Source organism: Rhamphochromis sp. 'chilingali' (genome assembly GCF_963969265.1).
Source record: "Rhamphochromis sp. 'chilingali' genome assembly, chromosome: 10".
Taxonomy (NCBI): Eukaryota; Metazoa; Chordata; class Actinopteri; order Cichliformes; family Cichlidae; genus Rhamphochromis; species Rhamphochromis sp. 'chilingali'.
Genome location: NC_137937.1, coordinates 31,876,586 through 32,020,764, shown reverse-complemented (window position 1 = coordinate 32,020,764; position 144,179 = coordinate 31,876,586). Strand labels below are relative to the sequence as shown.

At 40.5% G+C, this 144,179-nt stretch overlaps 2 protein-coding genes across 2 annotated transcripts; one reads left to right on the top strand and one right to left on the bottom strand.

Moving 5' to 3' along the window:
- The first annotated feature begins 52,508 nt into the window (after nt 1–52,508).
- rtn4r (reticulon 4 receptor) lies at nt 52,509–99,602 on the top strand. Its single transcript, XM_080894329.1, has 2 exons — nt 52,509–53,062; nt 97,536–99,602. Exons 1-2 carry the CDS (start codon nt 53,041–53,043, stop codon nt 98,915–98,917), a joined length of 1,404 nt encoding a protein of 467 aa, XP_080750455.1. The 5' UTR covers nt 52,509–53,040; the 3' UTR covers nt 98,918–99,602.
- Nucleotides 99,603–123,932: 24,330 nt separating this feature from the next.
- LOC308403506 (uncharacterized protein) lies at nt 123,933–125,071 on the bottom strand. Its single transcript, XM_080892987.1, has 2 exons — nt 124,764–125,071; nt 123,933–124,448 (listed from the first exon to the last, which is right to left on the bottom strand). Exons 1-2 carry the CDS (start codon nt 124,843–124,845, stop codon nt 124,057–124,059), a joined length of 474 nt encoding a protein of 157 aa, XP_080749113.1. The 5' UTR covers nt 124,846–125,071; the 3' UTR covers nt 123,933–124,056.
- Nucleotides 125,072–144,179: the final 19,108 nt, after the last annotated feature.

The window sequence follows — 144,179 nt, the reverse complement described above, 5'->3', positions numbered from 1 at the left end:
AGCTTAGTTGAGTCAGTCAATGGAGAAGAAGCGTAATGCTTATATCCATAAATGTAGATTGTCCATATTTATGGATATTTATACATGTCAGGGACTGAGACAGAGGTATTCAGCACTATGTGGAAATGTCAAGTATGTCTCTAAACAGTTGTGACACGCTAAGTGATGATCAAATGACATTTATAGTATTCCAGGCTGCCAAATCTTCCCCATAGCAGCCAAGCAGACAGAGGTTAGTGCAATTTAACCTCTGCTCATTCTCTTATCCTTCGGACCACATACAGCATTGGAGAGGGTGATTATACTCAGAAAAATGCATAAGCCAGTTCATTATGTATTGAACCCTACTTGGCTGAGCCACTATATTGATGCACAAAAGCAAACACAATGTACAGTGGGTCTCTTTACCCTCAATATTGTCCCTGTAGGTGCAATTTTTGAAACGTAATGCTTGTCTAGTTAATGCAATGTGTGTGTCTGTGTACATGTACCTCTGTTTGCAATTCCTAGTGCATGAATCATACAGAATCAGTCAATTACAATTACAATTCCAACTCTTTTTTTCCGTCTTCCAACTCAAATACATCACTTCAAACATCAAACTAATGTTACAATACAGCTCTGTGCTCTCCTCCCACACATACAACTCCTCCTCTGGACAGGACCAACAAGAAATGAGATTCCACATTGAGCCAATTAAGCTGATGGGTAGCTGCTGTGCTGGCACGAGCATATGTTTACGATCTCATTATAAACACTCTTCCTTGTTCTGATAGGGACCGCCTCATCATTATTCTGTGTCGAGAGTAATTCCCAGGCCTTTAATTTGGCAAGGCAATAAAAAGAGCCAGCCCTCCAGAAGTGGGAACTTGTACTGAGATTGTCAGAAGGCCACCTGCGATTCAGGTGGTGGTAGCAGGTCATGCTGCTGGCAGTGTGGAAAGAAGATGAAGGGTTAAAGTGCTGCAGCAGTTTGGGAGATGTTTCACCATTGTTAATTGAACATGCTTAAAGGTGTGAAATACAGGGATTCCCTTGCAAAAATGTGATGTCATCATTGCAAATAGTGATGGAGTAGCATGGTAGAATAAAATCTATCCTTCCAGTGGAAATTAAACATAAGCTAAACTAAACAACTAAACAATCTTTAGAGAAAAGCAGACTATGGTGAAGATTTCATTTGAGAAGTTAAACTGGAATTAAACTGGATAAATTCAAATTAATACAGCTGTAGTGTGTGAACACCCATAGTTAAAGATTGCAGAGATGGCAACTGGGACATGCATGGTCACATTGTGACAATGGTGACAATGGTGAAGTGTATTACTGGAGTTGTTTCAATGTGGGGTGGAATTACATCAGGTTACATCAGGGATCAGCTTTGAGCCCCTTCTTGTGGTAATGGACAACTTAACAGATGAAGTCAGGCAGGAGTCTTTGTGGAGTATGATGTTTGCTGACCAACAACACTGATGGTGTTTGCACACAAAGATGAACTCAAAGTGATAGAAATGTTTGGTGCACACATGGGGCACTGTACTTTGAATTAAAATGGTTAATAAAGGATTTAAAGGGTTAAAGATCAAATATAGAACGTTTCATGAACATTCATGAATCTTGGGTCTTGAGCATAACACAAGCAGCAGCATACATCCACGTGATTTACGCACACTTTCCCAGTATGGATTGACTCGAGGAAAAGGCAAACTTGAAATACTTGGAGGTAAAAAAATAAAACGAATATCATAGTGGAAAGTTTGAAGGTAAAAGTTTCCCTGCACAATAGAAATGTAGACTTAACCTTAAAATGAGCCATGTCCACTACTGTGATAGTCACTTCACCTTGGAGTGGCAATAGTTTAATCTTGACACTTTGCTCAAATTCCTTGCTTTGAAGTGTGGGGGATTTGAGTGGGGTTGAACCAGATCAAATTTTACTCAAGACTCTGCAAAGATTTTGGTGGCACTCAACATGAGGTATTCATACTGTCACCTTGATTGACTCAATAGGCTGTGAAAACCAGCCGTTGGCAGTTCACATGGAGTCCTCTCTTTCTAAGCATCAGCAGTCAGCCAGTCAGCCAGGCAGCCATGCAGCCATCCGGTTGTTAAGTGAAAGTGAATCTCCATCAATAATGATTAGTTGGTGCCAAGCACTCTGTCTCACCCTTTATCTCCAACTGTATGGATATAGATGGTTGTTTCTTTTTCACCAATATACAACCTAATTGCTTCTTGTGACTAGTCAAGAATAGAAAAGAACGTTTACACACTGCCTTGTGTACCAGTTTCTGGAAGGAGCAGGATCATACATTATATCAAGTGTCTGCAGTTTCTGGAATGAATGAGATAGCCGCTAATTATTTGTAGCCATGTTTTCTGTTACCCTATTCTCTGGATGTAAAATGCAGCTTTATTTTCCAGTGTGTTTTTGTCACGCTTGTTGGCCAAATTTTGCAGAACTCTTGAGAATACAATTGTTAATTCTGCTAGCCTTTTCTCACAATTAAACCCCACCTTCACTAGCCTTCAAGTCAAGGAATTCTCCAAAGGGTTTCTTGCAAGTAAACAAATATCAGCCTGTGTGTCCTCAGCTCAATGGCCACCCAAAGCTAAGCAGGCCATGCATACATAGTTTACAACGTGTAGGCTGCAAACAACATGCTATGCTGAGCCCATTGGCTGTTATGTCAAGATGAGTGGACAGGAGAAAATTAGATTTTTTTCGACCTACTGAGTTAGTTATACACATCCTATTACAGATGCAGCAAGGTTTAATTCATAGACTGAAAATAAACAAAATTTGCAATAGCTTCAAAAATGCAATCTAAGGTAATCGGTAAACAGGCAGAGAGGCAATAGCCTTGTGAGAGCATTTGATTGGCACATTCATTTTTCTTATTTAGCTGCAGAACTACTTCCCTCACCCTTTTACTTTGAACAAATCATATTTGTGTTTTGCTAGGTTATACGTATGTATATACACACTAAAATTCAACTGTAAAGGAAACCACTTTCTCTATAATGCACCATAACTAAAAGCATTTGTAGAAAATAGAAAATGGATTACTTTAATGTGCAGTGCAAACTGCATGGCAGAATAGATATTGACTCGTTCCTGTGGACCCCCCACAAGTGCAGAGAGACAGAGAGAAAAAATAAAAGCAGTCAAGTAGTAAGTGTAATAACACCCATGAGAGGTACCTCAAAAAACATATCTGCAAGTCCCATCCAAGACCCCTGAAACATTGCTGCGGTCAGTGGTGGGGAATCAGATGTGATGATCCTTTAAAGATCAGTGATGGGTTTTTATCTCTTTTTCTCCCATTTAGGTCTTGCTCTGTCTAACTATTTCTGAGTGTTTACTGAGTGCAATTTCTGATATAGGACCCTTCTGGTGAGTCGGAGGGCAGAGGTCTCTGGAGAGAGTGCATCCTGTAATTCCTCTAAACAAATAGATAGCGGGTTAGCCAAAGAGCATCTGTTGTGGCACAAGACCAACAACACACAGCTGCCTGGCTGGATGCAGCCAATCTGCCTCCAAGACATGCTCAGGAGGATAGAGATCAGAGAGAGAAACAGAAAGAGACAGACAGAGAATTTGTGTGAGAGAACACTGTAAGTGCTGAATAGGGAGAGGGAGAAAAATGTATGTGAGAAAGACGAGGTAGCAGAGCAAGTAAACCTGAAGGACACAGTGATAAAATGATTCAGAGTGGGAACGTGGTATGTGTGAGGGAGACAGAAATCCTGCAGATATATGCCAATCCCTGAGCCTAGAATTGAAATGTATCCAAGGCATAATACAAGATGCATCACATTTCTATTCTTGATAGTTGCAAGCGTAAACACATCATAAAAGTCCAACACAATGTTAGTATCTTCTATAACCATGCTCTAAATCCTCACAGTGCATATTTTACACCATATAAATCAATTTCCATTAGCGATTCAGAAAAAAAAGTACTTTTAAGTACTCGACATTTGTGTAGTTTTGATAAATAAAACAAAAGTTATCTTTCTTTTTGCACTCTCCAAGCCTTTAGTGATTTAAAAAAAATACAGTTTAAGAATTTATGACATTAAAGATCTAAGCAGCTGAAAAAACTAGACACTGACCATGTTTTTAGAGACTTATTTAAATACTATTGACATGAATTATTTGAAGTTTTGAAAGTGACGGGAATCGGTGTTAATAGTGGCCACATGACATGTTCTGATTCACTTAAGGTCTCATTACAATAGTCCAAGAAAGATCTATAGAGTGCAGCAAATCTTCCACCATTACATACTGCAGTATTTTTACAGTAAAACTCCCACTGGCAGTATGACCCAGGGGGTCAACTTCACAGTGCACAACCCCTTTAATGTGTGAAAACCAAAACAAACACAAACAAAAAAATAAGCAGTCTTATGCTGCTGTTGCAGGCTGTTCCACAGTTTGATTTTTTGATTTTAAAGACGCTGGAGATCCAGTTTTTTAGAAACATCCAAAGCCAAAAAGGTGAAAAGCTTCATCGTGAACAATTTTATTAACTAATTGTATGTTTGTTTGGAAAATCTTTATCTAAGAATCAGCCAGTGTTAGCAAAAATAATCTAGTGAAGCTAAAAATAAATGGGCATAATATGGAAATACTGTTATGCCCATTTAATGCAACTAGCTCAAATTTGTACTTGTGAAAATTATTTCTCACCAATGAAAAAAGTGTCTGTGCCAACACATCAGTATTTATAATATAATATTAATTTATTTTAGTCGTGTACACTAAACAAACAAATAGACAAAACAAACGACAGTTGTACATATTGATTGCTTTTAAATTCAATATCCGGTACATTTTATCCACAACTGTTAATCCATACTGATCACACTATACAGGGGCAATGCCTCACTGCAGGATGTAAATCAAAGAGTAAATACAGGCAGGAGTACAATCCTGCTTGTATTTACTGTACATCAGTGTATTGAATCTACTCATTGATTGTGGGCTACAGCTTTATCATTGCTTAAACGATCAAGCTGACATCATTCTGTATCTTGCTGTGTGGGTCACCAAGCTCACAAAAACAGTTTTAATTAACCCAGATCTCTGTGGGGTGAGTTTTTCCTAATCCTTATGTGATCACGGCTGGACACCACCACCCGCTTGTGTTGATGTTACGCAACTCTTCCTGCTAGCCAAGAGACATTATGCAAACACACACACACACACACACACACACACACACACACACACACACACACACACACACACACACACACACACACACACACACACACACACACACACACACACACACACACACCTAATATGCCCTCCCCTCTTTTAAGAATCAATGTGCTGTGAAAGAGTTTATTGCTGATAAATACAGCTGTTGGCAATGTAGCTTGCAGTTCTCTTCTCTGTTTCATTTGCTTTCTGTTGGCATGCTTTATCCAGCATTGGGAATAACCAATTATAAAGCAATATAATGTCAAAAATGTGTCATCTTATCTGGAGTACAGTGTATTGGAAATATGAGTAGTAAATGTCAGGCTTTGGTGTCATTTCACCAGAATCAAAGGGTAAAGTCTTTTTTTCTCCAGTCACACATGGTTGCATTGATGTTTAACTGTCACAAAGTTGGTTTTTTTGGGGTTGTTTTTTTTTTTTTTTTAAAAAGCACCACAGAGAAAGCAGAGACATGTCTCATTCAAGGCCAATGCAGCCTCAAAAGCCCAGAATGCAATGCAAGAAATGTTGTCCTTTAGGAAAAACACACTGTCACTTTTAAAATAAACAAGCTTATATTTTATCTTGGACCATAATATTTAAACAGATGTAGATGAGAAATAAGAAAATAGATAAACAAAAGGTCATCATGTAATATATTTGGTATAGGGCAGATTGTGATACTGGGTTACATAGATTTAGAGAATTACATGGTATATGCCAATTGCTCTACAAGCATGCCTAAAATAATTGTATTATCTTCATGTAAAATTTTAACTTTGAATAATAACAAATACAAAAAAGAATCACCTCAGAGCTGAAATTGAAAAAGAGCTCACTTAGTTTTAATATCTGTTTTGAGTAGTCTCCATTATCGTCTCATAACTGAGCATGCTCACTAGGAGCTCTACCATAGACACTAATGCTTTCCAGCATGCCCTGTAGGGTGCCTGTATACACCTTAGTGAACTGTGTGTTTTTCTTATTAAGGACAAGATTTCTCTTCCCAGTCACACTTGGTGCAGGTCAACCTATAGACTGTAGTAAAAACTATTTGTATTCTGAAGTGTTCTTCACTGCAAAGTGAATCAACTGAGTTAGCATTAGTGGAAGGACTTCTGAGTATCAGTTTCCTGCAATTCTATCTTAAAATGCTTTTCATGCTGCAGGGATTTTCATGTCTTAGGAAGAAATGCAGCGCTAATAGTGTTAATAATGGCTTTATTTCAGCAAGTTGAACCATTTAACCATGCCAGTGAACTATTATAAACAAGGATACGTCATACTGACATATCCTTGTTTATGTAGCCCATACTTCCAGAGCTCTGAGTGCTCCGGGAGTATGGTGAGTTTGACCCATTGCTACAGGCCATTCGATCTTTATACAACCATTGCAAGAGCTTGGTTCGCATTGCCGGCAATAAGTCGGACTCATTCCTGGTGGGTGATAGGCTCCACCAGGGCTGCCTTTTGTCACCGATTCTGTTCATAATTTTCATGGACAGAATTTCTAGGCGTAGCCAAGGCTTTCACTTGGGTGTTCTCAGGATCTCATTTCTGCTTTTTGCGGATGATGTGGTTCTGTTGCCCTAATCAGGTGTTGGCCTCCAGCTCGCTTTGGAATGGTTCGCAGCCGAGTGTGAAACGGTGGGAATGAGAATCAGCAGATTGACAGACAGATTGGTGCTGCAGCTGCAGTGAAGCTCACGCTGATAGGGTGAGCAGTCCGGGAGGGGCTCAGAGTAGAGCCGCTGCTCCTCCACATCGAAAGGAGCCAGATGAGGTGGTTCGGGCATCTGACAAGGATGCCTCCTGGGTGAGGTGTTCCAGGCATGTCCCACCAGGAGTAGGCCCTGGGGCAGACCCAGGACACACTGGAAAGATTATATCTCATGGCTGGCCTGGGAATGCGTTGGTGTTCCCCTGGACAAGCTGGAGGAGGTGGCTGGGGGAGAGGGAGGTCTGGGCTGCTGCCCCTGCGACCCGGATAAGAAGATGGATGGATGGACATTAATAATCATAAAACAAATGACTTAGGCTTAGGCTGCTGAACCCGTGACCCGGCTCAGGATAAGTGGAAGAAGATGGATGGATGGATACGTCATAATGCAGTGCAGTTTGTTCTCTGTATATAATGTAGCTCCCATTAGATAGACATGGCATAATTCTAATAACAGTTGATTTAAAAGACAGGACTGAATTTTAAAACTCCTATCTAAAATGATCTAAATTCATTCAAACAACTAGATCGAATTTTTAGCCATGAAGAATGCCCTGTGTTCTGCATCCAGTAACCTTTAATATGTTACATTCATAGCAGGTGGTGGTATATTGTGATAATATGAATGAGGAGACGGTACAGGTGGATAGATGCTTTGCTATGAATCAGTTCAGCAATATTGATAAAGTGATGTTCATATTGTGAACCATGGATGACCTTATTATTACAGTGTGGATGTATAGTAGATGCCTTGTAAATAAACTCTGAAGAGGCAAAGCAAATATCTTACTGTTTGTTGTAGCACCAGATTTCTTTATTTATCTTCTTGTAAACTGCCAATAAGTAAATATCTCAAAATCACAGCATAGTCAGCTGTTTTTGTTGTTACAGTCAAAATTGCAGGAACATTAAAACTGTTATTTTCACCACTTTGCTCGGGCTCATTGCTCATCCGCATGCACAGGAGATTTTATTGTCGCAATGAGAAAACCTGAAAGTGACATAGCAGCTTAATTCACTCTGATTTGCCATATTCAGTATGTCTCAGCACGTTCAAGCACAACATGAAGCGATTTGCAAGTGTTGAACACTGACAGCCGATGTATATACCTTATGGGCTTTGCAAAAGCAACAAACACATCAATCCCTCAAGGACGCCATTTTTGTTAATCCTACTTCTTTAGACTGTCATGGGGGGGAGGGGTTTAAAAATTAATTTCATCACTTTAAAGCTCCCTATTGCTACAATCCCCTAGTTCCTTTTCAAACTAAAACATCTTCCCTGAAACCATTAATCTCTATATTGTACATATCTGATGGTAAGTCAGAGGGCTTGAAACATATTAGTCTCTCCCTTTAAAAAGAGAAGCCATCACATTTCTTCATTAAACCTCAACTATAGCTAGGATGGCAGTCTTTTAATCTGGTGGTTTGGTACTTTAATCTGCCTCACATATGGCCTTCTAGATAAATCAGACAAGCTTCACTCTTCCCTGTACAGCACTGCTCCACTGGGGTTATCAACATGTTTTTCCCTCAGCAGTAATAATAACTATAGCTGCAATAAGCCAAAGTCAAGTCTCATTTACGCTTTCTGCACTGTAGGGTCTCCTCACACTTAGACAGCTTCTGTCACCTATTAGAAAGACAGAGCGAATCTACTTCTCACTTAGCTCGAAGCAGGTGTTTCTATGGAATATTGTGCACTTATTTGTTTGTGCTGCAAAATGAAGTTGTAAATAGACGTGCCAAGTGCTCGTCTATGCTGTCAGAATAATTTACAATTTTTAGCTCACTACTTCCGGGCTCGGTTTTAATGTTTTGCAAAATTGATATGTCCACCTTCTCAAGCTTAACTTCAACATAGATGATTTAAACTGTAATGAGGATTTGCCAAACTGTTTTTTTTTTACCAGAAATATAGATAACTATATAACAGCCACATTTCTAGCAGTTTGTGTGACTAGGCTTTAACCTCAAATTCACATATATGAGTAGGCATATACACTGGATGTCTGATTAGCTGATCGAAGTTTACCAGAAAAGTTTTGGGTAAAAGAAAAAAGAGAGGAAGTAGAAGTATCTAAAGCATAACATAGCATTTAAAAAGTGAAACAGTGAAAAGCTGAAGGTAGAAGAAACCAGGATTAGTCTGCTGATGCTCAAGGCAATTCTTCTTGTGCCATTCTTTTTTGTGAACCTATTATATTGACATGCAAATGTATAATGCTCATGTATGTTTCCAAACGTTAGCTTGATAGCATAATTGCCTAAGTCATTTTTTTGTGTTTTCGGAAAACAAGAAAAAACTAATTTTCTAAATATCACATGCATATTTTTAATTGATATTTTCACAGAACATTTAAGTATATGTGAGGAAAAGTATGGAAAAAGAACAAAACCCAACATCATTTCTTTTGTCTAATAAAAGTGACTTAGGCAGATTATGCCTATGACTTAGGCAGTTTTTCTTCAAACTATAAAATGAACATGACATACTATAATGTAACCATAACACACTGTAACTTTTCAATTTTAATCACAAAATGGCAGCTAGAGTAAGGAGACTTACTCACTTCACCTCACCCACCCATTAATTTGCAGAGGAGGCCTGTAGGCTCATAAAAGAGGTGTGCGTGTGTCTATGTGTGTTTGTATCTGTCTGTGTGTGTTTGTCTCTCTCTTCTCTCTCTTTCTCTTCGTGTGCGGGTGTGTGTGTGTGCGTGTGTGTGTGCGTGCGTGTGTGTGTGTGTACTATTTGGTAGGCTATGTATACTACTGATGAGGAAGATCATCATAGTACTTGTGGGCCACTCTTGGTAGTACATTTTTCATTGACTGTAAGTCACTGTATTTCCTCAGGGTGATGGGCAACTGAGCAGGAAAGAGTGGGATCCACTTGAATGGCTTGTTGTCGGGTATGCTGATGCGCCGAGGCAGGTCTTCCCAGTCAGATTCAAAATCCAGCTTGTACCTGATCCGTCCATCAGTCAAGTACTGCAAAGCCCGGAGGTCATGGACTGTGGGGTCCCCAACTTTTTTGCCGGGTCGAATATTGGTGACATAGGTGCCAGATAACTTCATGAAGTCATTGTGGTATAGTTGAGTCACCCTGTATGGGGATGGATTAATGCGTGCAGCCTCAAAGATGACAACGTAATCTCGTGGAGTGTAAACGTCTTGCACAATGCGCCGTTCAATTAGACTGTGCATGGAGTCACACTCCATCTGTGTGTGGCCTGCAACTAGAAATTTCTGCTCAATGCTGACACCATGCTTCATGGCCAGGTAAAGGTAGGCGTTGCTGATGGTAGCACACCGGTTCTGATACCCGCAGCCATCACTCCAGACAATGACTTTCTCAATGTTTCTGTTGGCCTGTAGGACAGACTCAAAGTGGTTGGACTGCAGATGTGCAAAAACCTCACTGCTGAGGGAGCCTTCATGTTCTTCCCAAGCATAACAGTACCCATCTCTGTTGTTCATGTTGAAGCAGGTAAAGTTGTGCATCTGTAATTTAGTTTTGTAGTACATTGTACTTACTTTTGTCTGGGGGCAAAGAAGAACGCGTTGAAGGTCCATTGTCCACACTGAAAGTGTGTCACTGGATTCATTTTTGTCTGCAGCCTTTTCAGCTTGAGCCTGACTCTTCAATCTCAAGTGTGTAGCAAGAGCATCCTCATCTGTATTTCCTACCTTGGCGCTTACACAGATGTCACATTGGTCTTTTTTTGGAATGAACACAGAGTAATCCTGCTCTCCAAAAACCTTCCGAAAGTATGTCTCACTCACAGCACGCTTTCCATTCTCATTGGCAGCATTCTGGTATTCCTTGTGAAGCTCTCTCAAAACTGTTCCTGGCTCCAGGAACTTCTTGTTCTGATAAGAGGGAACCTGGCGGCAGTAATGGGATGGGACTGTAGGTATTCCAGAGAGCCACTCTTTCAGGAAGGCCTGGTCTCCATCTGATATTGGCATATGAGGACCAGTCTTGTTGATCTTGGGGTTGGGCTGGGTATGAGTGTTGGGTTTCATGCCTGCAGTTAACCATGATCCAATGGTTCTCAGGGCAATACCAAGTGTGGAACAGAAAAGATTTTTGCACACAGGTATTTTGCATCTATCTGAGAGTTGCAGGTGGTATAGCAGAGATGTTGTTCTCCTTGAATCAACACCACCTTTCTTCTGTTTTATGGGCACATTTTCAACAACAGTCTGGATATACACCTTGCGTGTCTCCCAGGAAGGCATGGACCAGAAATTGTTGAAGATTCCTCTTCTCTCAACTTCAGTCAGTAGCTCACAACTTCTTTTCGTTGACTTGAAGCAGTGCTGTGATGTGCATGGTGGGCCCATGGCCTTTGGTGGTCTCTCCTGTCCCATTGTATTCTTGTAATTCTCTCCCTTCAGACGCTTTTCTTTGATGACATTTTTCTTCCACGTATGGGGCAGTGGACGCTTGTGACGAACAGCAGAAGTGCTGGGGGTTGGACTGGCTTCCTCTTCCTCTGCTTCCACCTCCCCTCCTTCCTCTTCCTCCCCTTCATCTTCGTCTCCTTCCCCTTTCTTTTCCTCTCCTTCATCTTCCTCTCCTTCTCCTTCCTTTTCCTCTCCTTCCCCTTCCTTTTCTTCTCCTTCATCTTCGTCTCCTTCCCCTTTCTTTTCCTCTCCTTCATCTTCCTCTCCTTCTCCTTCCTTTTCCTCTCCTTCCCCTTCCTTTTCTTCTCCTTCATCTTCCTCTCCTTCCCCTTTCTTTTCCTCTCCTTCATCTTCCTCTCCTTCCTCTGGCTGCTTATCAGTCTGTTGCCCCATATCAACATAATTTCCTCCTTCTCCCTCATCTATATCCACCAACTCCTCTAAGTTCACATCAACTTCCTTTCCTGATGATACAACAGAAAATAAAATGCTGTTGGAGTATCTTAAAATGGTAAATCAAGATGACATCTAAATCTACTTGTGTAGTCAAAATGTCTGCTATGTAAAAAAAAAAAAAATAATCAATTTGTACTATTAATATCAAATCAAATCAATTTATTTTTGTATAGCCCAAAATCACAACAACAGTCGCCTCAAAGGGCTACATGAATATTACTGGCAATAGAGTTCAACCAGTATCAGTCATTTGAACACAGTCAATATAAAGTCCAATTTAACAATTAACAATGAACCCAGGGCGTCCCCCGTCCTTAGACTCTCCTCCTAATAAAAAGCAAATGTTTGAAACATAATATAATTTGCAAACTTGCTGAAAATGCTCAAATTGCCTTTGAAATTGCCAAAGATTTACTCTGGTAGCATGCTGCTGTTAGCTAGCTGCTAGCTTGTACTACATTACTATGCTAATGCTACACTACTAACGCTAATGTTAGCTAGCCATCATACTTTGTTTGCAACAAAAAAGTAATCTTTTAACATGGTCATAACCTCTTTGATTGAATGAAAATACATTTAGTGACCAAAAAACTAAAAAAATATGAACTTTTACCAGATGTAAATGAATCAAAAAGAAGAGCAAGGGCTTCACTTGCGGTCAACCTCTTCTTCTTATCAGCCATTTTGCATACATCAAAACTGCCTAAGTCAAATTGATTGTAGCAAAACTGCCTAAGTCCAATGGTAAAACTGCCTAAGTCAAATGAATGACTTAGGCAAGTATGTTTTTTGACTCTTATGAGTGTTGTGATTGGCCAATGACATAGGCAGACGGACAGGATGATGCAGCAGTGGTAGGGGAGTAAAGTTAGGCAAAAATCTCAATTTGACCAAAAAATGACTTAGGCACTTATGCTATGAAGCTAACGCAAATCTGCATTTTCATGTTTTTCTGGGAGATTTGTCCTTCCAAATGTATAATCATATGACTAGTTTGTGATGTGTCTATGAAATCCTGTTCAAGAACCCACGATTTTTATGCAGTTACTTGTAATGCAATTTGAATAAGTGAAAAATTAACCCTATCATGGGATTACACATGATAGTGCTGCATATACATCTGTGAAACCTTATCTGGAAGTGCCGCTTTAGCTCACATAATCCTTGGCATTGCTTGCCTCCATATGACACCAGCCAACACCATTAATTTAAATATCTTCCTCAAAGATGTCTTCATTTCCCCAGATACTTTCAAAGAAAACATCATCAATCATGTGGTCCTCTTGAGCTCTTTCAGTTTGACCTGCCTCGTTGTTTGTAGGCACTCTAATTCAAAAGTTCCCCAGTGAAATGATTATAGTTCAGTGTCTACTAATGTCCTCAGTAATTTGTATATGTAGAGATGGCATTCATTCAAATGTCTAAATGCCATCATTATTAGCTTAGATGCATAATGCCTTATAATACAAAGCTGAGAATTAAAATATTAAGTACTTGTTTGGTTGCTTAACCAAAGACAAATCTCAAAAGATCATTCAGTCAAAGAGCAACTGATCAGTCTAGTTCATGATGATTTTGAAATATTTCAGAAATATCTAACAATGCTTCAAAGTGACTATTATAAAAGAAAAAATGGTTTCATATTCACTGCAATCACCAGAAAGTGAAATGCTGTGACACAGAGGCTGAGACCTCTAACTGGATGTTGTTAGGATTAAATTGCAGAATGAGGGTTAAGAGGTGGGTTGGATTTTATCCTCTCTGTTGGCACATATTTTCAGACACGATAGATTCGGTAGGTACACTGAGCGTCACAGAGAGTTTTTTTTTTTTGTTTTTTTTTTCAAAATCAGGGATTAACCTCCATTGGTTGTAATTAGATGGAGCAGGCACTTCCACTCCACTACAATGGATTTGTGTGTCTAACACTCTGGTGCTCCATTTTCTCTGTGATTCATTTGTCATTTGTCTGCACTGAGCGCCTGCCTTGGACAAAGAGCTCAAGGAGGTAAATGGGCTGTGCTCCAGGAAGTTTAGAATTTGGCAAGGATGTGCCACTAGACCACAACTTCCCAAAAGAAGAAAAACATACACACACACACTTACATATATGCTGTTAGCCCTTCTTGGGAAAGCACTGCCTGTTTTTCTTCACCAGTGTGAAAAATAGTGCCATTTTGTCAAGGCTGTAATGTCTCAGAGACCCCTTAAATATCCTTTGAAAAAGTTGACCAAACTGACAAAGTGCCCATTTTCTTACAGCTCATACATAAACCAAAAATAAAACCCTGTTCACAGAAAAGTGCAGGAACGTAATCATTGATTTTGCGTGGTGTTTGTCACTCAGAAACATACCACGAGAACAAGTGTAATAAAAAGCCTCCTTTCCTATTTTTGATGTCCAACATTTGATGGAGTGTATGTGTCAAAGTAATGCAATCAAAGTCTTACCATTATCTGTGACACCAGCTGTTTATGATAAAAAAAGCCATATTTTTAATCCCCTGTAATGGGAGCAAGTTAGAAAGCAATATATCTTGATTCATTTGTGCATCATTAAACATTTACTCTGCCAGCTCATGTGTTTTAATTTTTGGGAACCGAATTCTAATTAGCTGTGATCGGTAAATATCTTAGATCTTTAATCGTAGATTAAAGTACAGAATGCATAAAAGTGATCTACACTGCCCCTGTTGTGTTTGATTTCTTTGTCTATTAACTTGCTCTGATTGGAGGACTATAATTATTACTCTACAAAGTCTCTTTACTACAATTTGAGTTGATTCACTGAGCATAAGATCAAGGTTCAAGGTTCAAGGTTCTTCATTTGTCACATGCATAGTTATACAAGTATAACACACAGTGAAATGTAGCCTGACACGCTCCTCGACATGTGCAAAAAAGTTGGGGGGGTGTAGAGGAAAAACATTATATGTATATATATATATATATATATATATATATATATATATATATATATATATATATATATATACACACACACACACATTGGGTGAATGTGCAGCAGTAGCAGCAAGCAGGTGAATTCTGTACATTAATATGAATAGACATCTGACATAAGAGAGAAAAATCTATTCATAAAAGCCACCAAAATCAATTTATTCAGCTAAATTTGAGATATGAGCTGTAATTTAGACAACTAGAACCTGATTAGGAGAGATGAGTCTTGCCTGCAGCAGGCTGACCTGTTTACATCACTGTTTGATTGTCACGGTTAACTTTCCTTCCACCATCTGCCTTCCCATTTTTCCTCACAACCGTCTGCTACATGTAATCACGCACTTAAACAGTTAACTTTTTATTTCTCACTATCTGTTGTATATGCTTGTTAAACTTCAGTAAACTTGTCTCTAAAAAAAGAAAAATGCACTGAGGGTGTAGTTTTGGTACTTTAAACAGATGTCACTGAGATACAGATGCTATGTTTATCATTAAAGAGAGACCTGTGTACAAAAAGGCTATCTTAGTCTTTTTTTATTTTTTGCAGTTTTGCAATTTTAAATGATTTATTGGCTCAATTGTTGTTGAGCATTTGCATTCAGTTTGCTGCATTCAGTTTATATGCAACAGTATATAAAAGCTTCATAGCAGAAGCCAGTATATATAGCATTCACCATTTCTGACATAAAATGCATATATTATTTTATATTATTGAAACATCCTTCGCATATAATTAAATGGTGTAGTCTTTATTTACCAACAGTTTTAACATGCTGGTGTTCCATTTGTTCTGCGATTCATCCGTCATTTGTCTGGATTAAGAGCTCAGTTTGGACAAAGAGCATGAGGAGGTAAATGAGTTCTCTGCTAGTGACTTTAGGATTTGGCAGTGATACGTAACTGGACAGCTACCCCTCAAATGGACACAAATATCTGTTCATCCAGTCTTGGTAACTTGTAAATAATTACACAGATCCAGCAAACCTTCATGGCAGAATCACAAGATTGTGCATTTGATTCCTACACGATGGAACGCCACACCATCATTCCTCATTTTGCACTTTAGAGTTATTACTTCATTGATAAATAAGCTAATCATGGTAGTGCCATTAAGATGTTCAAAAGATGGCCTACACTGGCTTTACAAAACTGCTTCACACAAGAACAATGGGGTGAGGACAGTTTGATTGTCTCATCTTACAGATCCAATAATGGACTCTAGCATGAGAACCACCAGGGTCAAAATAGACAATCTGCCTGCAGAAAGCAGACAAGATCGCGAGCTGAAGAACATCCACCATGACAGTTGTATTTACCAGCCAGAAAATCAAAGCAGCCACTTAATGAATCAGCCCATCTCCGCGCTGTCAGGCGTTTCAATAAAAGACAGTACTAAACAGCATCAAAATCCATAGTTCTATAGAAGACAAAAACCCAACGTGGAGGATTATCCGTTCAGCAAATTAGGCCAAAGAAAAACAGCTAATGTGTTAAAATGGGAGAGAAAAGGGAGAAAGAAAAAATCTTTATGGGTGTAACAAGATACAAACAGGCCAATAATCCGCTTTTAACAAGATGAGTGATCATGGCCTTTTGTTAGTGCATTGAAGTCACACAATCAATGCTGGCGATTTAGCCCCCCGTTTACTCCGGGGCCCCCTCTGTAGTGAAAGTCTGGATCTTCATTTATGTGGCGCAGGTTTTGCACAAGGCTGTGTCCTCGCCTGCGGGGATTGTTGATTAGGAAAAGTGACAGAGAGGCGGAGAGGAGTTTCGGGCAAACAGGAGAGAATGGAAGTGGGAGCAAGAGGTGAAGACAGAAAAGGAACGACAAAGTGGACATGAAGAATAAGGATGGAAGCACAAGGGGTGGAGGTTTGAATAGAGGCAAAGAGACTCTACTAGTCTACTGCCCTGCTGTCAAGTAAATGCCATCTGGGTGTTTTACAGATGAGACTGCAGCTGTTGGCATTTTGAATGCTCCTCCTACACTTTGTCCTTTTCTATTTCTTGCTTGTTTATTCTGCACGGTCTACTCTTACACAGGCTCTATTGAGAAAGGCCCAACATTTGACATAATAAAGCATAAAATTCAATATCCAAAACACTAACATGTGTTATTCAGATTGAAAATAACAGAGTTTGTATGAAAAGAAATGAGGAAATCATCTGTGACATACACACACAGCTATGGCAGGGTGAGGCGATGTGGCAGTGTACTAAAGTAAAATACAACTGCAATGGAATTGCCAGAAAACCAACAGATATGTGTTGATAAAACCTCACATTAAATTATGCCGCTGTTTGACGTTGTTTGTAGCATAAAGTTAAATACTGGCAGACATCTGCTGACATTTTAACATCATTATCGAAATTCAAAAGTCTATAGATTTTAAAATATGACAGTCTTTTTCTTTGGAATTACTGGAACTAATTTGCCAGGGTCCAAACCTTTAATTTATGAACAACAGTTGGTTAACAGAATGATTTTGCCTAGGCAAGGGGGTCTAAGAATTAACCAATAAGTGCCATGAGAGGGGCTAACACTGACCGCTAAGCATTTTTCAAGTGTTGCCAAGCTGTGCAGTAGGAGCAAGGACCAATAACATAACAGAAATCAGGAGAAGGAGGAGGAGTAATAACAGTGGCATATGCAGCAACATGTATTCTTAATATTGCCTGACATTAGAGTTTGTTTTTGTTCAGCTTGACTCTTGCAAGCAACCTTACATGATTTTCTATGTGAACATCCAGGGAAAGTATTGTGAGAAAGGTGAATATTTATTTGACAACATGTGTATGTTCCATTCTGATATATTCTCTTTTGCTGTTGCAAATTTTTTTTAAAAAGTGGGAAAAAAATTTCAGGTAGATCCATTTGATTGCTTATGAAACATCAAATTCCCTACTTGGGAGATAGTTGTGTATAATTCTGTCTGATATCATGCAAATAGTCCACTTTTAGATTTGAACCATGGTGATCAGCATGCCACACTGACTTTATCAGTCATTTTTTTCTTTCTTCACGCACAGTTTAGGTTTTACCCCGAGGCTTCCAAAGTATTTTGAACATTTGTGTCCTACTAAAATGAACAGGACCTCCATAGCAATTTTCTCTGAAGGCCGTGAAGCTCATGAAAAATTGATTTTGAAAGCCTTGAAATAGTTTTACTCTGCTTCAAAAACTCAATGCTCATAGACTAGCAAAAATAACAATAGCTGTATTATTGAGACAGGAAATGCCTGACAAAAATCATCCACTGCCTCCAATAATATGAGTTACTTTCCCAGGAGATTTGGAAGAACTGTGAACATATCCACAGCCAGGGCATCCTGATAAAATTGCCCTGCTTGCTCTTAATTCCACAATATTCTCTCTGCTGTTATTGTCAGTCTCTGAAATGTAGGTCAGAGGGAATTTGTTGGCGTTGTATTGAAAGGTAGATTTACACAGCCGCTCAGCACTGCCACAACTGCCTCGCTGCCTGGACGCTAAGTTTACACCCATCCCTAGAGGTAAAGCCTGCAATTTCCTTCCTCACACTCATTCTGGCTTCTGTTAGCCCTGTAACAACCATACAGGCTATCAATTGGCTTCAATTGCAGCTATAATTTTTACATTAGCCAAGCTAATGAAAAAAGGTTCCTGTTGCTCATGTTAATTTTGCAGCCTCCTACAGAATAAGCGGAGCTGTACAAAAACACAAGTACTCTGACGGAAACATTATACATTACACTACACTGCAGACTTCTCCCACAATTCCACCCAGTGCTTCCTGCAGAAGTTCTCTGATGACTCTGCAATAGTCGGCCTCATCACTGATGGGGACGACAAGGAGTACAGAGGACTGACTCAAGACTTTGTGGACTGGTGCCAGCTGAACTACCTCCAGATCAACGCCAGTAAAACCAAGGAGCTGGTGGTAGACTTCCGCAGGCACAAGCATTCTCCACTGCAACCACTGAACATCCAGGGTATGGACATTGAGGCTGTGGACAGCTACAGGTACCTTGGTGTTCATCTGAACAACAGACTGGACTGGACTCATAACTCAGACGCCCTCTACAGGAAAGGGCAGAGCAGGCTGTACCTGCTGCGGAGACTCAGGTCGTTTGGGGTGGAGGGCCCACTCCTGAAGACCTTCTATGACTCTGTGGTGGCTTCTGCTATCTTTTATGGTGTGGTCTGCTGGGGCGGCAGCATCTCTGCTGGGGACAGGAAGAGACTGAACAGGGTGATCCGAAGGGCCAGCTCTGTTCTAGGATGCCCTCTGGACCCAGTGGAGGTGGTGAGTGACAGGAGAATGGCGGCTAAGCTGTCATCCCTGATGGACAACGTCTCCCACCCCATGCAGCAGACTGTGACAGCACTGAGCAGCTCCTTCAGTGGGAGACTGCGGCACCCACGGTGTGGGACGGAGAGATTTCGCAGGTCTTTCCTCCCCACTGCTGTCAGACTCCACAACAAAGACTTTAACTGAACAAACACACACATCCACACATGTGAAATAACACTAAGTGCAATAATCTTTTCTGGCATCGTTGTATTTTTACTCAGTTGTATATAGCATTCGTATTCTATTTTTATCTTATTGTATATTTTTATTCTATTTTATTCTACTGTATATAGTATATTATTTTATTCTATTGTGTACAGCTGTGTACTGTATTTATTCTTATTGTATTCTAATTTTTGCGTCATAACTTTTGCACTGTCCACTTCCTGCTGTGACAAAACAAATTTCCCACGTGTGGGACTAATAAAGGTTATCTTATCTTATCTTATCTTACTCACAGCACCCTTCCAGCCCTGCTGCCCACAGAACTGCCACCTGAGTATGTACATCTATTTGACTTCTGTCTGATCAGTCTAAACAGGATTAAGTGCTTGTAGTCAGTCCCATTTTTCATGTAGAAATAAAAGATTATGTGTTAGGTCTGTACAACTATAAATCCGCCTGCACAGTGGTGTCATTTAGACACTGCCTATGACAAAAGCTGCTGCTTTTGTGCTGCTTTAGCTACACAGCTGCTTGCACACAAGGTTTGAGCTTCAAAGTAACCAAAATCACCCTAAAAATAGAAACCTTTGCTCTCTTACGTGCTAATTAGAAAAAAAATAGCTTGTTCTACAACACCTCAAACACTTTTGAAGATTTATTTTGATTTCCCACAGACTACTTGGGAAATATTTCATTTGTATATGTGTTTGGATTTTTCCTTTTTGCTAAAGAACCTTTGAGGATTATTTCAAAGTTATCGTGCAATAAGTTTGGTCTTATAATATTTTTTTGTTACTCTTTAAGGATGTTTGCTTTTTCTTTTAGCCACGGAGAAATGCTTAGCTGTATTTTAACACTGTAGGTATTACAGTAAATTGTCACTGGAGGCGACTGCAGTCACAGGTCAAACGTGTGCATCGTCATATTAAGAAAGAAAAAAAAAAGCATCTTTTTGGCCCTTGTCAGACAAACTGTAATCTTGTTTATGACCAATAATAACACCATCACTGAGTTGTAGCCATGAATGGGCTTTTATTGTTGCAATTTGGTTGTTAGCAAAAATTAACTGGCATTGATAGCTACTCTCATTTGATCGTTATCACAAGACAATCCCATATTGTTGGGCTGGCACTGCACTTATAGATAAACAAAGGTTAGTTGACACCAGTCTGTCTGTAGATGATATATTGTACGTTCAATATGAAAACAGTGTGCACTGCTTCACTACTGTTCTCAGGTTTGAACTGAGAACAGAGAATTCTCACATTTAGCAGGTGTGTTAGAAGTGTAACCCAATCAGCACGATGCTATAAATGTTATAAATAAATGTTTTCTGTGTTTTCATCTGGCCAATATGGCTGAGGCTGAGGGTGTGTTCTAGCTGTTGCAAGGGAAATTTGTTTCTTTCAGTTACCTGCCAATTATCATTTAATCATTGTTGTTTGATTCCTGAAATTTTACTAACAGTTTTGAAGGACTGATTTCACTTGGTAGTAAAGTAACAGAAAGATTATGGCAAGGCAAGGCAAGTTTATTTGTATAGCACAATTCAACAACAATGTGATTCAAAGTGCTTTACAGAGACATTAGAAACAAAAACAAATAAAAAGCATGATTTAAAACTGATTAAAAAAAGCAAACAAACTAACTAACTAATTAACAAACAAACAAACAAACAAACAAAACTATATAAAATCAAAACAGATAAAATCAGAACAATAGATAAAATCAGTAGTTAAAATGTTAGTTTTGAAATTTAAGCTTAAAGTGTGGATTTGGTGCTTTATTCAAATGCAGCTGAGAACAGGTGAGTCTTCAACCTGGATTTAAATGAACTGAGTGTTTCAGCTGATCTGAGGCTTTCTGGGAGTTTGTTCCAGATATAAGGAGCATAAAAGCTGAATGCAGCTTCTCCGTGTCTGGTTCTGACTCTGGGAACTGATAAAAGACCGGATCCAGATGACCTGAGGGATCTGGAAGGTTCATACTGGGTCAGGAGGTCATTTAAAAGTACTGTGAGCTAAAACAAGTCGAATGTAAAAGTCTATCTGTACTATTTTATGTAAATGAGATATCACCGTTTTTTCTTTCTTTCTCATTTAGTAAAATTAAAAATAAGTGTAAAATCTCTTGGCACACAGGAGTAGATTATTGACCAACAAAACATTTTAAATTATTAATGAAAAAGCATCTACTCCCATGCCATAACTTAGCTATTACCCTGGTTCCTGAACTTCTGAATTGCAATTTGCTGATCACATTTAAAATTTTCTCCAGTGATTCAATGCAAAGTCCATTCAGTCTGAATATCAGGCTACTATTCCACCGCTACAGCAGCCAAAATGTCAATGGCCAATCACTAATGGTGGCCTTGCTGTAGCTCTTAAGGTCTCAGTTAATTGGCTATTTAGACCCAGGGAAATGGCACTGCCAGAAGAACAGTCACCACTACACACCTGGGAATGAACAACCAGCCATTCAAGAGAAGGGAAACAGAGGAGAATTAATCAGTCAAGTTGGAGAAAACAATGAGGTAATGGGTTAGAAAACTCATACTACATATCTTTCAAGGTTATAGCGCGAACCTAATGACCCATGTAAAACAGTCTAAAGGGTGATTGGAGCAAGATTTTAAGAGATGTACCAAAACTGGGGTGATGTGTTTTTAAAGCAGTTAGCAATGCATGCATCTAATTTAAGAGCGTAATAACAAAACAGGTGCTAACATTATATGGAGCAGAATGAACTAAAATGTTGAACCAGTAGATCTGAGAAATCTATCCTGAGCAAAGTAGTTTTATTTCCAGCTTCATCCATTGCTGCACATTTTGAAATCCTAACTTCTACTGAGAAACCATAAATGCTAATGACACCAATTGAAAGCAGAAAATAAAGAGTTGAAGGTCTTAGATGACAAAAGTTGACACAAATCAGTACACATAGAACATATAATCTATATACTACAACAGAAGTAGTCCAAGTACACACTGAGACTTCTGAAGAAACTTTTTTGTGTGTTATCATCACCTTTTGCTTCCAGGGAAGTATTGCCTATAATAATATTATTGCCTATTTATTTTATCAAAATGTTACTCACTACAAGAGGAGCTGTGGTCATGGAAAAATGACAATGTGCAGCAGAATAATATTAACTTACTGTATATTTTGCCTTTTTTAAGCAAGACGCAAAGGTGCCTTAAAAGTTAAATGGCAGTCTGAATTATGAACTGTGTGATTGTCACCATGACTTTAATTACAGTGTAACACTAAACAGTTGAATTAAGGTAGGCCAGCTTAAATAGGTCACTCAGTGAATTACAAATGATGTAATAGCTGCTGTGGCACACATGACTAAGCATCTAAAAAATCATAAGCTCAGTGGATAAGCCCCTCCTGTAATATCTGAATTCTGCCTTCACATTTGAATTTGATACTGTAAACATCTGACAAACTTAAACAAGGATCATTAAAACAAACAAACAAATTATAGAAATATTATTTATGAATCATCACAGAGAAACACATTTATACTTACAGCCAGTTTGCAATCTCCACGTAACCTAACAATCTTACTGCACCAAATACAATCAGCCCAGCAATCCCTTTTAAGCAAGCACATGGCGACGGAGGGGAAAAAAACCTCCCATTTAGCATAAAGAAAACTTGGGCAGAAACAGACTCAGTGAGAGTGGCCATCTGCCTCTGCCAGCTGGGTTGAGTGGAGAGTGAAAAGAGAAGAGAGGATCACTGTCGAACAACAAACAACCAACAACATAACAATCTTTCAATCAGGTAGATACGGGTGCCTGAGAGATACTCGCAGGAGGAAGCTCAAGCACAAATAGCAGACACAAAGGTAATGATATGCAATGCTGGTTTAAAATAAGAAGTGAATTATTGGAAGTTAAGGAAAACCTAAGCTAGGTTTATTTAAAAGAAAGTAGACGGGTGTCTTTTTCAAGGTTTTTCAATTTAAAACACTACTTATTAATATGCATTCTTTGGGTTAAAAAGAAAAAAAGTACGACAGCTGCAAGTAAAGAGAGATGTGTTACTGCACATCTCCCTTCTGGTCTCTGCCAAATTTCTAGAAATGAGACCCACAACATGCAAAGTGGGTCTGATGCTGTCTCTCAGAATAAGACCAGATTTTCTACAGAAAGTTTTCCAGTTATCTATGTAGCTCACATTTGATCCTTTGGTGGACACCAGCTCGACAGTCAAAGTCGGCTATAATAGGCATCTGTACATGTGAGTCAGGGGACCAGAGAAAAATTGATTATTTTGGGGTGGTTTTTGCTTGTTTTTCTTGCATACTGCATATACACTGAGTGTGTTTGTGTCATGTACTCTTAGTTCAGACACAAATTCTAAGCTATTTCCTGTATAGACACATCTTTGATACAAATTGAACCTAGAAGTCAGACTGGCAATAAATAGCAATTTTAAGAGTGAAAGCAATTTTTTCTTTTTAGACATACACTCCAGACAGAAATACACACACAGGTAGCTTCAATACAAAATGCATCCACCTTAAGTTCACATTTTGGTGCACTTGCTTTGCTGTAGACCATTGCCAGATTTGCCTGGTATTTATTGAAATTGTCTTAAAATAATCACTTAAACTACTGCAAAAGATGACAAAGCAGAAAAAGAAGTATGAACATAAAATTAATTAGAGATTATGTATCGGAATTTCAGGAGCGGGACCACGCATCCAAACACACTCCTTCCAGTTGTCATCTATATAGGTTCCCCCAGTTCTGCAAGCTGCTCATTCTCATTTCGTGCCCCATTCTCCCTCCCTCCTTGTTCTCAATTCTTTAACTTCTTCACTCCTATTTAGTGCATGGGGATCTGCCAGGCCTGGGAGCTGTCGCCAGTCCCCTTCAAGGCCTTCTCCAAACCACAGCTCAAATTATGCCCAAGCATTCACCTTTACCTACTAAAATGCTGTCAAACCTAAAATGAGGACGTGGGTCCAGCTGGTGAAAAATGTTTTTATGTCCAAGTTTAGACTGTAGGCTTTGCATCTATAGCTAAACCTGGTGATAATGAGGCACAGATTTTCTATTACTGAATCTGGAATTAAAAAATTCATGTTTTGAAATATTCATCCTCTAAGACTATGCCCTGTCATTTAAACCAATATGATAATCTGAGGTCACTTATGCATAACAGCAACCTCCCTGAAGTGTTGGGGCTCACAGACCTGTGTGTCCACATCACCTGTGTTGCTTCTGCAGTGCAGCAACTACCAACCCTTTCTTTCCACTTTGAATTTGCCTTTGATAGTTATAACCTGTAGGGGATTTATAGTACACACATTGCCCCCGCTGTCTTCTTTAATAACATTCCACTGTGAGATGTTCAAACGTATCCCAGACACTAAAATCAAGTGAAAGGTGTCAGTTATGCAATATATCAGTAGATGTTTTAACAGCCTATTTTGGCTCCAGACTGAGTCACAAAGGCAACATGCTGAATCTCTAGACGAGTTTCATCTACCAGCATGCGTAAATAAAGATATGTAGTACCAGTCCTGAGTCTCTCCCTACTGATGAGTGAATCAGATGTACCTAAACTGAAATATCCCTGTTTATTAGGTGATTGGCAATTTATATCAGTCAAAAAAAATAAATAAAATAAAGTGATGACAGTGGAGCGGTAACTAGTACATTCAAGAACTGAAGTTTGGCAATTATTCTTAAAAGTCATATAGGTTGCTTCATTTTAAAGGCATGCCTGTTTTTTGCTTGAATGACTAGTGAATCATGAGGTATTGGTAAGTTTAAAACAACACTCTGGTGTGGAAAGTGTTAATGTTTCTTGGCCCTCAGGATCCCTTATTGGCTTTTAAATTTAGGAGGTTAAATCGATGTGAAGAATAATTATAACTTCTACATTTATTAAATTATCACCTGTGAAGCTGAGGACTGCGGGGAGTAAGTAATGGAAACACCGCTGTTAACACTTGTTAGTTTCCTAAATTATTATGAAACAGTCAAAGTTATAGTAATAAATGTAACAAGGCATATTATTTCTCTTCCAAGATGAAACACAGTTCATACTGATAGTCAGGCAAAAGCACAGTGCTTCTGTCTTGGCCTGTCCTCTGAAGGACTCTGCTTTTTTGGCCAGGTCCTTTAGAGGGTCTTTGTGAAGGGTTACAACAACACTGTTCAACCACCTACGGGTTGTTCCTGAAAAGCTGAATGATGCTCAGTATATGTAATTCTACAGTCATTACTACTTGAACATTCAGTCTTGGCTTAATGCATGCAAATAAAACAAAAGAGGAATGCAAATTACAAATAACGGAAAAGACTGTTGCAACTTTTTCATTGGATAGGCACACTCTAAGAGTAACAAGAGAGCTGAGACTAAATATTTTACATAACCTCTTACAAAAGTACATGAATATGGGTCAAGTTTATTATGTAAACTAAAATATATATGCAAATTAGCACAGTGCATTTGCAAATTATGTTTCCTTTGATTAAATTGCCAACACTTGTAGACATCAAACATGAGGCTTTCAAACAGCTGAGTTCAGCAATGCAGTGACCTATTGCATTTTATCATGTGTTTAAACATACCCATATTTGTATTTTTTTAATCTGAATATAGTATTAAACATGTACTTCAGAAGTCCTCTAAGCAATAGATTACACATGAAAAGGTCTGCATGTTGTAAAGGCTACATCACAACTGAATCTTTGGACAGTTTTTGTATAATTTCTAATAATTAAAAATTTATAATATAATGTAATTCATAATTTACAGCTAGTTAAAAGCTTAATGATACAGCAATTATTTGTCAAATAAATAGTTTTAAGAAGAAACACAAATTAATCACATTTACTTAATTTATAGACATTCTAAGATGGTCACTATGGTTGTCAGATGTTATTCTGCAAAATGCTGTTGCTCCCTGAAGGATGAATTGGATTGTGTGAAATGATTTGATACAGTATGAAAATCTATACTGCATTAACACTCAATTAAGGTCTAACTGGACCGCATCCCTATTGGTCATCCCACATCTCAGGAATGGATCAGCCGTCTCATGCTACACTGACAAACAGCATGGCGCCGCGACAGATACCACAGCCGAAAAGAGAGGGCAGGGAGACAAGTGAACTCAGCATTTTAACCGGCAGAGCAGAACCCGAGCCCTGGAATCCAGTGGAGCCTTGCAGTACGAAGAGTGACAATGGATCAATACCTGTGATTAATTAACTTCTAATGAGTTCATCTAGGCGTTGAGAGACCTCGAAAGTTGGACATGTCCCATCATCTCTATCCTCCCCTCTATTCTTTCCCTCATCCCCTATACTGCGTTTATTGATTCGGTGTAAACCCAAATGAATAATCTTCTCTTTTTATTTGTAACAGCTCTCCTTTCTCTTTTAGAGTACCCTTTCATTGATTAATTAAATAATTTGAAAATATCAGTACAGTAACCTGGATTGTGCTGGATTATTGATTTTCGGTTTCGAGTCAATATCTGTCTTGGGTCACTGCACATTGCCGGTACCTCATTGTTAACAATTCCTATTGTGCATCAATAAAACACAGCACAGTGAAGATTAAATGTCATTGAGCTGACCTGATTTCCTATGGCTCTTAAAGCTAGAAGTCACGGTGAAGTCAGAGCCACGATAGCAGACAAGCATTCCCACATGTAATTACCCCAGCAGTCATTATGATGCTTCAGAGAGTGAGAGTGAAAGCTTGGAGTACAGAAGCAATGGAGATGAATGGTCATGTGAATAGAGAAGTGGATTGGGGAGCCTGTGTAGCTAGGTCTGCCATTTTCTCTCTATTTCTCAGCGCTGAGGGCCAAGCGCGAAGTTATTTGTCTCACAGTGAAATTAGTAATCGTACCGCCATCCATCATTGGCTGACCTGCTATTGATCGCCACTGCACCCTCTCTTTTCAACTAAATTATATTACAAAAAAAGAATAACAAATGTCTGCACAATCTGAGTGGTCCACACTTTTGTCTGCCTCAGCAGAATATTTTGAAAGAAGAAAAAAAACCACTTTATTGTGTAATGTTTGTGAGACATGTCAAGCGATCCTATTCAGAGAACTTAGTGGTGTTTTCAAGGTGACAAGTATTGTACCGATTTAAACCAACACAGACTTTGAAGCGGGGGCAATTTCTGCTAGAACTGCTTGTTATATACTCGTGACACCTTAGTGACAAACACTGTAGAACATGCTGATACAAGCATCAACTTGTAAATGTTTCAGAGGTGAAATGCATGCCCTCTACTGTGGAAAGAGTTTGCACATACTGTATCTAAATATAAAATTTCAATTTCAACTACAGCTATCAAAATGTGCTGCAGTGCACCAAAAGGAGGTCAACATCAGCTTTTTTGTGTAGACTTTTTCCATTACACAGTCAATAATACATACAGGCTCTGTGCTGTGATTAGCCTGCTATTGATCACTGCTTCCCTGTGACTATGAAAACACTGTACACAGAGTTCACTTGTCAAAGGATATTCAATAATGTCCCACAGAATGTCAAGATTTCAACAGGATTTTCTGCTGTGAGTTATATTACTAGCTTAGTAGCTTGAACTCTGTGAATGATAGAAACACTGTCACACAGACAGACCCATAAAGTTGCCATTTGTGGCAGAAAGCTACATAGATCGCTATATAGCTTTAGAGATTATAGAGAGGGGAAACTGTGGTGGAAAAGAACATTAAAGTGGTGTCAGTTACATTGTAGCTCTCTAATTGCAGAAATAGCAGGAGCTTATGTGATCTTGTGATGAAATGGATTCTGGTTGCAGCTGTTACCAAAATAAATAAATAAATAAATAAATAAATAAATAAATAAATAAATAAAGTGTCTAACTGTAATTATTGCAGTTATTAAAACTGTGTTTGATTATCAGTCTTATCCATTCAAATACTTTTCACTGTCCCCCAAACTTGATGTAGCTGTGGTGGTGCAGAATGCAGTGTGGGGTTATTTTGAGTAAATGAAAACAAAAGGCAGTGCAACAGAGATATTTTACCTAAGTCTGTTGTTGCATCTGTATCTTGGATGTTAAGAGTGCTAGGGAAACATTAATCGATGACAGTCACCCTGTCTGCGTCACAGTGGTCACCCACCGCTTCACAGTATGAGCAAAGTAAATTAACTTTAGGTCAATACATAATTTAAGAATTTCTGAACAGTAGAAAAATTCTTGAACTTTTTTATAGACCGTCAGTGTTGTACGTTGAATTTACCTTCTGTTGCAGAAACAATACATACGCAGATAAAGATAAAGTGAATTATATGCCTGTCAGTGCCAGGTGTAGGCTTTTGTTTGCTGCTTTCTTTGGACTTCACAGTTCTGCTCATAATATCTGAAATATGAAATGGTTTAGGTATTGAGTCTATAAGGCTGGGTTAATACTATGCATCCCATTCACTCTTACCGCGATAATAACTAAATGGCCAGTCTAAATTGTGATATTTAATCTCTGTGCTCATTCTTTTTGGTTTCTGGGACTCAGCATCAAACAGAACCTGTGATGGTCATCACACATCCCACATATCTGGTAAGCACAACTCCATTTCTGTCAAGTTAGAACCATCCTAACTGGAAACATCACAATCTGGAATGGGTTGTGCAGTCCATGACCTGAGGGGTTTTGAGTGGGTGATTACATGAGAACATGAGCATGACCAGTCCACTATAGACTAATGTGGTGAGGGAGAGTCTGTCCAGAGCCCAAAGGATACTAAAAGACAACACTGACCCCAGTCACAATCTGTTCACCCTGCTGCCATCTGACAACCGATGCAGAAGTATTTACTGCAAATGCCACCAGATTTCGAAGTAGTTCCTTCCCCCCCAGGCTGTGAGAATACTGAACCCATCCTCCTTACTTCACCGTGTAAAGAAAGAAGAGATATTGCCTTCAGTTATCACACTCCTTTCCTGTAGAACGAGTTTGAATGTCATTAACTTTCCTGTCTCGCATAGATTGTGCTTGCTCCTGTTTGTTGTTTTTATTGTCTCTCTGTGGTCCTATTTTGTCTTCTATACTTCCTGTATCTGCCAGAGGTTTCTTCTTGTTAAAGGAGAACTATTTATTCTTAACTGAGAACCATTTCTTCCCATAACCAGATAATTGGGGCTCACTCTTTAATTTGCAATATAGGGGTTAAAAATTAATGACAAACAGACACTCTCTTCTTTAACTGTGAACACTGAATTCTGCAATGTAATGGAATAGAATAGCAAGGTTGATGTATTAAATCCCCCTTTGAATCAGATCAGCACATGGGTAAAACAATGAGGTATGTGGTCATCTATATAGTCCTCTGTTTTAAATCTGACCAATAGGCTTCATTCACATTTTCCTATTTACAAATCCCTAATCCCTGTGCTTTGAAATGGGACACTTGAACAGACGTCTCGACTATGTAATCACAGTACAGTACAACAAACTGTAATCGCATTGGATCTATGTTCTCTAAAATGTACTGTAAATGCCTAAATACAATTTTTGACACACAGCACAACCCATAAAGCCTCTTCACATCTTCTTTTTACCTCTTTGTCACTGTGACTGTTTGCTTTCTGACAGTTGCATGAACCCTCTCCTCATTCTTATCTCCTTTCTATCCTTATCTCAGCCCTTCAATTCCCCTTAACCGTTCCAACCAATATCCCTGTAGATTCTTTGACACACACTAGATAGCCTCTCAGACATCCACTGTTGTGTCTCCTTCTAATGTCTTTGCGCAGTGGACTTTGAACTGCCCCGAGCACCCAGCAGAGACCTGAGAGGGCCTGTGGTTTGGCCTCCAATCTGTCATATCTTACCTGCAGCCATGGAGAGACAACCACTCTCAGTTCAGCTGTTGGACTCGATACACACTAATATACATCACAAATATAGATCCCTTCAACAAGCCATTGAACCCCAGTGCTTCTCAGATTGCTGTTATATTGAGCTTCTGTGTGGAAAAATATATTATGACAGCACTTCAAAACATGTGGCTTAGCCACGTGGTAAATGTGAGGTGACATTTATCAATACTGGAACCAAAAACAATGTAGTCTAAACTATTCTACGATATATTGCCAAAAATATTCCTACACTCATGGCTACATGTTTATAAAATTAAGCACCGAGGGATGCAGACTCTACAAAGATTTCTGAAAGAATGCCTGAGCTCTTGAGAACAACCCAATGTCAGCATGATACCATGATAGGATGCCACCTGTACAACAATTCCACTTGTCCTAGCTACTAAATGTTCCACGGTCAACTTTTTGTAGTATTATCATAAAGTGGAAGCAACTGGGAACAACAGTGCCTAGAGACCTTCATGGAATATGATTCCATGGCTGAGCAGCTCCATTCAACCCTTACATCATCAAGTGCAACACAAAACATCAGATGCAGTGGAGTAAATAATGCACCCATTGGATTCTAGAGCTCTATGGAGTGATGAATCGCTCCCTCTGGCAAGTCAAAAGGCAAGTCTGGGTTTGACCCCAGGTAATTTTTCAGAAGTTGGACTGCTTCAGAATACCAAGAGATGTTGGACAATTTCATGCTCCCAACTTTGTGGAAACCGTTTGGGGATGGCCCTTTCCCGTTCCAACCTAACTGTGCACAAGTGTGCAAACCAAGGTCCATGAAGACATGGATGAGCAAGTTTGATGTAAAAGAACTTGATCGACCTACACAGAGTCCTGACCTCAACCCAACAAAACACATTTACGATGAAACAGAGCAGAGGTCTTCTTTTCCCACATTAGCATCTGTGTTCACAAAAGCACTTCTGGAAGAATGGTCAAACATTCCCATGAACAGACTCATAAATCTTGTGGAAGTCTTCCCAGAAGGGCTAAAGCTGTTATAGCTGCAAAGGGTAATCTGACATCATATTAATTCCTGTGGATTGAGATGGGTTGTCACTCAAGTTCATATGCATGTCAAGGCAGAAATATTAATAGTTAAAACGATTACTTATTTCCCAGAATGTTTAAAGGCTTGATTTAGTTTACATTCCCTTTCAAACCTGAAGCATATTTTGTCACGATCCTGGGTCTTAGGACCCAGTGTTTTGAGTTTTAGTTCATTTTGATGTTTATAGTATGTTTAGCTCATTAGGCCTCCTATGTTGATTTGCTTATTAGTTCCCCCTTGTGTTTCAACCCATGTTAAGTCTCCCCTGCCCTTCATGTCTCTCTGTGCCCCCTCTGTTCTGTTTATGGTGTGTCTTTGCATGTTTGAGTTTCTTGTTTTCTGTCACCCTGCATTGTGCATTATGTTCTCATGGTTGGTCTTTTGTTACTCCCTCTAGTCTAGTCTCTTGTGTTCAAAGCTGAGTATTTCCCTCTGTGTATTTTGGTTCTTAGACCTCTGCCTTATGGTTTGTCTCTGTTTCTTAGTTGCTGTCTCCACTGTGTCTAGTTCGCGTCTCTGTGTGATACTTCCTGTTTTACTTTGAAGGTCCATGCCTCATGTGAGTGTTTCTAGTTTTGCGTCTCTGTCTCGTCCAGTCCTGATTTCTCCCAGCTGTGCCCTCCTTCTGTGTCTCATTCCCTCGTTATCCCTCTGTGTATTTAAGCCCTGTGTTTCTCTTTGTCAGTGTCGTAGTCTCCCTCATAGCTGTGTGATTTTTTTTCCCCGTGCTTTAGTCTCCCCAGTTTAAGTTCAGTACTGTTTTTTGTGTTTCACTTTATGCCAGCATTAAAGCTGTGTTTTTGAGTTTACGTTTCGTCTCCGTGAGTTTGCGTTTGGGTCCTTCTCCTGCCTGCCACACAGCCGAATCATGACAGAAGACTACGACCATTACATGGACCCAGCAAACCGCTCTCAGCTGCGTGAGCGTCAGGATGCTGCCTTTGCTGAGCTAGAGGAGGAGCTCCGCTTGAGGCCGTGGCGCACTCCTGACTACGGGTGGATTTTCCGAGGAACGCGGCTGGCTCTCGGTGGTCCCCGGAGCTGCCGAAAGCCCCCACCTGCCGCTTCACCTGCACCCAAGCCGCGGCCGCTTCAGGTGGGAATTCTCCGCGTCCCTTCAATTGCCCACGCTCCAGCCTCCGTGTCGCCGTTCTGCACGCCGGAGGCTCGGCTATTCTCTCCGCCCGCTTCCCCTCCCCGTAGGAAGCGGCGCACACGCCGCAATAAGATGGACCATGTTAAGCAACTCCCGGTGGTGAGTAACACTGATTATCCTTCTTCCGCTTCTCTGGACATTAAGAACAATAGACACACTCCTGATCCTGTCGATGTGTCCCTGATGGACGATGACATAGACTGGGAGAAGTTTTTTCATTTTGCTCCCTCTGAACAGGGAGAAATCACAGACAATAAGCACTCGCCAAAGGCTGTAAATGCTGTTAAAGGGAAAACTGTGAACCACTCTACCAGGTCAAACACACTCAGTTCCGGTTCCGTCTGTTCGGGTTTTGTCAGGTCCGGTTCAGTCATCCCCAAGTCAGCTCACTCTACAACTGTCAACCCAAGGATTTCAAAAACTATTAAAACAAGGACTGCTAATACTAAGACTGCAAAACATGAAGTGGACGGCGGGTTCATTTTTGATAGATCTGTTTTTGTCGACCCTGAGCCTGCTGTTTCTAAGACTGTTTTTTCTGAGCCTGCTCCTTTTCCTGCTCGTGTTTCTCCTCCCGGGGCAGCTCGGGCCCAGCGTACCTCTGCACCCGTACCAGTTCCTCGGGTGGGGGAGGCTGAGGCCCAGTTGGTCCCCGCTCTGGTTTCCAGGCCGGCTGAGGCTCTGTCCCTTTCTGCACCCGTACCAGCTCCTCGGGTGGGAAGAGCAGTTGCCCAGCCGTTGCCGGTGCCTGTTCCGGTCCCCAGGGTGAGGTCAGCCAGGATACAGCCCGTCTCCGCACCCGTACCTACTCCTCGGGTGGGAGTGGCTAGTGTCCGGCATGTGCCTGCGCCCGTCCCTGTTTCTACTAAGGGCTCAGGAGAATTCGGTCTGCAATCCACACCGCCATCACTACTGCATGCCTTTCAGTCTTTAGCTCAGTCATTAGCGCTGTTAGCCACCCAGTCCATAGTACACTTTCCCGTGCTTCCGTTAGCTCAGCCCTTAGCCCACTGTGCAGCTCAGCCAGCTCCCCATTGTTCAGCTCAGTCATCTGTTCCGTCACCCACTCAGCCTTCTGTTCAGCCGGTGGTCTCTGCACCTACTGGTCATGCCACGTCAGCTGGTGGTTCCGGAGAACCACACCAGCCTCATGCCTCGTCCGCTGGAGGGTCCGAGGGGCCCGTTCAGCCTCCTGTCTCCGCTGGAGGGTCCGAGGGGCCCGTTCAGCCTCACGCCGCATCAGCTGGAGGGCCCGAGGAGCCTGTCCAGCCGCCACCTGCGACCGCCTCGTCGTCGCCTGGTCCGGCTGCATCCGAGTCTTCGTCATTGCCTGGTCCGGCTGCATCCGCCTGTGCTTCTGCGACCGCCTGGTCCAGCTGCATCCGCCTGTGCTTCTGCTACGCCTGGTCCAGCTGCATCCGCCTGTGCTTCTGCTACGCCTGGTCCAGCTGCATCCGCCTGTGCTTCTGCTACGCCTGGTCCAGCTGCATCTGCCTGTGCTTCTGCTACGCCTGGGCCAGCCTCTGCCTGTGCTTCAGCGTCGCCTGGTCCTGCCTGTGCTTCAGCGTCGCCTGGTCCTGCCTCTGCTTCAGCGTCGCCTGGTCCTGTGCCCTCCAAGCCTCGGCCGGTACGCCTGACACTTGGGCGCCGCCGTCGTCGCCTTCCGCACGGCCGGCCCCCTGATCGCCATCGCCTGAGTCGCCGCCGTCGCCTTCCGCACGGCCGGCCCCCTGATCGCCATCGCCTGAGTCGCCGCCGTCGCCTTCCGCGCGGCCGGCCCCCTGAACTGTTTCCATGCCGTCGCCTTCCGCACGGCCGGCCCCCTGAACTGTTTCCACGCCGTCGCCTTCCGCACGGCCGGCCCCCTGACCTGTTTCCACGTCACCGCCGTCGAGGTCGGCCCCCTGAACCGTTTCCGTGTCGCCGCCGTTGCCGTCCGCACGGACGGCCCCCTGATCAAATGAACTATGGACTTCTGGACCGTCACCCTCCGGGTCGGCCCCCTGAGGAGTTGTGAACTGTTCCCTGCGCTCCTGTGTTTTTGATGGACATTGTGTTTTTGTGGCTTTGTTTCTGGCCCTCCGTCCTGGACCCCCGCCGCCCGCCCTGGGTGGGTTGTTTTTGGTTTTGTTTTGTTTTTCCTGGTTTTGGGCGTCTGGAATCCGCCCTTGAAGGGGGGGCTCTGTCACGATCCTGGGTCTTAGGACCCAGTGTTTTGAGTTTTAGTTCATTTTGATGTTTATAGTATGTTTAGCTCATTAGGCCTCCTATGTTGATTTGCTTATTAGTTCCCCCTTGTGTTTCAACCCATGTTAAGTCTCCCCTGCCCTTCATGTCTCTCTGTGCCCCCTCTGTTCTGTTTATGGTGTGTCTTTGCATGTTTGAGTTTCTTGTTTTCTGTCACCCTGCATTGTGCATTATGTTCTCATGGTTGGTCTTTTGTTACTCCCTCTAGTCTAGTCTCTTGTGTTCAAAGCTGAGTATTTCCCTCTGTGTATTTTGGTTCTTAGACCTCTGCCTTATGGTTTGTCTCTGTTTCTTAGTTGCTGTCTCCACTGTGTCTAGTTCGCGTCTCTGTGTGATACTTCCTGTTTTACTTTGAAGGTCCATGCCTCATGTGAGTGTTTCTAGTTTTGCGTCTCTGTCTCGTCCAGTCCTGATTTCTCCCAGCTGTGCCCTCCTGTGTCTCATTCCCTCGTTATCCCTCTGTGTATTTAAGCCCTGTGTTTCTCTTTGTCAGTGTCGTAGTCTCCCTCATAGCTGTGTGATTTTTTTTCCCCGTGCTTTAGTCTCCCCAGTTTAAGTTCAGTACTGTTTTTTGTGTTTCACTTTATGCCAGCATTAAAGCTGTGTTTTTGAGTTTACGTTTCGTCTCCGTGAGTTTGCGTTTGGGTCCTTCTCCTGCCTGCCACACAGCCGAATCATGACATATTTACATTCAAACGGGAATTTACTGTTTGGGTTTTTTGTTTGTTTGTTTGTTTGTTTACCCTTTCAGTGGCCTGTTGCAAGTAAATAGTGATAACTGTGAGCTTTTTTGGATAATGTTTTGTTTTTAATATTTCAGTCTTAAGCTTATACTGTACTTCTTTTTAAATTTGTATTCAGACAAAGGGAACTTCCAACCAAAGGCATAAGCTTTTCCAAAAACATACAAAAGGAAAAAGAAAAGTAAAATATTTGAGCTGAAAGTACCAGCAACATAAGGCAAGGATGGGGTGAGATACTGGATAACGCTTTGGATAAAAGCCATGGAGTTGTCTTTTAAATCAATTTGTTATGAAAACCAAATTCTCTCAGCATATTAGCAGAGCACTAATAATAGCTCTCTTTCAGCGCCGCTTAGGAAGAGAAAACCCTTTTGAATTTGAATCATTCCATTTTGAAAACTTTGCTACTGGCAGAAACCCAGCTCTTCCTGAGTGAGGTCTAATTGACTCTGTTGTATTAAAAGGAGTGCCTCTAAATGATCCATTTGTATCTCCATGTGTGATTTATTGAGCCTGTGGAGACTTATGCTGAGGTTTAATGTAACAAGTAGAAAGTGAAGACCATATTTAGCTACAATATAACTGAGTACATAGAAAAACTGAAATCCTAAAAAAAGGAGATCTTTCTTTCTTATCAGGTTTTATACTTTGTATTAAAATGTATGGCTTTTTTCATTCACAGTCAATAACTGATATCCTGGTAGTTATATAAAAGTGCAATTACAACATGAACAATAATTTTAGCTATGAAAGTTTCCACCTTGACATTTTGTGCCCCAATCTATCATATACTAATTAGCATAATGCACCAGATTTATGCCTCTGTGAAGGTTGCGCTGTCCTCCTCACAAACTTCGACAACTCCACACCACTCGTCTGATCATCCATTCTGGAGGCAGTGCTTGACGTTTGAAAATCAACTGCCTGTAAACCTTCCTGACAGGAGAATGAAGACATATTTCCCCTGTCTGTCCATGTATCCCTGGTGATTGTCTGGGAGGATGAGAAAATCATCAATAACGAAACTTTAGAAAGCAGAGGGTGGCAGTTGCAGTGGTTACACAAACCTCCCACTGACACCTCCATGGGATGCAGGGAAATTAAATTAAATCAGAAGGAATCACTGCGCCACTCATGCTGGCGCGCGCACACACACACAGACACAGAAACACACACACAAAGCAAATGTGATCTTCGTATTTATTTACCCACACAAAAACAGAGTGTGGGAAAGCTCCATCTGCTCTACCTGCCTCAGTCACTGTCCATGTGAAGGGCCCTCAAATTTCCAAATTCATCAACACAAGAGGAGCGTCCATCTGTTTCCAGTCTACATACGTGGCCAAGTGTGTGTTTGCCTTTTGAAGACATGCCCCAACTCAATGACGGCAAATTACAAAGAAAGAGAGAGGAAGGAATTGAAGGCTCAAGCCATTAATTTCCCTGGAGAAAGTGTGCACTCTGCTTGGAGGGCCAGCCTGACCTTTCGCTGACAACACTGGAGCTGCAGAGACAGGAGCAGTGGACAAATGAGATATTAGAATACACCAGCAAGTGGGGATGGAGGGGAATACAGACAGCCAGGAATGGATAATCACTGTAAGTATGTGTTCTGACTCAAATATACAAGGAAATTTGAAGTATGTGGTAATCTGATGCTTTGCCTTTGGATTATATTGCAATGCTTTGTTATTCATTTAAAATACCTGTACTGTGTTCTGGTAAATGTATAAAATAGATATTATTTAGCAGGTATATTTTGTTTAGTCCTGATCATGACCTGACTGGGAAAAAAGAAATCTTTGTACACTACATCTGCAAAAAGCAAATAATAATCCAAAACATTTTTTATTTGCATCTTTGAGCATATTAACTGTCAATCAAAACGTGAACTGGGGGCACTCAGACTGCTTTAGAACTTTGAACAGTGCAGTTTTAAAATAGTAGCAGTAAGAATTTGTGTTTGCTTTTCTGCTGCTGAAAAATATATCCAGCCATTCAGAAGCCTTGTCAGTGAACATGATGGATACATTACTGTGTTTAAGTCAACCCTGGTGTTACGGGATTAACCAACATTAATTACAGTTTAATTACACTGTTGGATTCTGGTCAACGTGTATCATGCCCTTCACCCTGTAAGAGCTGGGATAGACTGCAACTCCCTAGATAAGCAGCTAAAAAAGTGGATGACTTTAGATGTAGTATTCACTTTAAATATTGTGTTTGCTTTTAAGACAGAAGGAAACCAGCAATCCAGACTAACTCCCTTTCTGAGGTGAGACACTTATACCATGTGCGCCTCAAGAAATTATAATTATTTTGCAACAATGCTGTTCAAGTGCGGTTCTCCAAGTAGCATGTTGGAGAACCACGTGAGAGTTTATGCAAATATGTGTATACAGAACAACATAACTCAGAAAAAGAAATCAGAAGAGATAAAACAAAATGGGTGATGGTGATGGGGCAGGGTTATAAACCTGTTCATCTCAAAGTAAACAGACACACACACACTAGTAAAATGAGCATGATGAAAAATAAAAACCCATGCCTTGTTGGTCTGCAGTTCCTATGAGGCTCAAGTAAGAAAAAAATATAATAAAAGTGAAAGCAGCAGACCAATAAAACTGGAATCTAAGCCCATAACAGTTTCTTGGTCCATGAACATGAGGCAATTTAATGGTTGTGCAGCATGTGTCATTTTGATGGACAAGGTCACTCTAAACAGGATACGAGTCTGGTGGAACTTTCCTTCATTTTTCTAATGCAGAGATCTCCTGTGAAATTTATGTGCATTGTTTGCTTTGGGACCATACTTACCTGAAAGAGCTGAGGCTGAGAAAAGTAATAAAGGGAAGAGGTATGAGGCCATTGTGAAAGTTATAACCAATCCTTGAATGTAGGCCAGGCTGTAGCTCTGAAGTCTGGCCTCATAGTGGTATCAAAGAAGACTGATTTCAACTGGACAGTCTTTTATTTCATGCAGGATTTATTTGAAAGATGATGTTATGCCTCTCTCTCTTTGTGTGTGTATGTGTGTGTGTTGTTGGACAAAATATTCAATTGCTCACTTTTATTTAATAAACAATATATGTGCAATTTCAGGAATGATTTGAACAGGGCAGCAGAGTGCTTTGGTTCTTGGTACCCTTCTGTGTGGTTTTTGCATATTCCCTATGCCTGGATGGTTTCTCTCCCACAGTCCAAAGACATATATGTTAGATTAACTGGTGATTCTAAATTCCTCATAGGAGTGATTGTGAGTGTGACTTGTTGTCTGTCTTTCTGTGTTTGGACTGCAACAGACTGGCAGCGTGGCCAGGGTACACCCTGTTTCTCATCATATCAAAGCTGGGACTGGCCAGATCCCCACTGTAACCCTACCAGAACAAAAATGGATGGATGGATTAATAATTTGAATTTTGAATTTTGAATTTAAGGCATCAAATCAACTATAAATCCTGGTGAGAGTCAATGACTAAAAACATCTTTTGCAACAACCAAGTCTAACTTATAAGACATTAAATAATAAAATGCCAGAAGGCTTTCTGGAGAATGAACAAGCATAACAAAGCACCTTGTTCAAGGGTACATTAGAGAGTTTTCATGGGCTAAAATGCAGTAAGCTTTCAGCCAACCTGCAGTCCTGTATTAATTAGAACTGTAAGGATGTGAGGATCACTGCAGTAATCTCATAATATACATACTCTACCCACACACAGAGAAAATCAACAGCAACCCCAGCAGTGACTAATGACTAACACCCACTTGCTTGGTCTAAAGAACACAGTAGCCACTTTAATTCAATGGATATGGTGCACTAATGCGCATTGCTTTGTTGAGTGCTGAAAAAAGACAGGCTGAACACTGGAAAATAGCTGAGCTTCTTAGACCAGAAACCTAAAGCTTTCAAATGCTGATAAGCATTCACTAAGTAGTGTCATATCAGTGGGGACCTCAGACCTGTCACTCATGTTTTTACCATCACATTGATTTTGTCTGACACATTTTCATCTAGGTACCCACAATTACAGTTAATAATGCAGGGTTCAATAACTGGACAGAGTTCAAAGTATTGCATAGTTTTAGCACAAGACTAGTGGATTAGAAGTTAGGCAAAAGTTGTAATCGTAAGCTACATTATATTGCCAAAAGTATTCACTCACCCATCCAACTCATTGAATTCAGGTGTTCCAATCCCTTCATGGCCAAGGGTGTATAAAATCAAGCATCTAGGCATGCAGACTGGTACTGGGATAAGATACCACCTGTTTAACAAGTCTAGTCATAAAATTTCCTCACTACTAAATATTCCACAGTCCCACAGAGTTGGAACAGAGCTTCCACAGAGTGGGAACAACAGCAACTCAGGTACAAAATGGTAGGCTACGTAAAATCACAGAGTGGAGGTTGGTGAATGTGCCACCAGTGGACTCTAGAAGAGTGGAGATGTGTTCTCTCTCTCTCCTCCCCCCCTTTTTTTCTTTTCTTTTGTTCTCACCAGTGAAAATTCTCGATTCCATATCTGTCAGTCCAACGTATGAGTCTGTTTGGTGGTTGCAAGGAGAGTGGCACTTGTCTGACAGCATTGTGCCAAGTTTGAGTCCAGGTTTTGGTCCAAGTCTGCCCCTTAGTTCCAGTGAAAGGAATTCTTAATGCTTCAGCATACCAAGACATTGTGGAAAATTTTATGCTCACAACTTTGTGGAAACAGTTTGGGGATGACTCCTTCCTGTTCTAACATGACTGTGCACCAGTACACAAAGCAAAGTCCATAAAGACATGCATGAGTTATTTAGTTGTGGAAGAACTTAATTGACCTGGACAGAGTCCTGACCTCAACCCGACAGAGCACCTTTGGGATGAATTAGAGCAGAGACTGCCAGGCCTTCTTGTCCAACATCGGTGTCTGACCTTTTGAATGCACTTCTGGAAGAAAATTCCCATAAAGACTCCTAAACCTTGTTAAAAGCCTTTTCAGAAGGGTTGAAGCTGTTATTGCTAAGAGTGGCCTGACATCATATTAAGCCTATGGAATAAGAATGGGATGTCACTCAAGTCCATATGCATGTGAGGGTATGAGCAAAAACTTTTGCATATCTGGGTTGCGAACGAGAAAAAGCAATGACTGCTAGTACATATGTGTCTTAAATGTTTTGGGGTTTTTTTGGGTTTTTTTTGTATTTACCACTGCAAAAATACATCCAAGTGAGGCCCTAAACCTCTGACTGCTGGATTTGAACAGTCACATTAGCTTGTGTTCAAGCGTCTGCTAACTCTTAACAAAATTTAAGTGTGTAATTAATATACTGAAAAATAAATCCAGGCTCTTAATAAGGCTGTCTCAAAGAAATAAAGGTTCAAAGTGGAATATAAAATTGCAGGGACTTTTGACTTTTCTAACTATATTCTTCTAACCTCAGAAAAGGTCCTTTGCCATTACAGCGTTCCGGATTTGATGTGCAATGTAAAAATGAAATTAAAATTGTTTAAAAAGGAAGTTATTCAACATTTGACCCTCACCTCTTAAATTATGTGAGAAATGATGCACATGCACACGAATCATTCGATATGAAGGTGAGTTGCTTGGAAAACAGCAACACTTACGGTAAGACACAAAGTGTTCTCAGATGTGTTTGTGGTTAATAAACTTAACAAGCGAATGTAGGAAGACACACATTGTGCATTTACATACATAAAGCAAGTACTGTATGTTAGTTGTATGAAATGCATTTAAAACATCAAAGCGATTACATTGACTTTGTTTAGGAAAGAGCAATTGGGTCTGAGAGTATTGACTAATGCCTGCATTACGGATAGTTGATGCACCAGCTTTAGCGGTCAAAGGTGAACTTGCACTCCTGCCCAAACCCTCCGTTTCCTTTTTCTGCTTGAGAACCATGCATCCATTTGTCTATCATGAGCAAATGTTTAAAGAGATAGAACCACTGCATTGAGTCAGCTAGTCCAGACAAAATTTGACAGCTATTTCTACCCTTTCTCTAAAGCAGTTCAGCTTGTTAAAAGTATTAAACTACGCTGATATATTTTGATGCAAGGATAATAAAAAGCTTCGTTTGTTTGCAGAAATTTACCTTATATTACCTTGTAATTAATTAATTTAAAGTTAAAATGTTCCACTTAAAGAGCATAAATTTCTGCCTGACTAAGCAGCTGCATTATGTTGTATAAATTAAACTTGATGAAAGGAAGATGATTCACAGTCATTCACAAACACGTGTTCAAATATTCTAGTTGTTCCATTTGTGCAGCGTGTTCTTTGATCTCATGAAAATAGATCACAAAGCTAAGACTGTTGTTTACTAGCATTAACAATTAGATGGAAATACGCCTCCTCCATGTGTAAAAAAAAAAAAAAAAAGGAGAGGTGGAATTGCCATTTTGCGTACTATCACTGTGAAAAAAACAACAACAACCAAAAACTGCTAATACAAATAAAAACGCTATGGTACATAAGGGTGTATACATTAAGGTATTCTGCAAAACATTTCTTTGATGAAAAAACATGAGTAGTAATTGTCCTGTTTGTGGTTTCGTCCAAAAGATTGATTCTAAAACTTCAGTGTTGTGCTATTGTATGTATAACGACTTCTAAGCTGTACATTACCCTGTTTAGCTGGTGTGAATCACGCCTGAAATAACCTCTTTCATTATCACAGCATAATTGCAGTCAACAACATGGCATGATTAATCAAAGTGTTTCTCTGAACCAGCTGGAATTGCCTCTCTCTCATTTAGAGGAGCACATCCAATCATGACATCACAGGCACATCACAACAAATTAGACGAGGAGGTTTCCATCTAATGATGTTTATCGCTTGATGTGTAGATGTAGGGACTTAATCACATTTCCTTCACTTTGTGTGAAACTAAGTGTTTATCCTTGAGCCGGGCTAATACAATTGGTTTTAGGGATGCTGTTAGTGAATCATGAGTGGAAACTTCTCTACAGAGAATGTTCAATTACATCCTGACAAGTAGGGAGGTTTCTCAAACTCCACGCAATGCTTTTCTCCTTTAACCCAATTAAAGGATTTGACGAAAACACCACTTTCATTATTCATCATAAAGCATGTCAGCCTTGTCAAGTAGGACTGCTCACAACCTGATCTAAGTGCTGTTAAACAAAACATCACTGTGAACAGTGAAACATGTTAGATACACAGATATTGGCCGCGGGTGCTGCCGGCTTGTTTTTCCCCCAACTCCTTCCAAGGATTTAACCCTGTGAAGATGGCCTGCTGAGATGACGGTAATTAAACTCCACATTTCCATTGATCTCCTTCATCTCTTCCTATATCCTCCCTACCTCCTCCCTCATTCCAGCTCACATCCCAAGGAAGGATCCTGAATAAGTAATGGCTCTTTCCGAGTGTGGGTGTGTTAATTGGCCTGTCTTTATGAGCGCTGAGTGTTCGTGCTGACCTTTTTCAGAGATAGCCTTTAGCCCAGGGCCATAGGCTTACAGAGAGACAAAGTGAAAGCTGTTAGCCATGGGATTACATCGAGGTGGTAGCACTCTACTCACTGGGGAAGAAGTCCGACCTTTGAGCTTGTTGTGTTTAGCAAACATCAAACAACCAATAATAGCTTAGTTTAATTTGTTTTTGATCAGGACAACAAATGATCACATCCATTATTGCATGTATGTGCTTGCTCACTGAGTTGATTATTTATACTACGTGAAAATACTAATGCTATTGCTACAAAGTTATCAAAATGCTAAGAAATTACTTCCTATTGGTTGGCATGACTCTATAAATGAGGAAAAGCCGTGATTGTAAGATACATGAAGGGTTTAACATGATGACATGTGAGAGATAGTTTTTAAATGATTTTGACTCACACACAGAGGAATATATCACTCCTTGACAGAAGGCAATTTGGACCATTTGTCAGTTTATTTTTGGGCTAAATTTGTACAAAAATATTTGTGCTTATGTGCCAACCGATAGCTCAGAGTACCCAGCCTTCTTGGAGTCACTGACTGGGGTGCTTGAGGGTTCTCCACCTCATCATCCTATTGGGCATCAGATTGTATCATATCATCAGATCTGCAGCCTTAATGTTCTGAAAACTCTGGTAAAGAGAGGACCTGAGCTATCCATTGATCACCACCTGGTGGTGAGTTGGATCAAGTAGAGGGGGAGAATGCTGGATAGACCTAGCAGATGCAAACGTATTTTAAGGGTGTGGCGGGAACACCTGGCAGAGGCCTGGGTCCAGGAGATCTTCAGCAACTGCACTTGGTGCCTGTTGTGGTAATCCCTAAATATATGTATACCAGAGGTGAAGGAAGTCATCAAGCTGAAGAAAGAATCCTACTGGGCTTGGTTACCCTGTGAGACTTTTGTAAACAGCTGATGGGTACTTGCAGGTCAAGTGGAATGCAGCTTGGGTGGTAGCTATAGCAAAAATTCAGGTGTGGGGGGAATTCAGGGAGGCCATTGGGCAAGACTTCTGCCTTGATGCAATTCAGGAAAACCGTCAGGTGACTCAGGAGGGGAAAGTGATACATGTGATACATGGTGTATTGTGAGGGTGGAGTGCTGCTGACCTCAGCTGAGGATATAGTTAGGCGGTAGAAGGAATGCTCTGAGGACCTCTTTAATCTAGCTTGACAAGCCTTCTATAGATGAAGCGGAGTCTGGAGATGAGGGGAATGATTTGCCCATTACTGACTGTGAGGTCAACGCATACCAGCTACCTCCTGTGTTCACTGAGATATTCAACATCTCTTTATCTCAGTCGGTGATCCCCACATGCTTCAAAGAGTCCATCATTGTTCCTGTCCCGAAGAAACCCCACCCTGCTTCTCTCAATGACTACCGCCCTGTAGCCCTCACCTCAGTAGTGATGAAGTGTTTTGAACGCCTGGTCAGAGACTTCATCATTTCTTCACTACCAGACACACTGGACCCACTACAGTTCGCTTACCGTCCAAATCGTTCCACAGACGATGCCATCTCTCATCTCCTCCACACATCACTCACTCACTTGGACACTAGAAGGGGGAATTATGTTAAAATGCTCTTCATAGACTACAGCTCTGCATTTAATACTATAATTCCCTCCACACTCACCACCAAGCTGGAGCATCTGGGACTCAGCTCATCTATGTGTCAGTGGATCTCCAACTTCCTAACTGGCAGACCACAGGCAGTAAGGATGGGCGGACATGTCTCAGCCTCCACCACTCTCAGCACTGGAGCCCCCCAGGGGTGTGTTCTGAGCCCCCTGCTGTACTCTTTGTACACATACGACTGTGTGGCCACTACCAGCTCCACCACCATCATCAAGTTTGCTGACGACACTGTCGTGGTGGGTCTGATCTCTGATAACAACGAGACGGCCTACCTGAAGGAGATTAGGAATCTGGAGAACTGGTGCCAGAGGAACAACCTCCTTCTAAACGTCAGTAAGACAAAGGAGCTGATAGTGGACTTCAGCACTAAGCAGGAGAGGAACTACCAGACCCCTGTCATCAACGAGTGCCCAGTGGAGAGAGTGGACAGCTTCAAATACCTCGGAGTTCACATCACGCAGGACCTGTCATGGTCCTGTCACATCAACACCGTGGTGAAAAAGGCCCGTCAGCGTCTCTACCACCTCAGACGCTTGAGAGACTTCCAACTGCCCTCCAAGGTGCTCAGGAACTTTTACTCATGCATAGAGAGCATCCTGACGGGAAACATCTTAACCTGGTTCGGGAACAGCACCATGCAGGACAGACGAGCTCTACAGAGGGTTGTGCGATCAACTGAGCGCACCATCCGCTCCGAGCTCCCTGACCTGCACTCAATCTAGAGCAGGCGGTGCTGGACCAAGGCCAGGAAGATTGTGAAGGACCTCAGCCATCCCAACAACAGACTGTTCTCTCTGTTGAGGTCAGGAAAGCGATTCCGTTCCCTGAAGACCAACACAGAGAGACTGAGGAGGAGCTTCTTCCAGCAGGCGATACGGTCTCTCAATCACACCACCACACAGTACTGACCCACACATATAGTTCTTACACACACACTGGACATTCTGGACATTGTTTTCACTTCATCACTTAAATCACTTTAAGCATGTTTGCACTGCACAAGACATAATGTGGATTGCACAACACTGGTCACTATATTCTTCATTTCCAGTTAATACTTGTACAGCTGCTGTTATTGTGTATATATTTATTTATATTTCTTCATACATCCTTATATAGTTCTATACTGTGTATTGTGTATTTTGTTGTACAGTTATTTTATTTTCAACTTTAATTTATATATTTTATCTTATTCTTTCCCAGTTAAATTTGCCCTTCATTCTAATTTGTGTTGTACAGTTATTTCATTTTTAACCTTAATTTATATTTTATTCCTTCCTAATTAAATTTACCCTTTTTAATTTTTCATATTTAGTGCTGCATGCTTACAGTATAATTGACTTTATATTAATGTAATTTCACATATTTGTCAATATGAAAACCATTTCATAACCATTCATACATACCTGCTTAAAATTATTATATAGTATAAATGGTATGCAAGCCAGTCTTGTCGTACTACACATTTATCCTGTAAAGGAATTCATGCTTTTCATCCCATATTTAGTGGTGAGTTAAACAAATTACATCCTGGATACATATTTTGGGGACTGTAAAGTTAATTAGGGGTGACATACATTAATGCAAGACACAAAGACAAACAGAGAATGTAATATCACATTCACAGGGGATGATTAAGACGAAAAGCAAAAGAATTTGGATTTATAATAAATCTTTTTTTTTAAAACATTCAGATGCCAACAATCGCTGTATGTGTGACAATGTTTGTGTGACAAGTTTCGCTGAGATTGGCTAACTCCTTAAGGAGGAGAAATTTGTGTATTTACTTACAGGTTCCTACAGAAGTGAATAAGGTAATTTCACAAGTGCAAATATAATTAATTAAGCAAAAGCTTCTTTTTTTTCCCATGCCAATGCAGTTACATTACTGTGCATAGAGAAATGCAGGAGGAAAAAGCCATGGCTCACATCTGCTATCTTTGCTTATATCACAGTAGACAAGCTCAAATTCACACGAGAGATGCACCAAGCCTGTGTTCATTCAACCATCACTTTTACTTTCTGTATCTATCCCCCCAACCCCCCTCCTGGCTATCAATTGAAAAAGAGACAAAATCAAGGTCATGCAACGAAGCACGTGGAGTTGTAGGAGAATAAATTTCCACATTCTTATGCTTATGCTGACAGTCTCAAGGAATGTAGCCTTGTCATGCCAGGTAATATATGACTAGTGAAGACACATGGCATGTTTGCACGGAGACCTCCTTCATTTTCACACTCTTTTCTTGTGCATCTCACACATGACACTCAAATAATATTGGAAATGATGAGTCGGTGGGTGCTTAATTCAGGAGTCAAAAGCAAGTCCAAATTGTCAATGTTTGAGCAGAGGAGAATCTAATTAAAACTGAAAATGGAACGAGAAGAAAGAGAGTGACTGAGAGAGGGAGGAAGTGAGTGAATCTGTATAATTACAGCTTAATGCAAACAACTCCACATTGTCTTTATTCCAATGAGTTAATGAGGTTACACACTAAAAAAAAAGAAAAAAAAACCCAATTCCAACACCGCTATTGTCTTCTACAGGCCACCAAGGAAAATGAGCTGTCACTCGATCTTAATGGCAACAGGGTTTTCACTCGGGCCAGAATTAATATCTGACTCTAAGGCCTAATGAGCAAGAGCAGGGGGAGCAGCACAAACTCTTCGTCCTGCAAGTTTGGAGAAGAAAAGAAGAGAAAGCAAAAAAACATAAAAATAAGAAATGAATGGTGCAGAATCTAATGGCAGTAGCGAGGGAATACATCGCTGTGATTGAATTCTTCTCCTCAAGGGCAATTTCAATTCAAATGTGCCTCATCAGCATGAGGATCAGAGAATTAACAGCATTCTCCAGGTGATTCACTTCACACTGTAAAACTGACATAATTATGTGATAGTTGTAATAAAATTGATTACAGTTCATTTCAGTGCTGGTGTCCAGCATCTGTGACTGCTGTCCATCAGTCATGTGTGATGTACAGTACATCATTGTTGACTGTCTTTTGACATTTTAGTAATATATGCTTAAACATATTTCATAGTGATAAACAACTATTTCTTAAGCAAGCATGTATATACTGTGCACACACTAAATAACAACCTTTATTTATGGTTTATGGTTTTGGCATGGTGTCTGCAGACAGCTGTTTCATCTCTGAGCAGCTGGGAATGTAATCTACAAATGTACAACCCCAATTCCAAAAAAGCTGGTAAGCTGTTTAAAATGTAAATAAAAACAGAATGCAATGATTTGGAAATCTCATGTTTTATTCACTGTAGAACACGGAAAACATATCAAATGTTTAAACTTTTACCATTTCATTGGAAAAATGTCAACTGAGCTTCACCAATCAGCAAAACACTGCCCCTACCCATTGTAGAATAATTTAGTAATAGTGTTAGTTAATGTAAAATTGTGAGAACTTTGACTATTTCCCCGTCTACAGTGCATATAGTTGTCAAAGTCTCTTTGTGCAAGGGCAAGCCTGAAAATCAGTATCTGATGCCCTTCAGGCCCTCGGGCAGCACTGCATTAAGAACAGGCATAATTCTGCCGTGGAAATCACTATGAGTGACTGCCATTCACAAATTCAGGTTATAGCTCAATCGTCCAAAGAAAAAACCTTACGTGAATATAATCCAGAAACTGAGGCAAAGTTGAAAACTGTTCTGCTGTTAGACAAAGACAAATTTGAAGTTCTTTGTATGTACGCTGCCTCCTTGACTAATGAGAAGAGACCATCCAGTTTGTCATCCACACTCAGTTTAAAAGTCTGTATCTCTGATTGTACGGGGGTGCATAAGTGCCTGTGGCCTGCAACCATCTGGAAGGGCACCATCATTCCTGAAAAGTATATAGCGCAACATATGCTCCCATCCAGATGATGTCTTTTCAGGGAAGACATCATCTGGATGCTAAATGGCATACTGCATCTATTACAACAGCATGACTACATAATAGAAATTTTCAGGTACTGAACTGACCAGACTTTTCACCAAATGAAAACATTTGGTACATGATGAAACCAAAATACAACAAAGAAGACAAAAGTGACCAGCTAGAATCCTTTAGCTGAGAAGAATGGGAACATTCCTCTCCCAAAAACCCAACAACTGTTCTCCACAGTTTGTAAGCACTTACAGACTGTGAAGTTAAAAGAAGAGGAGGAGTTATACATTGGTAAACATGGCCTTGTCCCAACTTTTGTGAGATGTGTCTCATTGGCATCAAAGTCAAAATGAGCTAATATATTTAATGAAACAGTAAAATGTCTCAATGTATACATTCAATTGGTTTTCTGCATTCTATAGTGAATAAAATATGAGAATTGGGTCTGTATTTCTTTTATATTATCATCACACAAGCTACCTTGCTTTTATTTCTACTTTTTAGGTTAGTTTTTAATTTGCTAAATAGAGTTCTCTAAATATGTCCGTGAAGGTTCTCAGTCATCCAGGTCATCGTAGTCTAAGGAGCTTGGAAAGAAAAACGTCTGGACTTCTTTGAGTTGCTTGAAGACGTTTCACCTCTCATCCGAGAAGCTTCTTCAGTTCGAAGGTCAAAAGGTGGAGAGTCTCAGATTTAAACCCAGTGGGAGTTTCCCCCCAAAGAGGGACAAAGGACCCCCTGATGATCCTCTACCTAATCACATGAGCCAAGGTGTGAAAGCGGGTGTGGGTCACCAGTTCTCTAAATACATAAAACAAAGTCTGCTGCTATTTCCTATAGTATTTGAAAGAAAGATGTACAAGTAAATCATCTCTTCACAACGTAATTTTTTTTTTTTTTAAAAAGTCAGTATATAAGGTAATTCAAGGGTTCAATTTTATATAACACCAATTCAATCATTTTTCAGAGGAACAAAACCAGAACTTTCTTATTCATATAATATTTTTCACATACCACTTTCCAAAGTTAAAATGTGTATTTTTAATGTGAAATACACCAATGACCAATTTCAGGATTATGAGACACTTAAAATAACTCTCATTCGACAACTGGTATTTAAAAAAGGCAGAATTGCCTTGGATTTTCTTTACCTATCATATTTCACAGACTCATACTGTGAAACTCAGCCAGCAGGGATTCTCACCCTGAGGAGGATTTACATTTTCATTCCTTTTCTTTACACATTTTATTTCTTTTTTAGTATATCCAAGCATTTTTACCCTTCCTAACCTCTGCTGTTGGTTTGGGAAACTTTTAAAAAGCCTATTGCCTAAAGTGACAAATGTACTAATCCAGCTCACATTTAGACTAGCAATGCACAGATAAGGCAAAGAATATCTCATGAAGGTAACCACCTACATCTTTATAACTATTGTAGAATATTTACATAGTGTTGAAAGTGTGGAAAACATAAGGAAGCGTTATCAGGCAGGGGAATGTATAAGCCATGGGGTGCCCTAAGGAACCTCCGTGACCTTTTTCAAACTCAAACATAACTTAACAAAAGTATCTTCAAACTGTTCATTCTGTAATCCAAAGTGTGTAAAGGGAATATGCTTTAGCTGTCATTCATATACTGTGATTAACACTGGCCCTGCTGTAGTTCCTGTGGCAGTGGAACACAACTAACTTTCCTATTACCAAAGGAAGTCATTTATGCCCCTGTTCTCCTTTTGATCTGTCAGACTTGGGATGAAAAGAATAGTAGAGTCTCAGCCTAGGGATCCACTGCCTTTGAGACTCAACAGCTTGACTCATTTCATTACTGTCATGAATTAAAGATCCCCAATCTCCTTTTTTTTCTATTCGCATGGCAATGATCCACCCTTAGTTAATTTACAGTCACTCGTTGTGCAAGGCCTCCAGCCTCAAAGCTCCCACGACAATTTACCTGCATCCTTTTCACTTGCTGGTGCATATCATTGTGATATACTGTAATAGGGTTGGCAGAGGACTCAGTAGTAAGCGTGCATGTTGTATAATGAGCAGAGGAAGTGAGAATAATCACTTGCATAGCATCCGTAAGTTCGTAGCACGAGAAGACGTCATGACAACTGAACCAAAATAATATTTTTACTGGAAATAAAATTGACTGGGGTTATATTATGGAAATATCTTGTGACCATGTCAACACTAAATGCTGTGACTTAATTAAGATCTCATTTCATATGCAACTCATGTCTGTTTCATGATATTTTGGTTCGAAGACCTAACACACACTCAACATTCTTGCAGTTCCTGTTGCTGTTAATACTGGGAAATGCAACTTTTTGTCTGCTCATCGTGATTAGTATTATTTTTCTGTGAAAAGCTTCCAAAACAGCACATGAAAAAGCAGCACACGAAAAGCATTTTGTTACCATTCACTCAAGGACACAAAAATGCATAACGTAGAAGTGCATGGCAGGATTATCCACAAACATGTGTTTGTCCACATGGATGCATTAGGATAAAGCATGAGAGGCAGAGACGACTGTGAAAGGTGACAGCACTTCCTTTCTGGCAGGGTGACCTGGTTCTCAGCGGGTTGCTGAGGCGGCTTTGGACTGTCTCTACTGGCCATCTGGCCCTGACGGTCTCCACTGTGAGCAAATACCAGGCTAGTGGCTCACCGACATATTCTGATAGTGTGATTCATTATTGGTGGTAGTTGTAAGCTTGGGATTAGCCTGCTGCATTCTCCATTACACTCAGCTAAACCACCCACCTGGCTGCGGTTTCCATTCACCTGCTCCCCATGGTAATCTTGTATCTTTTATGTCCCCATGTACGTACAATATTGTAATATGCAATGTGTTAATCTTGTGCCTGTATGTGCTGCGAATCAACAGTTAAACTGCTTTTCCAAATACAAATCTGAGAATGGTATGTGTAATTTTATCAACGTTAATTCCAGAATTTCTTATTGAAAACTAAATATAAGAAATGTACCTTCCACTTTAATTTCAACAGCTTCTCTGCCTGTGCTTACAAATACATTGCCAGTGTGATTGCTTGCTGTATCTAAGGCGAGGTGGGAGACATCATCTCGAGATGAGGCTTCTCTTTCTCTTTCTCTTTCTGTGATGCTGAAAATCAATTTTTGTGTCTGTCGGTAGGGGGCGTGTGATACCTATAGATAATAGCCCGCTGCTGCTTCTTCAATCCTCCAGGGTTTCAGCAAAACCCATCAAAGGTGCAGGCCAAAGACAAGGTGAATTGGTCTTCGAGCCAATCAGCGTTAACAGTGCAGTAGTTAAGTAGTTTAATCCTTTCGTAAAAATAAAGGTTATCACATCCGATACACTGAAAAGGAATTCATAATGATGGATTCCGTTGAAAGTATAAAGACATGAAAAAATATTTTAATTGTGTTTTCAATAGACATTTTCACCTAGCACAGTTTTGTTTTCATTGTTCTTTTTCTATATACAAAAGAAAACATTTCCAGAAGTAGTTAAGGGTCTCAGGTGAGCCTCAGGATTACAAATGTTATTGTAACGGTTCAGTTAACCAAGTAGAACTGAGATCTTTGTTTCTCACGGCTTTAACAACTACACCTACGTCAGGACAGCCAAACTGAAGTCCCCAGGAGGAAGCTTGGGTCCCTGCAGGAAGCCTGGCTCTCAGCCTGTCTTTTGGGGGTGTTTTCGTATGCATGTGCGTGCCTGGCCATGTCCGATCCAAATAGATTCGCCTCACGTCACCTTCCTACCCACCACCAGCCCACCACCCCTGCACATAAAACATTCATTAGAGCACAGCCTAGCACTGTAAGAAATGTCTCTCCAAATAAGTCATTAAGTATCAGATTCACTCTTTGATTCTAGGAATGACACCAGTTACCTAAAATTATGATTATTATTGTTATTTTCAGTTCAGTTTTGTTTGTGTTCAGTATTTTCTATAAATAGCCTCGGACATAAAATCTAGTCTTTCTTTTATTTGCCATGATTAATAGCCCATGCACTCAGAATTAGGAGGGATATTTTTTGCAGCGTGATACAGACCCATAAAACATTCATCTTCGAATTCTCTCTCTCCCTCTTTCTGTCTCTTTCCGCCAAACGCCCCTTGCCGCCCCGCCCTCCCTTTCCACCTCTCCGTGGTAAACGCACACTGGCGCGCACCAGTGCGACCGACAACCGTGCTCATACCACACACTTTTTTTCAGTGTACTTGGGAAATACAGAGGGGCAAGTAATCAGACTGGATATCTGCTGCGATTTCAAAAGATGGATTCAATACTCGGTTTTCGCCTGTGCCGTTGATTCTCCACTTCTGCGTTAACACTTTGAGCTCTTCTCCCGAGCTGTTTGCGCGTCCTATATTTGGGGAGGTGTCGACTGGTGCGTCGAGTCTACTGATCCCAAATTGGATGTTTATTGCTGACTGTTTTTGAATCTCTCGTCCACATGACTGAGCCAGGGTGCAGCTGGAGACGTGGCTCCCCACTCGGGAAGACCTACGGCTAAAGTTTGAAGGGTGCAGGGGTGCTTTAGTCTGCCTGTTTCCCGTCTTGCACTGGATTTGCAATAACCCATAAATTGCAATAATTAGCGGATTTCCTATCTATCTCCGTATACGTGGGATTCATTCTCGGAATTATAAAGCCTCTGGATTTCACTTTCATCTGAATCATGAAGACCGTTATTATTGATGGTGAGTACACATCAGACAGCTGGACACCTTTGTAAAGTTTTCACATATATCAGACAGTAGGATCCCGCTGGGTTACTGCGCACTGATAAAATCCACAACGGTGCAGTGTCACCGCTCTGTGGAGGACAGACAGAAAGATAAATCAGGTGTCCTAATTGGAGTTGACTCCGTTCAACACCCCCGAGGTTTGATTAAAATAAGGTATGGCTATCAGCATGACAATAAAAAAAGAATCGAAAGAAATCGAAAAATAAAGCCTTTATATACAATCAAATATAATTTTATTGTTGGAACGGAAGAAAAAAAAACTAGAAACAGAAGTGTCGGCTGTAAACGACCTTGAATCAGTGGCTCTTAATTGAGTCATAATTCGGATCTTATCTTGTGCGTGTCTTGCTTTCCCTTTTTGTATGCGTATGTCAGTGAGAGTGCGCACGAGAGAGCGAGAGGCCGTGTACTGTTTGCAGTGGTCAATATGCTCTGCATGATATCGCAACTTAAACCGGGCATCCGCTTCTGCCCGTCTGGACGCTGTGGGCTGAGCGTTTGATGAAGTCTGCAGATGGTCCGCTTGGCGGCCCAGTAATACCGCTTCATTCCCCAGCTCCTTGGCTTATAATTGGTGTTTTGGTGGCATCGTCCCACTCAGGGTGCCGCCAAAGTGACGGGAAATTGGGCCTTGTAGCTTTCATGACTGGACTTGGAGCTATTCTAATGAGGGCAAGAATGCTTTCTCAATTCCGCCAGAAATGGTTAAGAATTTAATTTCTTGTCAGTTGTTTGAGTGTGTGTTTGTGTGCGTGAGGACACTCACGGAGAGCTAGAGGGAGGGTGGGAAAGGAAGGAGGATGCAGCACCTGGCGTGTCATTGTGTCTCTTCCTGCACCTGACTGTAACCCTGTGTTTTTTGGGGCTTTTTTTGGCTTTTTTTGTTTGTTTGGTTTTTTTTAGTGATCTAGTCATGTTTACTGCAGTGCAGAGTGTATAACACAGATATGACATGTGCTGTTTGGTCAGCAGCACCGAGGCTGTAACATCCACTTGGTTCAAATAAGATATTGTGGAAAATCTTAATTTCCACTTTGCCCCACCCGTGCATAGACTGCCCCAGCACTGTCACATGCATACACCACTGCCACAGTGCTTATGCAACATGCTGTACACACTCCATCTTCCTCATGTTCATGACTTGGCTAAAACTGCAGGAATAGGGTAAGAAAGCTGCAGATTATTGTGGGGATACAGAATAACTTTGCTTTTCACAAGTAGCAAAATCAAAGAGGCACATCTGCTTGTGCATTCTCTTTGATATGTCACAGGGTGATGCAAATTCAAGTGCACACCCCTTCATTGGCACAGAATGGCTCTGGGTCCCTCAGACCCTACAGGCAACCTTTCATTACCCAACTGCTGGCATGATTTAGCACCACGCGTCTGACACACACCTATGTCTGATTTTTATTCATTTTTTTTTTTTTTTTTGTTTCTGCTGCAATTATAATTGGTATCCATCTCTCAGGCTCCTGATTTGGCTGAGAAAATATGGCCTGCCTTTTCTTGTGTTTAAAGTGTCACAATGAGGAGGGACTTTAATTTACACTCTTTTTCACCCAGTCAGCATATGATCAAATGCCTCTGTGGGAAAGCTGTTGCTTGGGGGTGCCGTCGCTACTGCCAGGCAAAGCCAATGAAGCCCAAATGAATGGATAAAACCATTATAGTGGAACTGAACGCTTTCTCTTTGAAACCACTACACATTTAGGGCATTTTTTTCCCAATTAGTTAACTCTGTTATTTTTTGGCAATGCCTTGCCAAAAGCTCTGCCCCATTTTCAAAAATAGGCCACAAGATGCATCATCTGAGGTGGCAAGATGATTGTTCTGAATGCATTAAGCTATGAGAAAATGGTGCTAATAAAAGAAAACAAATAAACAATAAAAAAACAAAGCTGATTTGCATTTCAGCATTAGGGGAATCCAACATCATGATATAAACTGACAATAAGGCAAGGCATCTTCCGCACCCTGAAAGGGAATGTGAAATTGATCCATCTTTGTGTTTGTATGGATGTTTATACAAGCGCAGGGGGAGGGCTGGAAGAGATAATGTGTGTGTGGGTGTAGTGTTCAGTTAGTTTATGGGGAGGTCTGGAGAAAGGAGAGGAAGTTAAGAAAATGAAATAAATGTTTTTGGGGGGGTTTTTTGATTTCTTTCATAATGTACTGTATGGATGGCGTGGCAAGTGAGAGAAAAATGATTAGGGATGTTATTTTGAATGCTGTTTACATCCGTGTGAGTTATAGAGTTACAGGTTTGTTTGGTTTTTGTCATATTAGTCATTCATGGTCAGCAATGAAACCAAACAACACTGTTGTTCTCTTGAGGTATTAAATGAGAAATATGCAAAATCACAATACACCCTCTGGTTACATTACTGGTCCACTTTGCTAGTATTGGGTTCTACCCCCTTTTTTTCTTAACAACTTAAGCAGGATGTAGATTCAGCAAGGTGGTGGAAACAGCCACCAGAGATTTTTGGTTGATATTGAATTGATAGCGTCATCCATTTGGTGCAGATTTGTCAGCTGCTCCATGATACAGATGTCCTATTTCACCACTTTCCAAAGATGCTCATTGAATTGAGATGTTGTTTTTAAAGGCCATTTAAGTTAATTTAACTCACTATCGTGTTTAAGAAACTAGTTTGAGATGATTTAAACTTTGTGACACGATGTGTTATCCTGCTGGTCTCCAGAAGGGTACTCTGTAGTCATAAAAGGACAGACGTGGTAAGCAACAATACTCAGGTAGGCTGTGGCATTTAAATGATGTTCATGCCCAAAATGGGAAAACATGACACCACCACTATGACAGGATGGACCCGTGCTTAATGCCAAATCCTGATTCAATGATCTAGATGTCACAGGAGAAATCAAGGCAGTGTTTTTCCCGTCTTTTATTGACCAAATTTAGAGATACAGTCAAAAGTCTCAGATTCCTCTTCTTGGCTAACAGGAGTGGTACCTGGTGTGATCTTCTGCTGCTATAGCCCAGTGTGTTCCAAAGTTCAGAGTCTTGTGCATTCAGCGATGCTCTTCTGTATACCTTGGTTGTAATGAGTGGTTATTTGAGTTATTGTTACTTTCCTATCAATTAGAACCAGTCTGGCCATTCTGACCTCTCACATCAACATGGTGTTTTTGTCAAGATAGCTGCTGCTCACTAGATATTTGTTCTATTTTACAGACTATTCACTCTTTACTCCTAGAGATGTTAATATGGGAAAATCTCATTAGATCAGTAATTTCTAAAATATTCAGATTTATATTTATTAAATATTCTTATTTTGATGTTTTGATGATACACCGGTTCAGAATCTCTCATTTTCGTTCTTTCAGTTGAGATGTGGTGACTGGGATGACCCATAGACAGGGATGATAAGTTAATTCAAACCACTGTAATAGAATGTCCCCCAACAGCATAAAAGAGCCAACTACCCCCTCACTGTAGGCATGAAACATTGAAGGTTTTTTTCCTTGAATTCCTCACCTGTCAGAACAGGAGTCAGAACAGTGATGATTGATCAAGTTTTCATGAATATCTCCACGTCTACAAATTGTTTATGCTCGAAAAGGAGTAGGATGAAGTTTACACTTTTCCTGTTCCTACACCCTTATTTCAAATTCCATTATTTACAAATCAATATTCAGAATTCAACATTATATGATCCATACATTTTAACTATATACAATTCTACACTCATATATAATACACACATAAAACAATTTAAGCTTGTAAACCAAAACAACAGCAAACTACATTTTTACATAAACTAAGCATAACTGGCAAAATCTGAGCTCCTTCAAAATAATCTCACAAAGCTCAGAGATTTTGCCATAATGATGATAATGATGCATGCAAGAAGTCACTGATTTACCTCAACTGAAGGAGGTAAACAGGAGGTGTTCTTGCCACTTATTTCACATAGTGACCTCGGGATTGCCACTGCACACAGGGTTTGTGGTTAAATACACTGGTGTCACCCGTTTAGTGGTTCATGGTTCTATGTATTTTGGTTGCAACCTTTAGTTTCATCACAAACGGATGTTTCATTCAAAGTAAATGAAATTTCAACATTCACCTTTTCAGCCAGATGCATATTTAAATGTCTTAGCAAAATATACTGTTAACTTTTTAATAATAGGTATTTAAATCATGTTGAAAAGACTTTTAATCTCTCTAATTATGACTAAAATTGAGTTGTTCTCTTCATGTAACGCACTGCTGGGTGATGTAATGACATCTTTGGCAGAGTTTTTGAATTAAAATAATAACAAGATTTCCCATGCAATTATAAATTTCTATAAGATCTGAGTTTGTGAAACGTTACAATAGATCAATTTTATCATACAGTTTCTCAACGTCAAAGGATAAAGATGTCAAAGTTTTATGCTACGGAGCTCGGTTGTATTAATGCCTTAGTTACAGTGACAGATTCCAGCAGGCTATCTGAAAGTGGATCTGCGATGTTCACTGCATCCTGATGAGCGTGCTCCTTGAGGGGCTTCTTTTAATTGGTCGCGCCCTTCAAGTAGATCTGCATTTGTTTATACAGTACATGCACACACACATTCAGACTCCCACTGATGCGCACACGGGCATGCTGGCCTAAGATATCCTTGGAACCATCCGCTCTAGGTTATCCCAGTCTCACAGCCTTTCACTTCTAATCAGAAAGACAGAGAAACTAAGTGGATAAATGAGCAAAATTCTATTTGTTTATACAGAGGAAGCTAATGGGCAAAAATATAAAAAAAGCAGTTGAAATGAAATACACTATTCCCCCAGATTACCAGTTCTTAATCCTCTCTGTGGGTTATTATTGTACTGTCAGAATATTTGGAGAGAGAACCAGCAGGAGAAATGCTGCAGTTTTTAACCCCCACTCCCTACAAGTCTTTTTTTTCACATAACAAAAAATAAATTAAAGTGTTGGCCCTTGTCTTGAAGATGGTGTGGGGGAAGAAGGAGGGCCAAATGAATTAATGTTATGCGTGTATATGGTGTTGACGCAGGTGGAGTCTTTATGAAGGGATTTAGTTACATCTTTTTACAAAAAATAGAAATCCACTTTGACACCGTATTATAATCCTTTCAAGGTGCCTACGCATAACAGAGCAGATCACACCTTCCACTTTTACTTTACACAACACTTTATAAAATGACAAGTGAAATTTGCACACAATATTCAGTTGTGCTGACCCAGCAGTGATACATACTGATGGGAACTCTTTTTTCCTGAAGATTATATGGATGAAGGTCCTAGTATGCACAAACTGAGCTGCCTAATTTGTTGAACACAATGCCCATCTCACTCTGCTGCAGTGTCATCTTTCATTCTGTGGTGTCACAGTTGTTCTCGCTGCATCTTTGGAACACACAGTGCCCACTTTTCTGTTTGTGTACTGATGAAAGTTGCATGGATGCGCTAATCCTATTGCAGATGCGAAAGGGTGCGATGAGCTGCTTGAACGTCAGTGACGCTGATTATACCACAATGGGGAGGCTGACTGATGGCCTAGTAAATTGTTAATTAGACAGAGCAGAAGCCGCTCTTAAATTAGACGCATGAATGGAGCCGTTGTCAGCCTTATAAGTCAACCCTGCTCTGCTCCTTTTCTTGCAGGCTACAGTGACATTCAGATAAAGCAGCTGGTTGATCCAAGATGTGAGCAGTGTAAGGCGAAGGGTTAGCATAACAGATCAACACCATAGTGCATACATAGCTAGAATCAGGGTTTTCAGGTTCAATTTTTGAATATCATGGTTTTGAGCTGTAAAAATAACTACAAGGATTGGAGATATAAGTAAAAACATGATAAATCCTATGGCGAGTGATTCCTGCATGCCCAGGTATTGCTAAAGGACAAATTCCAGCTCCTATAGATCAACAGCTGAGAGCTTAATTGCTGCAGAAAAGGAGTTCTATCAGTAGGTATCTTTAGTAAAAACAAACTGACATATAATTAGTAATATTGTGCTTGCATATATGATATGCAATCTGCACACATTCATTACTGGCTGATGTGCATATTCTACAGCAGGACTATAAAATGTAAATGTAAACTCAGTTTTACGATGTAAAAGTTTTAGAGAGAGAAGAGGAACTTCCGATTTCTTTTATCCTGAAAGAATAGCTACATTCTTATTTATCACCATATTCATTTCATAAGCGAGGTCCTTAAATTACCCCTCATTATCCTGATCGAGTCAGCCTGTGTTTGTCATTAGATTGCAAACTTAACAGATGGGAGCTGTTGTTTTGATGCAGTCTTACTGAATGTCTGGTACCACATTGTTGAGATGCTTAAGCCAGCGGGGTCACCTTTCTCTCCCTTTATGCATTGTTGGATTTTGTTCTTCCTTTATTTATTCAAAGCAAAGTTCTTAACAATCACTCCAGGGTGTTGTATGTGAAGGACACATACTTTATGTTGAAGACTGCATATATTACCTTTCTAAGGTGTTTTTTAGCAGTAAATACGCACCCTGAGTTGACAGATAGATAGATAGATAGATAGATAGATAGATAGATAGATAGATAGATAGATAGATAGATAGATAGATAGATAGATAGATAGATAGATAGATACTTCTGTTTGAGATAGTGGTAGAACAAAGGCTTTCAGAAATTCTGTGACATATTATTCTTTACCTTATATTGCAAAACCTTCACAACAGCAATGCGTCTGCCTGTGAGCTTGGTAGTTCACCACTGAAATATGTATTGGGAGCCCTTCAAAAGAAATAGGTCATTACTCCCCGACTCAGGGGAAATTGATCTGTTATAGATGTGAAAGCTCATTCTGTAGGTGCTAAACATATATAATGTGTACCTGTTCTGGCAGCTTTATACAAGAATTCCACAGTTTGTTTGTTTTTTTTTTCGCGTCTGATAACTTTCTTTCATACACAAATCGGTGTCCTCAATGTCTGGTGGGAGTGAAAGGATTTGTAGAGCAGGAAATGCATAATCCTGCAACTGCGGCAGAAGGAAAGAGTTTCTAAACATACTCACAAGCATAACAGTGGAATCAATGAAGATCCCACTCATCTGCTCCAAGAAGAGTACCCTATAACCTTCACTTAGAAAGAACAACACCACTCTTTATCTGCATGTAATTGAACAGGGCTGACCTCACAAAGCAAACCAAAGTATGATGGAGAGGCACCCCTCTCCAAGCTAAGATGTAAGGTCTGTGTTGAAGAATGTTGACAAAGATTTAGGTTTTGCTCTCAAGTCATTTTAAGTCCAAAGTAGATTATTCTTATTAAAATGCAAATCTTACAAGTGTGCTTCACTTAATCTTTTGTTGTTTAGCATGTGTGCTGAATACATATACCTTCCTATTCCCTTACCTTACGTCTTTCTTTTACTTTTACTTTCTCCCACTTTTCTCGCAGTGTCTTGGTCATTCTTCTGTCTCTACCTCGATGTCTTTACCGCATACACATTGTGGCGTATATTTCTGTCTTCACTCTCAGGTGTAAATGCTGATTATCTCGTGTAGATATCAGGCCATGGCAAATTAAATGTGACCGCAGCTGGCCTGCCAGGACATCCATTATAATGATATCTGTAATCTGCTGGGTTCAGGGGAAGCGGTGTCAAGGGGTTGGAAGATAGTGGGATGATGATGGAGGGGGATTCAGTATGGTTCCAATGGCTGGCAGGAAAATAGAGCACATGGATTTCCACCACTGATGAGGTTCAAATTGACCATATGTCATCCATGGGTTTTAAATCCTACGATCAGAATAGCATCCAAGCCTGTAAACACACCGTAAGCTGAGGTTGTGTACAGTATGTTGAATTCATTATACTCCTTTATTTTGTCTACTTGTACCATCTAATATATAAATAAATTGTGGTTTCAACCTTTAACTTTTGAATTTTCTGTCATATCGGTCAAGAGTGTATGGAGCTCTTTGTTTAACCAAGTGGTCCAAATCCTGATAACTTATTGGTTCCTTAGATTATATAAAATACAGCATAAAATCTGCATTCTCTGACAGTCAATAGGGAGCAATACCTAGGGCTGAAAAATAACCAAAAATGTATAAATATCTAAACGTAAACTTCCCTAATGACCTATGATCTCAGTTTCTAATTTCAAGCCTAAGTTAATTCAACATGATGGTTATTTAGTAAATAGATGATAAAACAGGTTATGCCTTAGGGCAGCGGTCCCCAACCCCCGGGCCTCGGACCGGTACCGGTCCGTGAGTCGTTTGGTACCGGGCCGCGAGAGTTGAGGCTCAGGTGTGAAATGTATGGTTTTCAGGGTTTTTATCGGTTTTCAGCGTTATTTTGTTATCGTTTTTATCGCTAACTTTTTTTCCTGGGTCTTTTCACATGTGTTATGAATAAATCTTCTTTTTTTTCAGTACCGGTACTAGTTTTATTTTGTTGTATTTATCCACGACACCTTAAAGACCGGTCCGTGAAAATATTGTCGGGCATAAACCGGTCCGTGGCGCAAAAAAGGTTGGGGACAGCTGCCTTAGGGCATTTCCACTTTGTGACTGAAAAATTGGTAACATCACGAAATTGCCTAACTGGAGTCCAAAAATCAATTGCTTTAAGTAAGTAAATTCATTTTTATGTACATACCATTATTTATTCCAGTTAGAGCTGCTGATAAAATGAAAAAACAAATAAACAAAAAATCCCAAACAAGCACATTTTTTAAAGATTTTAGGACCTGCAAATATTTTCTCTCTACTATATTATCAGTCGGTGAGTTTCCGAATGGAAATTTATCCATTTGAAGGTATTCCTGTTGATCATACTTGGGCACTGTGCAAAATTGAAATAACAGTATTTAAATCCCGCAGTGTTGCATTTTGACACAACTCTAAGTGTAGAATAGAGATTAGATAAGTGTTAAAAAAAAAAGCATGGAGTCCTTTGACATTGAGCATCAGACAGCCCAAAGCAAGAATTGATTTGATGAGCGAAACAGAGATATGTCACTTTTGCGGTCACATCAGCTTGGCTGGCTTTCCAAACCCTCTAATCTAAAATGGTGCATGTTTTCACATGCCTGTACATGTTCCCAGCAAAGCCTATCATCACAGCAATTATTCCGGGGGGAGAGATGGTTCTCATCTCCGAGCTGTAAACAAATTATGCCGAGGGGTCTTGATGATGGCTGTGTGAGAAACAAAATAGTCTAAAACCGATCTTGATGGTCCCACTGTGCCATCTTGGGTCTTCAACCAGCAAGAGTGTGCCATCGCTAGAAGGAAACTGGCTGGTTATAGCACTGCCTTCGGAGGTATGGAGTATCTGTGTAGCATTTTTTTTTCACAATGTATTTTGCATCACTATCAGAAGTACAGCGCCCACTCCACTTGCTTGGATAATGAGTTTTGACAGATCAGTCCTTTCCTTTGTTAACATAAATCAAAGCTTGAAATTTGCACCTAGCACTTTCAAGAAGTAATTAATAGATATACAAATTGCTGTATGCGTCCTTAAACATAATTTATTTTGACACAATGGCAATGAGTCTGCGAAGGCTCACATCATTTTATAATTAGTTAAACAGGTGGTGCCTTGTATTTTGACCTGTCACGTTTAAGCTCTTTTGTCATGTGGAATTTTCTGGTTTTCAATAAATCTTCCTGTGGTTTTTATGGAAGCCCGTTTCCGCCACTAAAAAAAAAAAAAAAGCTAGTATCCATAACTCGAAATTTCGAGATAATAACTCGAAATTTCGAGAAAATAACTCGAAATTTCGAGTTACTTTTCTCAAAATTTCGAGTTAGCTCTGTCAATCAAAAATATACGTGAATGAGGTCGCTTTCTTGTTACCCGGAAGCATATGGCGCAGGACCGCGCACTCAAAAACGGATCCCAACAAATTAAAGTATGTTTGCTGATAGTAACACCATGTGATTCAGCTAATAACACATCATTTGTGAAGCCAGGCTGAAAACACTCAGCAATCTGTGCATTCACGACTGGATGTAATACCGGTAGCTTAGCTGTAGCATTTGTAGCTGAGGGCTTCAGCTTCCGGGTAACATGGAAATGACGTCATTCACGTAGATTACTGATTGGCAGCGCTAACTCGAAATTTCGAGTTGCTTTTCTCAAAATTTTGAGTTAATATGTCGAAATTTCGAGATAATAACTCGAAATTTCGAGATAATAACTTGAAATTTCGAGAAAATAACTCGAAATTTCAAGAAAATAACTCAAAATTTTGAGTTATGGATCCTTTTTTTTTTTTTTTTAGTGGCGGAAACGGGCTTCCATAGGTTTTGCTATAGGTAATTGACAAGTTATGTTTTCTCCCCCTCCAAAGCTCCCTAGGAAGGCATTAGCATATTGAGTTTCGTGCCTGACTATGAAGTGATTCCCACCATGCCTTTAAAAGGCATCGCATGAACAGGCAGCACATTATACCAAAGAGAAATATGAGACAAGAGAGAGAGCATGCTCTTCCTCCACTTTTTCTCTCAGCTCATACACACTTTAGCAATACAAGTTCAACACCTGCACACATACAGCACATACTTGCACGGACACATGTTTGCTGCTTGAATCCCCCCTCCCGCCCCCATTACTTGCTGATTCATACAAGGTTTAGCAAACGGACCATATTTTCGGGAAGGGTGAGTGGTACTGTTACGGCCCTTGTTACGGCCCTAGCAGGGCCTCCTCCTGAAGGTGCCTGTGTGGGCGTGTCCCACCACCTCTTCTGCCTGAGGTGCCACCTTTCCCTGTAACACAGCTGACTCACATCAGTAATTAAAAGTATTTAAGCCCAGGGAAAGGTGAGCTCTGGGCCAGAGTGCCATTTTGTGTGGTGTTTGCAGCTAGTGAGCTGTGTGTGTTTTGTGGTGTTTGCAGCTAGTGAGCTGTGTGTGTTTTGTGGTGTTTGCAGCTAGTGAGCTGTCTGTGTTTTGTGGTGATTGCAGCTAGTAAGCTGTGTTTGTGGTTTCCAGCTAGTGAGCTGCGCTTTCCTTTTGACTTTGCTTTATTGACCAACGCCTGAGTTTTGTTTGTTTTTCTTAAATGGTGATAGCGGCTTGTCCGTCTCTCTTAGTTGAGCTACTTTAATAAAACTCTTTAATTTAACCCTTTTGCCTCCTTGACTCCTTTTTCTGACCTGGACACCTTTTGTTACTTCCCCCTCACCGCCTAGACCCCTCAGGGGAACGTAACAGGTACATGTTACATTTACATTTCCCACAGTTAACTCTGGAGAAAAAGCCATGAAATAGTTTCACCTTCCTCTCCAAGTTAAAGACACCTGAGCCGTTCCGTGGTTTTTCCTTTGTTTATTGTTGTTTACTCTACCGTAACACAGAAATTAGAGCTGGAAACTCTATAGACTCCATCAGCAGTTCACAATCACTCAGGATTTATAATACTTGGCTACTGGAAATGCACAGAAATTAAAGTGCTGTAGTACTTTCCGAAAGTCAATATCACAGTTAAAATCTAATGTCAACAGCCCACAGTGTCACAAAATACATTATTGAGCAAGCTAAATACATTATTTCTAAGTGCATGCAGTGTTGTTGTTTTTTTTTAAAGCTTAAGAGTGGGACTTTTCCATTTCACACATTCATATTAATGAATGTTCTTTACATTTAAAGCATTGCACAATTAGTACACACAATGCTGATTGAGTCTGTCCGCACCAATAAATCACTAAAATTTCTCATGCTCAGTCTAAAAAAGAAAGTAACAGATAACAAAGACAAATGTGGGCTTTCCTCATTATAAAAACACTTTATTAGCATTTGTTTAGAACTCACACTGCCAGAAGGAGCAGAAGGGGGGGATAAAAAATTCCAAACTTTTAGGATGTCAAGATGCTTTTCAGGGTTTTCACTCACATTAACATGAAGAAAAAAAGAGACGTACTCTTAAGCAGGAATTATACTTTCCATGTCCGCGGGGGTCTGCCCAGGTCCTAGTTACATAAGTTTAGCCAACAGACAGTGCAAGGGTTTGTGTAGATGTCCACGTGCCTGCCTTTTTTTTTTGTGATCTCACTTACTTGAATTGCATTACAGTTCCCAGTTACACATGCTCCCTAGGCAGCTGACTTCCACCAGACACCAAAGAAGTATAACAGGAATGAATGCCTGGCTGTCGAGTTTTCACCTGTCCATGTCCAAAATGGAATATTATCTAGGCTTTGCGTCAAATGCAGTTATCCTTTCTGTAAATATATTCTTCTGGAAAACTGAGATGTTTTTTACATTAAACGTAATGCACTACATTAGATAAAAATAACAGTGTGAATTAAAACAATGAATGCAACAACAGAATAAAGCTGTGAATAGTCTTTTTCTATTGAAGTGTTTTAGTGGGGGGGGAATCATAGCTATGTGCCCTCATAATAACATGTGTCCTGCTACATTTGTGATTAGTTCCTTTGTGAGATTTTTTAGTCTCTCTTGCATTTAAATAAATAAATAATTTGTCAGTTCATGTAAATTACTCTTCATACTTCATACTAGCAGCTTTTTATTATCGCACAGGAAACTAGGTATTTAGCTTTGGTCTTCCAGGTTTTATGTTGAGCCTATCCCAGCTACCATAGGGCGAGAGTTAGGGTATTCCCTGGACTTTTTGCCAGTATGCATGCATAGCTAACACAGACAGTCACAAATACAGCCCACATGTACAGCCAATTTAGAATCACCAATGGATATAATCCCACTAACTGCCTGTCTTTTTGACTTTGGGAGGAAACCAGAGTTCCTGGAAAGAACCCACATACACACAGGGGGAATTAAATTTCAATTCAGTTCAGTTTTACTTATATAGCGCCAAATCACAACAACAGTTGCCTCAAGGTGCTTTATATTGTAAGGTAAAGGCCCTACAATAATACCAAACAAGCATACTCCACACAGAAAGGCCCCAGCCAAATGATGCATTCTAACTCAGAATCATCTTGTTGTGCTGCGCTAATCACCGTACTGCCCAATAGAAGTAATCTGAACACTTTTTATTCATATAGCACAAATTCAAGTTAACTCAGGGCATTTTGAAGCATTATAATACTTTACATAATTATAAAGGAACCCAACTATTCCCTTTGAGCAAGCTCTTGACAACAGATTAATAAGTAGAGACCTCCATCAGACCAAGACTGAGGTAGGGTGGCCATCTATCTTGATTGGCGGGGTAAGCGGAAAGCAAAGAGAGAAATGATGAGCACAAGCAAATTATTAAAAAATCAAATAGTAACCATCCCCAGATTGGGGAGGCCTATAACTGCAGATTAGGAACATGCAGCTTCAGAGCCAGACACACTTACGGAAAGTTACAAGGACACAGAGGAAAGCACTACAGAAGAGTTAATAACATGCAATAGTGGCGATTAAGGGTTTTTATATAGGTTCAATAAGAAAGATCTATTCTGTCATATCTATCTCCATTCCTTTTTGTAATATTGACCATTTTTGCTGCTGTTTTTTAACTCCCATTTTTCCATTTAAATGAGGTTGAATTAACCTCATTGAAAATGTCAACATTATACCAGGTATTGAGCAATCTATCTGCCCTTGTTCTCTCAGCCCATCAGCTAGGCCCTAGTCTCTGTTAAATTCATTGTTATCTGTCGTGCTCCCTTTTGAGCCATCTGTCATGCAACCTCGCTGTAATGTTGAGAAGATACATTTCATAGTATGTTCTTTTCTTCCCAGTCATGTTACGCAGCTATATTTTTGGTAAACCAGAGATATTTGATCTACTATCTACTAAACTCTTGAATACTGGAATATTATTTCACATCGATGGCAGATTTTCCAGTCTTCAGCAGCTAGTAGTTAGTATTATTAATCTAGCTCGTAGTCTGCATTGTCAGTTCTCAGTTCATTCTCAGATTCTATCAGTCTCCAGTCCTGCAAGAGCCCAGCAGTTGTGTTGAACTTGCTCAGAGTTCCCAAACTAGGTTTCTTATTATCAAAAAAGACTGAAAAATTCACCCCAGCCAAAGCACAAATGCAAAAGTATGAACCACCCAACCCTACCCTACCCTTGCCCTTCCACCAATAAAGCTGGCATGGCACCATCTCTCTACGCTGTAATGGCATCTGCCCCACTCATCTGGTGATTCTTATGTATGATGTATGATTTCTAAAACATTTCAATAATAAAGGGCGTTCTGTCTTATCTTTCAATGTTATCATTTTTAAACTCTATCTCAGACCTTTTATCGCCATTTAATCACAGTTTGTCCAAATCTTAGTTTATCAGTATTCAGGCTGCTCCATCAGAATCGGTGCTGCTACTTTAGCAGCTACACAGGAAATGTTATCCTAATCTCTTAAACATCTGGGTCACTGCTGGTCATCTGTTGCTAACATTTCATGACTCCTGATTCTGATATCAGCCTCTAATCACAAGATCTTTCAGGTCTTAAGATTCTTGGGGTAAGATCAGCATATGTTTAGTTTATTGTTCACATTTGTCTATTTTCATCATATTTATTTTTGTTTGGTTCACCTGTTTCTCGCTGTCTTACAATCCTTTAATGACAAACCAGTTACAGTCTCTCGTTCTTCTATCTGCTGACAACCTCTGGGCAAAGGCTGTCATTTCTTTTTCTCTGGCCTCTGACAGTCAATCAGAAAGCTTCATTTTTCACCCTCTGCCTCCTGACATCCTCTAACCAATCAATGGCCTCTTTTCTAGCCTCCAATGGCCACCAGCCAATTAAAGGCTCTAATTTCTCGCTTTCTTTGACCTTAAACAGCCTCTGGATGATCAAAGGCTCTATTTTTTTTCTTTCTGGTTTCCAACATCTTCAAGCCAATCAAATACCCTCATTCTCTCTCTGGCTTCTTTTCAATCAAAGGCTCTTATTTCGTTCTTTCTCTGTCCTCCAATGACTGCCAACCAATCAGAAGCCTACGTTCTTCCACTCTCTCTCTCTTTCTTTAGCAGCCTCTAGCCAATCAACGACTCCCAGTCCTCTCCCTGTGACCTAGTCAGCTAGCCTTCTTTGCAAGATTTCATCTTCGCTGTCTTTAATCTATTTCTGACTTCTTCTCTCATCATAATTGTAACTGTTCTTTATCTGTCATTTTTCTTGACTTTGCCTGTTTCATATCTTTTCTACTCTGGAGATGAGATTTCCATGCTATGTTAAGACTGCCCCTGCTGTTCTCTTTTAGGTCCCGTTATAATCCCCTACCTTCTTCTGGGATTGTACACTATGATCTATCAAATTGTCAGTAATACTTAAAATTTTGAATCTTCACATTTTTGCTGTTAATATTGCTCTTTTATTCCAAATGAGCCCCCTTTGCTGAAATTACGTTTTTATGTATCTTAATTGAGGAAGACCTGTACTCTCACATATGTCTTGGTCATATCTAAAATGCTTCATGGCTTTTTCTCCAATACCTCTCTTTTCCCACAAATTTGAATTGAGCTTTAAATTTTAATGTCACTACTTGTATCCAAAAAACAAATCTATCTGTGAGCTCTGAGCCAATCAGCCCCTTCTCCCACTCAATGCTCCTCCTTATTTCCACCTTATCAATTGTCAAATGTGCGCTGTCCAAGTCTCCATCAGCCATCTGCTTACTCTGCTCCACCACCCCCGTTTGTTTTACTCTCGGGGTTCCAGTCTCCATTGCCTATCTTCATCTGGGATTTGACTGCAGGATGTCACTTCTCATTGAAGTATAAAATTTTGCATGCTCATATTTTTAAGCGAGGAAGGGAGGTGGGAAACAAGTTATGAGTAAATGTAAATGAACAGCCAAATTTAATGTAGGGACACTATTCCCTTAAAGACTCATAAACAGGTAAGAGAGCAAGTATACGTTCATAAATTTTTTGGAGGTCAATTGTAGCATCACAGCATTTCCTGATGACAAATTCTATCCACACACAACATTATCATAGAGCACATTTTATTTCAAAAGCCATAGCATCATGCATTAGAAACCATAAACAGCCATTAGCTTTTTCCAGTGTGAAAGCACTGCACCTCACCACTGGCTAGGCAAGGCATTACTCAGCAAATGGAAACTGGAGACTGGAAACTTTATTGCAGATGAGTGGATGAAAGGAGAAATAGTTTACTGACATGAACTTTATGGGGCTCTTTTCTTCAAGGCTGCCTCGTTTACTGAATCTGTAGGGTTTTTACAGGGAAGAGCTTTCATTGGGCAAATATTGTCAAGCAAAGCTGAAATTATGTTGACATGTTTGAGTTGGCAGTGTTACTTTAGATATCTTTCTCTCTTGAAATACTGAAAATATAGGCTCTTATTAGGTTTTGTTCAATTCTTACACTTCTGCTAAACGACCTGTTTTTTGTCTTTCACATCATTCCAAGGATATGTTTACTTAATAATTACATGAAGATAGCTCCTTTTTTTCTCTTGATAACAGACCCTTTCAATGTTTCATCTGCTCCAGTAAAAACTTCCACATTATGTAAGTGACATTGAAACAGCTCTTCTGCAATGATTTCTCTGCCAGTACAGGAACACACTAATTGTCGTTTTCATATCAGTTCAGTGATTGAGCGCTGTCAGTATGTGATTTTTTTTTTAACCTTACAATGGGTTTATCCAGCCCACTGACATTACTATGCAAACTATCCTCCTGTGCACCACCTTCTCAGTGAGATAAAGTTGGAGCCGTGCATACTGGGACTATATTACATTATCGACTCCTTATCCACTTAACAGGAGAATCAACTCCGTTTACAACTAATTAAAGTCATTAAAGGGGGCACACAATAATGCATTTTTGCTCAGATAACAGAAGTACGGGTGGCAGTGGCAGCTGGGCTCATTCTACCAGCAGGTCAAGATGAGAACAATTAACTGCATATTAAAGTCGCAGTGTGACATGTTTGAGACAAGTGAAGATGGTGAATTCGGTACAAAGTGCTGATATGGGTGTCATCAAAACTGTAACTGATTGCTTCTCTACTTAGCACCTTTTAGCTCAAAAGCCCTATGTTAGGATCCATTAAAGAGATTCTATATCTGTAAAGAAACAGCATTAAATGTTTTGCCAATCACAGTATAAGATTTGTGGCTCACTGTGTAATGTCAGTGTTAGTTAATTTCCAAGCATTCGCAGACATACTTTTTGAACACTCAGATACTACTGCTGCTTTTGTAGCAGTACTTTAGAGCACAAATAGCTCTTGGGACAAATTATAGGTTACATCATTAACATTTACATAAAAATGCTTGGCAAGTTTTACCATGCATTATATGTTTCTACTTTATAACATTTTCATTATCTACAATTCTAATGGAGGCTTATGCAGGTTAAATGCACGAAAGGCTTGCATAATAGCTTTGACTGTCCACAGACAGATGCTACTTTTCAGACATTACAACAGCCTGCAGCCTATGGGCAAAAAGTGTTCCATATAACCTACTTTAAATATACAGTACATATTCCCATCATAAAAAACTGTGGTGAAGGTCAACATTTTTTAAGATCCAGGGGGAAAGGTAGAGTATGTATTACATACATTACATAGGTAAATATTCAGCGTCCAGATGTCGATTAAAAAGACAAAACAAAGCCTGGTTTCTAACATAAGGAGCAAGATGAAAGGAGAGGCTTTAAGAGTTCCTCCACCTAAGGTAAGCTGTTACAAAGCTGAGTCTGCAGTTATCTCATATCCACTGTGCTCAATACAGGAAGAGAGGAAAGGGAAGAGAAAATAAGGGCTCGGCATTCTGTTGCCAGATTGACTCCATCTTCAAAGAGATATTAACATAGCACCAGTTTCCTTTTATCATCCTTTAATTTCAATGATGCCAACCCAAATTAACATGACTGAAGCTCAAAATATCACAAACACAAACGATGGAGAGTAAGATTAGGAATAACAAAGAGAAAGGTATGCATTTTGAAGACAGTGATCTGCCTGCCAAACAGTGTCTTACTCCATCACTGAGCAATCATAGGTCATATTGTCTGAAATTCTTCATTTCGTTGACCTAGTCATGTCAAATGATGTTTCTATGATGACATATGAACTATTATTGGGCAAATACATTTGTATTAGTAAATTCCAAAGGTTCTAGTTTTTCTTTAATAGGATACCCTGGTGACAGTACTGTTTTATTGGTGAGGAAAATGTGCTACAAAAACACTCCAAGTAACTGCTGTAATGACTGTTTTCCATGTCGGGGACATAGACTACAGTCTTGCAGCTGTTCTCTACGCAGTTTGTTGAAAAATTATCTTCTGATGAGGCAATGTTTCATTCCAAATGTGGTGTGGAAATTAAAAAAGAATTAAGCAACTTGTTTGGAATACCAAATAGAGATTTAAAGAAAATTGAAATAAATTAGTGCAGGCTTCCTATAGGCTGCTTAGATCAGTGGAGAAAAGGAAATACCTTATTCTGCATCAACTTTCATTTCACATGAAAACATGTCTGCGAGACAAACAATCTCACTATCACTCCCACTCCTTATATATTTAATTGGCCTTATGTGTCTTGGAAAATGTCCTTGAACATTCTGCTCTGTTTGCATCTCAAAACTTGCAGTAAATTTTAAACATGTCATCTCAGCAGGACCAGTTGTCCTCCTTCCTTCACTGCGGAGCTACCCAGCAGCATAATGTTAGAGATCGAGTGCTACAGCAGCTTCCTAAGCCTCTCAAAAGAAGATTTCGGCTGCTCTTTCCCCATGCTACATTGCTGTCGCAGACATTGCATGTTTAAGATAAAAACAGGGAATAGAGGATCTTGGAAGATGATGTAGTAGGGCTGGCAATGGCACAGAAGATCAGACTGCAGTGGAGAACTCTGGGAACTGAGTAAGACAGAGTGAGGAAAAGCATGCATACTAATATAGCCCTCAGCATTCTTGTCTCTCTTTCACTACTTTGCATAGAGGTCTTTACTTCAACTTTATATTTCATGGCTTTCATTTAATGATGCCTCCTACACTATATTCCTCCTTTTGTATAACTTTCCCACTGAAGCAGTCATGAATCACAGAGCTGAGGCTTTTTTCCATTCTATGTCATCAATATGTCATCCTAATTCATATACAACTACCTATACCATAGTGTCAACCTGACAGAGATGTTGGTACTGCATAGAAGTAATTTACCTGAGGTATAATGTGGGTAATAACTGACACAGCATATTGGCTAGGGTAATTAACTAAGAAATGATGGTAGTCACAAGATAAATGACAGTGTGTCTGTGGTATTTCTATCATTAGTTGCATACTGTACTAGAGTGACAGTCTGAGAATGTGCTTAGCGTGGCTTATCTATCTGAGAAATGATGATGAAAGCAGATGAAAGTGATGGACGCTGGGTTTTCTGTCAGCTTGAAGGATAATGATGTAAAGTTCAAATGCTCCTGGTCATATATAGGCTTAGAATTTTTAGATAGTCTAGTTTTTTTAGTAATGCCAATATTATCCACCCAGCCATTTTTAGCCACACTGGAACTAAAATGAGATTCCCAGACCTCCCTGTCCCCGGGTACCTCCTCCTCCAGTTCTTCCAGGGGAATACTAAGGCCTTCCAACACTAGAAAAAGGAAGTTGAGCATGCATTGTATTATGTGTCCAACTTCTAGTTGGACACATAATACATCACTTAAGATGTATCCAATAGGCTTTATGGTCAAATACTCGAACGACCATAGCTAACAGCTTTAAGTGTGGAGAAATATTGAAAGCGCTGTCTCTAGATGACTGCACTCCTTATCTTATCTCTAAGTTTGAGCCCAGACACTTTCAGAGGAAGCTCATTTTTGACGCTTGTATCTATGATCTCATACTTTCTGTCACTAACAGCAGCCTGTGACCAAAGGTGAGGTTAGCAAAGCAAAGAAAACAGTAAACTGATTACTGTCAAATGATGTTTCTATCATGCCATATGAACTATTATTGGGCAAATACTTTGGTTTTAGTAAATTCCAGAGGTTCTAGTTTTTTTTAATAGGATACCCTGGTGACCATACTATTTTATTTGTGAGGAAAATGTGCTACAAAAACACTCCAAGTAACTGCTGTAATGACTGTTTTCCATGTCGGGGACATAGACTACAGTCTTGCAGCTGTTCTCTACACAGTGTGTTGAATAATTATCTTCTGATGAGGCAATGTTTCATTCCAAATGTGGTGTGAAAATTAAAAAAGACTTAAGCAACTTGTTTGGAAGACATTTTAAAGAAAATTGAAATACAGCTTTATGTGTGGAAAAACATTGAAAGAGCTGTCTCTAGATGACTGCACTCCTTATCTTATCTCTAAGTTTGAGCCCAGACACTTTCAGAGGAAGCTCATTTTTGACGCTTGTATCTATGATCTTATACTTTCTGTCACTAACAGCAGCCTGTGACCAAATGTGAGGTTAGCAAAGCAAAGAAAACAGTAAACTGTTAGCTGTCAAATGATGTTTCTATGATGAACTGACAGCTCTTCTTTATGTTTAGTGTGTCAGTCTTCCATACTACTCTTCTCCCACTTGAGACAAGAACTCTTCCCCAATCCAAAATGGATAATAGATAATAGAGCAATATTATAATATTTCGGTCAAAAACAAAAACAAAAACACCCATCACAATATTTAGAGTAAAAACCTTGAAAAAACCCCCACTAGAATTGGCAAACATAAAATATACAGTAAGGAACTTCTAACCTAGCACTATAGCTGTAGCCTATCGCTTTTTATAGCTGTTTAAGTTTTAAATAAAAAAGTTGTTTTCAGCTGTCGATGCCATTCTATATGATATTATTATATAAACTGCAGTTTTGGCCATCGATCTTTAATAGTAACATGTTAATACATATAATAATAATTTTGTAATTCATATTTTTTTATTTCATAATTTTGTTTTTTAAACAGACAAAATGAATAAAAAATATATACACTTTTGTAGAGCCCACGGTGTCCTTTTTGGCGATTAACAGGTAAAAGCTGAACTATATAAATATAGTTCTGTTATTAAGGAAAGATGTAGACTCTTCAAAAATTAGTTTATAATTAGTGTGCCATTGCTCATAATGGTTCATATGTTTCTAATTACTCAAATTCAGCCTGTAACAAATGTATTTTGAAAGCCAACTAGAAATAATCCCGATGACAACATTTGTCAGTTTTCCTTAGAGTTTGGAGCAAATCCAGTTCAACTGTTTGGACACGCTGAGTCGTTTCTCAATTTGGTATCAAATGCCCATCTGGAGGATAATCAACATCAAATTGTTAAGCATACACACAAAGTCCATAGACAAGATAACAGTAACATTTAATAATTTGCCTCGTTAACAATCAGTTACTTTCACTTTCTTTAGCGATTCTTCAGTGTATATGATTTGTTATATTGCGTTCTAATGGCTAATACGCTCTAGTAAAAGCAAAATTAGTGGAATGCACCTTTATGTTCAGAAGATTCACTTCTTTTTGACACACCTTTCAGGACTCACTGATGAGGAGTCCCATTAAGTATTAAGTATTCTCTTGGCTCTCAGAGGAGGCGGACGCACTTTTTCTCCTCTCCCTTATCTTCCCTGCTTATGTCCTTGTCTAGTCTCGTGTTATTTGTATTACTTCTCCCTGGAACACTCTCTCACAGTCTGTTTCTAAAACCTAAAGAGAATTATGGATTTGATCAACTGGTCTCTGAATGCTATTGACACCCTTTTCTCAACGAGAAGTCTGAGAGTGCCCTGGAGGTACTTTCCCTGCCGGATACACGATGGACGGGTGGCAGAGGATCGTGTGCCTGGCGGGACTGTCGATCGAGGACGCTGAAGATATCTACCTATTCGGAACCATGATAACAGGGTTCTTGCTGATCGGAGCTGGCTTGGCCCTGGCTTATCGGAGAATTAAGACAGCGGAACCGGCTGTTCAACCCCCCCCAAGGCTGCCCGCTGGGATTGAAACGATGGGACGAGGCACAACTTCTCAGAACGGGCTCATTGAAAGCAGCATGGTTAAGACCTTGGAGATGCTTACAGCTGCTGTGAATACTCAGAATAACACCTCTGAATGTATATTGGGTTACATCAAGGAGAGGCCTGCTCAAAATAACACCTTTGAGCGAAAGTTGGATTACATCGTAGAACAGCTCACTGTGAGGTCTCAGAATCGGCTCTCTGAGCAAAAGAATGACAATACCACGGAATGCAAGTTTGATAACATCATGGGGAAGCTCGGGGTTCTCCAACGGGAGATTGAGAGACCAGTGTCAGAGTGTTAAAGAACAGCTTTGAAATTCTCATGAGTTGTTGCAAAAGAAAAATTACCATCATAATCCGGCTACCCCTTCGGCTCCAGCTGTGGGCTCAAGGCTGGAGCCGAACAAAAACTCCCTGATAACGACTGTGTTGAGTCTGTTCCTTCCCATTCCATGCAAGGCCACCTGGGTTGGCTGGAAGACTGTTTACTCAGCCTGGCAGGGCGAAGGACACCGTCTCAGCTGAACTATGGACACGCACACACATACATATACTGATACTGATAAGCACTCACTGACGCATCACCCTCCCTACCCCGGATCCAACGCCACCTCCAACGCTTACCTCCCCTCTGATGTGGACATCGGGTCAGCTGGAGGCGCAGTCGAAGATTGCAGCGCTCCCAGATCAGATGTACACACTGGAACACTTTCCCATGTTGCCTGTCCGTGTTTATTGTGCTATGGTGTGTTGATATCTGTGCATTCCTGTATTATCCTTCTGTGTTACACATTTCGATGTTTTTTTTTCCTTGCTACCTAGCTTGACCTGTCTCCCCAATGTGATGTTTGTGTATTGTATGTACGGGCGGCAAGTTCTGTCATCTCGGTTGGGGGCAAAAGACCTGCAACTGACAAATAAAGGCTATCTCATCTCATCATCTCATCCCATTAAAGCACTGAGTAAAACAGCAGTACTGTACTATGTTTACTTGTAACTTTCATATTAAAATGCTTTGTAGAAAGAAATCCAGCCTGTGAAAGAAGGATGGTATTTTTGAAATGATTACAGTGTGACAAAATTTAACTTGACTTATTTGGGGAAAACAAGCAGAATCCAAATGGCAGTACTTAACTATTTGGTTTGATGTTGGATAGAAAATGTCAAAATATGGCCCTGAAAAAGAAAGTAAGTCAGAAGATGGCATGATATCTCAGGCTAAATATGTTCACACCACCAACACAGTTCCAGAGTTTCCCAACATCATAAGACAGGCTTTTACGTCACTCACAGGCACATATTCAGATTTGGTTGACATGCGTAGTCAACAGGTGCAAGAACGCAACAGCTGCTGCTTGCCTGCAATGATGCTGCCCTGGGGAGCTCACTGCCAGAGCTGGTTTGGGTTCATCACACATGCTTTTTCCCCCCCTTTCTTTTCTTTTTTTTTTAACCAACTGTAGAAGCCATGATTTAAAAAAGGGAAAGCAATAGTTCTGTTCCCAGAGATGGGGTAAGTGAACTGATCTTTTGTTACTTTCATTTATTATTCAGGCATCTACGTGACATTTGTTTCCCAAAGGTATGAGCAGATATTGGTTTTTATAAGTGAAAAAAAACCCAACTGAAATAAAAGAGTTAATGGCAGAATTCAGCTGATTTTTGGTTTTCAGTAGCAATGGAAAACCCAAACATTAACACCTCTTGACCTCCTCAAATAAGACAGATGGATATGTTCTCCACTTAGCTCCATTGGTGCCTATTTAAGAAGCCACCAGTCTCTGCTCTGTTTCATCTGAGCCACGGAGGGACAATGGCTATTCGAGTTCAAATGATTGATGTGGTCTCATCTCTCAGACTGTCACACGCTGCTGATGAGTAGATACTTTATCAACTTCAGTGTGTCAGAGTGTGTCTAGTCTTACTCTTTTAAAGACCAGAATCCAAATGGTGACCTCAACCCTGATCTTAAAAGCGTTGATTTAAGTGTAATGTCCCATCAGATAAGTTCTCTTTGTAAGAGAACATAGTCTTGAGGATAAGGTAGAAACCATAAGAAATAGTCCTGTGCTCTGTACAAGACCACTGACAGAAAAAGAGATACTAGCGTTTGAATAATAGCATTAGCTAAGGTGACAAGATTGCACTGATATTTGCTTTTGATGTGGCATCTTCTTTTCTTTTTGGCTCTTTTCTGCTGCAAAATATATCTTGGTCAGCTTACACTGAACAGCAAGCTTCTTATAGAAATTGCTTTCTTCTTCTATGCACATATGAAAAAGCCAAAGTAGAAGCTATTTCAAACACAAACAGGCCTGATATTACATTTAAATATACAAGAGGATTTCCTGCTGTTGTTTGCTTATCCTTGCTTTGTGCTTCAGTTTAGGAAAAAAAAAATTAAAACTGTAATCCACAAAGTCTCTCTTTCCTTGCAATAAGGTGATGGCTTTGCATTTTCACTCTTAAGCTCTGTCGGCTGTATCAGAGAGTGGCCTCTACAGAGGAAATTGTACAAACCCATGTAATAGCCCACTTCGCTTATAAAGGGCAGGTGCTTATCTTGTCCGTATAAGATCCTGGTCAGCCTCGTCTGTTGTACAGAAAATAAGTCATAACCTGCATGTTCAGCTCTGTGTCAACCAACCATCTCTAGGCTGGCGCAAGCTCTCAAGTGGAAAGAAAAGAAAAGAAAAAAAAACAGAGGGAATAATGTGGAAAAATCATTAAATGCAGTGCTTTTTAATATGAGTATCATTTTTTTCTTTTGGTGGCTTTCTCTCCCTTTTGTATCACGTACAGTGTGAAACAGTTATAGTTGAGACAACCAGTTTATTCCAGTAAGTGATGCAGAAAATACTTCGATAACAAAAAGACTAAAACTTGAAGGAGCAAGGCAGCAATCAGCAACTTTTGATCAGGCTTGATTAAGAATTTTGCTACAATGTGCTACCAAAGCATTCGGTTTGTATTTCCGTTACTATAAAGAGATCTCACATTCCTTCCTGTATTCGTGGCACTGCTTTTCTTGTCATTTTAAATAATCTCTTTTATTTTGGCATTTAACCTAACACAACTCTGAATCGTAGAATTTGAATTGTGAAATTATACAACCGGAATAAGCAGCTTGTTTTAACACAGGCTGTTATTGCATGTAGGTGTTTCCTGCCATAAACCAAGAATTGGCCCTCGTGAAACAAGAGTTTTGATTGGAAGCCAGTATAAACAGTCAGAGTTTCCAGTGTATTTATTCACAGACTGCAGAGCCTTGGGAGAAAAAGGAAGAAGAACTATTAAAAACACCACAGAGTAACATAACAATAAGATTGCACCATTTAGGCCCAAAGGCATATGTATTAATAATCAGAAGAATTATGACATTCTGAAACAAGTGACAGGAGCAACAAGGTAAGGAAGTGAGGCAAAGAGCAATGCAGAATTGTATCCGTGCTAGAGATTATCACAGCGCTGTGCTGATATGTTATATGATGCCTATTTTGTTCAATTATATTTCAGTGATTTCTAATGTAGTGTTTTATGGTAGTTGAGTCACATTAATCTTACAGTGTCTCAATCTAATTTTGTTTTTATTAAACAACAGTATGTCATTTCTGTAGTCGGAGCATGTTCAGTGTGAATGGTTTTGTGTGTTTTCTTTCTTGGTGCTGGCATTTCAGTGTTGAATCATCGCACCTTATTAAATCAAATCTGCTGCTGGCAATACAAAATGGAGAATTTCGAAAGACGAGCGGAAGAAGGTCTCATTAATGGATTGCATTCTTTTTTTATCTTTCAAATAATGAATCTTTCTATTAATGTAGTGCTGACTTTGATGTCGATCCACAAGCGTATACACCATTAGTCATGAAACTGTCTACTTCTCACCATATTTAGCCTTTTTTTCCCCACTTTCGCACATAGTTTCTTCATGGCTTTGATTACAGACAGCTTTATTATTTATTAACATGCATAAATCCAGTTACAGAAAATATCCAGAACCTTGGAGTCGAATTGTAACGGCATGTGTGCCTGCATGCATATATGCAGACAATTCCAGTGGCTGCCACTACAGTACATCTTGAACCAAGAAAGAAAAAGGCACAAAACAGTAATCGAAACAAAAGAATGTTTCTTTGTTAAATAAGCATCTTGAAACAATATCTGTTAAAACAAATTAATAATAATAAAGGAATATTTTTAGATTGTATTTTAATTGGGTTTAAGAAACCGAATATCTTGCTGTAATTTTCTAATACTTTCCAGTGTGTTGTTCGGATGTCATAAGGGAGTGGAATGAACACTAGGGGGCAAGCTTAAGCCTTTCTCACATGTCCAGAGCATATTTAGGCATTTGAGTCTCTTCTTTTCTCTTCCATCCTTTAACACCTCATGTTGTGTGTGTGTGCACCACGTACGTGTTTGCTTCACAGAAGAATAAGCTTGTGACAGCCCGTGAACGTTTGTTTGTGTGTTTGTTTGTGGGTTTGTGTGTGGTGAGCCAGCCACATTAATCTTAATCCAAAACTAACGTTCGTCACTTAGTATTCTGATTGAGGGACATTGTTCGAACGTCTGGCATGTTGGATTAAAAATGAATTGCATTCCCAAATCTTTCCTTCTCTCTTTCTTTCTGTGTGACCACACGCAATGTCAAATCTCTGTTGTTGCTGGCTGCGTCTTCAGACATTCTAGCGTTTCCCCCCTTATTCTCCTCTGCTTGGATAGTCTGTCTTTGGTCTTTTCCGTTGCATAGTGGCTACAATCTTTCGTTCGCTCCCTCATCTCCTGCCACATCCCACTGGCTTCCTTTCTCCTGCTCCTTTGCTATGAAGAGTCTCTCTTATTGCACGGTAGCTCCTTTGCAGTGTCTGCCTCAATTTCCATCATTCCTTGATGTGCAGTGTCAGCTCAGGCCTCCTGATCAAATTCTAACAGCTGATGACTGCTTTCATCCCCTGTTTAGCTGCCCTGCATTTGTGCAGTAGCCTCCCTGTTTCCCACAATTCTTTGCTAATGCAGGAGTGGTGGCCGCCTGTGTCTGCTGGTCTGTCTGCTGTGTTGGTCTGTCTCTTGTTTGTTGCCAGGGATTGGGGAACAGATGGTGTGCTACGTTTTCCCCTGCAGAGGGTGAGTTCTACAAAGTGCATCATTGTGCAAAATGGGTTTTGCTGCACAAATTTCTTCTACACAGTGTCATATTTGAAAAAAAACAACAAAAAAACAAAAACATTACCACTTTATTATATGCTATATACAACTTTCTCTTTTGGTTCCTTTACAGTGCAGGCTTTTTAACTTGTTTATCCTATTTATTGTATTAAGAAATATTTATATGTCTATAAACATCAAACAGCAACATTTTTTAAGTCTTTGAGTGAAATCTTAAAGAGCTGAACATCCGATGAAAACTCAAGAGAGGCTTGGGAATTTCTTTGTGCTAAAGTAATGTTGGATCTATAGTTATTTGACAATTCCAAAGTTCTTTAGAGATTATATACTTCAGATGATCTCCCTTGACAATACTGCTGTACCAAGAAATACATTTACAGGAAACCAGCACCAGTTCAATCACGTATGCAGGACTCCCCTCTGGGAGGATGAGTGGGTTTAGTATGGATGGTAACTCTCAGGAAGCAGCACTTCCTTAATACTACCAAGGCAGATTAATTCATTTCCTGCTAATGATTGTTGCCACTGATATTACCAAAGCACACAAATGGCAGTGATTGGCAGGATTGGGTGATGTAACCTGTAGGCCCTATCGTACAAATGGTCAGGCCAGCTGAAACCGTGTCACTCACCGCAGAGTGCGTTTTTACAAAAAAAAAAAATCAGTTGTGTCTGGGCTAGTGCCAGGCACTGTGAAGCAAAGATTAAAACTCTGCTTTCGCTAATCATAACTAAAACCATGGGATTAGTCATTGGAGATAGAGTCAAGGTCCTTGCCCACACAACTAATTGAGCTCTTATCTTGGCATAGACGGTAATAGCATTAATCACACGTAGCATGTCATGTTCACATTGTAATGCTCTTCTTTCTGGGCTACCAAAGAAAAGTTTTAGAGGTCTACAGATGGTGCAAAATACAGCTGCTCGCATTTTAACAAGAACTGGGAAATTTGAGCACATTAGCCCTGTTCTGAGATCTCTGCATTGGCTACCTTGTCAGGTTCGAGCAGATTTTAAGGTCCTGCTGCTCACCTACAAGGCTTTAAACGGATTGGCACCTTCATACCTCTCCGACCTTTTACATCTTTACGTTCCATCCCGTGCTCTCCGATCTCAGGACTCTGGCCTTCTATAGGTTCCTAGAGCCAGAAAAAAGACAATTGGAGAGCGTGCTTTTTCTTTTCGTGCCCCGTTTCTGTGGAACAACCTCCCTCAAGATGTTAGGCAGGCATGCTCTGTGGAAGTTTTTAAAACTAAGCTGAAGACACATTTGTTCACCTTATCTTACAAGTCTTAATTCTATGGCTTTTAGTTTTTAAATTTTTACTGTTTTTAACTTGTATTGTGTCTTTTACCTGTATTGCTATGTATCGCTTTTATTATTATTTTTATCTTTTTAGTTTTAAATAGTTGTACAGCACTTTGTTTGAAAGCGCTTTATAAATAAAGTTGTTATTATTATTATTATTATTCACATGGATATGTGGAAACTGCATAAGCTCCCAGTGAGCTCTGAAAGTCCATGGTGCTTTGTTTTTAAAAGCCCCAACCGCTTTGTGAAAGTTGTAAATGTGTATGAAGATTAGCATTTTGGTTAAGTTGAGTTTGTGTAAAATCGTAGAACCAACATTGACACATTAAGATTTGTTGATTTGTGTTTATATGTTCAATTCATTGCAGCGCTCTTGCATTTTGCCAGACTAATGGCAATCTCATAATTTCTTTCTTAGAAAAAACACAGAGCATCTATTTTCCTGTTTACTCTGCTTCACTGGAGGTCATTTACCTTAGTTGCAGCAGAAGTGAAAGCGCAAACATAATCTATTGTTAACCACTGCAGTTGCTGCACAGCTGCTATTTATAGATGCCCTGGAGAAATGCGCTGCCTACCTGTGAAGATGAATGTAGTTACAGTACTTTTCTTTGTTCTCTGTCATACTTGTTTCAAAGCTATTATGTTCTTTGGAAAATGTGCATAACCATCTTCCATTGTCATGTCAAATTTTCCTCAGGAGAGTGCAAAGTTGTTCTTGTTTCTATTCATATTTCCTTTTTTAAATTACACAAAACTTTAATTGCCAGCCAATGATGGTGTCTATGAGAAAGCCCTAAAACATGAGTGCTCACATCAGTGTGCACTAGTAAATTAGCATGACAGTGGCAGGTGGCTGCATTGGGAATGTGGGGGAGGTGGTGAAGGAGGAAATACAGATATGAGCCAAGCACAATGATTGAAATCCCTGCTGTCAGGCGATGGCTGCTCAGGTAATGTGGCACCGCGCTCCTCTAAGCAGAATGCAGTCAGTAGGAGAGTCGACTTTAGAGGTTTTCAGATGAGGGGGGATCAAGCGGTATTTTGTCCAACGCCGTCTGTCTTTCTCTTTTTCCTTCTTGTTTTTCTAACAGGGCCACATGTTCAGCAGCATGCATATGTGAACAGCATGCTAAACTACCAGCTAATACAATTGCATAACATGAACAGAAGCCGTGTATGTAAACACAAACAATCAAAGAATGTTAAATAGAAACGAGGATTAACTTAAGAGACTTGATGGCTTCTTAGGAGTAGATTCTGGGATGTGGAAATGCCAAAAGAACAACTTAGAGCCACAGTTCTCAAAGTGTGGCCCAAGAACCACTGGCAGCACTTTGTAACATTTTCGTGACCCTTGACTATGACAAGCAAGAATGCAGTATGTAAATTATAGTCATCTGCAGTTCATATTCCTGCCTTTCAACACACATAAAAAGATATAACAAACACTGTGCTAAAGTATCTGTGCATTTTTGTACATCATTATCACATCTTGATCTCAACAAGTCGCATGATAGGGTGAGGCACGGTCTCACAATGGTTTCACCCCAAACCCCTGCTAATAATGACCCACACTCTTTTTCACACCTTGGCTCATGTGGTAAGCCACATGATCAATAGTGGGTCAACGACCCTCTTAAGCAACAACTCCCACTAGGGCTTAAATACCTGGGCCTCTCCACCATTTAGACTTAGAACTGAAGAAGCTTCTCAGATAGGGAGGTGAAACATCTTGAAGAAACTAGTCCAGTTGCTTTTATTTCCAAGCTCCTTAAAACGCACGGATCATAAGAAATTCATTTTCACACACATCAAATTCCCGTAAAGATAACATGTTGTATTTAGTGAGTTTTGCAGCAACTTACTAATAATTGTTTGTCATCTTTGGTGAAGTGACTCAAAAAACTAAAGTAAATTTGCAGGTGTCAGCTGTTAAGCTATATGGTGTGAGATTATATAAGACAAACACAGACCTGGGATTGAGGTGGCTTTTGAGTTTTGCATATATACAAATTGAACCTACTAAACTTACAATGTGATGCAATTAGTCAGATAAATCTCAACACAACAAAACAGGCACATAATATAACACAATATGAACATTTTTCTCACTAAAATCAACTTCTAAAGTAATTTACCAGCTACGTTCAAAGACACTCAACATTCGTAGTATTCTTGCAGTGGTAGATCAGTTAATTCTAATCAAAATATTTGTGCACTGTTTAATTTTGGGACGTATTGGCCAACTCACTTTTATTTTATCCAACAGCTCCCTCAAACTCATATTCTTATATTTCGGTGCTGTGTGATTCTAAAACTGAGACTAGCATACTTTCTAAAATTTATGTAACACATAGTGTTTGCCTCGCTTTTAACATTCTAAACGCTGGAGTGTTATAACCTGAAAAAACGCTAATAGCACTGGACTACTGATTAAATGGTAATCTCACATTTTGCTGCATTGTGTAGAGCATTAAATCAGAATTGTTGGGGCATGGATGAACCAAGAGTACCATTAAAAGGTCTGCAATGCATTTCTATTATTCAGACATATCAGGCCCATTAGCACAAGAACTACAAATGGCATTCGTATTACAAGCCACTGAGAGCTTACAAGATGGAGCTCGAGGGAGAAAGGAACAGCTGAAGGATGCAGTTTAAAAATACCAGATTGTTTTTCTCCAGGGCTGGAATGACTCATTACCCAGGCAGCAAAGCAGGAAGTCTTGTCAGTTGGGTCATCCCACACTACAGTGACACGCAAATTGCGCCAGCGCATCATTTACAGTGTTACAGTTATTTTGGAACTGTGACAGCAACAACAATACACACAAATACTTGGATGCAATTTCATATAAACAGATACACACACATACACACCTGTGTTGGAATCCGGTTAAGTGATGTGTGCAAATTGCTTTAGGTTTTTGGATTCTGGGAGGCAAGCTAAGGTTTCAGGTGGCCGCCATATGCTGGTGTGTTTATCCCCTCTTCTCAACTCGTGACTGTTTTGTTCAGAAGGGAGGGGTGTAGGCTGACCAACCCATTGCTCGGACACTGCAGCATCACTGAGCCACTAGTGGTCTGCCAGTCTGGTCTTATTGGATAGTGTGATGTGATGCAAACTTGTGCGCATATAACCAAGTTTACACTTCCTCTCTCTATCTCTGGGAGCAGCCCAGGAATTGAAGAGGTTAGAGGGCGTATTGGGGGCATTCTGACATGGCACTCAGCCTTGGATCATCCCTCACCTGGGAGATAAAGAGCAGGGATGATGACTTCCCAGCATGAACTGAGCTTTGGGCCAATGCTCGACCTTTTCAGTAAAAAAGGTTACTGATCCGTGGAGGCCTCTGATGTAAAGAACTGCCCTTATCAGGCCAACAGGGAGGATGAGGTGGAGATAGTAGACAGGTTGATGTGAAGAAATTTAACTGATTCTGGGTTTGGCTAATGTCTCTCTGTTTTCACCCCTTTTTTTGTTTTCTGTTCTTCCTTCCCCGTATATTTCTTATCTGAGCTCCCCTGCAGGAAAATCCATTTTCCTGCACTAGGCCACTTTGTCTACGCAGGGTGCGGCGGTACTGAGGCGGGTGGTAAATAATGCACATCTCTTTCCCCTTTCATTATTCCAAAGGAGCGAGTGCTTGCTTTAAGACGCTCTGTGAAGTGCGCTTATTAAACGAACCAGGCTTCAGCCATTTCTTTTTGTTTTTAGGGGTCGAGGTTAGGAAAACATGTCCCTAAAAAATATCTGTAGGAAAGGCCCAGTATCCCATTCTTTCCTACTCATTGAAACTAAAGAAGATTCTAGATGAAGGCCTTTGCAGAAGTTGAGATCCTAGAATCAACAAATATCTGCTCTGTTTCAGAACAATAAGATGGCTAACTCGGTGTTTTGTGTTATGACATTTACATCAGAAAGTTTGAAAGGCTTACTTATCCTTTCTGTCTATTTTGCATTCTCACAAGCAAAATATTCACTTTGAAATGAAACACTAAGAATTTATTAGAGAATGCCCCTTTTAAGTCATTCTGTTCATGTGCAAACAAATGTGGTTTTATTATTCACCTCTTATTTTCATAAAGGCCTGCAACTCCACTCCATTTGTATTCCATTTTCAAGTAAATTGCCAGCGGTTGTCATTTTTCTTTTAAGCACAGTGAGTTTTCTACCATCTGCTTTGCCTCAGCACATACTGTCAGTGGTGAATCGACGGATGCTGGCCAAATTCTGCTTCAAACCTCCAGTTTTCACATGCTTTGGGTTTAAGTGGAAGGTCTAGGATGAAGAATGAATCAGATGTATGCGGAGGCAGGGGAAGATATGAGATCCTATACCTCACAAATGTCAAAATCCACCTACATCTGCTCACAGACAGTATTGCTGCCTCCACAATTATTTACCGGGTTTTCAATAGTTTTCATTACGCAACTAGATTCCAGCGCATTCCTCTGACAACACTATTTTTGAAAGAATGGCCGGTAAAAATCCAATGTGATAGGTGCAAAACATTGCTAAGAACACTGCTGTTGTTTCAGGGCAGAACAGCAGAAGTAGGCCTCATGATATTGGCCGTAATACATTTGCTTGCAGGAACTGACTCAGAAGATGAAAGGAAGGGAGAGGTTTGTCTTTTTCAGGTCAACATGCCTCCAGGGCTGCCTACACATCCAAAATAGATGGATCTACAAGGAAGCTGGACAGAATTAGTTAATGCTTGCAGTCTTCCACAAAATTTTTGTATTTCATCATTTTCATTTTCCTGTGATTTCTTATGACTCATCAGACATCTCTGTAGTTCCTTTACTGTGTGTCTGATGAGTCATACAGAGGGAATAAAACAAGCTAAAGAATAAGTGCATGAGATAATGGATACATAATTCCTACCCTAAAAGAACACATGCAGTGATTGGATCTGCTGTAAATGATTGGAATCAGTTAACCTGCTGACATTACGGTATGAGTCAATAGTATAAATATTACATGCCTACATACAATTACACAAACCCAGTGTTTTATATCATGCAGCAAACTGGACATTAGCTTCCCCCCTCATCTTATTTTCTGGAACTCCCATATTCATCTTCTTCCTCTTGGGATCTCATTGATTTCCTTTTCCTAGAGGGCAATTAAATGTCATTAAAATGTTATTAAAATGTCATACCTTTTTTAAGAAGGCATGGATCTTACATTCCGCATGATTGCCTTTTCATCTCTTTCAAAAGTATACTTTCTTGTGTGTCATATAGCTAAACAATTTGTTGCCAGATGACAGCTTGATAACTGCTGCGCTGTATGACAGATATCACAGCGAGCTCTATCATTTTGTCTGTTGAGCAGTCTGTGATTTTACTGAGAAAAACAACACCACCCGACTTACACTGTTTTGAATCGTACTGTTGTGCTGTGGTTCAAACATGCTGGTCAGCTGGGGCCCTGTGTAGGTTTTTCATGTTCTGTACCTGCGTGTGGCTTTCCTCTCACAGTTCTAGGGACCTGCTGTCAGCTTATTTGGTGACTCTAAATTGGCTGTAGGCGTGGATCTGAGAGCAGGTATTTGTCCTTCTGTGTTTGCCCTGTGTTTGAATAATGACTGATAAAAAAATAAATATTAAAACACAAAAGCATTCATTCATTTTTATAACATAGTGGAAACAATTTATGAAAAAGACTAATGTATTGAAAACCTAATGATGATATTGTAAACATGCTGTTAAAAATACATTTGTACATATTCAACAACAACATTAGCAGTCATTTGTGTGACTTCAACTTATTCGCAAATTATTTGCCTGGCTATCTATTGACTGCTCCAGTTATTATTCTCCTTTTATCTGCCTTTTGCTCTTCACCAGCGCCTAAGGGAAAAATCTGTCTCTTAAGCTGCTAAATGCTCTACCATGTTCCTAGAGCCGCCTACTGTGACTAAAAACATTGCTGATGAGAGAAGTGAAACTTAACAAAAAACAGATAACTTGCAGACAAACTATTTGAATTTGCCGAGGAAAAAAAAGGCTCGAAGGGGGAAAACAAAATCAAAACTCAGTAATCATATTCTCTGGGAGCATAACAACAAGAAATTCTTCACATTGTTATACAAAAATGATTTATATTACTTCAAAATCTAGAACTCTGCCTCCAGTACCATTTCTGAGGCTTCAGTAAAGCATCTCTAACAGATGAGACTAGAAGATACCCCTGCCTCAAAATGAATGAAGTGAAGTAAATCAGCTGTTTATAGACAAATGTTTTCATTAGATATCGATAGTTTTCAGTTTAATTATGTCACCACTAGTGGAGTGTAGGGCACATGTAACAAAAAGCAAAGCATTTTTTAGTAGCTGACAAAAGTACCAAAAAGACTTAACAAAACATGAAATTAACAGTAACCAAAAAAGACAAAGAATAGCACAAGCACTTCTAAGCTTAAGTGCTAAGTATCTAACATTCATACACATTCACACTCCGATGGATGCATCGGAGAGCAACATGGGCTTAGTATCTTGCCCAAGGATATTTGGCATGCAGACTGGAGCAGCCACTGGAGCAGATCGAACCACCGACCTTCTGGTTAGTGGTTGATCCGCTCTGCCACCTGAGCTACAGCCACCCCATTTGCCACCCACAATGAAATCAAATAGAAAATGAAGTAATAAAGATAGAGCTCAAAGAGCACACATTAAACATGATACAAAAGAACACAGAGGCAGTAAACAGATTTTTAAAGTAACAAGAAAAAACTCAAAGTACTGTAATATCCATGGAATTGGCATCATGGGAAATCAAAACTTAAACTAACATTATTCGGACATCAGCAATAATGAAAACAATCTGAAATTACCAAATAAGAAACCAGAACCCAGAACTCAAAATACTAGTACACATGTAAAGGGGGCAGGACAGTGTACCATTTCAGCTTGAGTGCCTGACATATCACTGTTGTGATTAACTTTTTTAATCTGCTAAAAACACATTTTACATGTGGTTACTAGCAATTGTTTGCTCAAATCTTCTGCGCATTTGTGTATGTCTTAATAGGGAGATCTAGTCCTGGAGACAACTAGTGTGATGGGGAACTATCACAAAGTTCTTTGATTGGTATTTAGATGTCTGAGGAATTCGTACTGATTAGTCATGTAATGATGTTGCAATGTAGTGATGACTAATGGATTGTGAAATATCAACATCTTGACAGGTGTTGCGACCAGTGTGAGATGGTCTGTAGTTCAAGCAGGCTGTAGAGGATAAGCCTACGCTTGAAGCCACTGAGGTGTTCGTTGGCGGGGGTGACGCGATATCACTGGTACAGCCCAATAACTCCAGCTGTACTTATCTTGACCTTTAGAATCTTTATTCCAACACCATTTTAACATAATAGCGCAGCAGTTACAAACAGTTTGCTTCCTCCCAAACAAAAACACCTGGTGTTAATTACATGTGTCTACCTTAAATACCTACACATAAACACACCATACCAAAAAACCCAAAAGGTGACCTCTAGCAGCATACATAAGGTATCAACCCAAAAATGGCTCCTACACGGGCCTTTCTTCTTTCCTAGTTTCAGTGCGAGGTGATTGAAGAGGACACATTTGCAACCAGCCTGCATAGTCAGCAGGCCAGTATAGCAGAGTGCAATATTGCAAAAGTGGAGAAGACTGAAGAAGGTTAGATAACACATTATGGCAGTAAAAAGGGGTGTCAATAATGGTTTGTCTTCAGAAGTATTTTCAGCCTCATTTTCTCTACCTATCACCCCTAGGCATTGAAATACCTGTGTCATTCATTGCATTTTCACATGAATGAGAAATCTGCCAACTGAAAATACCAGTCTCTGCTGTACACCCACCAATGAATTACCTCAGAGTGACTAATGTATATGCTTGCAATTTTTCGATCATTGATGCAAGGGTTTTGCAAGGTTAAGTTGAGCGCCTGTCTCAAGAACAAAAACAACAAGGTGGTAGGAATTCTGAATTCCTTGCTAGTTTTCCCTACAGCTACTCATTTCTTCAAAGCAATTCTCCCAAACAACTACATGGATTACTCACAGAATGACGTTTGTTTTGTCTAGACTGGGCAAAGATTAAGCGCTTGTTTGGTGCATTTCCCCCCAATTGTAACTCACACAAATGCAACAATTTATCTAGAGCTTGTTTCTCTTCAACAAGCACAATCATTGCTTGTATAAGAGGGCATCTGCCAAACATAGGAATTTTGTAGTAATGAAGCCATCAGAAAAATGTTGAGTGGTTAATGTTTGCACCCACTTTACTTCCAGCCCTGCTAAACACAGTATACTATTCTTTGAAAGCTCAAATTTGCCCACAGCAAAGACAGGCTACAATGACATCAAGCTGTGCAACCACTTATTACCGCATGTTCTCAGCTCGACCAAACTGTGTTTCATCATCTTTAGATGCAGCAATATACAGGGTCGCCTGTGGGGGCTGTCACTGCTTTGACACTTTCAGAGCAGAGCAGAAACTTTTTGTTTTTAACACTTAATGTGTGATGGTGTCATTATCTGAAGCTTTCGTTTGCATGGGCTGTTATCCTTTTCAAATAATTGAGAACAATATTACTAGTGATACGTTATTTTCATGCCACGGCAATACATTAAATGTGATTGTAGCAGTCTCCATCAACTTACACATGCAGGACCATGACTTGTTTTTTTGGAGTGGTAAATATTTTATTGCATTCAACATGATGTGCGTCCACAATAGACACTCTGGAAACAACATAACTTATTTAATGTGAAACATCTATGACTCAATAAATAGAACTGGTTACATTGCAAACAATTAAATACAAAAATCAAAACAAACACAGTTTGGACCATGCAAAGTACTTTCTAAATCATAGTGGCAAACCTTAGGAAACATCCATCCATCCATTCATGATTAGATGCATTTAAGAGTAGCCTAACCTAACACCCATTAATGATAAAAAAATATTAAAAATTACTGACAAATGCAATTAAACAAACACTGCACTCATTGTTTTATTAGTTTGGCTCTAAACTGTTGTTTAACCATTGTTTTGAATTTCATTGCAGAAAGGATTTTCACATTAATCCTCTCAGGTCCTTCATGTCTGCTCTGTTTAAACCCCCCAAAAAGAATGCATTGTAAATGTTGTTAACACCTGCGCTAAAGTCTAGCTCAGAGCAAAACAACATCTAGGCACATGGGGCATGTACTGTAGCTGCTACCCTCATTTATTTTCTTTCCAGCTATGTGCAGATAAGGTAAAGCCTCATACACTCTGTTAAGCAAAAAACTGCACTACTGGCAGTCTGCATGGCACAAACCCTAAGGTAGGCCATTCTGAATTTTTGGTCTTCTGTGGCTCAAGGAGTGCATCTGAACTCCTTGAGTCCCCCAAAGCCAACCCCACCACACACACACAAACACGCACACTGCTAGCATTATTTTCAGTTAACATTACTTGAATTACGCATTTTGCATGGTTTCACACAAGAAAATTGTCCATGTCTGTGACATGTGGGGGTGGGTATAAAGCTGAATTTGAGCCATTCTGCAAAACCTCACGGGTAGACTTGACTCCTAACGCCTTCGATGGAACATTTCATAGTGAGTTGTAGAAGCACTGAAGGCCACTTGGTTTGCTGCCAACATACAATAGAGTTGTGAGGAATATGCCATTTCTGCCCCTTAATCCAATGGCACTTTGCCACCACTTCACAAATATTTCATTTTAGTGGCATTCAAGCATATCTAACTCTATCTTAGCTATCATTAATGCAACTTGGAAGAAAAGGCAGTACCATTTAGTAGATAAACTGACTGATAGTTGCAGAAGCACTGTAGAGTTGCACAATCGCTGATGCAAGAATTATCCATCATATACTAGGGGACATGCCACCAATTGAACATGTCATTGACTATTCAGTATTTATCTGCAATTGAACACAGCACTGCTTAAAAAGAACTGAATAATGTTTTTATGGCTCTCAAGGAAACATTAAGTCATGCCCTCTTATAGTATTACATTTTGTTGCATAAGCTGATGTTATAGTTTTGTTATATGTAAAATGTTCTTGGCATTTGAAGTACAAAAAAGCATTAAATAAAAATAGAGGTAAAAAAGAAATGCTTGAAAATATTTATTGTTATAGTACGTGTGCACATTTTTAGTTGAGTATTTTTATTTATCAATTTACTTCCACAGCGGTATACAGCGCTAACAGTTTGCAAATGTTGAGCCTAACACAGTCTCGAATGATATCCTGTTGAGTGACAATTTGAGCAGCTATGAGGTCAGTGCATCATTGAAGGGTCGATGGTAATTTGATGGCAGTTGTTGAAAGGGAGAACTCTTCACCTCCACTTTCCCTTCCACTTGCTTGCCAGTCAAGCAGGGATTCGATCCGACGGCCCTCTGATTGCAAGCTCAGTCTCTAACTGTCAGGATCTTGCCAGCCCACTGCCTTTTGTTACTGCTGCCATTTCTCAGTGGTTTGACATGACCACCTATTTGTCTACCACAGTTAGGTTTAGTCAGAAGTATTCAGTGCATGATGCATTGCCATTTATTTTAAATTTCTCCAGGCAATAAAAGAATGTATGTAAATGCATATGCATGCAAATCTATGCAGGCCCACCTTTTTACATACACACACCATTGGCTGGCTCAGTTTTTTCCTCTGCCTGCCGACCTCCGGTTCCTTCAGTTATTCATGAGCCATCTGTTTGGGCAAGTGCTGTGTCAGATGTGTGTCAAACAGGACCTCATCTGTCCCCATGTTCGTCTTCTAATTGTGTGCTCATCTGGTTGCTAAAGCTGCCACTGGTGCCCCAGCAACACTATGGTTAGCTGAGAGACTCCAGCTGAAGTCTCTGGTCCATAGTGCCCTAAATAACCTGTTTGATCTGATGTGTGCATCTTTATTTAAGATTATAGCATCTGGTTCATCAATATTGTAAGGACAAGCACAAATCTGTCTTTGTGTATTTGTTTTGAGTTTTTGTGGACATTCTTCTGGGAGATTGGTTGAAATTGAAACAGGTCCACATCCGGATGCAGAAAGAAAGAAAACTTTTTCAATAATAAATACTAAATTGCCTTTTACAAAACTTTAAAAGTAAATGTTATACTATTTACTGCAGGTTATGTGAAAAAAAAAAACTTTTGGAATATATAAGTGAAGAACTTGACTTACAAGTAAGACTAACACCAATGAAAATCGAGTAACAGATGAAAAGTGTCTCTTTTGAAAACTATACTTTCAGTGACAGAGTGATTATAGTAGCATTAAAAAGGTCAATGTGGACTTCAGATCATAACTTTTTTCCATATGAATATGCCCTTCCAACCAATTCCTCTGCAATTCCGTGAAGCTCTTGAAAGTGAAGACCATTTCTTCTCCTTAATAAAACTTTTCACAGGCTTATGAAGGAAAAAAGGTTCAAAGCAAACTTAAATGGAATATCCTCCGGTTCTGTCATGACCGAGGGACTATAGGCTACCCTGTAATTCTTGCTTTTCCTAAAGCATTATTTTGTAAAAATCTCTACAGCAATGAAAGTTTTAGAATGTATCCAAAGTTTAAACAGACAAAAAGAGAAGCTTTACAGAGAGAAATGTAATTAGTTTCTTCATATAAACGTTTGTTCAGGTTCTTCACATTCATACCAGTGTGCTGTACATTGGTTTAAACTATCAAATCATGTCAAGTTACGTTATTTATGTAAAATAGTTAATAGTGATGATGATAATAATAATAATAATAATAATAATAATAGATTAAAACAGAAACCACTTATTCCATGATACACTGGGGTAAATGGCAATAAATTGAATGTGAATATGAAAGGGCCAATGACAACAGTATCAGCTATCAGGAAATCATAATGATTTGTGTTACAATAAAATCTTTCACAGCTTTAGCCATGTTAGAAGATTAAGATGGTTATAGCGTCTATCGAATCATAAATAAATGATTTGCTGCCTGGAAAAAAAGAATAACAAGAGGAAGGCAATAAAATAAAGGGCAAAGATATGTTGATTACAAACATTTATGATAAATCTCAAACAAATGTATTTAAGAAAGAAATTTAGTAGACAGAGCTGTCATATTGCTTTGTAATTAATACCAGAAGGAAGGGAACACAGAGCAAAAATAGTCAACCCCTGAGGATAAATTAACACAGAAAGACGTGGTGTCATAACACTTACACAAAAAGTTGATACAGTAGAGTTCCAAAAGTCAAGATACACTTTAAATGACAGAGGGAAAACAAATAAACGCATAAACAGCATCAAAGTAGTTTTGTCTTTAAAAAAGAAATAATGAATTTGGAATGTTTTCTTAGTGGTACAATATAGTTTCATATCTATGTTTTCACTTTTCATAACAGTTTTCTGTTTGTGATTTGTGAGTAGGCAGTGCCTCAAGTTATTGCCCTATATTACTCTATAGCTCAGATTGTCATTTCTAGTTGCATAGGCTTTGCTAAAATTGGACTTCATGCAACTGTCATATCAACCCGGTATCCTAAAAAATATGTTTCCATACAGCAAAACTGCATTTTCAGTTACCTTTTAAGGGTAACATATTTTCTCCCTGCAGCAGTATGACTTTCTGCCAGAAAGGTAGCGGTTCCCATTATAAAGACAGACAAATTCTGTATTCAGAAGAAAAGGGGATGGTGGCGGCATCAGTAAAAATGCTGAACTTTCTCCCAGATCAGGGTTTTACTAGGCACAGACATCAAAACTACTTGGTTAGATTTAGGAAAATATCATGGTTCAGGTTAATATATACACCCTTTCACAACATTAACCACATCTTTAAAGCTTCTTCATCATTTTTACCATGTGGCTTAAGACAGAGATACAGTACGAAAGCAAGAACGTGTTTGTCAAACATTGTCAATGTATTTGGAAGTGAGAATTTAATTGGGAAAATGTATCCGTGAAAAAAATCTGCATTCAATAATATAAACTCTTAAATCAGCAGCGTACATTTTGCAGAGTAAATGGTGAAACCTCTGACTCTAATCCCACTCTAATGACATCAGTTATTTGATTATGGAAGCAGTTTATTTTATGTGAACATAACCCTACTATAATTTTTAGGAAAGAGGTCTAGTAGTATCATCCACAGTTTCTCTTCACATTGATATAAGAAAAATATGCATACAAAGAGGGATTCATGGAGAATACATGACCTTTCAGTCAGGGACCATTGCTCTCTCATATGCAGTTCTTCTTCTCTTCCCTTTCAAAACACAATAATGTATAATTTCAGAAGGAGGCCAGGAGGTCCCTCTGGAGAACTACTGTGATTCATCTTTGACAGAGACATCACTTTCACTCTGGGCCAAGGGGATAAGACTGTCATGTTAGCTGTCCCTGCCCAATCCCCAGCCCTTCAAAGCAAAGCCACCGTGATGAATCTGAAGCACTCTGAATTTGCTGTCCCAGTATGCCCTCTGTGTTCCTTGGAAGGTCCAGAGCATTTAAATGTATGTTGTATTTTAAGACAAAGGAGCACCAACTCCAAACATGCCAGAGGCACATGAAAATGAGTGAGAAGACTGGCTAAGTGACTTCTCACTCATACAATAAGTAAACAAAGCAGTCTGCACCCACTCATACCTCTCTTGCTGACAACTCTCTGTTTTTGCATTCCAGTATTGTATCCTCTAGCTACTACTAGGGTACTGATACCAGTATTTTTGGATGGGAGTTGGCTGCTGATATTGTTTATCTACAACACTGACTGTTTTCACGATTTACTTTCTCAGAATATTGATTTGTTTTTTCTTTTATCACAATCCTGAAATTCAAACAATAAAAAGCTTGACATATTTTTTGCATTTCTTAGTACGTTTCAGTCCAGGTTTTAAAGACTGCCATTCAAAAAGATGGGTGAATAAAGTGATACTTTCACCTACAGAATAGCAGCCAGTGAAACAGACACTGCAAGACTAGTTTTTGTAGAATACATGGATCACCCCAATAATGAAAATGTAAATAGAGGTGCTGGTCTTGGAGAGAGAGAAGGTGAAATGATGTACTTGACTCGGGTGTCTCTCAAGAGAAAACAAAGAAGTTTGTCCGCGCCTAAACAGACTAGAAGGTTGCTATTGTGCAATAATATAGCTCTTAGAAAAGAGGCTACTGGCAGGGTATGAAAGCGGGAAAGCTGTGCTCTGAGCCATGTTTTGACAAAAGAGATAGTAGAAGATTAAGAGTTGAAACCAAAGCTGGCAGAAGCTGATAAGGAATGGATTTTTCACCATAACCTTGTTGTATTTTGTGTCAACAACTCCACAACTTGAACTCAACAACAACATCAGGACAGCTCCAAAGCATACTTTTTTATGTAACGTTTCAGATTATTGTGTATGACTCTCTGTAGAGTGAAAGGTGAAAGGTCTGACACTATGACATCAAATACTTGATTATGAAAGTGTAACATAATACAAAACTGCCAGGATGCTATGACTGTCAGATTTCTGGTTATAGTGTAATTGGTCTGATCCAGTGAAGATGCATTTTGGAGTTCATGACATTGTGTGGCATATGCTATCTTTCAACAGATGCTAACAAAGACAAGACATTATGCAGAGAGCTGAGGAGCCCAGGCTTTGACATGCAATGCGTGGGTGGAAATAGCCTGTTAATGAATAGACAGCAGAGAGAGGGAAAAAAATGAAGACGGCATAGGAGATACACGAAGCGTGCCGTGCGATAAAATATTGCTATTGTTAGGCAGTGCTGAGGGAAAAGTGCTGCGATGCAGAAAGAGTGGAAAGCCTTGACAGCTTTCCGGTGGCAGTCTGACGGCTGAGCAGGGAGATTGCAAGGAAAGTGCAGCAGAGGGCTGCTGTCAGGCCACACCAGAGCTCCGTTTAACAAGGTCCAGAGATGAGCTGCACCACAACACATTGCAAGGGAATGAGAAGAGGGAGAGTGAGGCTGGAGGGAGGGCTGACTAAGGCTCATGCATTTTCCAGAGGCTCACTACCTGTCATGCCTGCAAACCTGGGATTCCTCACATGTGCATGAGAGCAGAGATTGGAAATCCTCAGTAAGAACAGGAGCTGAAGAGGATTCAGAGATTTAAAGGAGTACCTGCCATTACATGATGATACTAGACATGCTTGTGACACTTTGACACCTTTATCGCTACGTGAAGATATATCAGCCCCAATAGATACTTTATTTTTACCTCAGCTGTTCCTACAACAAAATAATGTCAAAAGTCATTGTTTACATGATTGAGCCCACTTCAGTCATTGTCGTGTTTAACAAGTTCATGCTAACAGTGGCGTCATGAATATGCATTACTTTAAACATGGATTTTTACAAACCTCGCGGTGTGTCATATAATATGTCCTGTAGCCCATTTCCACAATGGCCCTTGGCATCAATCCCTGGCATGAAAGCTTCTTTGCAATCTTCACATTAAATGTCAGTTTCTAGACGATCAAAACATCTTTAGTTGTGTCCCCCCCTATTAGAGCAAGCTAATTCCATACAAAACACACCCACTCAGTTTTAAATGAGACTTCTTCAGCTGCTTAGGTCTTTAAGTCATCAGGGAAGCAATGTGTCCCCAGATCCAAATAACATGACTGTTGAATTTCATGCTGAATCTCTGTTACGAAGAGGATTAGGTATTCTGTAGTAATGTGCTGAATATTATACTTCATGCAATTAAATATTTTGGAATTTGTCTGTTTTGTAATTTGCTGGTGTGCACTGTCACATTAACTGGTGGAGTCTTATTTTGCTTATACAGTAACATCCTGTCACAAAACACAACATTATCAAGTAGAAACTTCACAACTGTTTCAGCCACAATTTTCATTGCTCTGCATCAGGCTTGTTTCTACATTTGCTGTGTGATTGAAATCTACTTATTGATTCAAGGGTTTTTGTATGTTACAACCTGACCTGGAGACATTTGTTTTTACCTATTTTAGTAAATCTTTCTGCCTACGTTAATTACTAATCTACTGATGATTTTGTGTCTCCTTAGGGGGGCGACTCCTTTTTCTGGTGATGTGGCTGAACCTTGTGCCTCAGACTGACAGCTGCCCTGCCAAGTGTGTGTGCTACAGAGAACCCAGGCCCACTGTGGCTTGCCAACAACAAGGACTGTTTTCCATCCCTACTGAGATCCCAGCACGGAGCCAACGAATATTTCTCCAGAGCAACAAGCTGACGGTGGTACGGTCCACCAGTTTCAGTTCTTGCCATAATCTTACTGTTCTCTGGCTGTACTCCAACAACATCAGCTACATTGAGGCTGGAGCCTTTTATGGCTTAGAAAAACTGGAGGAACTGGACATTGGAGACAACAGCAACCTCCGCACCATCAGCCCAACAGCCTTCCGGGGCTTAACTAAGCTGCATACCCTTCACCTGCACAGGTGTGGCCTGTCAGAGCTCCCTGTTGGGGTTTTCCGAGGAATGTTCTCTCTACAGTACCTTTATCTGCAGGACAATAACATTCTAACCCTGCATGATGACACTTTTCTGGATCTTGGTAACCTCACCTATCTCCACCTGCACAATAACAAGATCAAGATAGTAACAGACAACATGTTTCGAGGGTTAATCAATCTGGACCGGCTGCTGCTACACCAAAACCGGGTTATTTATGTCCAACCCAGGGCTTTTAGTGACCTCGGTAAGCTGAAATCCTTGTTCTTGTTCTTCAACAATCTTACCGTCTTGACAGGGGAGACCATGGACCCACTGGTTTCTCTCCAGTATTTGCGTTTAAATGGGAATCAGTGGATTTGTGATTGTCGGGCCAGAAGCTTGTGGGACTGGTTCAAACGTTTCAAAGGTTCCAGCTCTGAGTTGGAGTGCAATGTCCCCGAGTTCCTGGCGGGAAAGGACCTTAAACGACTGAAAAGCCAAGATTTGGAGGGATGTGTGGAAACACCTCAAATCCAGACCAATCTCTTTAGCTCCAAGCCACAGTCTGGAAAATTCCTTTCCACTGAAAGCCCTGTGGGGGACACCATCCCCAGGTGTTGCCTTGGAGATAATGACAAGTCCTTTATCCTGTCTGGAAAGAGTCGCCAAATCACTAACAACCCCCTTAAGGAAAAGGAGAACATGTCCAAAACTAAATATAAGGATCCAGAAAGAACAAAAAATGAGACCCAAAACAAGCAGAATGATGGACCACTAGGAACCTTGTCGAACACCCTGGAAAGGTCTTTGGAAAACTTAAACCCTGACCTTATAGACAACCTGGAATCATCCACAGCATCAAACAAAAAGAAAAAGAAGTGTTCCAAAAAGCCAAAATCAGACACCCACTGCATCAAAGGTCGGGGTTCTAATTTGCAAGTGCTGCACTTTCTCTTCATTCCCATGACCTGGATATCTCTAGCCATGTCTTAGGACTCCCGCTTTCCCTCAGAACACTGGACTCAAGAATGTTGATGCTCATGACAATGATACAGAAGATGCAGTGGCATCTAAGGCTGGCAGTGACTAAAAGGAGAGGAGTCACTTTGACCCAACATTGCTGAGGAAAAACAATAATGAAGACGTTAGAGTACATTTAACAAAATGGATGCCTTTACAGAACACTACAGATCTAATGTAAATAATGAATTGGTGCCCAAAATTGTTTGTTCTCTATGTACTCAACTGTACTGTGTCTAAGCTACACTTTGGAGACTCCTCCCTTTCCCTCTCAAAAGCTTTTACTGCTTAGACAGACCACTGGAAGACGAAAAAAAAAAAAGACGAAAAAACATAAGAATAAGAACACTCGTACAGGAAATCAGAGACAGAAAGCACACAAAGAATGTTTGGTCTGTTTCATGAAGATAAACAATCTCTCCCCATTATTTATTCAAAGTCATGCATTTGTTGGGTAATGTTTTGGTTTTTTATGTTTATAAAAAAAAAATGTTTTGCCTCCCCTGATTTTAGTTATATTTTCATGACAGAAAGGATAATGGATAGCATTTACCAAAAAAACAACAACAATGCTATCAGTTTGTTCATGGAGATTGCAATGGAACCATAGATATGCATTTTATTTTACTTGTGTACAAGTATGAATATATTATGAATAAAAGTTCTTATTTCTTAGATGTTGTTATTGTGTGGTGCTTTTAAATATAGAGGACAATTACTTTCTATCCAATTTTTCTAGATCTGAAGTCTAAGTTTTACGCTATCATTTGAGAAAAAAAAAAAGAAAGATTTTCTCTATTTATTATAGATGTTGGAAGGGTACAATTCTTATCAAAAAAAAAAAAGGAAAAAAAAAAAGAGTCAACTGAAAATTTTATTCAACCAGGTTGTGGTTGTTTTTTGCTCAGCTTCTTCAAAGTTTCAGCATTGTGATGCTCCACACAGTCCGAAGAGAACCTGCTAGAGCAACAGCAAAATTATCCTGTGAGTGACATAGTTTTCAGACTTTTTTCACTTTATTTCTTTCAGGTAATGGGCCCGTTTATTTTGACTTTGCTCTCATAATGATGAAGAAATATTTTTTTCAAAAATTAGTTACAATGGAAATTAATTTTTACGCTGTTGTTCCACAGTGTGTCCATGTAACTACGATTTTCTGAAAAATCACACAAATCAGTGGATAATCTAACATACATGCATGCAGTATATCTACAAGTCTTTAATGATTGCGGCACATGTAGTATGATGATGTTGAATGATTCGCTTCAGGCAGCTTACAAAATTCAGAATATGATTAGACCTAGTTTTGTATATTACACTGCCACATCCCTCATCATTTTGATTGAATTATTAAGCAATGTATGAAAATGCTGCAAGAATATTTAAAAAGTGACTCCTCGCATCACAACCTTGACTTTGAGAACAGAAGAGACCCTCAAGGCATCTTATTAAGAACTGCTTTGCTTTCTTCACATAGAAAATACAGTATGAAATATCTGCATACAGAATAATTTAAGCTTTAAAATGTCTCTATGTCATACAGCTCTGCTGGGGCTAGTTGCCTGTGGTAGGCCCATGGCAGCTTGTGCACAAGGCCAAGATAATGTGGAGTTATATTTATCACTAAATTAAGTCAAGATCTTATCATCAGCCGTACATCTCTTTTTTGCAAAGTAGAAAAAGTAGAAGGCTGGGACTCCTGCAGCTTTCGGCTGTCATTGGTTAACCCTAAAATCTAAAAGAACTGAAGTCAAAGTCAAAGTCAACTTTATTTGTCGATTCTGCCAAATGTACAGGACATACAGAGAATAGAAATTGCGTTACTCTCAATCCCTAGATGAATAGCAAATGAACATTTAAATATATTTAAATATAAAAGTGATTAAAAATGCAAGTAAAATAATTAAAGAGTAAAAATTTAAATAAATACAATTTTACATATAACAAGAAAGCTATACAATATACAATATAATGGGTAAGTGACATTGAGTGTAAAAAGAAGAGGGGGAGGTGAGAGGATATTGATCTTAAATAGGAATCAACAGGGAAATCATCAAAGTCTTTCCAAAACAAGCTGGCTTCCCTATGCTGATACACAAGCAGGCTGAAAGGGTCCCAGTAATTGTACGTGACTTGATCAAATCATATGTGTATATCTAGCCAGACAATAATCACAAACAAACAAAAAAAAGAAACAAGAAAATTTGGCATTGAGCTATACTGTAAAATCTAATTAGTTCAAAGAACTCAAAAAACTATGCAAACTCGTTGCCTCAAAAAAAACTAAGTAAAGGTTACGTAAGATGACTGTTAGGACAACTTATACATTGCAAGTCTGCAGTATTAAGAATAACTTGATATTTCTGACTGTACAATACTAATTGTTTACCTACTGACAAACATTTCAAGTTCAACTAAATGAAAAATCAATTTGTGGTAACCTGAATATGATTAAAAATAACATACTAACACTTTCTGTAATGATGTTAAAATCAGCCCAACTTTTATTTTCAAACACAACAAAGTATAACAGCCAACATACTGGACACTATTCTCATGAACAACAAACAATTATATTGCCATCACTGTTATAATCTTACAATGAAACAAAGTCTCAGATGTAATTATTCTGAAAATAAGTTTAGGCCTACCACAAGTTTGTTTTGTACTTACATTACTTATATAATCAAAATAACATATTTGTAGTTCTGTCACATGTGCAGTCTCTAATTTAAACAACACATTTGTTTTTCATCCCAACGCAGGAGCTGGAATGTTGTAATATTTTAAGGATGGCTTGTTTCCAGTCCAGGCATTACTGCCTGAATGACTATCATGGATCGAGGTGACCCAAATGTAGGTGCTGAAGAAAGTCTTTAATTTCCCTTAAGTACAGTGGCAGTGGATGTGGGTTGGAGATGCAATGAGCTTGAACCTGCAGGCGACCATCTTCACTGACCACACCATCTGTGACGGAGGACTCATCTCTCCTGTTGTCCTGCAAGCAAACAATCATATTTTTTGGAACATGAACTGCTGAATTGCTTTCTTAAAACATTTTTTCTGCATTTATAGAACAGACCTCAATTTAGACAATCTCAGGCTCCCTCCCCACCGGAGAGGTGACATTCAATGTCCCACTTGTTAGTCTGGATAGCCCTGACCACCACCTGACACACAATAATGTCATGAAAGCATCATTTTAAAAAGGGCTATGCAAACATGGCCAATAATTTCCATTCTAATGATGTGCAAAATGATTTGGGCACAAAACAAATTTTTCTGTTAGAAAACTTGCAGACTTCACTATATACAGTGTAGACCCTCTAAACTAAGTTTGGGGGATGTGATCTTTCAAGAAATGCAGACCAAACTGTTGTTGTTTGTTTACTTACACAGCATGTCTTGTAGAATTAACTGGAGTCAATAGCAACAGCATAGTGCAGTCATATCTCAAGTCTAATAACAGAAGACAGGAAAAGATCAGTGAAGAAACAACTTCCCCAAACCAAAGCACAAATAAAACAATAAGTAAAACAGGCTGATCTAAAGTATGATTAAAGTTCAGCCTGATTAATATAAATGTCACTGACAGTTGCTAATATATTGGAAAACCAAAATACTTATCACTGAGTTGATGTCTTTCTGTCCAACAGCAGGAGTGCTGGTCCCGAGCCGCAAAGACAGTAAGAAGCCAGCAGATGGAGAAATAACAGAAAAATTTTTAGAAGCTGATTTGATCCTTAATGGCTGTGCAATCATTGTAACTTACAACACAGAAGGTCAATGTAGACCCATCCATCCATCTTCATCCACTTTATCCGAGGCCGGGTCGCGGGGGCAACAGCCTAAGCAAAGAGGCCCAGACCTCCCTCTCCCCAGCCACCTCCTCCAGCTTATCCGGGGGAATACCAAGGCGTTCCCAGGCCAGCCGAGAGATATAATCTCTCCAGCGTGTCCTGGGTCTGCCCTGGGGCCTCCTCCCGGTGGGACATGCCTGGAACACCTCACCCAGGAGGCGCCCAGGGGGCATCCTTGTCAGATGCCCGAACCACCTCAGCTGGCTCCTTTCGATGTGGAGCAGCAGCTGCTCTACTCTGAGCCCCTCCCGGATGGCCGAACTTCTCACCCTATCTCTAAGGGAGAGGCCAGCCACCCTTCGGAGGAAGCTCATTTCTGCCGCTTGTATCCGCGATCTCGTTCTTTCGGTCATTACCCACAGCTCGTGGCCATAGGTGAGGGTAGGGACGTAGATCGACCGGTAAATTGAGAGCTTCGCTTTTACACTCAGCTCCCTCTTCACCACGACGGACCGGTGCAGCGTCTGCATTACTGCAGCTGCAGTCCCAATCCGTCTGTCGATCTCCGGCTCCCTTCTCCCATCACTCGCGAACAAGACCCCGAGATACTTGAACTCCTCCACTTGGGGCAGGAACTCATCCCCGACCCGGAGTGGGCACTCCACCCTTTTCCGGCTGAGAACCATGGCCTCAGATTTGGAGGTGCTGATCCTCATTCCCGCTGCTTCACACTCGGCTGCGAACCGTTCCAGTGCGAGCTGGAGGCCCTCACCCGATGAAGCCAACAGAACCACATCATCCGCAAAAATCAGAGATGAGATTCTGAGGCCACCAAAGCGAAAGCCCTCCGCCACTTGGCTGCGCTTAGAAATCCTGTCCATAAAAATTATGAACAGAACCGGAGACAAAGGGCAGCCCTGGCGGAGCCCATCACCCACCGGGAACGAGTACGACTATTGCGAATGCGAACCAAGCTCTTGCAACGGTTGTATAGGGATCGAATGGCCAGTAGCAATGGGCCAGACACCCCATACTCCCGCAACACCTCCCACAGGACACCCCGAGGGACACGGTCGAATGCCTTCTCCAAGTCCACAAAACACATGTAGACTGGTTGGGCAAACTCCCATGCACCCTCAAGTATCCTCGAGAGGATAAAGAGCTGGTCCAGTGTTCCGCGACCAGGACGAAAACCGCATTGTTCCTCCTGTATCCGAGGTTCGACTAGCGGACGAACTCTCTTTCCAGCACCCTGGCATAGACTTTCCCAGGGAGGCTGAGGAGTGTGATCCCCCTGTAGTTGGAACACACCCTCCGGTCCCCCTTCTTAAAGATGGGGACCACCACCCCGGTCTGCCAGTCCACAGGTACTGCCCCTGATCTCCACGCAACATTGCAGAGGCGTGTCAACCAGGACAGCCCTACAACGTCCAGAGCCTTCAGGAACTCGGGGCGGACCTCATCAACACCAGGGGCTCTGCCACCAAGGAGTTGTTTAACTGCCTCAGTGACCTCGCCCCCGGAAATTGGCGGGTCATTCCCCTCATCCCCAGACTCTGCTTCCTCCTCGGAAGACATGTCAGTGGGATTAAGGAGGTCCTCGAAGTATTCCTTCCACCGCCTGACAATTTTCTCAGCCGACGTCAGCAGCCCTCCGCCAGCACTATACACAGTGCAGGTAGAGCACCGCTTTCCCCTCCTGAGACGCCTGACGGTTTGCCAGAATCTGTTCGAGGCAGTCCGAAAGTCTTTTTCCATGGCCTCTCCGAACTCCTCCCACACCCGAGTTTTTGCTTAAGCCACTGCCCGAGCCGCATTCCGCTTGGCCTGTCGATACCTGTCGGCTGCCTCCGGAGTCCCACAGGCTAACCATACCCGATAGGACTCCTTCTTCAGCCTGGTGGCTCCCTTCACCTCTGGTGTCCTCCATTTGGTTCGGGGATTACCACCACGGCAGGCACCAACCACCTTGCGGCCGCAGCTCAATGCAGCAGCTTCGGCAATGGAGACGCTGAACATGGTCCATTCAGACTCAATGTCCCCAGTCCCTCCCTCGGAATGCTGTTGAAGCTCTGCCGGAGGTGTGCGTTGAAGATCTCGCGGACTGGGGCCTCTGCTAGACGTTCCCAGCACACCCTCACTACGCGTTTAGGTGCACCAGGTCTGTCCAGCGTCCTCCCCCGCCACCTGATCCAACTCACCACCAGGTGGTGATCAGTTGACACCTCAGCCCCTCTCTTTACCCGAGTGTCCAGAACATATGGTCGCAGGGCTGGTGATACGATTACAAAATCGATCATCGACCTACGGCCTAGAGCGTCCTGGTGCCACGTGCACTTATGGACACTTATGTTCGAACAGGGTGTTCGTTATGGCCAAACTGTGATTAGCACAGAAGTCCAATAACAAAGCACCGCTCGGGTTCAGATCAGGGAGGCCGTTCCTCCCAATCACGCCCCTCCAGGTCTCGCTGTCGTTACCCACGTGAGCATTGAAGTCTCCCAGCAGGACAACAGAGTCTCCAGGTGGAGCACCTTCCAGCATCCCACCCCCCCCAGGGACTCTAAGAAGGCTGGGTACTCCGAACTGCCACTCGGCGCATAAGCGCAGATGACAGTCAGGACCCGTTCCCCGACCCTAAGGCGCAGGGAACAAACCCTCTCGTCCACCGGGAAAAACCCCAACGTACCGGCAGCAAGCCGAGGAGATATTAAAATACCCACCCCAGCCCGCCGCCTCTCACCAGGGGCAACTCCAGACTGAGACAGAGTCCAGCCCCTCTCCAGGAGACTGGTTCCAGAGCCCAAGCCATGCGTAGAGGTGAGCCCGACTATATCTAGCCGGTACCTCTCAACCTCACGCACTAACTCAGGCTCCTTCCCCACCAGAGAGGTGACATTCCATGTCCCTGTTGCCAGTCTTGGCAGCCGGGGGTCAGTCCGCCAGGGCCTCCGCTCCTGGCCGCCACCCGGCACACAATGCACCCGACCCCTATGGCGCCTCCTGCGGGTGGTGGGCCTGCGGGAGGATGGGCCCATGTCTCCTCTTCGGGCTGTGCCCCGCCGGGCCCCATGGACCAAGGCCCGGCCACCAGACGCTCACCCTCGGGCACCCTCCCCGGGCCTGGCTCCAGGGCGGGGCCCCGGTAACCCTATCCCGGGCAGGGTAAACTGTTCCCTCGATATTCTTTTCATAAGGGTCTTCTGAATTGCTCTTTGTCTGGTCCCTCACCCAGGACCAATTTGCCATGGGAGACCCTACCAGGGGGCAAAAGCCCCCAGACAACATATCCCCTGGGATCCCTGGGACACACAAACCCCTCCACCACGATAAGGTAGCGATTCAAGGAGGAGCAGGACCCCCTACAACCAAATTAGACTAACACATATAGTATTAGAAACACCATCTACTACTGTGTCTGGATGTGTGGTATTGGCAATGTCAGTTTAGGCCTAAAGAGATATGTGTTTAAAACAAGATCAACTAATTTAAATATAATCATTACATGCTTGTTAAAAACTTCCAATATATAAAGTTTCTAATAAGCAAAATGACCAGATCTAACATATGGCAGGGTTTATATGTAACATAATGTTTCTTATGTTTCAACTGTGGAATTGAACTTGTTTTTTAGAAGGACAAGCTATATTACTTTATTTCTCAATTATAAAGCCAACCTAGACTTTAACCATTTAACAGGCCACTAATCTGAATTATAGCTTACACAACAAAACTTGTTTTTTAAACACATTTTTTAACAAAACAAATACTATTGTTATGAAACACAAAAGTCGGTTAAGTATACAAGCAGTTTGCTTATGTTGTTAAAGAAAAGCTAGATTGGACATACATACCATACATGTCTTTGTGACCAATTCCACCTACCAATCTAAGACCAATGTTGAAAGTGGACTTTTACATGCCAGTGATACGTAGGGGCTGATAGCTGATGATAGCCATTTAAATTGCTCAAAGGGCCCTTCTATAACTAGAACTCTAACATCTAGAGGAAAACTTGTTGTTTTTTTACAGATAAACTTTTACATTGGCAGATGATTTTTTGTATCTTTATTGTTGATTAACAGTAAATGTTTTTAATATTTCAAAAGGATTTTGGACATTTGAAAAATACAAGAGGTCATAAGGCAGCTACAAGGCCATTTTTAATAGTATTTGCTTTTATGCAGCTTAGTTTTCAGATATTTAAAAAAGTAAACATGCATTCCAGATTCATCTGCCACGCTCTCCATGCATATTTAATAAATACAAATTTGCAATTAGATATACTTTTGTAAACATTTGCAATCCCACAATAAAACTGGATATTTGAACTTGCAAAATCACAGGGTGATCAAATACTTATTGACCTCACTGTTTTTACAGTCCCAGTTTCTGAGATTTTGGCTTTCTGTTTTCAAGGAAAGGAATGTAACCTAAATTCTACTTTGAAAATGTGTTTTCACTAATGTCTTGTGTCATTAACTATGATTCTGCTTTGATTACAAAGGACTGCTCATGCTAGCACATACCACATACGTACTAGACGGATTTTCTTTAAATCACAAATTCTGCTTTTTCAAACAAAACATATCTAGTGCCCCAGAAGGAATTATTACTTTGATATGAGTCCCCTTTTACTTAAAGGGCATTACTCGAGTAAAAATATGCTTCACATCAAGAGAACAGTTGTAAATTAGCTTGATCATCAGAAGCATTTTCATTCTAGCAAGCACCACGCCGGTTAATTGGAGATTTGAAAAAGAGACTCATGCTGAGAGGAAGCTGGAGTTTCTCGGAGCAGAAAAATTTGGAACACTTGACAAGATATGATCCACCCTTAAAAGCACATTTCATTTACGTTCTCTCTTATCCCTTTACATTTACATTCCCTTTAGAATTTTTCTGTTTTTCATTCTGTTCTCTCTGGATTTCCTTTTGTGATTTTGTTTGTTTTTAAAATCTTGCTACAACAAAGTTCAAAATTTGAACTATTGGACTGCAGCTGTATATAGCCACTCAAGACGGGATCATTCCAATTTTATTTCAGCTGCTCGCCAAGGGGACTAAAATCCCATCAGCTTTGGACTCTTTACAAGCCCCTAAAGTTCCCAGTAGAGGCTGTGAAATCTGCAACTGTGCAACATTGAGGCTGTAACTCCATTTAACAGTGTCTAGAATCATGATGACCCAGGCCTGCAGGCTTCTGCTGGACGTCAAGAACTTTTTCATCAGATGCTGAAATCCACCCCTGAGACTGACTATATTTCTAGGTCTGAGTAACAGTTCCACCCTCCTTTTGCACTGATGAAGGGAAATGAAGCTAATTATGGGCACTCCATCTGCAGCGAGGGTCCGGATGCAACATGTATTAGCATCTTGGCTGGGAATCAAAATAACTGCAGGCTATGCAAAAAATTATGTTAAGGGAAAAATAATCAGCAAAGCAAAATGTTGAATTTAGTCTCGATTCTTCAGTCTGCAGCTGACATCCATGTAAATAATGCTTGCAAAAAGATATTTGCTACATTATATATAAAATGCATAATATAAAAATTTCTAATGCTAATAGCAATAATATTAATAGAATAATATATTCTCCTTTTTAAATCAATGATTAGTAGAGTATTTCTGGTAAAATAAATTAATACTCACTGTTATCCAATCTGCCACTTCTTAAGTTGAGTAACATTAAGTTCAACAGAAAAAGACATTGCTAGCTGGATACATTGTACTATAATATTTAAGAAATACATATGTACTATGTCAATATTTAAGAAAATCTAGAAAAAAATGAGTGCCTTGCTGCTAAAGCTCCAACATTGCAAATATTAAATCCATAAATAAAACATTTTAAAATAATATTAATAGAGAATTATATTTAAAAGATAATCCATAATTAATTATATAATTCAATAAATTATTAAACCTCATCTTAAATGTTGTTTCTTTATTATCTCCAACGAAGGGCAGATAGAGGGTAGTGTGAATTTCTCATTAGTTGTCCTAATTAAAATGAGCCCTCTGATGGCTGTGGAAAAGCTGGAGACATGTGATCAGTTGAAGTGGGAAGAGGCTGTTGAGTATGCATGAATCAGAAGTAACTATCAAAATTATTACACCATCTGTGGTATGGTTGGAATAACAGGATTAAAAAAAATGAAAATGTATAAAAATGTCTATAGTTACTCAACAATTACATTCATCAAAAGTCTTGACATACAGCTTAAAGACTACTTCCATCACATGTTTATTATTCGAATGAAAATCCACTATACAGTGCAGAAACTACAAAAACTATGTCACTGACTAAAATGTTATTAACCCAGCAGTATGTGTTTCACAGAAATGAGTAGGCTACTTTATGATAACATAATAATATGGTTATGGTAATTAATACATAGAGTTTTTTTATGTATTCATAGTGAACTTAACAGTGATGGTTACAGACGTATGATAGGAAAAAAAACTAATATTCTCCCATCTTAAAGTCCAAGAAAAAGAAGAAATGTAAACAACATCAACCATCCCAGGTTTTTTTTGTGAAAACAGTAATTTTGGATGCATTTAAATAGCATATTTTTGCAAATGTGTGTAACTCAGCCTCCATCAGTCTAGGGTGTACTCAGATTTGTATGCACTGAAATTTGTAAATATTTAGACAAATTTGTAAATGTACACAAAAACATGGATCTGCAATATCTGCACAGTCTAAGCATTTTGCTCCAAGAGCTCAAAGTCTTGAGTTAAATGTGACATTTGCTACACTTCTCTTGTGACAAATCTGAAAATATATTTTAGTATGTGTGGAAATTTGTCTGTAACTCCTAGGTTGTATATGCCATACCCCAGGCTCACAGGCTTAAGCTTTTGGGCTGTGTACTGCTCTGCTCATTAGCGTCAGACCCCTCTTGGTCTGCCCACACTATGCCTCAGTCCTGTGTGCAAAGAAAGCTCGCTTGACCCATATTACCCAATATTTTTCATGAACGAAGAACTGTGAGGCTTCCTCTTATTTGGCGTGAGATTTGTTTAGCCAGTGCTTTCATACACTGGTTATATGGCTAAAGTCATGCTAGCAGACACTGCTGAGTATTGTTGGAAATTCTGAAATTGCCATTTGTGTGTTACTATAAGTAGTCAATTTTTGTTGATAATGTTGTCACTGTAACCATGATTAATCTTCCTGACAGCTTTCACCCTAACTGCCTATGCCTTTGCTGTGGGTTGGCTCTGCTCAACGAATTTGCTGTGACGATTTTAAAGAGTTAAGGTCGACTAACTATGTGTCTTAACAGGGAAATAGAGATTTATCTCTTCATTCCTATTGATCATATTTAGATTTCATGAAGCAATGTTTATCCATGTAAACTTTCTTCAAAGGAAGTGAGCTTAAAAGCCGTGAAAACAACCAATCCCCGCCTTTTTCTGGATGTCTCTTTATTCACTGAAAATAACCCGCCTTCAACTTCTAATGCAAATTCTAGCAGACGCTCTATGTCTCCTCCAGAAAACACCAACCTTTGATCATAAGTAATAAGACTTTTTTTTTTTTCCTTAGCTTCAGTGAATGTGACTGAAATATCTGAGCTCATGGCCCGAGGCGAAGGCTTATATGAGAAAGTTTAGACTGCTCACTGCAGAGGAGTTCCAGACTTCGACAGAGGGTCTAAAAGTGTTTGCGTTCTGCATACTAACTGCCCTGACTCTATCATACTCACTTTCTGTCAAATCTCACTCTAATTTCCCCTCTATTACTGTTTATTTATGTCACTCTCTCACCCTCATTCTCACCTTTCTCTTCCAGCAGTCACCTGCTATTATTCATGTTGGAAAAAATATACTAAACATGGGTCATATTTGTAAACTTGTATGAAAATGCATCAAAAAGTCACATGACTTCATTACCATTTACAAGGTACCAATTACCATTTAATTGAAAATGTAAGATGAGTACATTTCCAAAGAGTAATATATAAACGTACATATAAATGGAAGTAAATTGGAATTGTTACTCAGGAAAAGCATTTTATTAGACATTACTCATTACTTTGCTTGAAACATTACTTTTGACATTACTTCTTCATTATTGTTTAAAATGACCTCAAACACATTGCCACATAATTACCACTTAACAATATAAACCTGCAGGCTACATACATACGAAGTATTTAGATATGAACACAAAGCCGACGACACAAAGAAAAGTTCAAAAAGCAGTCTGTGCAGACACTTGCAAAGAGTCAGTTTTCTCTTAGCAGTGTAATGCAGTTGTTTCTGTCCTGGATATAGTTTCCACTTTACCATCGCGCGCTTGTCCTTTTGTGCAGTAAAAATATTGGCCATATCTCCACTCCTGACAAATTGTATAACTGTAGACCGGTCTATCATTTCTCTCCTCCCACAGCGGAGCTGAAAAAGGTTGATTGTAGCGCAAGTGCACAGGGAAAAAAAACAAAAACAAAACCCAACATATTTATCAAATTGTTTTTTCTTTCAGTGTAGCGCACAGATAACTGAAGAACCTTTGTCACATAAGAAATGGCATAATTGTAACTGTGATGTAATTACTGAATTTATTAAGTGCTAACATGTTACATTACTGCATTACTGAAAAATGTAATGTGATTACACACATACACACTTCTATAAATATTTATATAACATACTACATTTACTATATTTCCATTTAATACCATTTACTAATCAGCTTAGTGAACATTTTGAACATTTTCAAAGGCAAGTTTTTAAACATCTGTTATACAGTATTGTGTTTACAAGCGTGCAGTGTTCTTAGAAGTTTTAAATGGCATAGTTCTGGCATCTTGGCACAGAACCACTAGGTATTGACCAGTGTAGCTTTACTGTTGCATCTAATGATATGTGTCTCTGCACGTGTGATGTTTGTCAGAGGACAAACTCACAGAAAAGCAGGACTACTTAAATTCTAAAGAAAAAACGTATACTTGCATGAAGTAGATGAAATCTAGACATAATCATACATACCATTTTTATTCATATTAGCTGTAAGTCATTTATTTGAAAGCAATTTACACAAGAGTATTGCTAGCATGTGGTGTAAGCTGCTTAGAAATGTGTAGCAGTGTGACAAACTCATGCAGTCTTAGTTTAGTTTATGGAACCCTGTGAGTGGAGTAAATATAGAATTCAATACATTCGTTGTGCTGTAAATTGGATCTTGTAATTCAACTGCCCTTCACCCCTTTCAGTGTTCTCCTGAGCCAACTTTAGAATTGTGACTGTATTGGCTTTAGTCTCCAGAGCCCACTCTAAAGGTCATATCAGCAGGACCTCCATCCTGATCCTCTTTTAAATGTTGAGGATCATCGTTCTATTTTTACCATTAGTGCTATCATAACGTGAAATGCTGCTAAGGGATAATCTTCAAGGGGGTGGACCGAAAATGAAGCTTTCAACATCCAGGGAAGGTCAAAGTCTAGAGGGTTATCACAGTACTAATCCTATACTAAAAAAGATGCAAGACGCTCTGTGTTAGGCACAAGGCTGGAAAACATTCACCAAATTTACAAGATTTATCATAGAATGTAAGAAATATGAATAGACTGACATTAATACTGAGAACCTTTGCCTGCTGAGAGTTGTCCTAGCTGACTCACACGCAGGCTTTATCTTGTTATATCCATGATAAGTCTGTACATCATAAAACCATTTGACTTCATGGCCAGGATAGAGGTGAGCTGTGTGTTTCTGAAGGGGATAATCTAGTGAACCATTTATGTAGGCTGAGCTGCTCATTATTTCTCAATCACACCAGGATTTGGGAAGGTAGAGTGGCAATTTGTTTTTAGCCCTAACTCTGCCAAATTAATGCTTCATGCATGTTCATACCCAGGCTTGAAGCTAGGGATGCAGAGTCCTCACCAAAGCTACAACTGGAAGCTACAGAGCTTTTGCAATAGATTAGGCCGATTTCCAAGAGGATTTGGTACCGCACACCTCATGAAAACACTTTGTAAATGGGTCCATCTAATGATCCAACTTAATATGATTAAAAAGAATAAACCACCCATATGCACATGATCCCTTGTCCCACACCCCACCCTCATCTTGCTCTCATTCTCTCTATGCCTCAAAATACAATAAAATAAAATCTTTTTTTTTTTTCAAACAGGGTCATAGGAAAAATATTCTGTAAAAAAAATAGTTTCTGTTAGCAAAGAAAAAGCCCCTAATATGTTAGAAAGTTAAGAATGCTCTCCAAGACAGGAAGTATTTCCATGTTTCCTAGAAGTCTTCACTTGAATAGTCAGCATGTTTTGAAAAACAAATATTAAAAAAATTCAGAAATTAGATATAAATTGAGCACTGTCTCTGTCCAGCACTGAAAAGTTTTTTGTACTAAATTAGCTTTAGATCTTATGGATTATGTTTTCAAAACATACTACAGGATTAAAAACTGTCAGACTTTTCATTGACACCAGCCCGCATCAAAATCCAAGGGTTACAGAAATATAACCACAGGACTCAGTCAGCGAAGAATAACATGTTGCATTAATGTACCGTCTGCTACTAGGCCATCTTCACAGGTGGAGCATGCTCTTAACTGGGAGAGCATGGCAAACCGACTTACTTCCCTCAGGGGTTTAGAGGGACATATGTCCAATTCTTTATACTTCCATGGGTCCAGTTTTCACTCACTAATGGAGTGAAACATGTTTGAGTACTAAGTAGTTAAAACGTTACCTTCAGCCTTGCAGGGGTTCAGAGTCACAAAACATTAAATAATAAAAAATTTTAAAAAATGATTTTTTCTTCTTATTTTGGTTTACTATAAATATTTAAAATGTGTCTTCTTTAAAAGCCATTTGACTTCATCTTTGTTTTCTTCAGCTAGTTTTAATTCATATATTCAATTTCCAGGATAAGTAAATGAAGCCCTCTTTCTGTCAGTCATAAATGTGTTCAGTGTTTTATTCTATTTCTCAAGGGGGTTGACTCTCAGTTCTGCTTTTCCAACTGCCAGTAACCTGCTGGTGCCTCACCACAGGGTGACTCTGTCCTGCTGTTAACTCGTGTAAATATGACTGATTCCTTTTAATCCACACAATTGTGTACTCATTTGTCGCTGGAGTTCGCCAAAGTCTCTTCATTCTTCGATTTAGACAGTAAAGAAAGCAGAAAGAAAAACTGAGAAACGAAGGAAGAGAAAGGGGAAGAAGTGATGTGTGATGCTGTTTATTGCTGGAGTAACTCCAGCACAACCTATCTCATTAGTCTGTTCGTGATTAAAAACTACTCTCAAGCTGATATCATTAACCTGCCCACACAACCATACACTCTCAATGGGGCCTTACAAACGAGCTAAAAGAAATGAGCTTGTGCCTTCTGTATGAGGTCTAAATTCCCCCAGTTTATTCACAGTTACGTCAATATTATCATGAATGTTGTGCTAAAAAGTAACAGGCTTACAGTACTGTGCAAAAACTTCTCTATATTTGCCTCCAATAAGCAAGATTTTCATGCAATTTTCTTAAATGGGTCTAGAGCAATAGGTCTCCAGGCCTTTAAATTCTTCTTAACTAACTTCAGCTATCCATCTACTGAAGCGAGTCATCAGAAATGGTTCAGTGGAAAAGTGGTTGTCAAGAATCCTTAAGGAGGGAAACAGAGAGAGAAGGCTTAGGTATGCCAGATTACTGAACTAAAAGTGGCTAAAAGCCAATACCATAAAAGCAGACCTGGATAGAAAAAACAGACATAAAACACTATCAGCTGTGGACTGACCTCCCCAGAGCCTGGACTATGGCATTATTGAGAGTCTAGTATAATCTTAACAGAGAACAGAACAAAAGGGAGCCAACATCAAAAGGAAAGCTTTCGAATGTCCTTCAACAAGCTTGGAGACCTATTCCTGAAGAACATTTACAGCAATTACAAGAAAACTTGCTGGAGAAAGTTCAGACTGTGTTGCCATATATGTATTAATAATTATTAAGTTGGCGAATACACTAAACAGCCTTTAACAGGAGCAAAAAGAGATAATTTGCCATCTATCAGTGATTATAGTAGATGCTATAGCCTTTTCCCACTGTCACCATTTATAATCCCTTCCTATGTCCCTTTATCTGATTGCAACCCCAGTCACAAGCTTCTCGTTGTGAGATTACAAACATCTGGTGCGTGATCTACTCTCAAGCTGTTACGATCTCGGCAACAGAAAGGGCTTTTGGACAGCCAGGGGGAAATTTAGCGATGAAATGTCTTGTGCAATTGACATCCTAATGTAATGCTTCGTCATTGCAATAAGATCCATCACCTAATGCCTTGCTGGTGTTGATATGTGATTAAAAAGCGTAATCGGAGAGGTCTGTATAGGCTGATATGCAGTATATCACTTCACGGCCAGAGTTTCTCCTGTTGGCTGCATTTTTTATTGAGTGTTATCTAGTCTACTAGGATGTCGGAAATGTGTATATAGACAGGATTAGTGAAAGGGGGAAAAACTGAAAAATGATAAAGAGAAAGTTAAAAGAAAACACTGAAATTGTGATGAGAGGAAGAATTATATGCTCCTCCTGAATTTTCTAGTTTATATACAGCCATTACCCTCCACAGATCAAAAAGGCTGTTGAATCCCATCCAAAGCATCTGACACGCAGGATCTGGCAAAAGATCAAACCAAGCACCAAATAGAGAAATGAAGCTTGTTAGAAAGTTCTTGCAGGGTTAGGTTGTTATTCAAAGTTAAAGTGAGCATTAGTGGAGTTTTCATTGCATTTTGTGTGCTAAATATTCACATTTTAATAATTTAAACATCACTTAATGAAAGTCTTTTTTTTTTTTAGTCCAGCTAGGTGAATGGGTGGTAATGTAGTTAGATTGCTGACCTTTCCCCTACAACAGGGTCAATATTTTCACTTGTTAAGATAATTATCTTAACAACTGCCAGATGGTTTAGTATAGATTTGTCTCTGTACAGCAATATTTGTGAGCCCTCTCTTCAATCAGGTCACAGATGATCCAGTACTTTAAAAACCTCAGTTGGAGTTTTTCCATTCAGTGCTAAATATCAACATTGCATCAGCTTAAACTGCTATTTTATTCATCTTAGGCAATGAATAGTTTCAGTATAAACATAGGCTTTAGAGAAAAAAAAAAAGAGTAGAGATCTGTGGTTGCAGACTCCAAGCCCTTCTGTACGACAGTGTGCTAAAGGTTTAAAAACCTGGAAGATACATCACTAATGATGTCTGATGAGGGGAATAAATAATGACAAATCAGCCATCATCATGGTCATGATTTACATCACAATATTCATGTATTGACCCCAAATGTAAAAGCAGCTGCATTACTAGTTACAATAAGCTACGATAACAAGTAAGCACATGTCCAAATAGCAACTGTGACTTTTAGCAGTTAATCACTTCCCCAGTGCTAAATCTGATTCTCTCTCTTGTGTTTTACATCTCCTTTCATCAGTGCTGCAAAAGGACAGCTGCACCATAAACTGAGATTTTACACTCTGGGCAAACTGTGACTCAAGCCAAAGTATTGCTCTTCAATGAGCACCTGAGATAAAAAAAAAGTCATGCTCTCAACCCACACTCCTTCATTTCCTTATAACAACTTCATAGACATCCAAGAAACAGAATTTCATTAACATCAAATATAACTCTTGAGATTTCGTGTGAGACTTGACCAAGAAAACTTTCAAATGAATGCACCTGCTAAGGCACCCTGCTATTTCTCTATCAAATTTTTACTGTTGCCTCGTAGTTAGCAAAGACTTCAGCGCGCATAAGTGGAAATGACATTTACTCCAAAGACTTTTCTGGAAAGGGGAAATGAAGGAGAGGCAGACATGGGGTGAGAAGGACAGAAACATTAATATAAAAAAAATTGTGAATCCTCCATGTCTCCATCATCCAACCCTTTCTTTTCTGTTATCCTCACCCAAATCTAACAGCTGGTGGCACAAAAAAGAAGAGTTTGTTTTGATGTTTGTGCAGAGTTGAGGCAATTTATTGGACAGGGATTTAGCAAATCAAAATTCATTGCAGAAACTTTCTGATCCTGGGGGTTCAAGGGCTCTGGATAAACAAGACTGATTGTTTCGGAGGCATACATATATTACCCCTATTTGAGCCCAAGCTATTTCACACAGACAGCTATGGGAATATAAGCCAGATTCATATCGAAGGATTTTGCAGGAAAACATGGCTAGATCAGTGGATTTCTTTATGCAAGGCAAGCAGGCACTGGGAGACATTTCTTACAAATTGCTCAAGCCTCGACACATGACAGACACAATGTTAAATGTCTTGAGTCCTGTTCAGAAAATATATATGACAGAATAGTTTGTCAGGGGCTAAAATGAAAAGAACAGCTGTCATGTTCCTTTTTCATCTTAAATGTTGATGATGATGGCTGACAGCAAAACACTGAAAATATTAAGAATGGACTCAAAATATCACATCCATCCTTTAACATGAAGTCAGGGTCCAGAGAAGGGAACATCTCTTTTTTTTTTTTTTTTAATAAATAGGACAGGGGGAATGAATGAGAGAAAGAGGGGGAGAGAAAGAAAGAAAACCAAAGGGGAGAAGAGACGGTGAGAAGGGGGGGGAAGAGAGAGAAAAAAAAAAAAGAACTCCTGGGTCACCTGTATGGAGAAAAAAAAAAAACAAACAAAAAAAACAAACAGAGGAGACAGCAAACAACAAAGAGTAACATAATAATAGAGAAAACAAAGCACCATCACAATAAACTAGCTAGTCATAGATATCAATATTTACTAAATAATAAACGATATTGTGCAGCACGCAAGATAGACAGCGCACAGTGTGCTTTGAGGCAGCAGCCAAGAAAGCTTTAGTCCGCGTCTGTGAATACCCATGTGTGCATACCTGTGTGGATCAGCATGCTTGCATTCCAAAGGTTTCTCCATGTAATGATCTGCTAGGGAGTGTGGGGGGGCCACAGCCCCGTCCTCCAGGGTGTGAAGCGGGTATGGAGGAGATCAAAACTCCAGACATCCAGAGGCCCCCAGAACACAAGAGACCATGGAAGACCAACAGAGGGGCAGCCGCGCCACTGTTCCAGTAAGAGCTGAGGAGAGTCCCAGATGAGGGCTCGCCCAGCAGCCGCGGAGCAGAAGTCAGGGGGAGTTGCAGTGACGCGCCCGTGAGCTCCGCCAGCCCCCAGCTGTGCCTGAGTGACCGAGCCCCAGGCCGAGAGGCTGGGGGCACCCCACCTCCAAAGGGGCCCGAGCGAGCCCCAGGCCCCAGGCCCCGACAAGCGGCCGCCAAGGAGTGAGCCGGTGTGTACCCGGACGCCCACCCCCAGACACAAAGAACCACCAACACACCGACACCTGAGGGAGTCCGCCACCGGCAGGGGAAGTGGTGGTAGGTGGAGATAGGCCTCCAAACCTTGGAGGGCCTGAGGTGTCCCCAGAGAGGTGGCGTCTGATACCCAACCTGACATATAGACACAGACATACAGGCACACACAGACACAAACATCCATTCCCACCCTCATGCTCTCATATGCACTCACTCCACACTCAACCAACGTGGAGACAGACATAAAGAGACGCTGTACACACAATCACACTCCCCAAGCGTACTCTACAAACCGGGTCTAGGTACCCTTGCCCCTGGAGGGGGGAATTGCACCCAGACCCAGGTGGTGTTACCCTTTTCCCTGCGGTGGGGAGAGGCAGACCACCCCGACTCCGCAGCAGCAGGGAGGCCCCACACCCCAGACCGCAGTCGGACGGCCAACTCCTCCTACTAGCCCTCCCGCTCCAGCAGGCCGCAGAGAATGGGGGTGGGAGAAGACTCCAAACCTCCCTCCACCCGCTCATTGTAGTGTTGATGCATATGTGTTCTAAGGTGCAATTAAAACCTAGGAGGGCATGGAGCTACCTGCCAAGGAGCAGCAGGTAAGCGCATAGTCCCTCCTGCTAGCCCTCAATGACTAAGTGTATTTAAAATTGAGAGGTGGGCAACGACGTCAGGGGTGAGGTATACACCCTGATGGTGATTTGGACTCCGTGATTGTGCCCACCCCCAAGATCCTATATGTATGTGTAATGAGAGTGTGAATAATGTGAATGTCTAAGTTGTGGGATAAAATTGAGGCAGAGGCAGCCAGAAGGGGACGGGGGGGGGGTAGCCTCCTCTGCACCCTGGTGACATACCCCCACTCCAAGGCCCTGCATGTGTGGGTGGTTGTGGAGGAGCGGGAAGAGGGAGGCAGCTGGAGATGGGGAGGGAAGGAAGGGAGGGGCAGGTAACCCCTCCCTGGGGCCAGCTCCCCCGCTGACCCCAGTAGGCACTCCCACCCTCCGCGACCCGCCAGGGAAGGGGGGCCCAGGCCCATCAGACCGGGGCCCAGTGCAGTAGCGCCCCCCGGCTCCACAGAGCCCTGGACAGTCCACCCAACCCCACCACAGAGAAAACTGCACCCACCCCACCATCCACACATCTTCCAGACTACATAAGACGGTAAACGCCCAGGCTGAGATCTTCCTCCACCTCTCCTGTATCTCCCCCTCCTGCAGAGAGTTCCTGAAGAGAAGAAAGCTCCTGCAAGATGTGACCATCCCCCTCACCAGTTGAAGAGCCCCCCAGGTGGCTCGACGCACCGGCGGCACCCTGCTCCAGGGCCGGGCCCCCATGCACCCACCCGCCCACAACCCCGGCAACACACCAACCAGGACCCAAGCCCCCGAGGCCCGGCCCGGGCCCCAGCCCAGAGACGGAGCGCCCCCAGAACCTCACGCCCATCCCGGACCCACCCAGGGGCAGCCAGGTTGCCAGGTCAGTAACCCACGTCCGTCAGCACAGACCCTCCCCTAGCCCCGCTGCACGCAGCCGCGAGGAAACAGTCACCTGAGAGCCAACAGAGCCCCCAACCGGACGTGACCGCTACCCCGGGTTGAGCTCCCCAAGGAAGATGCCTCCGGGGAACCCCCCGACGCCCTAAGCCTGTCCCTACCCCCTCACCAATCACAACAGTGAAGGCGGGACCAAACTATGACCCCCCACCCCCACTAGGTGATGGAGCTGATAAAAGGGGCCCAGAGCAATTGATCTAATGTGGTGGCAGAGGCTGTGTCAAGACTAATGTAATCTAATAGATAATTTCTATATTGGTTAGAATTAAGATTATTTTTATTTTTCCAGTTCATGAGGACTGTTTTCTTGGCTATGCATAGGGCAGTGAAGATCATATGGGCTATATTCTTTTCTGAAGTGACATTATCTAAGCTGCCCAGTAGACACACTAAGGGGGAAGTTGGGATGTTACATTTCAGACACTTTGATAAGTCTTCACATATCTCGCGCCAAAACTTTTGCACTGGTGGACAGAACCAAAGAGCGTGGATGTAATTGTCTGGTGTATTGCCTTGACAGTGTGAGCAGTTGTTGGAAGATGTAAAGCCCATCTTGAACATCCGATGACCTGTATAGTGCACTCTATGAAGTATTTTGTATTGTATTAATTGCAGACTGGGATTTTTAATTAATTTAAAAGTTTTTAAGCAAATCTGAGACCAGAAGTTTTGGTCTAGGTTGACTGATAAATCTGCTTCCCACTTTGCAGTAGGAAGGGATATTGATTCATCTAATTTAGAAAGTGTTCTGTATATTTTAGATAATAATTTGGGGGATTTAAGAGTAAGAAAATGTGCCGCACTTAGTGGTGTTTGTAATTCAACTTGACTGAGGTTAAATTTCTTTTTTACTATGGATTTAATTTGTTGATATTCTAAAAACCTTGTCTTGTTGATCCCATATTGTTCAACTAGTCTGTCAAATGGAATAAATTCTGTTCCCTCTAATATATGTTCTAAGTATTTAATTCCTTTACAACTCCATTCTGGGAAATTAATCATATTATTGTTTTGTAATATGTCAGGGTTATTCCAGATAGGTGTACGTTTGCATGGGATTAATGAAGACTCCGTTATTTTTAGAAACTCCCACCATGCTGTTAGAGAAAAGCTGATGTTGATACTTTTAAAGCATTCATGTCTTTTGATGTTTGAGCTAATAAATGGTAGGTCTGAAATCTCTAGATCCTTGCATAGTGCCTGTTCAACATCTAGCCAGGGCTCAACTAAGAAGGTATGTTTTAACCATTCTGAGATGAACTGAAGCCTGTTGGCTAAGAAGTATTGGTGAAAATTAGGCAGATCTAATCCTCCTCTATCCTTGGTTCTTTGTAGCGTTTTTAAGCTAATACGCGGGGATTTATCTTTCCAAAGGAATTTGGAAATATATGAATCCAGAGATCTGAACCAATCTTGTGATGGTTTGTTAGGGATCATCAAAAATAAGTAATTTATTTTTGGCAAGATCATCATTTTTATAGTGGCGACCCTTCCCATGAGTGATATGGGTAAAGATTTCCATCTAGTCAGATCGCCTTCTACTTTCTTTAGAAGTGGGATGTGGTTTAGTTTAGTTAAGTCTGAAAGCTTAGGAGAGACATTAATACCTAAATATTTAATATTTCCGGATTGCAGTGGGGCAGAGGAAGAATTATGGAAGGAGCAGTTAATGGGGAGAACTGTAGATTTTGGCCAGTTAATTGAATAATCTGAAACTCTTGAAAACCAGTTTATTAAAGTAATTACCTCAGAGAGGTTGGTTTGTGTGTTTTGCAGAAAAAGCAACACATCATCCGCATAGAGACTGATTTTATGTTCTATGTTCTTACATTTTATGCCCTTAATTGTTGTAGCCTGTCTAAATGCTGCTGCTAGAGGTTCGATAAAAATTGCAAAAAGTGAAGGGGAGAGTGGGCATCCCTGTCTGGTGCCCCTCAGGAGACAGAAGCTGGAGGATGTCTGGTCATTTGTTCTGATACGAGCCGTTGGGGAATTGTATAATATTCTTATCCAGTTTATGAAAGAGTTTCCAAAACCAAATTTGTGTAAAGTTGCGAATAAAAATTTCCAATTAACTCTGTCAAATGCTTTTTCTGCATCTAGAGATAATATTATGGTTTCGATGTTTTTATCGTATGAGTAGTCTATTAAATTAAGTAATCTACGAGTGTTTGTTGAGGAGTGCCGACCTTTTATGAAACCAGTTTGGTCAGGATGAATTAAGAGGGGGGTCATTTTCTCTAATCTCTTTGAGAGAGCTTTGCAGATTATTTTAAGGTCTACATTTAAAAGAGAAATTGGACGATAGCTTGAGGGAAATAAAGGGTCTTTGCCTGGTTTTAGCAGGAGACTAATGTTGGCAGAATTCATATTTGGTGGTAGTCTGCCCTTTTCCTCGATTTCCTGCAACATGCTGTGGAATACTGGTGCCAAAATTGTCCAGAATTCTTTGTAGAATTCTGCAGGGAAGCCGTCTGGACCTGGAGCCTTATTATTGGGCATACTTATCAGGGCTTCCTGGAGTTCACTTGGCGTCAGTGGCGAATCCAGTTCCATTGCTTGACTGTCTAGTAATTTTGGAAGAGTTACGTTGTCAAGAAACAGATCAATTTCATTTTTAGATGGGTTTATTTGTGGTGAGTATAAAGTTTCATAGAAATCCCTAAAAATGTTGTTTATTCTTCCAGGATCATATATTGTGTTCCCCGATAAATCTTTAGCAGCACATATAGTTATTTTTTCTTTATTTATTTTTAGCTGGTTAGCTAGAAATCGACCTGATTTGTTACTGTGTTCAAAATTCTGCAAGCGAAGTCTTTGTATAAGGAATTGTGTTTTTTTATTAATAGTTTCATTTAATTCTAGTTTTGTTTTGCATATTTTGTTCAATGTTTCCTGATCTTGGTGGGACGCGTAGGCTTCTTCTAGTGATTTGATGTTTTTTTTCTAATTCCTGAATATTTTTGTTTTCTTCTTTCTTTTTGTGTGATGAGAAAGAAATTATTTTACCTCTCATCACAGCTTTCCCTGCTTCCCATAGAACAGAAGCAGATATTCCGGGAGTGTCATTAAAGTCTAAATATGAAGTCCATTCCTTTTTAAAGTATTTAATAAAGTCTTCATCTTTAAGTAGTGATATATTAAATCTCCAGTTTTTACTTGGCGTAGTATTATTCTTGTGCATTAGTGTTAAAGATACAGGAGCATGATCGCTGACAGCTATAGGATGAATCTCAGTGTCTGAAATGTCACACAGCAGTGAGCTGCTGACCAAAAAATAATCCAGACGAGAGTAAGAGTGATGAACATGCGAGAAAAAAGTATATTCCTTACTGGTGGGGTGAAGAGAGCGCCATGCATCGCAAAGACCAAAGTCGTTCATATACTGTTTGATTATATTTGTGGACTGCCAATTACGCTGAGTTCCTGTTGTGTTGAGCCTATCCATTTCTTCATTTAGTCCAAGGTTGAGGTCACCGCCAAGAATGAGTGTGCAATCAAGGTGTTCAGAGAGTGCACTAAAAAAACCGTGGAAGAATGAGGGTTCATCAACATTTGGACCATATATACTAACAATACATAGTTTTTTGTTCAATATTGATAGTTTAATAATTAGAAATCTACCCTCTGGATCTATAACTGTATCGAGTACTGTAAAATTAACATTTTTATGTATTAAAATTGCTACTCCCCGTTGTCTAGAATTATAACCAGCTGCAAACACGTTAGGAAACTCAGGTGTTTTAAGTTCGTTTAAACCTGTGACAGGTTTGTGAGTTTCTTGTAATAAAACAACATCTGCCTGTAGTTTTTTAAGCTGGTTAAATATTTTTAACCTCTTTCCTCTGGTGCCAGCTCCATTTACATTCCATGTGACAAACCTCAGCATGCCCTTAATTGTGCGTGTATGTCTAATGATGTATGCTGGGTGTTTCGTTTAGACAGGTGGAGAGAATATGGAAACATCCCTTGTTTGTAAATAGAAAGAGAAAACGAAGTGTGGTGAGAGACTCCATAAGTCTGACTATGTGTGTGAATATTCACTAATATGAACAAGCGTGGCTTGCTTATGTGTCCTGCAAGTCTGTGCGTGCTGTGAGGCTGTTGTGAATGTGCTGCCGTTGAGCTGATGTGTTTGCGTGATCGTGTTGTGAAAATATGGAGAAATAGAGGGTGTTGTTTGTAGGTGAGTGGGGAAGTAGGTGACCACAGCAGTGAAAGACAAGAGAAAGAAAGAAACCACATGAACTGTGAGCGACAACAACAAAAAAAGAAACGAAACGGAAACATTCCAATTAAAGCAATGACGGAGGGTGACGGTGTTATATCTGCTATGACATCATATTGATATTACTAGCTTAAACTCATGTTAAAGGAGAGAGTGTGAATGAATAAGAAAAGAGTGTAGCGGGTTCTTATCTGGAGTGCAGTTAATATAACCACGGTGTGGTGCCGAGGTCGCGGTAAAGCTGTCCGTCCACGTAGAGCCGGTCCACGGCGATGACAGCACGGGAGCCTTTCTGGATGAAGCTACGTCGAACTGGGAACAGGACCTTGCGTCGTTCCAGGATCTCTTTGGGGAACTGGTCGTTCACGCTGAAGTCCGTTCCTTTCAGCTCTCTGCCGCGACTCTTCACCTGTTCCTTCTGTTTGAATTGACTGAATTTGGCCACAATAGGCCGTGGTCTCCCGGTTCGCGACCGCGCGCCCCCCAAGCGATGTACTCTATCGAAGTCGATGTTCTTTACGGTGTCCTCCGGCAGCTTCAGGTGGATTTTAATGAAGTTTTTCACCGTTGCCTCTGCGTCCTCTCCGGCAGTTTCTGGAATACCAGAAAACACAAGATTATCTCTCATGCTACGGGCTTGTAGATCGATAACGGACTCTTTTATTTTTTTATTTTCAATGTTTAGCTGGGTCACGTTATCGGTGAGAGATTTAACCGACTCCCGTAGCGTGGCATTTTCAGCGGCAAGCGTTTCCACCTGCTGCTGGCTGAATTCCAGGGATTCTCTCAGAGATTTAAATTCCCGGTGTAAAATCTCCACCAGGGACAGCCTCGCATCGAAACTGGACAATCGCTTGTCGATTGACTCCAGGATTTCTGCGATGTCTTTGCCGGCAGGCGATGTTGTACCGGGGGAGTCTGCCTGGCGACTTCTCTTCGATGACGGCGTCTCGATTTTGGCCGGGGAAGATGCACTCTGGGCCTTATGCATTACTAAATCTTGAAAACAGCGGTCGATGTAATCTTGGAGAGCGTCTAAACTCTCCCCGTTGTCCTCCAGGGTGTTAGAGATGATAAAACAGATGTTGTTAGTTATATGACAATTGATTAGTATATTTGGTAATACTGAAGCTTGGAAAACCTTTGTTAAACTCTATGCTACCATTTGCTTTTTCTCCGCCAAAATCTCCGGCGTCTGACGTCACCTACAACATCACTTCCGTCACTTAGGGAACATCTCTAATAATAGCATGCAGAAGGTGCTGACAGGCTGAATTCACAGCATTCTGCAACACACCTCTGAGGACAAGAAATTATGTGGGTCACATGAGAAATGCCCTATTAGTTCATCAGCTTCCCACTAAGGCTGAGCCTGCATTTGAGATCCTAATTTTCCAGAGAACATAATCTTGATGAGGTAATTTAATTTGCAAGCTCTGTCACAAGCAAAGTCCCCTTTTAGAGAAGTAGAAAGTCCCTTGAGTGGCGATAAGGACAATTTTTACTGCCCCATTGCGCCAACTATTTAGTATATATGTTAAAGGGGACAGTGTAAATGGGGCTGTTTATCAACACCAATGACCCAGCGAGTACCAGGTGCTCAGATTTCTGGCCCTTTGAAACACGAATAATAAGTGCCTTTTGTGATTTCTAGGGTCTTCTGTCCCTAACACTGTTCCACCTCACAGACACCACATTCAACAATATGCATGTAATTCTTACTTTTTATTTAACTCAAAGAGTTTAAAGTCTAATTCTTTAAAGCATTTTAATTAGGTTTTATTGTGTTGTGAAATTGTGAGTTTCACCTTCAGATTTAGAAGATGTGATAGGCCAGTCCATACTATCATAGTAAACGGTGTATAGAGACACATGATAAATTAAAGTGGTTGTTAAATAAATGTATCCAAAATGATAGTAGATAGCTTAAATCTACCAATATTACTCATAAGAAACACAGCTGATTTAACAAAACAGTTCTTCTATGACAAGATCCCATCTGTGAACCTGGTGTCCAGTTTTAGGGAAGAACCAGGTCCTGCATGAAAGAGGTACAACAAAAATCTCCATAACTGAGGCTCTAGAAACTGCCAAAAAAAATGGGCTCACAACTTTTGTTTGGCTTGCAAAAGCAGGTATTGATCCAAACAGGGCAGATCATGAAGGATCCCCACAAAGGTACAACACCATCAAACTACCGGCCAATTACTGGCCACATGGAAGCTCCTGTCAGGCAGTGTAGCAACCAAGTCAATATATGAGCACAGCTCAGAAAGGTATTGAAAATAACACCAGAGGGCCAAAAGGACCAGCTATTGGTTGATAGAGCAGTAAACCAGAACTTTAAGTCCAGGGATTTGAATACCACCTGGTACATGGATATTAGAGTGTTTGGAACTATACAAGGCTAATAGTCTACTTATAACATTTATAATGAACTCAATGAGATTCTGGAAGACAACACTACCAGCCAACTCCAAGGCAATAACACATGTCACCATCAAGTGTGGAATTTACCAAGGTGATGCACAGTCTGCCGATGTTCTGCCTAGGCCTCAACAAATAAAGCCACCTGTACTTCGATGACATCAACCAAGACAATAATACACACTGATCCACCTCACTAGGGTCTATAGGGAGTACATTGGGGTGTCATTCAGACTGGATAAGTCTGACTGAATGGATGCAAAGAGAGGGAAGACGATTGATGTAATGAATGGGGGGAGTTACCAGAAGGCAGAAAAGCAGATATGCAGGATAGCTACAAGCACTATGGTATCCCACAGGAGAAGGGGAATCCTGACAAAGATACATGAAGGTCAGCCACAGCCAAATACCTGGTAAGGTAAGACAGGTACTGAAAAGCCAACTGAATGGTAGGAATAAGATCCAGGCCACCAATACAAACGCCCTACTGGTCATAAAATATGAATCTGGAATAATAAGTTTGCCAAAGGAGGAGATAAAACCAATGTCAAGACAAAAAAAAAAAAGCTTCACAATGTTCGGAGGTATTCACCTGAAGTCTTGCATTCTGAGGCTGAACAAGCAGCACCAAGAGGGAGGGTGAGGAATAATGAGTTCCAGAGCCCCAATCCTGGAAGAAACAGTCCGCAAACACATCAGGAAAATGCCCCATCCCCAAGATTATCTGCGTCAAGAATTCCTGGCAACAGATGGCGATGAGAAAAAGGAAGGGCAACTATCACCCTGGCAACAGGACCAAGCCCTTGCATCAAGTGTACCATCAACAGATAGAGGAAGTGGCTGACAAAAGAAATCCTACACAGTGGCTAGAAAAGTAGTTCTGATCATTGCAGTACAAGAACAGGCCCTAAGCATTACATCATAGAGGCAGGAGGCTCCACAGCTGTTAGGACCCAACTTGCATGATGTGCAAAAGGCACCTTGGCGACTGTCCAGCACATAGTAGCAGAATACAAGATGGTATCTTGGAACATGTACATCAAGGCTGAAATAGTCTACAGCAGGGGTGGCCAACCAGTCAGAGACCAAGAGCCACTTTTTTTTTACTGTGTTACCGCAAAGAGCCACATCATACGCATGGGCACACATGAACATCACCCATCCTTTCCTTTCCTCTCTCTCTCTCTCTCTCTCTCTCTCTCTCTCTCTCTCTCTCTCTCTCTCTCTCTCTCTCTCTCTCACACACACACACACACACACACACACACACACACACACACACACACACAAAATACACACATCTCTGCTCAGCCAGATTTATTGTAAATGTCACACACCAACATGTTAATGACAGAAATGGACTCCTACAGTACTAAAACCACAGGCCAGTCATTTTCAACAATGAACATTGTGTGCACTGTCTCACACACACAAACTCTCAGTTCAACCAAGTCCACAAACAAAAATATAATAATCTACAATAGCATTTACTTTTATAATGCATGTTGTTTAGTGGGACTTCTGGCATTCCTTGCCTTGAACAATCCTCTTTAAATCTGGCTTGTATTCCGTTGTTGTCACTCGAAGCAATTCTTTCACATGTGTGTCAGTCAGAACAGATCGATGCTTTGATTTCACATGTTTTAGGGTAGAAAACACAGACTCGCAGACGTATGTTGACCCAAACATTGACAGTATCTTAAGCGCAGCCCGTTTGACATTGGGGTATTTTTCCATTGGCACACTTTTCCAGAACTCAATGGTCCCTTCCCTTAAAGCAGGTTTCAATTGGTCCTCTTCACAAAGATCGATCATCTCCAACTCAGCCGCAGCTTCATCTGTGACTAGCGGGACTTTCAAACAGCCGGTCTCTGCATTAAATGGGTCGACGAGGAACGTAATCTGTGGCCTTTTCAATTGTAGATCATGGAACCGGGTCACGAAGCTTTCGTGCAAGTTTTCAATCAGCGTTGCATATCTGGCTCTTTGCTTACTCAGGGCAGCACTGGCGACTTGCCCGCTGGCTTTTAGCAGAGTGGGAAAATGCGTTAAATCTCCCTTTTGAATATGTGTCTTGAACAGCTTCAGTTTGTTGACAAACGCAAACACACTTTGCACTAGGTCAGGGAGCATTTTTAACTTACCCTGCAGGGTCAGGTTCAGTCTGTCCAAGTGACACAGCATGTCGACCAAAAAGGCCAGATCCATAATCCACTTGAGGTCCGAGAGCTCGGGATAGTCCTTGTCCTTCTTTTCCATAAACAGTTTCACGGCATCCAAAAGCTCAAAGAAGCTCTGACCGCTTCGTAAATTTTTGGAAAAACTGTATCTGCTTTTCTGCCTGACTTTTCAAAGTGGCCAACTCGTACTTGCGAAGTTCAGTCCCTTTTGGAAATTCCTGGTCGATGTTAGCATGGAGTGAGCTGAAGTGGCGCTGAAGATTTGAAGCTTTGAAATGTGCTAATGACGTCTGACATATAAGGCAGAATGGCTTACCATTGCGTTCAACAAAAAAATATAAACTCTCCCACTCTGTTAAAAACGTCCTGTGTTCATCTTCATATTTTCTTTTTGCTGTGCATTTTTTTCCTGCCATTTTAAGGGCGAACTTGCTCCTACTGGGAAACTTTGCGGTATTTTCATCTCACACACATGCGCATTTGATGAAAATACCGTATTGAACTCAAGCGAAGCGAACGCGCACATTTTAAAACAACAACATAAAAAAAATCAAAACACAAACTTTGATATGAACGTAAGAGCCGCATGAAACCAGGCAAAGAGCCGCATGCGGCTCGAGAGCCGCGGGTTGGCCACCCCTGGTCTACAGGGACCTCTATGCTGCATATGGACTAGAAGTCCCCAAGTCCTGAAAGGAAAGACCAGCAACGGTGGCTGTGAACAATAGGGCTACTGTTCTGTGGGACAACTTCTAGACAGACAAGCAGCTGCTGGCCAATCAGTATATTATATATGAGGATGACACTGGGGATGGTCACAATGATCAGTGATAACTCAGCAGTCAAGATGAGTTAGCGCAGATCCTTTTTGATTCATTGAAATAATACAATAATTTTTATGAGATCCATAATATTTTCAGTCTGCTTCACAATAGTTTCACGTTGCATCTCTACATTTAACTGACAATTGCAGCACAAGTTAATGTTCAGACTTCTGCACTTTGAAATTAATGTGCCTGTGGAGCAGCTACACTGATCCACTGTCATTCCCAAACGAGAGAAAACAGGAGAATTTCTGAGTGTTTGATTTTTAAATTAGAACTTAATGTGACTATGCACTAGCAGAGATGCCCATTTATCTCATTTCCTTTTTCCCCCACTGGGGACTTTTGTCTGTGAAAATCTCCACTGTGTGGTGGGGGCACTGTGAAGAATGAAGGAGAGGCAGATAAAAAAATTACAAAATCACTGGAAGAGATAGTAGACTTTAGGTCTTATGAAAACAGTATTTTTTCAGCAAGTCTTATGATCATATACTGTTTTTAGCTGTTTGATATCCATCCACTTGTGTTAACAAATTACAGTTGGCAAAATCATCCTTGCAACAAATCTTTTCACAAGCGCACTTTTTGTTGTTGGGTCACCCATTGAAAATTGTGGTGGATGTTAACCTTCTCTGCTGCCCTGTCAGTGTTGCTATCAAACCTCAGAGATTTCACAAAGGGCTGGGTAGTGTGATCAGACTATGGAGTAGGGTGAGATATTTCACCAAACATGCCTTTGAACTATACGGTATCCACTTGTCTCCTCCTCATCTGTCCCCTCAATTCTCCATTGAATCTTTGAGTGCATTGTGCAACATAAGCAATTCTTCTCCAATGTTTTACTAAAGTGCATCTATCTTCTGTTGTAGCTACTGATTAATTGGTTGGGAGCAGAATGTCATTATTAATACCATCAGGCAGATTTCAACCCCTGGGATAAGGGGTACAGTGGGAGTTCCATTATATTCTGCCAAGCTTAATCTAAGGTCTTGGTACAGTAATAGAAAACAAACCATATTGATGCATGTAATGGGTCACACATCCAGTCAGAATGGCTTTTCAAATGATAAACCTGCAGATGGTCTCAACAGACTGTTTCAGACTCTGCTAGAAAAATTCAATTTCATAGGCATCTGAATAAACTTACATCCCTGATTCACTGTAAGACATCATTTATGGATTTGCTACATGTGCTTTGGAGAAAGTTTGGATGAATGCTATTATTCTGCTGTGCCCCACTGCTTTGATGCACATTGAAAATAATCACATGCCCACTCTAAATACCAGTCACACTGAACAGGGAAAATTCAAGATCCTCTATGTCAAAAGAGAAAGAATTATATTTTTGTTCTGGATTTCTATTAAATCCAAAAGAGGTCTTTTTTTTATGAAAAGTGATGATAGCAAAACTTGCACCTGACAGAAGACAACTTTTCAATATGTCTTCTTCAAGGGCTCTTGCAATATCATGGGGTGTTTTTGTGAAGGAATTCATCAGCTCAGGGAGGTCATCCAAGAGGCATTCACCCCAAGAGCATTTCCTGGACAAGAACACATTAAAGAGGGATGAGCATTCACTCAGGGAAGAGATTTGCCATTTTCATGCTGTAGGCTGAAATATCACTGTATGTCAGCACAATTGTAATCGCTCACCGTTTTGTCCAAAGGTGACAAAAGAAGTCTCCTTAACAAGTCATGCAATGCCTTCAGGCCACTTTCTATCATTCATTCACTAAATCAATTTAAAATTGCTTGTAGCATTAATTAATTACGGTAGTTTGAACACATAATCTGTAAAAAAAGCCATACACTTTCTTTGTTCCAGGTTATATTCTCCAAGTAAATAAAGATTTTGTGAAACATGCACATTAGTAACGCTTAATAGATGGCAACAGTGGAATCTGAAAAGAACAGAAGGTTTGCCCAACTGGCGAACAGTTTAACACTCCATGTTTTCCCTGCATTCATTCTTTTGTCATTTTTAATAGAAACCAGAAACAATCTCAAAGCATAATGTCTGATACATTTTAAAGGTTTACAATACTTGCGTTCCATATTTAGCTGGTACAGTATAACATTATTTGGAGTTCCATGTGTGGTGAATTAACAAAGGTTATCACAACCAACCACTATCTTTTACATTACACACAATTTCCCCCATTGTCTATAGCATACTATATAAACTCTACATCTTGCTAGTGGAGGCTGAATGTGTCTGCACTGGCCATGTGTTCCTTGTACTTTCTTGTAAAAACACATTTTTTACATTCTGTTGAGCCAGATTACTATACTTAGTGAGAAGTATAAATGGCTATTATGACTTGGCAATACATAAGGATGAATGCAACATTACTTCACAGCTTCATACAGACTAAGAATTACAAGTGTAGGAAGCTTGTTGGAACCGAATTTCCTTTAATAATATGGTTTCAACTTGTTTTTTTCTGTCACTTAAAAATATATATTTGTTGTATGTTTGAAAAATAATGAAATACTCTTTGTGATGATAGTTCATGAAGGTATAACTCTGCAAGAGACAAAAAAGTATAATCTGTCTAATGTGAATAATAATTACTGCTTCATCTTTGAGATTCTGAAGGATTTCCAGATGGATCTAGATAAAAGCATCCTCTATAGTTCACTCATAACTTGCAGATTATGAATGTCAACTATAGCTCATTGCAGATCAAATTCAGTGGCTACTGAATTAGAACATTAATAAGTGGTAAAACTTTAAAGTGCCTCTTTATCCTGTTTACTGACAACAGAGGTGCAGATATTTGTGGGGTAAAAAGGCATTCCCAGTGAATATGAAGATTAAGATTGTGTTAATCTCCATCGTCATTTTGTTTTGACTCATCCAAGATTGCCAGGTATGTTGCCAGAAATGCCATCTGGTACAGAGAGCCTTGTGTGATTATTAAGCAAGCTGCCAGGTACTGCAGCGACCATCTCCACACATATTGCTATCTAACTTACCATAGAATCCGCACCAACTTGGTCTAAACTAAAGGGGTTTTCTGTTGTTTGGTGTTAGTTTTTAGCTGATTTTACAAATAATTTGATCAGGCAGTCGTAAATATTTACGGTTTGAAATCAAGTACTTGTGTCTGTATTTTATAATGAAAAAAGAGCTTAATGAGTAAAAGAATAAATGTGATTATCTAGCTAGTGACTGAGCTGAAACCATGAAGCAAGTAGGAATAACAGAAAATAGTAATAGCTGTGTAATGTTAATGAAATATCACAAATGTTTAGAAATATCATTGCTATTTGTGTATTTATGTTTAGAAATTGTTCAGGATTAGCGAGTAAAAACAGAGATTTGTGAATGTTATTATAATTTTAAAAAACTCCCGTTTATGTCAAGAGAGACAAACTCTTCCCTTTATGAATATAGTAACTAGACTTCAAACACAGGTGCCACCTGAATGTTCTTATCAGTACCACGCTATATTCAATTCAATAATTTAATTCAATTTTAAGCTTATAGTTAAATCACAATATTCACCTTAATGCACTTTGTAAGGTAAACACCCTACGTTTAAACGACCCACTATGAGCGAGCACTTGCTGACAGCGGGAAGGAAAAACTCCCTTTTAACTGGCAGAACTCTCAAGGAGGGGCAGCCATCTGCTGGTACCGGCTGGGGGTCAGGGGAAGAAGACAGGACAAAAGACACACTGTGGAAACCAGAAAGAGATTAATAACAGCTAAATGCAGAGTGGTGTATAAATACATAATGAGTGGAAAAAGATGAATGAAGAAAAAACACTGAGTGCCTCCAGAAGTCTAGGCAAGTTTCAGCATTGCTAAGCTAGGATTCAGAGTCACGTGATGCGGCCCTAACAGAAAAAGAAACGTTTTAAGACTAATCTTGAAAGTAGAGTGGGTGTATTTTCAAAATCCAAACTGGGAGCTTATTCCCCACAAGAGAGGCCTGAAAGCTAAAGACACTGGCTCCCATTCTACTAAAAAAAAAGAAAACCAAAAAAACAAAACCTAGGAACCACAAGTAAACCTGCAGTCTGAGAGTAAAGAACTGCTCTGAATTGATCTGGTACTATGAGCCCTTTAAGATAAGATGATTATTACCTTGTATGTGAGGAGAAGCATTTGAAATTTGATTCTGGATTTAACAGGGAGCCAGTGAAGAGAATAAATATGCTCTCTTTTTAGTCCCTGTCAGTGCTCTCGCTGCAGCATTTTAGATCAATGGACAAAAAGTGGGCCACCTGCACATTATGCCTGCAGGAGCTGTTCCACCATGGAAACCCATGCCATGTAGGTCTTGTGGCATGTTTTTTTCCTCCTTGATGTCAATGCTAGAGGAAATTTGGAACTCTGCAGTTACTGAGTGATTAGATTCTAAGTTTATTTCTTGTTTATTATGGAATATCTAGCAGGGAAAAACTGTCATTTTGCAGTGGTGGCATGTTTTTATAGTAAAACACTCAAATTCATTGAGTTCCTTCTTTCACATACAGTGGGGCAAAAAAGTATTTAGTCAGCCACCGATTGTGCAAGTTCCCCCACTTAAAATGATGACAGAGGTCAGTAATTTGCACCAGAGGTACACTTCAACTGTGAGAGACAGAATGTGAAAAAAAAATCCATGAATTCACATGGTAGGATTTGTAAAGAATTTATTCATAAATTAGGGTGGAAAATAAGTATTTGGTCACCTCAAACAAGGAAAATCTCTGGCTCTCACAGACCTGTAACATCTTCTGTAAGAAGCTTTTCTGTCCCCCACTCGTTACCTGTATGAATGGCACCTGTTTGAACTCATCATCTGTATAAAAGACACCTGTTCACAGGTGTCAGACTCCAAACTCCGCCATGGCCAAGACCAAAGAGCTTTCGAAGGACACCAGGAAAAGTATTGTAGACCTGCACCAGACTGGGAAGAGTGAATCTACAATAGGCAAGCAGCTTGGTGTGAAAAAATCAACTGTGGGAGCAATCATCAGAAAATGGAAGACATACAAGACCACTGATAATCTCCCTCGATCTGGGGCTCCACGCAAGATCTCATCCCGTGGGGTCAAAATGATCATGAGAACGGTGAGCAAAGATCCCAGAACCACACGGGGGGACCTGGTGAATGACCTGCAGAGAGCTGGGACCAAAGTAACAAAGGTCACCATCAGTAACACACTACAACGGCAGGGAATCAAATCCCGCAGTGCCAGACGTGTTCCGCTGCTGAAGTTTGCCAGAGAGCACATGGATGATACAGCAGAGGATTGGGAGAATGTCATGTGGTCAGATGAAACCAAAGTAGAACTTTTTGGTATAAACTCAACTCGTCGTGTTTGGAGGAAGAAGAATACTGAGTTGCATCCCAAGAACACCATACCTACTGTGAAGCATGGGGGTGGAAACATCATGCTATGGGGCTGTTTTTCTGCCAAGGGGACAGGACGACTGATCCGTGTTAAGGACAGAATGAATGGGGCCATGTATCGTGAGATTTTGAGCCAAAACCTCCTTCCATCAGTGAGAACTTTGAAGATGAAACGAGGCTGGGTCTTCCAACATGACAATGATCCAAAACACACCGCCTGGGCAACAAAGGAGTGGCTCCGTAAGAAGCATTTGAAAGTCCTGGAGTGGCCTAGCCAGTCTCCAGACCTCAACCCCATAGAAAATCTGTGGCGGGAGTTGAAAGTCCGTGTTGCTCGGCGACAGCCCCAAAACATCACTGCTCTCGAGAAGATCTGCATGGAGGAATGGGCCAAAATACCAGCTACTGTGTGTGCAAACCTGGTAAAGACCTATAGTAAACGTTTGACCTCTGTTATTGCCAACAAAGGTTATGTTACAAAGTATTGAGTTGTAGTTTTGTTATTGACCAAATACTTATTTTCCACCCTGATTTACGAATAAATTCTTTACAAATCCTACCATGTGGATCCATGGATTTTTTTTTCACATTCTGTCTCTCACAGTTGAAGTGTACCTCTGGTGCAAATTGCTGACCTCTGTCATCATTTTAGGTGGGGGAACTTGCACAATCGGTGGCTGACTAAATACTTTTTTGCCCCACTGTATGTTTGTAAAGGCAGACTGCATGGCTAGGTGCTTTATTGACATTATCACAATATTTACAAGCAGTATATTAAATGCCCGACCAGAGAGGAGAGAACATTAGACCACTGTTACAGTACGATCAGCGGGGCCTATTGTGCGGTGCCCCGCGCTTCACTCGGACTTTCTGACAACGTCATGATCCACCTAATCCCTGCGTACAGACAGAGGCTGAAGCTCTCCAAACCTGTCGTGAGGACTAAAAAACTGTGGAGCAACGAGGCTGTGGAGGAGCTTCGCACGTGTTTGGAGTCTACAGACTGGGACACAATGAAGGCTGCTTCTAACAGCTTGGACGAGTTTACGGACACCGTCACCTCCTATCTCCACTTCTGTGAGGACAGCATTGTGCCATCACGCACCAGGGTGAGTTATAACAATGACAAACCCTCGTTTACTCCTAAACTCAAAAAGCTGTGGCTGGAAAAGAGAAAGGCGTTCAGATGCGGAGACAGGGACTGCTACAGAGAGGCTAAGTACAGGTTCACTAAAGAAGTGGACATTGCTAAACATCAGCACTCTGAGAAGATGCAGCAGCAGCAGATCTCAGAGAATGACTCGGCCTCTGTGTGGAAAAGTTTTAGGAAGATCACCAACTACAAGCCTAAAACCCCCCACTCCACTGATGACTTGCTCTTGGCCAACACCCTTAATGACTTTTACTGCCGTTTTGACGAGCCATCAGGCAGCCTTCACACCTCCAACGGCCCCAACAAAAGAGACACTTTAGACCAGGGGTGCCCAATCCCGGTCCTCGAGAGCTACCGTCCTGCAGCTTTTAGATGCATCCTTGTTCCCACACACCCGAATCAAATGAATGGCTTGTCATCAGGCCTTTGCCAAACACGATGGCATGCTGAAGAGGTAATCAAACCATTTGATTCAGCTGTGTTGGAGTAGGGATGCATCTAAAAGCTGCAGGATAGTAGCTCTCGAGGACTGGGATTGGGCAGCCCTGCTTTAGACACTCATTCCCCCACCTCTCCCCCCTCCATAGAGCCATCACCACCATCAAACACTTCACCTACAACACCCCCCTCCTCACACCACAACTCTTCATATTCATGAAGCAGATATGAGGAAGCAGTTTAAGAGTCTGAATGCTCGAAAGCTCCTGGCCCAGACGGTGTGTTTCCTGCCACCCTCAGACACTGTGCAAACGAGCTGGCCCCAGTGTTTTCTGGCATTTTCAACTCCTCACTGCAGGCATGTCATGTGCCTGCCTGCTTCAAGTCCTCTACCATAATCCCTGTCCCCAAGAAACCTAGGATCACTGGACTAAATGACTACAGACCTGTGGCTCTGACATCTGTGGTCATGAAGTCATTTGAGCGCCTGGTTCTCTCCTATCTCCAGACCCTCACGGCCCCCCTCCTGGACCCCCTGCAGTTTGCATACAGAGCCAACAGGTCTGTAGATGACGCCATCAACACGGCTCTACACTTCATCCTGCAGCATCTGGACTCCCGAGGAACCTACGCCAGGATCCTGTTTGTGGACTTCAGCTCTGCCTTCAACACCATCCTTCCAGACCATCTCCGAGGCAAGCTTTCCCAGATGAATGTGCCTGATCCCATCTGCCGGTGGATCACTGACTTCCTGATAGACAGGAAGCAGCATGTGAGGCTGGGAAAGAATGTCTCGGACTCCCGGACCATCAGCACCGGCTCCCCTCAGGGCTGTGTTCTTTCTCCTCTGCTCTTCTCCCTGTACACCAAATGCTGCATCTCCACCCACCAGTCTGTCAAGCTAATCAAGTTTGCAGATGACACCACCGTTATTGGACTCATCTCGGACGGGGATGAGTCTGCCTTCAGGAGGGAGGTTGAACGTCTGGTGTCCTGGTGCAGCCACAACAACCTGGTGCTGAATGCCCAGAAGACAGTGGAGATTATTGTGGACTTCAGGAAGCACACAGCCCCACTCCCCCCCCCATCATCCTGACTGACACCCTCATCACCTCTGTGGACTCATTCCGCTTCCTGGGTACCACCATCACCCAGGACCTGAAGTGGGAGCCCACCATCACCTCCGTCATTAAGAAAGCCCAGCAGAGGATGTACTTCCTGAGGCAGCTGAAGAAATTCAACCTGCCAACACGGACGATGATGCAATTCTACACTGCAATCATCGAGTCCATCCTCACCTCCTCCATCACCGTGTGGTACGCTGGAGCCACTATCAGGGACAAACAGACTGCAGCGTGTTGCGCGCTCTGCTGAGAAGGTGATTGGCTGCAGACTCCCATCTCTGCAGGACCTGTACACCTCCAGGACACTGGGGCGTGCAGCTCGGATCTCAGCTGACCCTTCTCACCCTGTACACAGTCTGTTTGACCTGCTCCCCTCAGGCAGGAGGCTCCGGTCCATTCGCACCAGAACCTCTCGCCATAAGAACAGTTTCTTCCCCTCTGCGGTTGGACTCATGAACAATAACCGTATGACTTTTCCCACCTCTAACACATGACCCTACGCTGTGTTCACTGCATCATTCCATGTTTGGCACTGATCACCACCTGCACTCATGTATATATCTACTTAGCACTTTTAATTCTTATTCTTATTTTTTTCTCATGTCTATTTAAGCGTTATTTATGACAGTATGTTTGCACTAAGCACCGCAGCAATTTCCTAATGTTGTACACCTGCTCAACATTTGGCAATAAAACCCTTTCTGATTCTAGCAATCAGTTTTAGCATTTGGGATAAAAGGATCGTACCATTTTAGTTTCATGACAGTAACATTTCGTTTATATCCACTAAAGTTGAATTAACCATGCTATACTGTGAAGCCATCACATTGCTTAGCAACCACAGAGCAAAATGCTAAAATGACCAATTTCTAACATAAACAACACGTAGCATCCCTATTTTTAACATTTCTCAATATGATTAAGTATGTTAATTTGCCAGTAGCATGCATAAACCAAACAATACAAGAGCACGACATGTACTAGTATCCAAAAAACAAACAAAACAAAAATGGCATTGTTTTAATTCATACTTTGCTAATTTATTCAGTTTACCAGAGATTGAAGAGAGCGTTGAACATTGAAAGGCGTACAGACTTAAAAATAATACCGATAGAAATAGTATATGTGGGTGAACAATCAGCAAACACCTTTGTGAGATCGAATGACACAAATCTGATCTTGTCAAAAATAAGAAGAAAGAAATTTAAGGGTAGAGTTGAGATTTGAATCAAAACCTAATTCTATTGTAGATCTGGATGTGTAATATGAACATCCACCTAGATCAGGGGTGTCGAACTCCAGGCCTCGAGGGCTGGTGTCCTGCAGGTTTTAGATATCACCCTGGGTCAACACACCTGAATCAAGTGATCAGTTCATTACCAGGCCTCTGGAGAACTTCAAGACATATTGAGGAGGTCATTTAGCCATTTAAATCAGCCGTGTTGGATCAAGGACACATCTAAAACCTGCAGGACACCGGCCCTCGAGGCCTGGAGTTCAACACCTGTGACCTAGATAGATCAGAATGACTTCATGACAAGTCTTTAACAGCACACTGAAAGTGGGTGAAACTTCCTAAAGTTATTAGATATATTGCTAAATAACAAACCTTTATCAAGGCTTTGGAAGCCACAGCTTATTATGACAACGAAAGCATTTTAAGCTAATTTTACTTGGTTCCAGATCAGCAAGCAAAGGATACTTGCCAACATTTATTCAGACAAATTACTTTTTCTGTGAAAATAGATACTCAAATCTGACTACATGTCCACTGGTACAAGGTTAAACATTTCATCTTGTTTTTGAAGCGTAGTCAAAATGATCTTGCTGAATAATGGAGATAGAAGTTAGATTTGAAGTTGAACACAACAGAAGTATTGGCAGACATAACATATTTAACACTCACTGGTTCAAAACCCATTGGTTTCAAATGGATGTTGCTGTATTACAATATATTCAATATATTTCCTCCAATTTCCAGGATTTCTTTGAAACTTTGAAACATAATCTTTATGTCCAGTACATTCCTAAACCCCACCCTCCTCTCTTTCCAGTAAGCCCGCCAAGAGAAGCATTGATAGAATAGAATAGAATTCAACTTTATTGTCATTGCACATGCACAGGTACAGGGCAACGAAATGCAGTTTGCATCCATCCAGAAGTGCTTTAGTGATATAGATATATTACAATACATATTAGCAATAATATAGATATGTAAGTATATTACAGAAATGGGTCTATTATGGTATGTTATAATGTACATGGTATGAAGTATGTTGTGAATATTCTATAACTATAGGTATGTACCGGCTGTAGTGTAGTGTACAGGCTGTAAGCTATGTACAGGATATGAACAGGATATAAATATGAAAAACTATACAGAATATGAAATAAATAACTTTACAGAAATCTGAGATATACAGCTATACAGAAATGGGAACTATGCAAGTTGTAAACAGTTGTAGGGTTAAAAATTATCGTATGTACAGAATGATTATTTACACAGAGCTATACAGTAGTGCAGTCAAGATAAGTGAGATATGTGGATAATTTCTACAGAGGCTATATAAAGTGCTAGTGGTTGTGAGTGGTGGTTCACTCCATGTTATTATTGTGTGTTTGAGGGTACAGTTGTCCATTGTGTGTGTGTGTGTGTGTGTGTGTGTGTGTGTGTGTGTGTGTGTGTGTGTGTGTGTGTGTGTGTGTGTGTGTGTGTGCGCGCGCGCGTTGGTAAACATGTATTAGCTGGACATTTCGTCTGAATACACACCACACTAGAAGGACATTTTGAATTAACAGGACAGAGGCGGTGTCCTGCTAATTTTGACTGAAATCTAACAACGTAGAGTGGTTTCTATTGGTCCACTAACCCTAAAAAAACAAAAAAATCAAGATGTCGGTTTAATACATATAAACTTGATTTTGTGTTAAATCTGTGTATCACCAAGAGTGTCCCTGGTGGTAGCGTGTGTAATAGCAGGACCTCATGAATATTCACACATGTGTGAATAATAATGAGGCTTGTGTGTAGTTGTCCCGCCAATTCTTACACAGTCCTTCCAATTCACATGTGGGTTAGATAACTGGTAAATGTTCCAAAATGACCACACCAAATGAACCACTGTATGTTGAACTTAATTGTAATAAAAGCCTGCTTTACCTTGTTGGAAAGAAGACATATGAAGCTTTGCTTTTATATGAAACACTAAGGTTTTGTGTAATTATTCACAGTTATACTAAGTAAATACAGTTACGTACTTACAAAGTGGTATGAAAAAGTATTTGACTGATAAGTTATTTATTTTTTGGTTTGTTCTCTCATTTATCTGTTATCAGATTAGATGAAGAGAACCTGAGTGAATACAAATATAGGTTGTTTTCTATTATCTTATTTTTCAAGGGGAAATGCTTTCCTGGCCCTGTGTAAAGAGGATATTGCAATTCTAAAACAAATGTAAAAAAGAGTGACCTTTATTGGGTACACCTCGAACTGCTCGTTAACTACTCACTAATTGGGCAATCACATAGTGGCAACTCAATGCATTTAGGTGTCATGGTCCTGGGTCTCTCGACCCAGCATTTTGAGTTTGTGGTTATTTTTTATTCACTGTTTTAGGTCCTCTTGCCTTCACGTTTATCTGTGTTCCCTGGGTCTTGTGTTCACCCTTTCCCTTCACTGTGTGTTTTGTATTTATTGCTGTCTGTGTTTTGGTTTTTTGCTGCTCCATGCTTTGTTGTTCTGCTTTCTTAGTGTACAGTTTTGATTATTATTTTCCCATGTTTCGGTTATCATGGTTTGGTGTTCTGTCTCTGTGGCTGTATCCCAATTCAGGGTCTGCAGCCTTAAAATACGCAGCCTTAGCAGTCCACAAGGGCCGCGTACTCAAAGACCGCTAAGGTCGGAAGTGAGAGGCTTGTGAAATGGGACGGTCTGCTCAGGTTGCCTAGCAACCATGATACTCACCGCTGGAAACGTTTCTGTTGGATTGTGTGTCCACAGGTGTTTGTACTTTGCGTCACAATAAAATGACGGTAAAAGGCTCCGCCCACTTCCTATCCATGTCTCACCATGCAACGACTTTGTGAATGGACTGGAGAAGTGTAGTGGCAGAGTCCTCCATCAGAAATAAGATATGTGTGTTGACTTTTTATTCTCCCTCAAAAATATTATGCCATGACGTGGCCCAGAGCAGCTCTGCTAACAGGTTATGGGCCCAGCACGCTTCCGCTGCGCAAGTTACCGGCAGGTGTTAAAAGTTTGGCACGATTGAGTGAGTAAGCGTTTTTGTGCATCATGAGCAGACGCACGGCAGAGTCGGGCAGTCGATATTCCCGTTTGCAATTTGATGGAGATGAAAGGAAATATGAGATATGGGAAACGAAGTTCCTTGGTCATCTCAGACTACAGGGTTTGAAAGATGTCATCTTAAAGGCTGAGGGTGATGAAGAAGCCGATGGTGAAGATGATGACAAAAATGCAGAAGCATATGCAGAGTTGATACAATTTCTGGATGACAAAAGTTTATCGTTAGTTATGAGAGATGCAGTTGATGACGGACGGAAGGCCCTAAAAATTTTGAGAGGTCATTATGCAGGAGTGGGCAAGCCAAGGATCATAAGTCTGTACACCGAACTCACTTCTCTCACAAATGAAAAGAATGAAAGTGTGACGGACTATATTATCCGAGCAGAAGCAATTATCACAGCGTTAAAAAATGCGGGTGAGTCACTAACTGATGGACTTCTGATCGCAATGATAATGAAAGGTCTACCAGAGACGTTTAAACCCCTGATTGTGCACGTTACACAGAGTGAAGCAAAAATCACATTTTCAGATTTTAAAGTAAAACTCAGAAGTTATGAAGAAACCGAGCGAATGCGTGTGGCTATAACTAATGACAACGTAATGAGGACAAAAGTGCAATCAGACCAGGATTCTACTTCATGGCGAGCAGATGACCGAAGATCAAAGAATAATGAGATTGTGTGTTTTAAATTTTCGACTAAAGGGACACACTGCAAGAACGTGCCGATCTAGAGTATGGTGCAGTTTTTGCCGGAGTAGTACACACAAAGATGCGACCTGTAGAAGGAAGCTAAGACGGGATGAAGCGAGAGGGGTCGTGGAGAAGGACTACGCGTTCAAGACGGGCTCCAAACCCCAGAGGGTCCCGGACGGCGGCCAAGAGATGCTGAATAACCAGCTATTGGTGGATACGGGAGCGACGTCACATATCTTCACGAAGATCGAGAGTTTTAAGACTTTTGATGACACATTTCAACCCGAGGCTCATTGTGTAGAGTTGGCTGACGGAAGGCGGAGCAGAGGAGCTGCAAAGCGGCGAGGAGATGCTGAGATAAGTATGGTCGACAGTAAAGGACGCAGCCACAAGGTAACATTGAAACAAGCACTCTACATTCCATCGTTCCCACAGGACATTTTGTCAGTAAAAGCAGCTACTAGTAACGGAGCCACTGTGGTTTTCAAACACGGGGACAGTTTTCTTAAACATGTTGATGGAACAAAATTCCCTATATATGAACACGAGAGACTGTTCTTTATAAACACTGTGCAAGAGTTTGAAGATAAATGTAATGGATGTTTTGATATGCAAACGTGGCATGAAATCCTAGGACACTGTAATTATGAGGATGTTCAAAATCTGCAAAATGTCGTTGATGGAATGGAAATTAAGGGTAAAATCAACAAAAATATGCAATGTGAAGCCTGTATACAAGGGAAGTTTATTCAAACTAGGAACCGAGAACCGGATGAAAAGGCCAGGGCAGCATTAGAGTTGGTACATACGGATTTGGCTGGTCCGATTACGCCAAACTCTAAAGAAGGGTTTAAGTTTGTTTTGTCGTTTGTTGATGATTATTCAGGTGCAACATTTGTATATAATCTGAAACACAAAAGTGATACAACTCAAGCAACTGAAAGATTTATTGCAGATGTGGCGTCATATGGGAAAATCAAGTGCATTCGTTCTGATAATGGAACTGAATTTACAAGCAGTCAGTTCAGAGATTTATTAAGTAGACACGGCATTAGGCAGGAAACTTCGGCGCCATATTCGCCTCATCAAAACCGAACAGCAGAGAGGAACTGGCGTACACTTTTTGACATGGCGAGATGCATGTTAGTTGAGAGCGAATTGCCAAAGTCTTTATGGCCATATGCAGTACAAACCGCGGGAGTGATTAGGAACCGATGTTTTAACAAACGCACAGGTCAGACAGCGTATAAGATGTTAACTGGAAAAAGACCTGATCTTTCTAGAATGAAAAAATTCGGATCATTGTGCTATGCTTATAAACAAAATAGGGGAAAGCTGGATCCAAGATGCGACAAAGGTGTTTTCTTGGGATATGACAAAAATAGTCCAGCATATTTGATCTATTTCCCAAAAACCGGGAAGGTTGAAAAGCACAGATTGATAAAAATACTAAATCCCGCGACAATGGATCAACAAACACAGAGTGATCAGATGTATGAAGATGAGGTTTATGAATCCAGAAAAGATGGTGAACCCAAACAGACGAAGGATGAGGACATTCCAGATGGTAGTGAAAGCAGTCAAACTGAGTCCGAGGTTAAAACTGAGGATAAAGTAGATGCTGGAGCTACACGTTATCCATCCAGAATCAGAAAGAGACCTGATTATTTGAGTGATTATATCACGGATGTGAAAGAGTGTGAAAATGAACAGATGCAAACTAGTGTTGATTATTGCTACAGATTGTTGTGTGAAATACCCACATCATTTAGTGAAGCTATTGTGTCAAGTGAGTCAAAAGAATGGGGAAAAAGCGATGAATGAAGAA

What these genes read in the sequence shown, in the direction of transcription:
- rtn4r (XM_080894329.1), top strand. Translation starts at nt 53,041, where the DNA reads ATGAAGACCGTTATTATTGATG. An exon ending in GAAGACCGTTATTATTGATG is followed by an intron (nt 53,063 to 97,535) that starts GTGAGTACACAT and finishes GTGTCTCCTTAG; the next exon opens with GGGGGCGACTCCTTTTTCTG.
- LOC308403506 (XM_080892987.1), bottom strand. Translation starts at nt 124,845, where the DNA reads ATGCATAAGGCCCAGAGTGCATCTTCCCCGGCCAAAATCGAGACGCCG. An exon ending in TCGCCAGGCAGACTCCCCCG is followed by an intron (nt 124,449 to 124,763) that starts GTACAACATCGC and finishes CTGGTATTCCAG; the next exon opens with AAACTGCCGGAGAGGACGCA.